Source organism: Sminthopsis crassicaudata, chromosome 1 (assembly GCF_048593235.1).
Source record: "Sminthopsis crassicaudata isolate SCR6 chromosome 1, ASM4859323v1, whole genome shotgun sequence".
Taxonomy (NCBI): Eukaryota; Metazoa; Chordata; class Mammalia; order Dasyuromorphia; family Dasyuridae; genus Sminthopsis; species Sminthopsis crassicaudata.
Genome location: NC_133617.1, coordinates 29212422 through 29354643, shown reverse-complemented (window position 1 = coordinate 29354643; position 142222 = coordinate 29212422). Strand labels below are relative to the sequence as shown.

Below are 142222 nucleotides of genomic sequence, written 5' to 3'. Positions count from 1 at the left end.
TTTGGTCACTGAAGTAGCTGCTGCCCTCTTGGTCCAGAAAGCTGAAATCAAGTGCTGAATTGCAAAATTACACAAACTCCTTAACACCAAGATTTTATTTTATTTTATTTTATTTTTGTTAAGACAATTGAGGTTAAGTGACTTGCCCAGGGTTACACAGCTAGGAGGTATTAAGTGCCAGAGGCCAGAATACCTAGATTCTTTAAAAAGAAAGGGATTTAGGGAAAGTTCTGGAGAACAGATAATGAAACACACCTTCAATGGTTATTAGAGTGTTGGATTTGCAGTCAGGAAGGCCTGCTTTCAAATCCCATTTCAAACATTTACTGTATAGCCCTGGACAAATGACAACCTCTCTGATTCTTGATCTGTAAAATGTAAACTCAAGCAAAGATTCTAAACAATGAGATGATTCAGGCCAATTCCAATGGTCTTGTGATGGAGAGAGCTGTCTGCACCCAGATAGAGGCTTGTGGGAACTGAGTGTGGATCACAACATGGCATTTTCACTTTTTTGTTGTAATTTGCTTGCATTTTGTTTTCTTCCTCATTTTCCCCTTTTTTATCTGATTTTTCTTATGCAGGATGATAATTGTGGAAATATGTATAGAAGAATTGAACATGCTTAACAAATATTGGACTACTTGCCATCTAGCAGAGGGAGTGGGGGGGAGGGAGAGAAAAAATTTGGAATACAAAGTTTTGCAAGAGTGAATGTTGAAATTTATGCATATATTTTGAAACTAAAAAGCTTTAATAAAAGAAAAAATGTAGCACCAGCGCTGAAGTAAGGAAGACCTGAATTCAAATATGGCCTCAGACACTTAACACTTCCTGGCTGTGTGACCCTGGGCAAGTCACTTAATCCCAAATGCCTCAGGGGAAAAAAAAAAAGAACTAGATTGTTGGAGCTGAAATCTTGAGATTCTTGCAATAAATAAACTAGAAGAAAGAAGGAAGTTGCAACTAAATGAAAAGTTGGGAAGCCAATACTATATGAAAGGATAAAGAAGTGAATTGGAAAAATTATTTATATTACATGCCCAAATTTAGCAAGAAACATTATTCCATAGGATTTAAATACTGTAATACTTATTGTAATCATTATATTGTAATACTGATAAAGAAAAAAAAAAGATTCAAAGGAGAAAAAAAAATTGCTCTAAAGGATGTTACCTCTAGAAGCTTGGAAGAAAATCATCTATTTAAAAAAACAACAAACTACAGTTCTTGAGAGGTATCTAATTGTTCCTCCACTCTGGAGAGGAAAGAGGGGATTTTTCTATTTTCCTTCTCCCATCCCACACTGACTAGGAGGCCTTTTTCTTACACAGAGACAGCCTTCCAGGCCCTGAAATAAATGTGACAGCAGCTAGGATAAGTTTTGGTGAGTCATTTCAGTCATGTCCCACTTTTTATGGGGTTTTCTTGGCAAAGACATTGTAGTGGCTTGTCATTTCATTCTCCAACTCATTTTAAAGATGAGTAAACTGAGACAAACAGGGATAAGTGACTTGCTCAGAGTCACACAGGTAATAAGTATTTAAGGTTGTACTTGAACTCAGCTCTCCCTGACTCCAGCCCCATCACTATGCATTGTGTCACCACTTTTTGACCTTCCCTGACTATGTTGATTCCACTCCAATCCAATGAGCCTCAATGGCTCCCTATTACTTCTGGACCCCTCTACCTTTCTAGTTTTCTTACATTTACATTCTTACATTTTCTACATTTCCCAATGTGCTCTATATTTCAGGGATGCTGGCTTATTCCTCAAACATATCATTCCATCCCTAGGCTCTGGACATTTTTTCTGATTGTCCTCCATGACTGAAATGATCTCATTCCTCATCGCCCCCTCCTGACTTTCTGGATTCCCTTCAAGTCATAGCTAAAATTCCATCTTCTGCAAAAAGCTTTTTGTAATCCTTACAAATACTGGTGCCCTTCCTCTGTATATTATCTCAAATTTATCCTTTCTGTAGCATGTTTGTGCAAAGTTGTTCCCATGTTCTTTCCTCCATTAGGGTATGAGCTCTATGAAAGTAGAAATTGGATTTTTGCCCATCTTTGTATCCTTGGTTTTTAGCACAGTGCCTGGTATATGGTAGGTACTTAACAAATGCTATTTTCTTGTAACTATTGACAAAAGCTAGAAGAAAATTCAGAGGCCATCTAGTCTAATCCTTTCATTTTTACAGATGAGGAAAATGAGTCTTAGGGTACTTAAATAGTTTGCCCAAAACTATACAGCTAACAACCATCAGAGGTAGGATCTGAACCCATATCCTATGACCTTGGAACAGAGCTTCCTTCCACTGTATGGATTTTGTTAAACTGCTAAATCTTGTTAAAAGTAGGTTGATTGACACTGGAAACATGAAAATGGAAAATGGAACACTGGAAATATTGCCTGGGAAGAGTTTATATTCTACTTGTTTTTTTTTTTCCCCCCACAATAGAGAATAGAACTACATGCCTATGGCAGATAAGTAGATTGATTGTTTTTTGTTTTTTAATTGTTGGTGTCAATGTCTCCTTGCTCTAAAACTGGTCCAGTTCTAGATCATTCCAGTAAAACTTTGATGAAATGAACTTTTCTTATCTCTATTTATTAAATGCCTTAAATTTCAGAATGCTATTTTATTCAATTAAATTGACTGTTTTGCTAAAAAAAAAAATTGACTTTTGTGACATGATTATTCAAATTAATATAGTCTAAATATAGAGCATAGAGATATAAAATGATTTCTAGCTATGAGGTGAGGACACCTCTGCATTCAGATACTGCCTTCTAGACTTACTCACTCACTGTGTATACTTCCATAAGTCTCAGTTTCCTCATCTGTAAAATGGGAGAAAAAAAAAAGTAAATTAAAAAAAAATTAAAGAGATTTAAAAAATAAATAAATAAAAATTAAATTTAATTTAAAAAGAGATTCATGAGATTTGTATTAGGAACCTTACAATGTGATTGTGAGAATGACTCTTTTTTTCTCTTAAAAATAGATTTATTGAAATCTTTTTGTTTTTTATATTGACTACATTTCCCCCTGTATTCTCTCTTCCCTCTCAGAAAACCCATCCCTTGTAACAAATAATTTTTAAAGAAGTAAAAAAAAAAAAACCCGGCAAAATCAATTGAAACATTGAAATCTGACATTATATACAATGTTCCATCCCTAAACCCACACCCACATACACATACACACACATAGCTGACTCAGTAGAAAGCAAAAGCATCTCTACTTTTAACTCTCACTCGCCCCCTTTTGTCTTGGATAAACAATGCTTCTTTGCAAAGGTAGCTAGTCTCTATTCCAAAAAGCCCTATAGAAATAATCATTGCTCCCAGCTCTCCCCCAGCAGACTGTAGGCTTTAGGAAGAAACATCTCCCTGAAATGTCCAGGCCTGAGATCTGGCCTAATGATTTGAGAGCAGCCTCAATAATCTGAGCATCTGCTCCCAATCACCAGCTTCATTACTGGACAAACCACAGACAAAAGGAGAAATGCCTGAAGGAAGACAACTGGCATCCTCATGTCTAGAGGGGTCTAGAACCTCTGGAGGGAATGGGGAGGCCCAATACATCCAAGAATAAATAAAGAGCAAAGTCGATATGATGAGTGAATTGTAAATGATCAGGTCTACTGAGACCCAGGAAAGTAGCAGTCACACAGGCTGGGTCTTAGGACTTAAAAGAGTCTGAATCATCTTTGTTCTACTCCCATGTTAATTCTGGATGGGGGATGGAGAGGGAATCAGTACAATTCTCCCCATAATGGCAGGACCCTTTCTAAATATTGATGGCAGATTCAATGATGCTACCTAATAGCTCTGCCTTGAGCTATATATGAGGCTCTCCTCTGCCCTGAAATCCTAAAATCCAACGAGGGTTTTCCATTGGCAGTGCCACTAAACCCTCTTCTCTGTCTTGCTTTCCCCAATTAGAATGTGAGTTCATTGAGAATTGTTACCATCTTACTTTTACATTTGTATTTCTACTGCATAGCAAGTAGTAAGTGCTTAATATGTGCTTTTAAAAAATTCATTCATTCACGTATCCATTTGTAAGGTACTGCCCCTTTCTTATGTGACCTTTTTATTTGCTGAAAGGAGCAGAAAAAGGACATTTTATGTGGAATATAGAGAAAAGCCATTTGAAGAAAAACAAAAAAAAAAAAAATAGCCCTTTGGAGAAAAGTATGTGAGAAGAGCTAGAGAGTTTTGAGAGAACCAGAGTGAAAACATGCCCCTCAAAAGGAAATGTACTGACTAATTATAGAGATAGCTGTCGGGGGTTTTCTTTATAGTCAGTAACTTGAATATGACTGTTTTGGGGATTTGGGAGTCAGTTGCTTGGAAACAGCATCAAAGAACTGTTTTGGATCTATTGTATAAAGACTATTTGAGGCATATATGAAGAAATGGAGAGGATTCTCAATTCAAGTTAGAAATGAATATACTCTTTGCTGAAGTATTAGAAGCAAGATATCAGAATCCAGAAAGTATACACTCCTACTGAACCGAGAAAATGAGAGAAGTTGAAGCCAGCTGACTAGAGACTTTGCTATTGATGCAGGTGGCTGATCTGATTGGTGGAAAGCTTGGCTGTTTGAAGTGCTGATGGGAAGGAAAAGGAAAAAACTCCTCTGGGTAAAGAATTAGCCAAGGGAAAGGCTGTCTTTCTTCCTGAAACTATAGCTTGAGAGAAGGAAAACCCCTCAAAAGCTTGTCTACAATGATTTCTTAGGCTCAAGGGGGGAAACTCGAGAAATACTTTAGAGAGCAAAACACAAATAGCTTTGCTGATCCCAGGGTTAAAGGGACTTATCAGTTTATCAGTTAATACTAATAAAGTGCATACTTCCTTAAGCCAAGCCAAAGGAGACTTGAGAAGTTCTACAGACACTGAGCATAAGGCTGCTTTTAACTAAAAGAGCTTCACACAATTTTAGTGGCCCAAAAATAATAGAAAAGTAACTTCTTCCAGTAGGAGAATGGAGAGAATCCTAAGAAGTGACATATGGTCTAGACCATTCCTTAAAGAGATTATAGCATATATCACATGGGTTTCTCTTCTTATATTCCCAGGAAGAGAGATTGTAAAGAATTAGAAGATATGAGCTATATATACTTTATATATGCTGCATGTTAATTATATGGAGTTGGGGGGATCTATATAGCTAAACATTTTAAAATGCAGAGAATATCAATGTAATATAGTAGAGTAGCTTAGGAGGCTAATGATGCTTCTAGTTACCCAGATTCAGAGGCTGAGTCATTCTTCCTCTCATTTATTTCTCATATCGAATCCCTTTCCAGCAGATATTGAATTCAATCCCCACAAAGCTGAAAGGGGAGTGGGGCTGCCAGAGGCTACTTTTTATGAGAGCATGATGTCCAGTCATAAAATCAAAATCAAGCAACGCAGCTGATGAGAAATGAAGTTAGCTGAAAAAGTTTGAGCTTTCTAAAGGGAGATTTTGGAAGAAATTTATTGCTCTATCTTCTAGCCCTCCAATATGAGGGAAAGTCAAATGAGGGATGGAGAAGGAGTTGAGAATCAAAGCTGAATCTATCTCCATGATGATGGAGATTTTTGAGTGATAGTTTATCCTAAAGGAAGCATGATATTCATGAAAAAAATGTAAGAACTTAATAGTTTTTCATTCATCTGTCACTTCTCAATATGGGATTTCGAAAATTTCCAGAGATAATTTCTCAATAATTTAATCATTTTAATTATAATGACAGCATTTTAATAAAAGAATGGTCATGTGGCTGTCTCTCCCTTAGACCAAAGATCCTCATGGTAGTGGGCTCAAAGTTTATATACTCTGGAGAATAAGTGCCTCTGAGAGTGGTAATAGACTCTGGTTAAGTTAATATGAGAATGACTATTACAATGAGAGGCTGAGCTATATTTCAATTAGGATCTTGGTGTATGTGACTTGGATTAGCCAAATCTTGGTCAAAGAGATTTGCCAATTTCCATATTACCTTCCTGACAAAAAGAAGGATCCACATTTTCCAGATCTGTCTGCGCAAACACAATGAATAGGGATACACTCATTTATGTAAATTTAGAATTTCTTTGACTATCTTTGATTATATATATTTCAGTCATCCTGGCTAGGTAAGAAGAATTTCCCACACTGGTTGATTTCTGAATGAAGAAGCAGAAAAAAGGAAAAAATTGATCTGAACACAATAATTAGTTAACAGTGTATTAGTTATATAATACAAGAGAGAAACAATCATTTTTTCCATCATCTAGACTCCTAATTGTCCTCCTGGTTTCTATCTTCTTCTTTCTCCAATTGATACTTCATATAACTGATAAAAATAGTCTTCCTATGTTGAGTGAATTAAGTAGAACCAAAAGAACACTGTACACAGTAACAGCAATAGTTTGTGTTGATCAACTATAACAGACTTAGCTCTTCTCAGCAGTGCAATGATCCAAGACAATTCCAAGGGACTTGTGATTGAAAATGCTGATCAGATCCAGAGAAAGAAGTATGGGGTCTGAATGCAAATGGAAACACACAATTTTCACTTTTTGTTGTTTTTCATTTTTTCTTTCTTTGTCCTGATTTTCCCCTTTTGTCCTGAATTTTCTTTCATAATATGATTAACGTTGAAATATATTTAATATGAATTTATATGAGGGAGGGGGAAGGAAAAAAGGGAGGGATGAAGAAAAATTTGGAGCTCAAAATCTTACAGTGATGAATACTGAAAACTATTTTTACATGTAATTGGAAAAAATAAAATACTATTAAGTAGGAAAAAAAGGATAAAATGTAAAAAATAAAAATATCTTTCTAAACCAATTTAAAATTTCCAGTGTAATTCCCTGCTCAAAAATCTTCAATAACTGCCTATTGGCCTCTAACATAAAACTCCTATTTGTCACCATGACATTCAAAGACCTCCATAATCTGAGTCTAGCCTAACTTTTCAGATTGATATCCCATTATTTGCCTTTACACACAATCTGCTCCATCTAAACTGGTCTGCTTGTTGTTTTCTGAACTCATTATGCAATTTCCTTGTCTATAATAATGCCTTTTCTCTTCATTTAGTGTTCTTGCTTAGGTACCACTTCCTTAGAGAAATCTTTCCTGATTCTCCCGATTTGAAGGGTTCTCTCACTCCTCAAATTATCTTGTACTTGGTAGAATATCATTTCTTTGAGAACAGGGATGGCTTGGGCTTCTTTTTTTCCTTCAGATTCCCAAATTTCAGTTCAGTGTCTTATATATATTAAAAGTTTAATAAATGTTTGTTGAATTGAATTTTTTGGGAGTGTCAATGAAACATTTTGTTTTTTAAGTTTTTCTTTTCTTAATAGTATTTTATTTTTCCAATTACATATAAAGATAGTTGTCAACATTCATCCCTGTAAGATTTTGAGTTCCAATTTTTTTCTTCCTCCCTCCTCTCCTCAAGACAGCAAACAATCTGATATAGACTATACATGTACAAATCATTTAAAACATATTTCCATATTAGTCTTATTGTGAAAAATCAGAGCAAGAGGGGAAAAAATATGAGAAAGGGGAAAAAAACAGCAAACAACCAATAACAACAACAACAAAGGCGAAAATACTATGCTTTCATCCACATTCAGTATCCATAGTTCTCCCTGAATGCAGATAGCACCTTCCATCACACCTATTGGAACTGCCTTGAATCAGCACATTGTTGAAAAGAGCCAAGTCCATCACAGTTGATCATCACATAAACTTGCTGTTGCTGTGTATAATGTTCTGGCTCTGTTCACTTCACTCAGCATCGGTTCGAGCAAATCTTTCCAGGCTTTTCAGAAATCAGCTTGCTCATCATTTCTTACAGAAAAATAATATTTAGCTACATTCAGATACCATAACTTATGCAGTCATTCCACTCAATTTCCATTAATTGAAATTTTAAAAATGGAATTTGTTACTTCATTTATGAAGGGGGCTTTAACTATGGAAATTCCCTTCACTGGAGCAAATCAGAAAGTGCCTTAATTTATAGTTTTAGAGACTTGCTTGGAACTTGGAGGGGTAAAATAATTTGCCCATGGTCGTCATGCAGCTAGTATATATACTATATACATATACATATACATATACATATACATATACATATACATATACATATACATATACATATACATATACATATACATATACATATACATATACATATACATATACATATACATATACATATGCGTATATGTATATGTATATATATATAAAACCTAGTATACTAGGTTATACTTGAATCCAAGTAGATGTTTCTGACTCCAAAGCTGGGTCTCTATCTATTATAGCCCACTTTCTTTCTTTTTTTTTTTTTTAGAATTTTTTTCCACAGTATATATGCATGAGTAATTTTTTAAATAATACTATACCTTGTATTCATTTTTCCAAATTATCCCCCCCTCCCTCCACACCCTCCCCCCCATGACAAGTAATCCCATACATTTTACATATGTTACAATATAACCCAGATACAATATATGTGTGTAAATACCATTTTCTTGTTGCACATTAAGTATTAGATTCTGAAGGTATAAGTAACCTTAGCCCACATTCTTTATTTGAATTGAGGGTAGGTTTTTTTTTCTTTTAAGCAGAATTATTATTTTTTTTAAGTTCCAAATTCTTTCTCTCTTTGCCTCTTTCCCCACCTAATGAGAAGGCAGGAAACACAAAATCTATAAAAATGTATATAGTCCTTCAAAGCAAATATTCTGCATCTGTGTGCCACACCTCCCTTCCCCCCAAAAAAGCATGAAAGAGAAAAAAAAAATGCTTCAGTTTGTACTCTGAATCCAGTACTTTGCTATTTGGAAGAGAATAGCAGCTTTTATTAAGAATCCTTTGCAACTTGGTTAGTCATTGTGCTGATTAGACTTACTAAGTCTTTCAAAGTTAGCCAACTTTATATCTTTACAATATTAATGTTACTGTGGAAATTATTTTTCTGGTTCTGCTCACTTCATCTTATATCAGTATGTATATGTCTCCCCAGGTTTTTCTTAAACCTTTCCCTTCAATATTTCTTACGGTGTAGTAGTTGAATTATTTTTTTTAAAGCAACAGTAAGATTTCCCCCCCATACACAGAAGACTATGGATCAATTTTGGTTGTGAAATTAAAGCTGGGCATATCTCTTTCTTTTCCTTTCTTGCCACAACCTGAGGCCAGACACTGATTATTCCTCAGTGTCCTTGAATAGAAGAGTCAGATTTTAAATTGGTCAAGTGAGAGCAGATGGCTCCTTTTTTATTAGAGATGCTAATGCTGTTGTTAGCTGTTGTAAGGGAAACCCAGAATGAGGGCTCAGGTTTTCACTGAGAACTAATTTCTTCATTAGTCCATTCTGGGACTAAAAATCAATAAAATTCTGTCAAAATAGATACTGAATAATTGCACAGGAAAACACACATGCAAAATGTTATTGGAGAGATGTAGGTCTGGAAAAAGAATGGGGTGGCTAGAATACATCCACATGCTCCATTTGTAATAATCCCAAAACATTTAGAGATTGTTCACTAGCACACTGGGAAAATTTATAAGGATACAGGAGTCTCGCAGGACAAGAAATATAAAGGAGATGAGATTTATAGTATTTGGAGAGAATGTCCACATTGATGAGATCCCAAGTACATGAAAGTATAGGAATATCAATACCCTTTTTTTCACTTAATAGCTGTATAGTAGAGTGTGTGACCAGTTTTCAAGAAAGGCAATCTGATTTTTTTTAAAGAAATACAAAATACCATAACTATACACAACAGAAATTTGTGAGTTTATTTATAATCTTCTTTTGAATTTTTAAAAATATTGTAATGCTTGTAGTTATTGCTATGTTTATTATAAAAAAGAAATACAATATATGTGATTTTTCTTCTCCTGCCCTAATATTCTTTTCACATCAAATGGTCTTAGATATCAATTTAGGGAGTCTTTTTGCCAACTATCTTCTTGCTATGGCTTTCTCCAAAACACCCTTATCATCTGCCTTGCAATTAAACTTGCAAACTAGACAATTTTAAATTCTCAGTTCTGGAATTCCAACACTGGGACTGATACTGATTGATGAGTGTATCACATGGCTCACTCTAGCTGCCCCCAACTATGTTTCACATCCTATTCTTCTTGCCACTTGTGTTCACACCTTTTCCTTCCTGTTCTTCCTTTTTCCAGCTCCAGAAGTATTATCAAATTAAGATTTTCATTGCTAATGAAAAGTAAGTCAATCAACTCTTTTATGATTTCATCTAATGGAAAGGTCAGTTTTTGTGCAAATAAAATCAAAGTAATCAAAAGTAAAAGGAAAGCAGAAAACCAGGGGGGAGTTTTGCAACAGATAAAGGCCTCATTTTCAAATATACAGAAAAGTGAATCAAATTTATTTTTAAAAAAATTAATTCATTGCCCAAATGAGGCAATTTCATACAAAAGAAATCAAAGCTACTTATAATCATATGAAAAAAAAAAACCCACTCTAAATCACTATTGATTAGAGAAATGCAAACTAAAACAACTCTGAGGTACCACTTCACACCTATCAGATTGGCTAATATGACAAAAAAAGGAAAATGATAAATGTTGGAGAAGATATGGGAAAAGTGGGACACTAATGCACTGTTGATGGAATTGTGAACTGATCCAACAATTCTAGAGACCAATTTGGAATTATGCTCACAGGGCTACATAACTGTGCATACCCTTTGATCTAGCACTACTAGCTCTATATCCCAAATACATGAAACCAAAAAAAAAAAAAAAAAAAAAAAAAAAGGGAAAAGGACATATTTGCACAAAAATATTTATAACAGTTCTTTTGGTGGTGGCCAAGAATTAGAAATTGAAGGGAAGAATATCATTTGGAGGATGGCTAAATAAGCTGTGGTATATGATTGTAATGGAATATTATTGTGGTATAAGAAATGACAAGAAGGATAATTTCAGAAAAATCTGAAAAGATTTATATGAACTGAAACAAAGTGCCATGAACAGAACCAGGAGAACTTTGAACACATTAACAACAGAATTATACAATAAAGAATTAACAATTCTCAGTAACACAATGATGCAAGACAATCCCAAAGGACTAATATACTATCTACTTCCAGAGAAAGAAATGATATTGTTTGAATACAGACTAAAACATGCTATTTTCACTTTTTTTCCCCTTTTTTGCATCATTTGTATGCAATATTTGCTCCTTTTCATCTCTTCTTACAATTTTATATATATATATGTGTGTGTGTGTGTGTGTGTGTGTGTGTGTGTGTGTGTATATAAATCACCTCATCATATTTAGCTCAGTCAAAACCTTTCTTTCAAACTACCCAAAAATGAGTCATAAAAGAACTAATAATATTTTCATATATAAGAAGTAAATGATTTGACCTTACTGAGTTCCTTATAATTGGTCCTTAATGTTTACATTTCTCCTGGATGTTCTATGTCAAATTTTCCCTTGAGTTCTGCTGTTTCTGTCATAAATATCAGAAAGTCAGCTCTTTAATTTTTTGTATTCAAGTTATACTTTTCTGGGTAAGTTATCTTGGTTGTTACCCCAACTCTTTTGCTCTGTGAAATATAGTATTCTAAGACCTACAGTCCTTCAACACATTAGTTGCTATATCTTGTATAACCTTTATTGTAGCTCCATGATATTTAATTTTTTTTTCTCTTTTGTTTCCAATATTTTTTTCCTTAACCTGCGAGGTTTAAAACTTGGCTATGATATTCCTGGAAGTTCTCCTTCTGAGATCTCTTTCAGTTGGTGTTTGGTGAATATTTTCTTTTTCTGCTTTGCCTTCTTGTTCAGAACTTCAGGACAATGTTCCTTGATAATTTGTTGTAATATTGCATCAAGATTCTTTTCTTATAATAATTTGTTGTAATATTATATCAAGATTCTTTTCTTATCATAATTTTCAGGCAATCTGACTATTCTTATGTTTTGTTTTCTCAATCTGTTCTCCAAAAATCAGTTATTTTTCTGATGAGATTGAAGTGGGAAAGAACTATTTACCTAAAAGTTGTGGTCCTTTTAAGAAACTGTATTTCCTTTTGATCTATGATCCCTTTCAGAGTCTCATCCCCTCTTGGGGAAGGCATATCCATTTTTCCAGAGCCTTTGATTCAATTAGAAATCTTTATCAAAAGGCACCCCTTTGAAGTGTTTTTAATTCCAATAGGATATGCGGGCTGAAAACTGATAAGAATCTAAGCCAGAGAACTTTGGCTCCTGAAGCCCCCACCAAGAATGCTGGTCTTATCTGCTCTGGCTGTCCCAGCCCTTACTAAGATACCTAATATCTTCCTCATAATATGCCTTCCTCAACTACAGTCTTTGCAGATGGCCTATGCACTTTGCCAGGACCATTCTGCCCTCTGAGAAAGCATTATCTCAGCGCCAAAACTCCATTTTCCCATAGATCTGCCACTATAGAAGTCAGTCTCTTGGTAAACTGATTTCTATCCAGCAATAAACTCTCATTTTGCAACTAATGATTCAGGAATGGGTGAATTCTTTCACTCCTAAACCTGTGGCTGATTTAAAGGGGATATTTAACAACTCTTATTGCTGTTAATCTCTTGACTACCAGGAATTGAGACCTTTCAAACGGCATCAAGATGTTTCACATTCTCTTCTATTTTTCATTCTTTTGCTTTTGTTTTATTGGATTTTTATGTCTTAAAAATGTATTAGCTTCCTTTTGTCCAATTCTAGTTTTTAAAGAAATAGTTTCTTTCTTAAATTTTTGGTTCTCCATTTCAAGTTAATTGACTTTCTTTTCATAACATTTTTGGATTGCTCTTTTTCCCTAATTTTCCTTCAGTTTCTCTTCTTTGATTTTTGAAGTCCTTTTAAAGATCTAAGACTTCTTTTTTATGCATTGAAAAAGGAGTAGCTTTTTTAGGTCTATTATCTTCCTCTAATATAATCCTTGGGAAATTTTCTCAAAACTCAGTCTGAGTTCATGTCTGAGGTCGTCCAAAGGGAGAGTATAAACACTCATATTACAATGTAAACTCAAGTATTTACTTCACATACACAAAAGAAATGTTTAATATAAAAGGTTCCTAGAGTGAGCACTGACAAGGCTTACACAGTAATTTGGGAATGTGACATTAACTCTGCAATGCTCCTTCAAAATTCACATCCAGCCAAGCCAGGAGTGAGACTCATTTTTCTTGTCTGTGGTACATTCTCCAATGCAAAAACTCCCTCTGCTTCCAGGATCTCCAATATTGGCCTCACAAGGTTATCTTTAAAATGAGACTCTTCCAGCTCAGGATTATTGTCAGTCACATACTTGAAAAAGGAAATACAAAGCAGAAGATCAAGTCCTCAAGTCTCAGGCTCAGCTCATCTACCTAAGAATTTGCTCTGGCCATTCTATGAGAAATGTCACCATTGCTATAAGACTAAAGGAAAAAATAACCTCTTTCTTCCCTATTTCCTAACCCACTTCCCTATCACTCCAAGAACAGACTCAACCAGCCATGACGTGTTCTTCAGCCAGGAAGAAAAGGAACTATTGAATTGTACCCTTAATTTTTTCTGATTGGAAGATTGAAAAGCACAATATAAAGTTCTCAAAGCTTCTCTTTAGAGGATTCAAAAACTCAGTCTCCTTTTCTTTTCTCATTATCCACTTTGCTTCCTTCTATGGATTGTCTTTCCCTCTAGATTGTAAGCTCCTTGAGGTTAGGGACTATCTTTTGCTTATTTATATCCTTAACACAATGCTTGCCATGCAGCAGGCATTTAGCAAATATGTATTGTATTGTATTGTATTGTATTGTATTGCATTGCATTGTATTGTATTGTATTGTATTGTATTGTATTGTATTGTATTGTATATGTATTGCATTGCATTGCATTGTATTGCATTGTATTGTATAACATTGTGTTGTATTGTAAACACTGCATTGTATTGTGGGAAGAATTATCTAGGCAATTACTTGATTCAGGGGCTAAAGTGCTGGGCCAGGAGTCAGGAAAACCTGAGTTCAAATCTTGCCTCAGAACATAGTAGCCAAGTGGCCTTGAACAAGTCACTTAATACTATTTGCCTCAGTTTCCTCATCTATAAAATGAGCTAGGGAAGAAAATGGTGAACCACTCCAGTATTTATGCCAAGAAAACCCCAAATGGGATAGCAAAGGATTGGACACAACTGAAACCCTTTGAGCAACTCTCTTTTAAATACTCAATGAGTCATGAGCTCTTCCTTCTCAGGAACCAATAAGGTTGACTACTTCAAAATCCCCAAAGCACCTTCATCACTGAAGCTCCTGTAGCCAGTCAGGAGATACCAGGAACTTCATCATTCCCAGGGTACTCAAGAGCTGAGCTAACCTATGTGCTCATCATGAAGTATGTAGGGCAAGGCAACACTGTATATGCCCTGTTACATGTCTACTGATCATTTGATTCTGCAATGCTTCCTACAATGGATATCCCCATATTCCTCTGAATTCTTCATAATCATCCTTCCTTATGAAGTAGTAATGTTCTTGCATCCACACATCACAATCCATTTAGTTATTCCCAAACTGCTGGCCATTTATTTTGATTTCACTTTTTGTACCACAAATGTACCACTGCTCTGAAGCTTTTTTACATATAATTTTTTTTCTTTCTATAAATGATCTTGTCAGAATGTAGTCAAAATCAGAGGCAGCTAGCTGGTGCAGTGGAGAGTCTAGAGTTGGGAAGATCTGAGTGCAAATCTAGGCATTTAGGTAGCGGTATGATCCTGAGCAAATCACCTCTGTTCACCTCAGTTTCCTCAACTATAAAATGGGTATAATACAGTAACTACCTCTTACAGTTGGTATGAGGATCAAATTGCTGGAACTCTATCTTTCCAGAAATCAGCAAGAGTCAGGATCACTAAACGTCTTTATTCTAGATCTTTACCTTCGCCTCCAACGCCCGGTCACGAGTGCAAGTGAGCGTGAGTTCCACCACCCAAGTTTCTCTTGCTCCTCCCACACAAGTCACTTCCCTCTCTTTGTCTCACCAATCAATTCAGCACAGAACAGCTGGGGAGGGTCAACCTTAAACAAGTTAATAGGGAACCGTCCAATTGGCAATTAGTCTCACGTGCTTCATCATCCAAGTGCATTGCTCAGTTCTAGCCCTTTACATCTCCCGCTTTCTTTTGTTTTAGACCACAGGAGGTCGCGCCATCCCTGACCTTTCAGGGAGATGAGAACCCCAAAAAGGAGGTGATCACGCCCCCCCTGACTTCTCAGGAGGGGAGATGAAAGCACTAAAAAGGAGATAATCACGCCCTCCCTGACATCTCAGGAAGGGAGATGAGAAGCACCAAAGAGAAGTGGGGATTTGCTAGCGGGTTTCTGGATTGAAGGGCCTTATTAGAGACAAGTATGCACAAACCCATCAGCATGGGAGTTATTACACAAGCACATAGCAATAACGCAGAGGCTATTAGTGGTGACTCTCCCCACAATCAGTGCAGACTCGATGTGGTGTAACAAACAGGAATTGTACATGCAAATAGTGATATAACAAACAATATAAATCAACATGGTATTGTAAGAGATTTCCAGAAGTCCTAGAAGGAGGGTATGTAGACACCAGACACACATGCCCCTTCTTCAGCAACCAAGAAATAGTCCAAAACCAATCTATTGTCCATTGCTTCACTGTTAGGGAATCCAATGATCCCCACAAGTTTTTGAAGTCCAGCAACAGTCTTATGATGCCTCAGAGAATCCAATGATTCCTGAGGATTTCAGTCCTACAATAGTCTTATGATGCCTCAGAGAATCCAATGATTCCTGAGGATTTCAGTCCTACAATAGTCTTATGATGTCTCAGAGAATCCAATGATTCCTGAGACTTTCAAGTCCTACAATAGTCTTATGATGCCTCAGAGAATCCAATGATTTCTGAGGATTTTCAAGTCCAACAGTTTTTGATGTCCATGGGTCAAATGCCATAACTGCCAGGTTCTTTCAGTGGTGGGCACAGTCAGCAACGGAACCACCCGATGTTTCTTGGGCCTTCTCCTTCGTTTCAAGGGTCTGCTCTGTCTCTCTCCGATGGACAAGGCGAATACGGCTCGTTGGCACCCATCTGATTCCTTCTCCATCTGTAGAGATACAAGCAAACCCTCTCCCCCAAGCAGTTAACCTATCTGGTCCCTTCCATTCACCACTTTCTGGATCTCTCCACATCACCTGGCGATTATCTAAGGACAGTGGAGATGCTCGCACTGGACACTGCCCTTCTGGTGGGTTATAAAACCTGTCTGCCGGAGCCAGTGCATCTTTGTCAAAAATTTAAAAATTAATGGTATAGAGAACTAAATTTAGAAGTTCTCTAGGGTTACCCGTGGCTCCCCCTTTCTTTTGTTTTTGGAGGAGTGTCTTAATATCTCTGTTTCTTCTCTCTACTATTGCCTGCCCTTGAGGATTAAAGGGTATGCCCGTGGTGTGTAAAATCTTATGCTGTGCACAAAAGTGTGTAAAATGTTTAGATGTATATGCAGGTCCATTGTCTGTTTTTATTGCTTGTGGCACGCCCATAATTGCAAATGCTTGTATAAGGAATTCAGTGACCACTCGGGCTGTCTCTTTTGCTGCTGGTATTGCAAATGTGAATCCTGAAAAGGTGTCTACCACGACATGGATAAAAGATAGACGACCAAAAGATTTATAATGGGTCACATCCATTTGCCAAATTTCATTAGGTCTCAAACCACGAGGGTTCTTCCCTGGAGGGAGTGTAGGAGCATGGAAAGGAAGGCAAGCTGTACAGGCTTTTACTATGCTCCTAGCTTCTTCTCTTGTTATTCCAAACTGCAAACGTAAAGCTCGGGCAGCCTGATGATATTTAGAATGAGACTCTTGTGCTTCTTGAAATAAAGGAGTACTGGCCAGCATGGTTAGAAGGCTATCTGCCTTTGAATTACCATCAAAAATAGGACCTGGAAGTCCACTATGGGAATGGACATGCAAAATATAAATCTTACCTGGATGCTTTCTCACTTGCTCTTGAAGCTCTTTAAAGAGCTGATATATATTGGAGGCTACAAATTTTATTTGGGCTGTGGCAATTCTTTGTACCACACCTACTGAATAGGCTGAATCAGATATTATATTTATGTCTCCCGGATAATAAGCAAGAGCTAGAATGATTGCATACAATTCATTCTGCTGAGTGGACTGAAAAGGAGTTCTGATTACTCTCTTTATAGTTAAGTCACGAGAATACACAGCGCAAATATTATGTTTGGATGCATCTGTAAAGATAGTTGGTCCTTTAAGAGGAACTTTAGAAACCTTTTCTTCAAGAATCCATTGCCAATTATGTAGCAGTCTGGTTATCTTTAATGGAGACCCGTGTGCAAAATTTGGAGCCATGGTTAATAAAATTTGCCACTCTGGGATGGTTTCGCAGCACACATTAACTTGTGCATTAGTATAAAAGGTATATATCTTGTCAGGTCTTGTCCCAGATAATTGTACTGCTCGTTTAATGGCCTTTAATAAAATTCTAGCCACAAGTACTGGGTAAGGAATAAGGCTTTGTTCTGGTTGTGCTGGGAGGTTCACCCACTCTATCACACTGTCTCCTTGATGAAGGACTGCTGTGGGGGCCTCTTGTGTAGCAAAAACTGATATTTCCAAGGGTTTTTGAGTGACTCTTTCAACCACATTGGATAAAGCCAGTTCAACTTGTCTCAAAGCCTTTTGTGCTTCTTTTGTAAGCTGGCGTGGTGAATTTAAAGCACTGTCTCCCCTTAAAATGTCATATAATGGTTGCAATTGACAGGTAGTCAAGCCTAGCACGGGACGCATCCATTGGATATCTCCTATCAATTTCTGGAAGTCATTTAAGGTGTTTAGCTTCTCTGTTCTTAAGGAGAGTTTTTGTACTGTAAGCACCTTAGGATATACTTCATATCCTAAATATTGAAAAGGAGCATGTCTTTGAAACTTTTCTGGAGCTATGTGCAATTTATAATTCCTTAGTGTTTCTATGGTTTTTTGTAGACATGCTTCTAACATTTGTTCCTCAGGTGCACATCCCAATATATCATCCATGTAATGTAATAACATTACTTTTGGAAATGCTTTTCTTACTGGACTAAGAGCAGCAGCAACATACATTTGACACATAGTAGGGCTGTTTTTCATTCCCTGTGGCAAAACTGTCCATTCATATCTTTTATAAGGCTCAGCTAAGTTAACGCTGGGCACTGAAAAGGCAAATCTTTTCATATCCTCCTTATCTAGAGGGATAGAATAGAAACAATCCTTAATGTCTATAACCCACAGAGGCCATTCTCTAGGCAACTGAGTAGGAGATGGAAGTCCAGGTTGAAGAGTTCCCATAGTTTCCATCTGTTCATTTACCTTTCTTAAATCAGTCAACATCCTCCATTTTCCAGATTTCTTTTTTACAACAAATACTGGGGAATTCCAAGGACTTAGAGAAGGTTGTAAGTGTCCTTGATCAAGTTGTTCCTGTACTATATCTAGTAAGGCCTGAATTTTATTGTTATCTAAGGGCCACTGTTCTATCCACACTGGTGTATCAGTTTTCCACTGGATAGGAACAGGTGAAAGTGTTGGCAGGCCTTCAACAGCAGCCCTGCCTAAAAAACCGAAGTACTCATTTTTAACCCTAATTGTTGTAAAATGTCTCTTCCCCACAGATTGATGGGGATTTTTTCAACTATAAAAGGAGTAAAAACTCCTGTTTCACCTTCAAATACCCATCTTAAAGGGGTAGCACTAACTTCAGCTGCTATTGATCCTCCTACCCCAGACATGTAGGTGTCTGCCTTTTTCTTTGACCAGTGACTGGGCCAGTTGGCACCTCTAATGACTGTGCGATCTGCACCTGTGTCCACCAGTCCTTCTAATGCTATGCCATTTATATAGATGGTGAGCATAGGTCGGTCAGCTGTCACAGCTGCTGTCCAGTATATTCCTGGGTTTTTCTGCTTGGAGTCCGAACATGGGTGACTGTCACCAGGTTGCTTATTAGGAGTCTGTATCAATAAACCCGATGCTACTACTTCCCCTGGTTGATAAGTCACACATTGTCTCCCTGTGTTAGTGACTGGGATATTATCTACACATTCCCCAGTTTCCCACATCAGTGTATGAATGAACACTGTCTTGTAAGTACTCTCAGGAGGTGAAATGGTCAAGCCTACTGTGCCTGGAGGCAAGGGATCCATAGGTTGGAGAGGAACAGATTTCACCTCTCCAGGGGGTATCTCAATTGTCCCAGCTGCATACAACTCTATCCTCCCTAATTGTAGTCCCTTTCTCCCATCATGTTGCTTCCTGGCTGACTGCTTGTGTAATCCCTTTCTCCCCTCAGATGGCTTCCTGGCTGATTGGTCATGTCTGGGTATTGGACTTGGAGGCACTCTCTGGGTGTGGCATCGGCTGCCATCATGCCCCAAGTGTTTTTTGCTTGGGGCCCTGGAGCTGGGCCCCTCATCCCGTTTCCCTGAATCAGTCTACACTCTGAGGCCCAATGGAGTCCTCTGTTGCATTTTGGACATGGGGTTTTGGGTCTTGTTCTCCCAGCCTGTCTTCTCACTCTGTCTCTGTGCCAACATTGAGCTTTCAAATGGCCTACTTTACCGCATTGAAAGCATTGACGAGTCTCTCGGAAAACCCCTTGCCAAAAGGGATCCTGTCTCCCCATGTTGGGATCTTGGGAAGTCTGCACCATAGCCTGGCTATAAAAGGTATTTGTGCCCATTGCGGCACAGCGTCTTATGATCTCCTCTAAAGGAGCATCCTTACGTAGTCCTAGTATAATCCTTCTACAAACCTCATTGGCATTGTCTCTAGCAAGTTGCCTCACCAAAGTGTCTGTTACTTCATTTTCACCATTTGCCTGTATGACAGCTGTCTGCAAACGTGCCACAAAATCAGCAAAAGGTTCATTTGGTCCCTGTACAATTTTTGTGTAGGTCTCACCCTTGTAGTTTTTACTGGGGAGAGAAGCCCATGCTTTGATAGCAGCAGCAGAAATTTGCTCAAATGCTGTTATGGAGTAATTAATCTGTACCAAAGCGTCTGCATAAGAACCTATACCCATTAGTAGGTCATAGGTGATGGAAGTATTAGCTGCATTTTGACTATTTTGTTGGGCTTGAATTCTACAGAGCTCAGTAAATTCAGAAAGCCACAACAAATTTTGTCCAGGTTCTAAGCACACTTTTGCAATGACTTTCCAGTCACTAGGGGTTAAGGTTTCATAAGCCAAATTGTGTATTAACATTTTAACATAATCTGATGTAGCCCCAAAGACAGTGCAAGATTTTTTCAGGTTTTTAAGGACATCCATATTAAAAGGAGCATATCCTCTACTCTCTTGACCTGCAGAATTACGCTGTTGAATCACGGGAAAAATTTGAAGTTTGAAATCATTATCTACTTCTTTTCCATTTTCAATTGCTTCAATAAGCCCTCTTTCTAATCTAGTTACAGGAGTGGGCAGTTGTTGGGAGGGGGGCTTTGTGTGGGAGGAGGGGGGGCGCTGATGAGGTCACCGCCCCTCCCACTACTCCTCCTCCCTCCGTCCCTGAAGGTGGAGTGGATGTGGGCTGATCAATAATCTGCTCTCTAGGTGGGGTTGAAATTTCTTCAGGACAATCAGAGTCTACACCCTCAGATTCCTCATTCAAATCCCCTTGCCCTCTGGCAATGTCCTGAGTTTGCTTATCTTCTATCTTTTGTTCCTCACGCTTCCTTCTCTGAGCCTTTTTAGAACTCTTCCTTCTTCTAAACTCTTCTTGATAGCTTAAGTCTAATAGAATCAAGTTGTATAGGTAAAATACCTCTGGGAAAATTTGACAATTCCCATTTTTTGAGTAAAATTCTTTCATTTCAAGTCCCACTAGCTTCCATTTATCTATACGTAGTTTTTCTTCATTTAAGAACCAAGGGGACGTGCGAATCAATGAGTGTAAGAGATTATTCATTTGTGGGATGGGAACAAGTAAACTTTTCTCATCAATTATCTTAATTATATCCTCTATAGCATTGCTAGATGAGGCAGGGGCTGGGGTTGGAGCAGGGTCAGCTGAGGCCCAGGATTTACCTAACATCTGCCCCATCTCAGTTACTAGAGATTGCTGATTTAGTCCTTAACAAGGTAAGTTCCTTATTTCTATTAGAATACTCACCTAATCTCCTGGTCACAGGAGGACTTCGGTGGAAGTAGGGTGCCAGCCACACGTTGGACGCCAAATGCTGGAACTCTATCTTTCCAGAAATCAGCAAGAGTCAGGATCACTAAACGTCTTTATTCTAGATCTTTACCTTCGCCTCCAACGCCCGGTCACGAGTGCAAGTGAGCGTGAGTTCCACCACCCAAGTTTCTCTTCCTCCTCCCACACAAGTCACTTCCCTCTCTTTGTCTCACCAATCAATTCAGCACAGAACAGCTGGGGAGGGTCAACCTTAAACAAGTTAATAGGGAACCGTCCAATTGGCAATTAGTCTCACGTGCTTCATCATCCAAGTGCATTGCTCAGTTCTAGCCCTTTACATCAAATGAATATAATAATATTAGTAAAATATCTGGCACATAGTAGGCATAATATAAATGTTTATTCCCTTCCCTCTCCTAGTGGAAGACTCTATGTTGAAAATATTTTGTAATATCCTTCAATAATATACAATAAACATTTATTATGTACCTATTATCTGCTAGGCACTAGGCTAAGTGCTAGGGATACAAATAAGAAAAAGAAAGATAATTCTTGCCCTCAAGGAACTTACAATTTAATGGATTAAATTGTTGTTCACAATTCATTTTTGAAGAGGACTGCCATCAAGGGTGATATCTTGACTCCTGCATGAAGTAGATTTAAGTGAAGCAGAGTTGCACAAAATCTTTAGCTTCACTCTCTCTTTCAGAGTTATCAAAGTCTAGCAGCAAGACAAAAGTCAAGATTGATGAGGTTTAGAATTGGATTCCTAAATGAAATTAGGTTAAATTGAGGTCTAGTGGCAGGTTTGGGGTACAGGGTGTCATATAGAGCTCCTCTGCAATCCCTTTGGATTTGGCGCAAAGATATGAAATTAAATGAGGTCTAGTAGAGGCGCAAGAATCCCCTGTAAAGAAATTTACAGACCCGAAAACTTAGATTGATAAAAGAGGTTTATTGTGGGGTTTGGAAGTAAGGTTAAAGTCTAGTTAGTTAAAGTGAAGGTAGAGCTAAGAGGGCACCGGAAGCAGAGTTCCAGTGGGCAGAGAGTCTTTGGTGCCAGGCACGGTGCTGGCATGTTTAGACCCTCTGCCAAAAGAGTGCTCCAGTCTGGCTCTTTTATAATGAGACATTTAGATAAAGGGGCTTGTGGGTGGACTCCCAAGTTGGTTCTTCAATGAGTTTAAATGAGGACTAGAATTTGCTAGGTGGGAGTTGGGAAGCCTGAGCAGATCATTAGAATGGGGGCTGGAAGAACCCGGACCAGATATCTCCTACTGGAATTCAAAAGGTGCTTTTGACCAGATTTTGTTTCTCAAAGGTCCTAGCTTCTTGAATTGATCAGGTAGGAGGTTTGAATTTTTTTCCTTGTAGCTTTTAATATTTTCTCTTTGACCTGGGGTTTTGGAATTTAGTTAAAATATTTCCATAGATTTCCCTTGTAGGACCCTTTTCAGGTGATGATCAATGAAATTTTTTGTTTATACTTTTGATGTGGTTAGTGGCAATGCAGAGAGTTGTAAGAATTGGGGTGGAGAATCCCCTGTTTGGGGCAGGTCCAATGTGAAAGAATTCATGAACTCAAAAAGTCTGAATGGCAGAAAAGGAAAGTTTGTTGTTCACTAAGAAGGGGCACTCTTAATAGGCAAATTCGTAATGAGGAATTTTGTAAAGAGTGTGTTAACAGATCCCTGTTTTATGGGGTCACATCTTGGTCCCAGCCACAGGAATTGTTTCTGGATCTGGATGGCACTTTTCATCACAAATCTTTGGAATTGAAGGGGGAACAATCTTAAAGATGAATATCAATGATCATAGTTTTGGAGTTCTATTTCAAATTTAATCCATCAATTAAATAATCCGTTTAATCCACAGGGGGTGTATAGGACTAGCACATTTGTTTAAGGGCTTTCTGAACCCTTTATAGGGCTGCTTATCACCTTTGGTGTTTATCTTTCACCCAACTCTCATCTGTGGCTCTAAGGGGCTATAGCATGCACAATGACCATACTCCAGTAAACCATTTTGCAGATAATCTACACCAGATTGAAAATAACCAGCCTCAAATCTGCATAGGAATTGGGTGATGTCTCCCTCAAACATGAACTTTTTCTGGCAGAATGGGAGGATGAGAATAGTTTGTTCCAATAGTCATGAAGGTCGAAAGCAAATTCCAAAACCCCAGGTCAAAGAGAAAATATTAAAAGCTACAAGGAAAAAAATTCAAATATGGAGTCACAATTAGAATTATGTGAGACTTAGCAGTAGCTACACTAAAAGACTTCAGTTCTTAGAACACTATAGATCAAAAAGCAAAAGAATTGGGATTGTGCTCAAAAATATTATGCTCAGCAAAATTAAGCCTAAGGTGGGGGGAAAGGGGAAAGAAAGGATATTCAATAAACTGATAGACTTTCAGGCTGTTTTACAAAAAGACCTGAAACCTGAACTTAATAGAAAATTTGACATATAAGCTACGAAAGAAATAGAAGGTAAACATCAAAGACTAATTACAAGGAACTCAATAAAAACAAAATAATTATTTTTATGCATGAAAATGAAAACTGTATATCTAAGATTTTCATTGTAATTGGATAATTAAAAAAAAGATTGGAGTAAAGCTGAATATGATGTGATTCTAAAAAGCAAAACTGCATAGGAAAAGGTAAAAAGAATAATTATACAAGTGTACAAAAGGAAGACACAGAGGATGGAGGAGGAGGCCTAGAAGTTCTGGAACTCTACTCTCATCAGAAATGGCTTAAAGAGGAAATGTATTAATTAGTAATATAATAATTAAGATATGTATTAATATATACATTTAGAAGGTTCAGAAAATCTTCTAAATTCAAAAAGAAATAAGAAGCTAATGGAATAGGGAGGGAAGAAAAATATAACAAAGATTTTTAGAGGGAACCCTACTCACATCAAATCTGGATTAAAGAGAAAACAACATATACATTTAGAAAAGAATAAAAAATCTTCTGAATTTATAAAGAAAATAGGATAAGGGAGGTAGAGAAGGATGTGTAGATTATTGGGAATGGGATAAAGAGGGAACAAATATATTTTTAAGGCTATAAAAGTTTTCTAAATTCGGTCAGAAACAAGGGGGCAAGGGCAAAAGAAAAGGAAAGAGCCTAAGGAAGAAATCCTGGGAGATTAGGTTAAATAATAGGAGAGCAATTAGCAGGTAGAAGTAAAGAAGAGTCAGGAGGGATAGGAAATAAATGACATACACAAAGATAATAAAATCAGGAACAGAGTTTATTAGATTAAAAAAACACAGGTGTAGTAATCATGATCTCAGACAATTTTAAAGCTAAAATAGATTTAATTAAAAGAGAAAAATAAGGCAACTACACTATCAGCCGTGTTAATCAATATTGTTTTAGATTGTTTAAAATAATTATACAATATAAGTTTGGAATTTTGCTGTGGTTTAGGAAATGATGAACTGGGGGATTTAAAAAGATATGGAAATATGAAACCTATATCAGATGGGAAGGGAAATAGGAAAATTATGAGAATGGATGTTGAAAACTATCTTTACATGTATTTGGAAAAAGAAAATACTATTAAAAAAAGAAAAAGAAAAGTATCAGAAAACTTGGATGTATGAAGGAAGATGAAATCTACCTTCAGAAAACTTGGATGTATGAAGGAAGATGAAATCTACCTTCAGAGAAAAACAGAGGACAAAAAAGTACAGCATGGTCTTAGATAGCTGTATATGAATGTATATGTGTATATATGTATATGATTATTGATATCTCTCTATATATGTATATATAGAGATATGTGTATGCATATATAAACATATCTCTGCTTAATTGTAGCCTTCCTGGGGGACTTAGGGAGAGGAAGGGGGGAAAAGAATAAAATAAAAATTGCACAGAAAAGATCAAAAGAAAACCTACAAGAAAGCAAAAAAAAAGATGGACAGCTCTGAACACAATGTGTAGTATTCATTATATAGACTTTCTTGAAATGGAAATGTATTGTTTTTTATTTTGAATCCTCTCATGTTCTGTTATGCATGGCATGGCAATTATATTTTGTTTTCTATTTTAAGTTTTAAATATATATATATATATGTATTAAAGTATTCAGAAAATATCCTCATTAAAATGAAATTAAAGATACAACTAAACAAACAAACAAAAAAATCCAAACCAATGCAGCTTGGATCAAATCCTTTTTCATCACAGAAAACAAAGAAAACTGGCCCTCTGTTTCTTCCTCTATAAAATGTAGGAGTTGGATAAGATGATATATATATATATATATATATATATATATATATATATAAAATGAATCTGTTGAACTCAGGGATTTTTTTCTCCAGCTTTCTATCTAATAACCCTCTAGAAATGAGAGGAAACTCAACTTTTTTGTTGAAAATTTCAACTACCCTGTCCCAATAATAATAGTGGCTCCCATTTATTTAACACTTTGCGATTTGCAGTATGCTTTACATATTCATCTCATTAGGTCTTCATAATGCCTCACCTACAAAATTCTCTCTATTTGACAGATGAGGAACCTGTGGCTTGAGAGAGATAAGTGATTTGTTCAGGTCACTCCTTTTCCTTCATACACTTTAGTATCTAATTGTGGCATTTTAAAAGGTTTGAGAAATATAATTTCTGGGTAATTTAATAATTTTGTTAACAACCCCAACACTTTTAGTAATAAAGGAGTGATTATTGGGCTGTCTCTTAGATCAAAGACCTTCATTATGGTGGATTCATAACTGACATGCCCTTGGAAGAGCAGGTATGGATCAGGGTGGCAATCAATATTCATTGGTTAACAATTAGTGAAAGGGCACCAGCCCTGAAGTCAGAAGGACCTGAGTTCAAATCTGTCTCAGATACTTACCACTTCCTAGCTGGGTGACCCTGGGCAAGTCACTTAACCCCAATTGCTTGGGGGAGAGGGGGAAGGAAAAAAACAATTAATGAGAAAATGAATGAGAGAAGTGAGCTATATTACAATGAGGGTCTTTGAATCACCCAAATCTTGGTCAGAGACACTTATGAATTTCCAAATCACCTATGTGTCAAAAGGGAGACCTGTGTGAGCAAACCCAATGAACAGGGATGCAACCATTAACCCAAACTAAGAATTTCTTTTACTATCTGATTAGATCTTGGCCTGGGTAAATCTTTTAAGAGAAATTTCTCACACTGGTTCATTTCTAGATAAGAAAGTAGAAAAGAAGAAAAACCTTGATCCTAATACAATATTAATTATTGAATGTGAGAATTGGATGAGGATTTAGTTTCCACAGAGTTATGAAACTTAAGTTAGAGAAATGAAACTTAAATCAGGAAACAAAACTAAAACTTAAGAAACAAACTTTACGGAAGAAAGCCAGAAATTGGAATAAGAAATATGCTATGAGATGTAATAGAATGGGGACTCAAACTCATGTGGGGGAATTAGGCATTCTGAATAGGGTGTAACCTTTGTAATACCCAGTCAATGAGAATCAGGGGAAGGACTGAACTATGTCCAAATAAAGTGAATGCTAAAAGGAGATGTAATTATGGAAACTTACAGGGAAATTTAGTGATTTGGATAGATTGTCACTTCTGTAGTATCCAGTCAATGGGGGAAATAGGAGGGACTTGCATTTCAGGACAGGGAAAAAATACCCTTTGCTTTTGTTCTTCAGAGTGTGCCTACAGCTTAGAGATCTGCTCTTGCAAGAACGTAAAATAAAATCCTTTCTTGCTTTGTCAATGGGTCTGTAATTCTTAGTAGGATGCTTGTCTCTTATATTAAACATAGAGAGATAATCATTGCTCACAAAGTGGAACAGGCATTGCTGCTCTACATGACCCTCCAGCCCCCATCTCTTATACCTAAGTATAAACTCATATATCCAATGCCTGAAAATCTAGATTCACTTTCACTTCTTAGAATCCCCTAGCTTCCTTTAACTGTGCTCTTAAAAAGTTCAAGATTTGTCACTTCTGGATAATTAGTCATTTTGTTAATAATGCCAACATTTTATATAAATTTTAATTTTTTCCAAATTTCTCTGCCTCCTTCTTTTCCTCCCTTCCCTTCTTCCAAAGATGGTGAGCAGTTTGAAATAGTTTATACATGAAATTTCATCATTATAATAAAAGGTCAATGGTACTCTTGAATGTCAAAGACCATCATTGGGGTTGGTTTATAGCTTGTATATTTCTTTGGAAGAGAGTGTTCTTAAAAATGACAATCAGCAATGTTCAAAGGACATGAACAGACAATTTTCAGATGATGAAATTGAAACTATTTCTACTCATATGCAAGGATGTTCCAAGTCACTATTGATCAGAGAAAGGCAAATTAAGACAACTCTGAGATACCACTACACACCTGTCAGATTGGCGAAGATGACAGGAACAAATAATGATGAATGTTGGAGGGGATGTGGGAAACCTAGAACACTGATGCATTGTTGGTGATTCAACCATTCTGGAGAGCAATCGGGAATTACGCCCAAAAAGTTATCAAACTGTGCATACCCTTTGATCTAGCAGTGTTTCTACTGGGCTTATATACCAAAGAAATACTAAAGAAGGGAAAGGAACCTGTATGTGCCAAAATGTTTGTGGCAGCTCTTTTTGTAGTGGCTAGAAACTGGAAACTGAGTGGATGCTCATCAATTGGAGAATGGCTGAATAAATTATGGTATATGAATGGTATGGAATATTATTGTTCTGTAAGAAATGACCAGCAGGGTGATTTCAGAGAAGCCTGGAGAGACTTACATGAATTGATGCTGAGTGAAATGAGCAGAACCAGGAGATCATTATACACAGCAACAACAATACTGTATGAAGATGTATTCTGATGGAAGTGGATATTTTCAACATAAAGAAGATCTAATTCAGTTCCAATTGATCAATGATGGACAGAATCAGCTACACCCAGAGAAGGAACACTGGGAAGTGAATGTGGACTACTTACATTTTTGTTTTTCTTCCCGGGTTATTTTTACCTTCTGAGTCCAATTCTTCCTGTGCAACAAGAGAACTATACGGATATGTACACATATATTGTATCTAGGATATACTCTAACATGTTTAATATGTATAAGACTGCCTGCCATCTAGGGGAGGGGATGGAGGGAGGGAAGGGAATATATGTTCTGTCAATAAAAAGCTATAATTTTAAAAAAATTTTTAAAAAGAATGACAATCAGCTATGTTTGGTTAACATTTCCTAGCTGTGTACTCCTGGGCAAGTCATTTAACCACAATTGACTCAGGGGAAAAAAAGTTTACAGTCCAATGCAGATATCACATACAAGATAAAGATTTGCAGAATACATTTAAAAAGAATAAGTACCAGGTGGGAGATAGTTTGGGTGGATTCTAGCGTTTGGGAAGATCAGGAAGATTTTATGTAGAAGGGAGTGTCTAAGCTTCATCATGACTCTGAGAACAGCACTGATTTATCCCAGACATGGCTTCTGAGACTCTGGACATCCAACCTGAAAAATCAGGTGCTCAATTATGTAACTATTGATTAGCAGAGGCAAACTACTTTCCCTGTAGTAGGAGAGTAGCATTTTGCTAGTTGCACACTGGTTAAGGGCCAGTTGGATTAAATTTCTCTTATCACAAGGAATCCAAATGAGCACCAGTATAGCTGCCTTTCCCTCAATTAGCAGAATCATATGTTCCCATGCCCAACACAATATGGCATTACCATAATAGACATCTCTGGACTATTTCATCCATTCATTAGTAACTAGGGCCAGGTAACAAGCAAGCAATTGCTTTTTTTTTCTTTTTTTTTCAACTTTATTTAAAAAAATTTTAATAACATTTTATTTTTTCAAATACATTTAAAGATAGTTTTCAACATCGATTTTTGTAAAACTTTGTGTTCCAAATTTTTCTCCTTTATTTACCTTCCCCCTCCCCAAGACAGCAACAAATCTGATATAGGTTAAATATGTGCAATTCTTTTAAACATATTTCCATATTTGTCATATTGTATGAGAAAAATCAGATAAAAAAGGAAAAAATTGTGAGAAAGAAAAAAAACAAACAAACAACAACAGCAGCAGCAAAAAGATGAAAATACTATGCGCTAATTTTCATTCAGCCTCCATAGTTCTCTTTCTGGACACAGATGGTTTTTATTCCAAGTCTATTGGAATAAGCAATTATTTTTCAGAAGTGGTCGAGAGAGTGGCCACTTTGAGGACCTTGTAGTTCTAGAAACTCAACACTCACTTATTTTAGCCAAAGGCTTCACTCAGTCTGATTTTTAGGGACAGAGACCTCCAGAAAAATGGTCTTTGCAAGGTCATAAGGGACCAAGGGGAGAGACTGCTGGAAACTTGCTTTCAGGATAAAGCAAATTTGCCATTAACCTTGGGCCTGGATTCCCTGGTCTATAGGAACAGTTACAGGTTGGACATGATGACTTTGCTCATCTCCCTATAGTTTATTATAAGCATCCTGGTAACATCAGCCTTCCTTACAGGTAAGACAGGATTTCTGGTATAAAGTACTCCAGCTTCCTTTATCTCTACCAAATTTATTTCTTCTCCTTCCCCACCTTAAGGCACCCAAATTGTTTGATGTTCACTACATTGGATATTTTGGGTAATTCTACAGACTTCATTTTGACCCTAACCATATACACACAGATGCACAGAAGTTGTGGAAAGGGACCACAGAAACACTCAGAACTCATCAGTTCTCTCTCTGAATAGCATTTTTCATCATGAGTCTTTTTTTTTCTTTTTTTTTTTTTCTGCTGAGACAACTGGGGTTAAGTGACTTGCTCAGGGTCACACAACTAGGAAGTGTTAAGTGTCTGAGGTCACATTAGAACTCAGGTCCTCCAGACTTCAGGGCTGGGGCTCGATCCACTGCACCTCCTAGCTGCCTCCGCCATGAGTCCTTTGGAATTGTCTTAGATCAGTGGTCCTCAAACTTTTTAAACAGGGGCCGGTTCCCTGTCCCTCAGACTGTGGGAGGGCTGGACTATAGTAAAAACAAAACCTCACACTCTGTCTTCGCCCCTTAGCCCATTTGCCATAACCAGGTGGGCCGCATAAACGTCCTCAGCCGGCTGCATCTGGCCCATGGGCCGTAGTTTGAGAACCCCTGTCTTAGATCATCATATTGATAAGCATAGCTAAGTCTTTCATAGTTTAAAGTTCCCAAAAATCCATTAAACTCTTTCTTTCAGAATAGGCTCTCTATAACCTCTTCTGAATGATCCAGATGGTTACAAGGGCTTTAGAAGCTCCATGTCTTGAGCTTGGGTAAGGCTAAAAGAGTCCCTATGTCCCAGGTACTGAATTTTACATAGACCAATTAACATAGACCATAGGCTGATCATCAGTTGCTTTCTTGTCAGTCCTCTGATTCAGGAGCCACATCTAAACAGGGGTCATTGCCCTCAGCCTGTTAGTGGGAAATCTGATCCCTCTTTCCATTCCCAGTACTTGCACTGATGGCAGTATTTGCTAAAGCCACAACTGTCCCTACTTTCTACCCAATTTCACCAGTCGACCAAGTCATGGGAATGTGAGAATTTCTGGATCAAAGACTCTTTGATTAGGAATCTCTTTGACCAGAGATCAAAGTTAGAATTCCTAACTTTAGCCTACCAATCTCTACTCACCCTTCCCACCCTCCCCCATCAGGAGATTTTAATTTTTTATCTTAATTAAATTAAATTTAATATGATTTTATTTACATATGAAATTATATTTTATTATAATTGTATAAATTACAATTTAATATTTTATTAAAAATATATGATTATAATTTAATATGATTGTGATGGAATACTATTGGGTTTATAAGAAAAGATGAGGAAAATGATTTCAAAAACCTTGGGAAAACTTATATGAACTGATGCAAAATGCAGTAAGTAGAAGTAGAAAAACACTGAACACAGTAACAATGTAACTGTGAAAGACTTAGCTATGCTTATCAATACAATGATCCAAGACAATTCCAAAGGACTCATGATAAAAAATGCTATTCAGAGAGAGAACTGATGAGTTCTGAGTGTAGATTGAAGCAGACTTTCCCTTCCACATTTTTTCTTTTTCTTTTTCACAATATGGCAAATGTGGAAATAGGCTTCACAAAAATAGCAAGGATCATACTATTTGCCTTCTCAATGGGTGAGGAAGAGGTTAAAGGAAGGAAAATAATTTGGAGCTAAATATTTTTAAATGTTAATGTTAAAATAATTTTTTTTAAAGGAAAAATCTCTTTGCTTGCCCCGCCACTGGTTCCATTAACTGCTCTTGTTTCATTGCTCAGTATCTGAAAGCTAAGATCTGTCTCTAGTTGTTGAATGCAGTGAGCCAGCTCACTTTCAGTCTGATTGTGTTGGCAATCCAGCTTCTGCAGGACAGTCAACAATAAACCAGGAAATGCTGGACTTGGCATTTTCTTTGCCCTTCTATCCAATCCCATCCATCATCCACTGAACTAATGATCCTTCATCAGCAGGAGCTTGCTTCCCGTCCCATTGAGAGGACTCCTCGTTCACTTCCAGAAGAGCTCTTGTTACCAGATACAACCATGTGGTGCCCAGACATCCTACTTCCCCCCAATATTTGCCTTAAGGTCATCTCAATTCAATCAGATCATCACCTGTCCCCATTGTTAGGAGTAAGTCTGCTGCTGGGACCCGGAGAGTTCAGGTGTGATAGTGGAGTGAAATGAGGCACTCTCTGATGCTATAAGCACATTAGAAGAACAAAGGATAGTCTATGTCTTAGATATATGGAGAAGGAAGGAATCTGTGACCAAAAAAGAACTAGAGTATTATGAAATGCAGAATAGATCATTTTGATTATATTGAGTTAAAAAGTTTTAATCAAACAAAATTAATGCAGACAAGATTAGAAGGAAAACAGAAAACTGGGGGAAATTTGTTTATATCCAAGAGTTCTGATAAAGGCCTCATTTCTAAAATATATACAGAATTGATTCAAATTATAAGAATGCAAACCATTCGTCAATTGATAGTCAAAGGATATGAACAGGCAATTTTCAGATGAAGAAATGAAAAAATGCTCTAAATCATTATCGATCAGAGAAATGAGTATTAAGGCAACTCTGAGATACACCTCTCAGATTGGCTAAAATTACAGGAACAGATAAGGATAAATGTTGGAGGGGATGTGGGAAAATTGGGACATTAATACATTGTTGGTGAAGTTGTGAAATGATCCAACCATTCTGGAGAGCAATTTGGAACTATACCAAAAGGGCTATCAAATTGTGAATATTCTGTGATCTGGCACTGTGTCTCTATCGGGCCTGGTATCCCAAAGAGATCATAAAAAGAGAAAAGGACCCCCATGTGCAAAAATGTTTGTGGCAGCCCTTTTTGCAGTGGCAAGGAACTGGAAACTGAGTGGATGCCCATCAGTTGGGGAATGGCTGATAAGTTATGGGATATTATTGTTCTATAAGAAATGATCAGCGGGATGATTTCACAGAGGCCTGGAGAGACTTACATGAACTGATGCTGAGTGAAATGAGCAGAATCAGGAGATCGTTGTACATGCCAACAAGATTATATGATGATCTATTCTGGTGGACATGGCTCTTTTCAACAATGAGATGATTCAGGCAGTTCCAATAACTTGTGATGAAGAAAGCCATCTGCACCCAGAGATTGACTGTGGGGACTGAATGTGGATCACAACGTAGTATTTTTACTCTTTTTGTTGTTGTTTGCTTGCTTTTTGTTTTCTTTCTTATTTTTTCTCTTTTTGATCTGATTTTTCTTGTGCAATATAATAAACGTGGAAATATATATAGAAAAATTGCACATGTTTAACATATATTAGAATACTTTCTATGTAGGGGAGGAGGTGGAGGGAAGGGAGGGAGAAAAAAATCTGGAACAAAAGAATTTGCCAGAGTGAATGTTGAAAACTATTTATGCATATATTTTGAAAACAAAAAACCAAAACATAAAAATATGAGGCAATCCTAAGTCATCCAATATTAATAAAAGATTTACCTAGCCACAAAATATTAAATGTATACAATAATGATACAGTGACAATTAGCTACTATAGATTCAGTCTCCCTCAGACCAAGAACTTGCATCAAAAGAGGCAAGAAGGAATTAGGTACCAGGACCACTTAGTTACTTCTCTGGGAAAAACTGATCCCTATTGTGGGGCAATGGGGAGAATCCTGTCTTATCACAACCACTCTAAATCTTTTCTTCTCAAATCTAAGCATTCTCATTTATTTGTCCATATTTTCATTTGGCAATATCCCTTTGACCTGAGTGATCTACTCTGGGCTCCTCATGGTTAGAGCACAGAACCATGGGCGTTCCTAGGTTGAGGAAGGTCAGAGGCTCAGTCCCAGGGAAATTAAGTAATTGCTTTCAGTGTCATGGACACCAACTTCATTCTGCTCAGTCGTACCCCTGTTAGAGATGTGAGCTTTTGGTCTATTGGGAGTTGTGTAGCAAACCCATCACCAAGATGAGGAAACCAATTTAAAGAGCAGTCCGTCAAGAGGAGATCGTCAGAGTTACAGTTATGTAAAGACAAAACAGATCTGGAAAGGGCTGCCCGCTAGGAGGTTGGCAAGGTGCTGCAGAAGGAGGGGAAAAGCCTGGTGTCAAAGGGCTGGTATTCTGGTCTGGCGATGATGCCAAGGATCTTTTCCAGCCCTAGCTAGACAGTGCAATGGTCCTAGGAGCTCTAGAGCGGCCCTGGGCACTGTGAGCTTGTTTCTCATTCTCCTGTCATCATGGAATCAGCTTCTTTGTACCTCCCCTCCCAGCTCTCCTGATTCTGGCTTTTGGGCCCAAGATAAAGTGTAACTTCTACTGGACAGTGCTTCAAGTACTTGAACGCAGTTGTTCCTTCCCGAGTCTTACCTTCTCCCTACTGAACATGTTGAACTACTCCAGTCCTCGAATGGCAAAGTCACAGATCGTTCACTCTCTGAACCCCGTCCTTTGGACACTTCCCTAATTGTCAATAGAGGAAGCATCGTGGGTCAGTGGGAAGAGTCGTGGATCTGGAGTTGGAGGAACTGACTTGGAATTCTCCCTCCACAAACACTTCCAGAGTGACCCTGGATAAGCATTTACTGCCTCTGTCTTCTCCTCATCTATAAAATGGAGATAACAATACCCACACTATCTACCTCAAAGGATCTACTAAGATCCTGTACATTTTGTAAATCTGTGATGTAAATCTTAGCTATTATCATTATAACTTAGTGTCTGGCATACACACACGTGAGGCAGAGAGACAGAGACAGAGAGAAGGAGACAGAAAGAAATAGAGATATTGTGTGCGTGAGACAGAGAGAGAGACAGAGACGGAGAGATAGAGACAGAGACAGACAGAGACAGAGAGAGACAGAGGCAGAGAGAGAAAGAGAGAGATAATTTGTGTGTGTGTGTGTGTGTGTGAGAGAGAGAGAGAGAGAGAGAGAGAGAGAGAGAGAGAGAGAGAGAGAGAGAGAGAGGGAGGGAGGGAGAGAGAGAGAGAGGAGAGAGAGAGAGAGAGAGAGGAGAGAGAGAGGGAGAGGGAGAGAGAGAGAGAGAGAGAGGAGAGAGAGAGGGAGAGGGAGAGAGAGAGAGAGAGAGAGAGAGAGAGAGAGAGAGAGAGAGAGGGAGAGGGAGAGAGAGAGAGACAGAGACAGAGAGACAGAGACAGAGAGAGAGAGAGAGAGAGGAGAGAGAGAGAGAGAGAGAGAGAGAGAGAGACAGAGAGATAGAGACAGAGACAGAGAGAGACAGAGCAGAGAGAGAGAAAGAGAGAGATAATGTGTGTGTGTGTGTGTGTGTGTGTGTGTGTGTGTGTGTGTGTGTGTGTGTGTGTGTGTGTGTGTGTAGAGTTCCAGGCCTGGGGGAAGGAGAACCTGACTTTAAATCCAATTTTAGCCACTTCCTAGCTGTGTGACCTTAGGCAAAGGAAGTCACTTCACCTTGTTTGCCTGGGGTTCCTCATTTGTCAAATGTGCTGGAGGAGGAAATGGGAAACCACTATGTGATCTTTGCCAAGAAAACTCCAAATAAGGCCATGAAGGGTCAAATATAATTAAAATGATTCAGCAACAGCAACAACAAATATATGTATGAATATATACATATATATATACTACATACCTATGTTATACATATATACATATATCATGTGTATATAACCTATAATGTATGTATACAGACACACACTCTATCTATCTATCTATCTATCTACACATCTATATATGAAAGAGAAAGGGAGAGTATATTCACATATATATAGTTGCCTTTTTGCTTCATTAATCACTTAGTTGTGAAATGACCTTAATCAAGTCCCTTGATCCTGCTAAATCTGACTTCCTCTCCTTTAAGGTAGAAATAGTAACACTGTCTTGTTTCTCGACTACCTAAATGAATAAAAGAGTGAATAAAAAAGCATTTATTAGAGACCAAGTCAATAAATATTAATTGTGCACCCACTATGCACCAAGCACTATTCTAAACACTGGGGATACAAAGAAAAGACATCCTCGAACTTCAGGAATTCACAATCCAACGAGCAGAATATAGCAAATGTTTATTATGTGCCAAATCTTATTCTAAATACTGGGAATAAAAATTAAAAACTGAGCAGCCCCGCGCTTCAAGGAAATTCCGTTCTAAAAGGCGGAGACCTTTTATAGAGAGAGAACCTTTATGGAGAGAGAAATGGTGGCCAGAAAGGGTTGTGGTTTTGGTCTGGGGAGTCTGGGGGAGAAATAGTGGAGTAGAGAGAAGGTCGGACCTCCCTTGGCCATTAATGTTGGCCAGATTCTGATTCTAGAGCTGCCAAATAAAGGGCATTGAAGGGAGGGAGGTTACGATGGGGGAATGGCAAGGATTGGGGGGCTGGAGGATTCAGGAGCAGTCAGGGAAATGGTTGGGATGAAAAGTGGCTGGCCCTAAATAGAGCAGGCCATGGGCTATCTCAGCAGGCAGGATAATTCAACTGAGGGTGGGAGCTGTGGAACTGAGGGGGACGAGTGAGAGGGCAAAGGGCAAGGTCCAGGGGTTAGGAGCATGCAGTGGCCGGCGGAGAGGATGGGGGAGATAATATACCAGGACGGTTAGAAGGCCCATATAAAATGGATGGATGGATAGACAGAGGGTAGGTAGGTTGAAAGAAATATAAATGGATGGATAATGGATGAAGAGAGCGGGAAGGGGGGGGGAGGGGGAAGTGAGAAAGAGAGAAAGACAGACAGACAGAGGAGGGAGGGAGATGCTTTCTAAGCTTCCAGACAAACTAAGGTACCCGACAGGGAGTAGGGCAAGAAAGGTAGGAGCCCTGAACTGTCAGTACTGTCACCGAAAGTCACATGCTCATAGATGAGGACTGGAAGGGGTCTTGGAGATCTAGTGGAACTCTGATTTTATAAATGAGGAAACTGAGGGCTTGGAGTTAATTAAATGACTTGCCCAAGGTGAAAATTGAACTCGGCCGCTGTGACTCTTGAGCCAGCCCCTCCATGGGTGGACTTCCCCAATCCCCTTAAATCTGAATAGACTTGGTCGGTCTCCCTGTCTGACGCTGGGAGAGCCGAAGCGCCTCCGTTCTCAGCCCGGGATGCCGACTCCATCTCCAGACTGGCGGGGGCAGTGCACAGAGACAGCAGGCGAGGCTTCTGGCAGAATACCAACGGGACCGGGCACTCTCCTGGGCATCGCGAGGCAGGCTCAGTGCACGCTGCTGCCAGGGAGGAGGCTGATGCCAGGGGGGAGGCTGCTGCCAGGGTAGAGGCTGCTGCCCGGAAGGAGGCTGCTGCCCAGGAGTCCTTCATGACCTAAATACCTCACCCCCTCCTTCCTTCCAGTCCTCCTGCACCCTACTCTTCACCCCATAGTCTTCCACCTAATGCCTCTGGCCACTCTCAGCTGGGGAGTTTTCTGACTGTTACATCCAGCTCTTCCTTTCCATCTCCATGGAGATGGCTGCTTCATGTTCCAAATGAGGTCCCATGTTCTAGGGAAAGCCTTTCCCAACTCTTCTCATTCTAGTTTTTCCCCTCTGTTAATGATTCCCATTTTATCTTGTATGTAGCTCGTACATATTTGCTTGTTTCCTTCTTTAGATTGTAAGCTCCTTGAGAGCAGGGACTATCTGTTGCCTCTTTTTGGGTTCCCAGCACCTAGCACAGGACCTGGCATGTGGTAGGAGATTAATAAATGTTTATTTCCTAACTGACTTCCACAAAAACTTCCTTGATTCTCACCACCCTAGAGTTAATGACCTACAGGTAACTTTGCTTTGCAACTTTCAAATCATTTATTTAATTGTGTGCATTTTAGCCACCTTTGCTAGCAGGTATCCTTTTATGCCCCGGTATATCTAAAAACAACAAAAACAACAACCAAAAAACAACAAAAACAAAAACCAAACGAAACCCCACCATATTCTTATTTTTAAAAAATCTTTTGGAGTTTTGTTGTTCAGTCACCTTTCGGTTATGTTCGACTCTATGACCCAATTTGGGATTTTCTTGGCAAAGATACTAAGCTGTTTGCCATTTCCTTCTCCACATCATTTTCACAGATGAGAAAACTGAGGTAAACAGGTTTAAAAGACTTGTTCAGGGTCACATAGCTGGTGTCTAGTCCAGATTTGAAATCAGAAAGATGAATCTTCCTGACTCCAGGCCCAGCAGTCTACACATTTCACCATCTAGTTGCCCATTCTTTCTTGAATACATGCCTCCTATACATACACATACACATACACATACACACACACACACACACACACACACACACACACACACACACACACACACACACACACACACATATATATGGTCAGCTAGGTGGCGCAGTGGAGAAAGTACCAGCCCTGAATTCAGGAGGACCCCAGTTCAAATCTAGTCTCAGACACTTCCTAGCTGTGTGACTCTATATTTACTTGTATATAAATTATATAGATCGTTATAATGAATAGGTACATTTTGAAACACAAAAGTAGACATTTAAAATAGCTGAAAAAAGGTAAAATATCTTGAAAATAATATTTTAGATGGGACAATCTTATTGCTCTCACTAATAATACCAGTCATATTTTTAGTGATTGAATGTCATTTTTTAAAAAATCTTATTTTAAAACTTTGTGATATAGTGAGCCAGAGACCTGGTTCTAACTCTATAATTTAATTCAATATGTGATTTCCATATTTCCCTGTCAGAGCTGTCAAAGATACTTGACAAAAGTATATGGATTCAAGTGGAAAAAGTCTATTGTTGGCTTCACTCACTAAAAGAGAATATTCATTTTTCTTTTTTTAAACAGCTTTTCATTTTTCCAAATACATGCAAAGGTCGTTTTTAACATTCACCTTTGCAAAACCTTGTGTTCCAAATTTTTTCCCTCCTTTCCACCCCTGCGCCCTCCTCTAGACAGCATTTACAATCCAATATAGGTTAAACATGCAGAGAATATTCATTTTTCAAACAAGTTAACATATACAAAGTACTCTGCAAATCTTGAAGGGCAGTATAAACGGCAGCTCTCATTTCTTCAATCCCATTCATCAATTAAGCAAAAGTTTTTGTTGAAATTCAGCTAATAAATTATTCTTTTTTTAAAAAATTTATTTTTGGGGGTTTTTTGTTTGTCTTTAGGGTAATCAGTTATTCTTGCAGAGAAATTAAAATAAAAACTTGTGTTTTTATATTTTTAACAAGGGGGCTCAAAACCCTGTGGATTCTTCATTGAGAAGATTTTAGAACAGGTTAGGGGATTCTCTTTTCAAGTTTCCAAAATGTGCTAATGGGAGGAGTGTTTTAATATTTCAAAAGGAGGAAGTAAAGATCTGGGAGAAGAGGGTAGTCAGCAGTATCCAAGGGTGCAGCAAGGTCAAGAAAAATGAAGAGGAATAGACTATTCTCAGATTTGGCAGTTGAGATCATAGGTAACTGGAGAGAGCTGTTTCAGTTCAGGGAAGAGGAAGGTGAGAGAAACTTGAAAGATGGTGGGCGTCCAGAAAAAAAGAGGAAGGAATCTGTCCAGAAACAAGTTTAGATTTGCTGGAAGGGGACTATTCAAAAGTGAAAAAAATGGGTTCTAGAGGGTTGTTTCCATTCACTGGAGGTCTCTCAACTGGGGGCTAAATGACTACCTAAAAGGGAATAAGAATGAATAAATGAATGAATGAATGAATAAAGATTCATTAAGTACCGACCTAAAAACCAGGGATCCAATCCAATATCTAAAAAATATTTATTAAGTATCTACTATGTACTAGGGACTATGTTAAGTGCTGGGGATTCTTTCATAAAAAGAAATGGCCCCATATAATTGGCGGGAGGAATAAAATATATTTAAAAATAAATGCTAGTTTCTTCCCTATCCCTTTTTTAAATAAAATTTTATATATTTTCCCCATTACATTTAATTTTTGAAAATTAAAAAAAAATTTTAAATGTTGAATTACAAATTTTATCCTTTCCTCACCCTTCAACCCCCTCTCTGAGGCAGTAAGCAATCCAATAAAAAAATGAACTGAACATTAATATTTCAATTTCATATATAATCATCTCTTTTGATCTTTTTTGTAGCAAAAGCATGTTTTTTTTAAATTCTATTTTATTTTCAGTTCCAAATTCTCTGTCTCCCTCACCCACTGAAAAGGCAAGAAATACAAAACTCATTACAAATAAGTCATGGGAAACCAATTTCCACATTAGCCAAGGTCTAAAAAAAACAAACAAACAAAAAAAAAAATAAAGGCCTGTTTATGTTTATCACTAAAAGGAAAGGATAAAGCATGAGGCAAATGTAGGGTACGATTTATTTGATCTTCTCCATTAAATCATTGATAGAAAAGGGATTCTGGAATCTTAACTCCTGTCTCAGTGTTCTTACCCATCAAATGATGGGGTCATCTTTGGATGCTTTCTGGACAAGGCATGGCTGAGTTTAGGAAGAAGGAGCAGGAGGGCATATTTAACTAATGAATTCCAGTGATTTGTTTGGGGCTGTAGCTATTTTAAGAATGCTATATCTTTAATACTTCTGATGAGATGGCTGGCTGGGCTTTCTCTTGTTTCTGAAAAAGGATGGAAAATCTATGATTCAGCTATTCATTATAGCCAATCTCTCCTCTGATTTAGGCTCTGATGATATAGAAATAGGGGAAAATAAAGGATTTTAGAATTTGTTCACTCTCTCCAGATTGGCTTAAACTTTCTTTTCCAAAATTTTTTGAATTATCAAATGCTTCAAAAAATTATCTTATGCATTATCTTCTTTTGGGGTAGGGGAGTAGGGGGATTGTTTGCTCTTGGCAAAGCAATTGGGGTTGACTTGCCCAGAGTCACACAGCTAGTAAGAGTTAAGTGTCTGAAGCTAGATTTGAAATCAGGTGCTCCTCATTTCAGGGGTGGTGCTCTATTCTACTTCAACGTTTAGCTGACCCTATGCATTAGGTCATTTCCAGCCTTTTTGATGGAGAATCTTATAAGAAAGGGAAAAAACCTATCATGTTCTTCCTGCTAATAACTGCTAGCCATCTAAGGGAAGGATGGGCAAATCACTTAACCTGTCAATGCCCCAGGAAATTCTGGAAGATTATAAATTACAAACTTCCGAGATTGCCAGTTTTCACCAGTAGAAGTTTACATCAGTACAGGAAGTTTCTGGTCTTTCAGAATAAGACCAGAAAAAATCATATATATATATATATATATATACACATATGTATATATACATGTATTATGTATGTATATACATATATGAATAAATTCCCTAATTTCCACAGGAAAATCTTTTTTTTTATTTTATGATATGCAAGTTTTCTATTCTAGAAACACCATGTAGTCAAACTAGTAAGAGGTAGGCAGGCTTTCGGTAACACGATTTGTAATTAAGACTGTATGTCAAAAGAATATGAACAATTTTCAGATGACGAAATTAAAGCTATCTGTAGTTATATGAAAAAATGCTCTAAATCATTATTGGTTAAGAGAAATGCAAATTAAAACAACTCTGAGGTACCACCTCACACTTTTCAGATTGGCTAAGATAATGATAAATGTTGTTGTAATACTGGACTTGGATTAGAAAAGATTAGTTTGATTTTTCCCCCTAGATAACTTTCTGGGATTCAATTTCTTCACATTAAATGAGGATCCCAACCTGCTCTAAAATTTCTGATTTTCTAATCTAGTAAGTTTTCTTCAACATAAAAGGGAGGTTGGAGACCAACTAGTTAGTGAGACCCAGAGGGAGTTGAATGATTTGCTCACTATTTCATAATTACATTTAGGGGCAGCTTTTGAATTAAAATCCTTATGTTCCAAAGTTCAAAATAGAGAATACTATGATGCATGAAAGAATAAATGGATAAACTTCCTATCTGGCAAAAAGGGATAAGGACTGGCCTTATAATTTCATTAATATTGGGAACTCCCAGATGAGGAATTCCCTCAACCAAGGCAGATTGCTCCCCACTTTTTTCTGTAAAACCCTAAGTTGTCACTTTTACAGGATTACATACAAGCAGTATGTATCATAAAGGAGAGCAGAGAAATCAACTCTTATCTGGGAAACCTGATCTCTAAATTCTATTTGTTGGCTCTTAAAAAAAAGTGTCTCATGTTCATAGTGTCAGAATTATTAGCACCAGATGATAACGAAGCTGGCATTATAGAGTGCTTTGAGGTGAATACAAATACACATACACACATGCATCTATAATTTTATGGATTTTTAGCATTCTTCATGTAGGTCTCAATTCCTGTTGAAACAATTTTTTTACATTCAAGGGTTCTGATAAAGGTCTCATTTTTATGATACAAGCCATTCTCCAACTGATAAATGGTCAAAGGATATGAACAAGCAATTTTCAGATGAAATTAAAACTATTTCTAGTCAGATGGAAAAATGCCCTAAATCACTTGATTAGAGAAGTGCAAATTAAGACAACTCTGAGGTATCTTACCTCTCAGATTGGATGAGAAAAGATATTAAGTGTTGTAGAGAATGTGAGACACTAATCCAATGTACGTGAAGTTGTGAAATGACCCAACCATTCTGGAGAGCAGTTTGGAACTATGCCCAAAAGGCTATCAAACTCTGCATACCTTTGATCCAGCAGTGTTTCTACTGGGCTTATATACCAAAGAAAGCTTAAAGGAGGGAAAAGGATCCATATGTGCAAAAATGTGGCAGCCCTTTATGTAGTGGCAAGAAACTGGAAACTGAGTAGATGCCCATCAGATGGGGAATGGCTGAATAGGTTATGGTATATGAATGTTACGGAATATTGTTTGATAAAGAAATGATCAGGAGGATAATTTCAGAGACCTGGAGAGACTTAGAGGAATGAATGCTAAGTGAAGTGAGCAGATCCAAGAGAACATTGTACACAACAAAATTATACAATGATCAATTCTAATAGGCGTGGCTCTTTTCAACAGTGAGGTGTTTCAGGTCAACTCCAAGACTTGTGATGGAGAGGGACACCTATATACAAAAAGAACTAGAGAGACCAAATATGGATCCCAACATAGTATTTTTGTTTGCCTGCTTTTTTCTCATTTTTCCTTTTTTGATGATTTTTCTTGAGCAGTATGATAAAGGTGGAAATATATAGAGAGACGGTGAGGATTCTGCTAAGATGGCAAAGTATAGATTGGTAAATTTCAAGCTGTCTAGATTTCCCCCCAAAATAGAACAAATTTGAACCTCAAGGCAAAGAGATGAGTAACAAATCAAGACTTGGGGCAGAACAGAGGTCCTGTGGATACCAACTGAGAAGATTGAGGACCAAGGGCTGGGGGAAATCAACCTGTCTGAAGAGCATATCCCTTTATCAAGTGAGGATCCCTCAGGCTAGCTGGGTGTGGTCAGAGCCTCAGTAGAAGCCAGAGCCTTTCAATCTGTGGAGTTTGGGAAGACTGGGTGAATCTCGGCTGATACGAACACCAGGACCAGCTGTGCTACTGAGCTGAGGAAACCAGGACTTGGTGAGTGCAGAGGCAGTGGGGCAGGGATGCACGGGCATTTGCAAGAGGATGGAGTTCTTGGTCAGAGGAAAGAGCTGAAGGGAAGCTTGAGGCAACATCTTCCCCGCCTCTAATTAGGTGCTTACACTACTAACTCTTATTTAAGAAAAAAAACAGCAAAGAACCAACCCCACCATTGAAACGTTTCATAGGAACAGAAACTAAGGGTCACCTTCAGAGGTCTCTTTAGCAAAAAAAAAAAAAAAAAAAAAAAAAACAAAACCCTACCCCAAACAGTAATGTGTAATAGCTCTCTGCCCAGAAAGAATTTATAGAACTCAAATAATTTAAAAATCAAATGAAATATTTAGAAAAAACAAAAACCATCCAAGAAAACAAGATTATGGAAAAAAAAAAAAAAAAAGACACCTAACCAAACAGAAAATGAGATGAGTCTCAAAGATGAAATATATGTAGGACAACTGCAGGCCATTTTGGTCTACCCTCAAGCTAATACTGAATATCAGTGTCCAGGATGTTAATAGTGGAAATACTAAGACTTTTTTCTGCATGGCTCCTGGCACTTTAGTGGGAAATCACTTATTCTTGCCATAGGCAAAATGAAGTGTTCAATTTGGGGCACATTTTAGAAAGGATGTTTATTTGGATTTTAGGGCTTCAGGGTTTTGCACAATGAGGTTTGAATAAATGGGGATGAGTTTCCTGAGAGTTTCCTTCAAGGATTTGAAGGTTGCTTGGCTCCAGAAAGCAGAACAGGAAGCAAAAGCTGCAAGTTTAAGCTTGACTGTTAGGAAAGAGCTGTCTCCAGGGGCTGGGTATGCCATGCCATGAAGGTAGGAAGGGACCTTTATATTGGGGTCTGCAATGGAGTACATGAGAAGTGATGTGGTGTGCAGCTCACACAAACAACTACAAGGCACTATTTGCACATTGTGTGCAACATACCAATACCAACAATGGGAAGGAATGACTTAGAGGTTGTTGCCAACAGTCCCTGGGTTCATCAGTACACCAGAATAAGGCATTAAGAGACTCAATGCTTCAAGCTGGGGAAAACAATCACAGTGACCTCGAGAACGATCTTTAGAACACACAAAAAAGGTACAAGAAATAGTTATTCCAAATATTTTAATAAGAGCTCTCTGCAAGGAATTTAAAACACCAGTTTGTGAGGATAAACTCCATTGGAGAGTGAAAATACAGACCGCAGGTAGCCACGGAGCTGAGGAATTTTCTTGATTTTGGGCAGGATCTGAGAATCTACTGCTTTCTGATCAGCCTTGCGCTGCTCTGTAATCTCATATTTCTAAAGAGAAGAGAATATATACAAATTCACCCAGAGGCTAAACATGGTCAATAGCTATCATCAAATCAATTCAGCAAATAGTTATCTCTGTAAGAAGGCTTGGCTATTAAAGCCTCCAAAAATCAATATTACACATAACAAAATTATGGTGCAATAGAAGACAGCCAGTTTGTTGAACAGCACTCCAATTTACCTAGTGAATCCTTAACAAAGCACTGTCTCCCCAACCTTTGAGACCATTTTAAGGGTTACAGAAATCTCACCTCTTTTTCTGTGTCAAAAATCTCTCCTTCTTGGTGTCGAGGTTTGCGGAGCCTCTTCTTCTTGAAGTAGGCATCAGTAAGATGATTCGGAATCTTTACACCAGAAAGGTTAACCCTGGTGGAGGTGGCAATGACAAATTTCTGATGGGTCCTTCGCAGAGGAACACGGTTGATGGTCAGAGGTCCTGGTTAAAAAGAGAGGAAGTTTTAAGTTTCTGAGCTAACTCAAATACAGAATGTCAGTTTCAGTTAAGCCGTATTGCATATTGGGGGTTAAGGATATTCTTTCTGATGTGTAGCTAGATTGGCCCTCAGAAAAGTTGACAGGATTATATACTCAAAACCTTATGATCTTTAATGTTTTGTTAAGATTTATTAAGATCTACAAATGTGATAAGCTAGCTGGGGGGGGGGGGGGAAGAGATACAATAATAATGGGAAAAGAATGGGTTCACTTCAGCCATTATCAAGGGAAATGGGGTTTGTGGACAAAAGCAAATGAGACAGAGCATGACATCAATCTTGAAAGCTAGGTGAAAGAGGGGCTAGCATTTTATCCTAGAGGCCCCAAAGGAGTTACCAACACTTTCTGAGCTGATGCCTTGTGCTTTGGGAATATAAGTCTGAAGCCATTGGGAGGATGAATTAAGTGAGAAGGCAAGACCCCCAACAGACTATTTCAGTAATCCAGATATACCATTGCCATGGCCTTCTTGAAAATCCAGGGTTCACTGCTAGGCTAGTATAAAAGCATTGGAGCTACAGAGGTAACAGTTCTCATATGAGGATTTAAAGTGGTTAAACAAAAGTTAAGTGACATTAAGAAAAATATATAATCTGATTTCTTTACATTTTAAGTCTTCAATTTACTCAGAGTAGTGGAAGCTTACCTAACCAATTTATCAGTCTAAAGTCAGAGAAAGAGCTGGGTGCACCCTCTTCACTACTTTTTTATAACCTTGGAAAACTAGGTCACTAAATTGGTTCATAAAGTTGAAAAAGGCTTTTCTAATTCTTAATCCAGAGACAACTAGTGCTGGCTATCAACTGGCAACTGTGTACAAACCATAAGGACTTAAGTCTTATTAAAAAGACATTTTAATGAGAAAATTAGATACAGAAATGGTATCTCAAGGAGCGAAATTCCCTTACCAGTCACGAGTAGCAAGCCACTAGACAGCTGCTTCAGGAAAACCACTCGCTGCAAAGGAAGCAGAAATGTCAAATCTTAACGTTTTAGAAATGAGGATTATGGCTTTCCTATTACCCATTAAGCCTCTGTACCTAGGATTATCTTTATTTTACCAGAAAATAGAGCTCCAGAACTAAAAAATGGGGCATATAAAAAAATGCTATTACCCAGGAATAGAGCAAAAAACAAGCAAAAGAACAAGAGCTTCTGATAGTAGCCAACAGAGAAGCTAAGCTTTCAATTCACTAAGGAAACCACAAACGCTTACCTTGCCCCTGTGGCGGCCAGTGAGCATGATCAGGACGGTGCCTGGGGTGATGCTAGAGCGAAGTCTCCTCACATGCTGGCTGAAGGGCTTTTTGCCATGACTTAGCAGCTTTCTGGGCACATCCTCAGTAGGGTAATACCTAGGCTGGGAGAACCAGATACAGCAGAATGTTACAAAGGAAGAAGCCTTCCAGAGCTCCCTAGAAACAACCAGTGAATGTACAATCATACAAAATCATGTGTGGGTCTTTGCATTCCGCTTTAAAACACCTTTTGGGGGCAGCTAGGTGGCGCAGTGGATAGAGCACCAGCCCTGAATTCAGACACTTCCTAGCTGTGTGACCCTGGGCAAGTCACTTAACCCCAGCCTCAAAAAAAACAAAACAAAAAACAAAAAAAACCTTTCCAACTGTAACCTCTCACTTTTATCTGTTTTTTAACTGTAAGGAAAGCCACTCATCTTTAAGTGGCTTTAAGGTACCTTATCTCTTTATGGAGCATTAAGCACCACAGCAGGTGAATGACTTTGATGTAAATGGTTCAGATACAAGGCGCTTACCTTTCCTGAAATTCAATCAATAAATCTACAACCCCCCCCCAAAAGCTTTGTTTGCCACCCCCAGATCTTACCATCTTGCGAATCTTTACCACTCGGGTTCCTCCATTCTTATCGCCGCCAACCGGTTTGGAGATAGTGGCCGGCACCCTCTCTCTCTTTTTCCTTTCAATCCGGGTTTTTGGTGCAGCGTATTTTCGCTTGTACATGGCTCTGCGGGAATACATGGCAGACCTGGAGTATTTGCCGATTCCTCGAGCCAGAACTGGGTTCCTACTGCAATGCTTTCGAGGCTTTTTCACCACCTTTTCGGCTGCATCTTCCTTTTTGTTTTTCTTTTCCTTTTTTTCCTTTTTTATTTTCTTTTCCTTTGGTGCCTTTGGTGCCTTTTGGGGTTTTTTGTCGGCCATCTGTCAGTGGAGAATCAATGAGTAAGTGAATTAATCTCCTAATTCAATCAAATATCAAGCATGACTTCATTAGCTCCTCTAGAACAGCCATTGAACTGGTTTCTTAGCCTGAAGTCTCCCCCCCCCCAACATCCTGACTTGATAAATGTTTGAAAACCTCCCATGGCTCCCAAACGTTTACCAAAAACACAAACCCTCGAGTCTCAAGAGCAGGCCTCCAGAGTCTCTCACAGTCTTCTCTCTGGATCCAGACTGACTATTCCCTCAGTTTGCCGAGTTTTCCCAAGATTCGGCCCAAGGCAGGCTCCCTTTTCCAGGAAGCTTCCCCTCCCGCTCCAGACTGGGGTCCCATTGCTGTCTTATACACGACCGGCCCCAAGCTCCCTAAGGCCCTCCCTCCCAAGGCGCTCTTCGCTCTGCGGGGCAGCTCTGGAGAGCGCTGGGAGATGCGTTAAGTTCATACCCGGCCCTGAAACTGACTAGTCAAGTCCCTTCACCTCCCCCCCAGACAACCGCGAGTTGCTCCATAAAGGCCGTGTTCTCAGTTCTCATGGCTGACTACATACAGTAGGCACCAACAACACGCTTCATTAACTCCAAGTGCTAAATAAACGCCAGCTGTTTTCACTAACGATCCCTCCGCCCGACCACTGGCTGCCTGCGGGAGGGGAGATAGGCGGTGGGCAGGAGCCTCCGGAGCTCAGGCTTCAGTGGCAGTCACTGACTAAACACACGTGGGATTATTTAAGGAGCCGTCCCTTTCTCGATCCTTCCTAGAAACCCCCTCCCCAAGTCTTGCATTTACTGATCTGCGCCCACCCCGGCCCCAAGCTCCCAGTCAAGCAAGCGCGCTTCAGTGCCGCCGAACGTGGCTTGCGAAGGGCACTCAGACATCGCAACTGTATCTTTGCGACCATCCGGGGAGGAGGTGGCTGCTTTACCACTCCCAGGCTGGGCTGGGCGCTCGGAGGCTGCACCGGACGCGGCTCTTCCAAATCAAAGTGCCCCCTTTTGGGGACCGCCACCCTCCCCGCGCCCGCAGCCCCGGCTTTTCCCCACGCTCCCTCCGCAGCCCCGACCCCACAAGCAGCTCCCGGACATGCGGACGGGTGCCTGCAAGGCCCTCCGCCGCCCCGTGCCGACGTGTCTACAGCAGGGCCCGCCGAGCGGCCTGCGCCTTCAATGCCGCCGGGCCGGCCGGTCGTCCCCGATGCTGGACAAACGCCAGTGCCCGGGAAGTCCCGGGACAGGTCCCGAGAGCGTGCGGGCGAAGCTGATGCCCACTCGCGGCCCTAAAAGACCGGATGGCTGCGGATTCGAAACGTGAAAGAGAACAGCGCCCAATCCCCGCCAGCCATTCCTACCTTGAGAGGAAGGGAAAGAGAATTAAGGTCCGGACTTCCGGTCTATAAGCAGGGGCGAGAAGGCGGCGAGAGCACTTCCTTTCCGGTTATCGAGCATCATGGGAAATGTAGTTTCCTTGTCTGTCGTCGTCTCCCTCTTTTGCCCCCCGCCCCCCACTGAGAATTAGACTTCTAGAAAACGTTCCGAGAAACTTGGGGAGGCTTGGATGACCATATACAGAACCATTGAAACTACGACCATCGGAACGTGGACTTAGAAGGGTGCTTATGGACCTTTCTGGAAAAAGTCCTTATGGACCCTTATGGAAAAGGACTTTATAGGACTTTAATATCCCCATTTTACACATGAGGAAACTGAAGCCTATGGGAGATTATGAGATTATGGAGATTACGAGATTTTATACGTCATAAATCAGGGTGGAAATTTGAATCTATCCAAATGCAGCGGTCTTTCCACCCGGCTGTCCGGCCACTGGCCAGAAGCATGTATTACGCAACTTCCTGTGGAGAGGGGGAAAAACTGCTCATCTGCTGCTGCTCTGGGGCAAGCAAAGCAGCCTTGATCAAATAGCGGGACAAAGAGAGAGACAGAGACAGAAAGAGAGAGACTGAGACAGAAAGAGACATAACCACAAAAGCAGAGAGACAGAGAGAGACAGAGAAAGAGACAAACACACACACAGAGACAGAAAGAGAGAGATATGGAGGAAAGAGAAATGACAGAAAGAGATAGAAAGACACAAACATGCACAGAGACATAATCACAAGCACAGAAATAGACAGACAGAGACAGAGACAGAAAGAGAGAGACTGAGACAGAAAGAGACCTAACCACAGAAGCAGAAATAGAGATAGAGAAAGAGACAAACACACACAGAGACAGAAAGAGAGAGATATGGAGGAAAGAAAAATGACAGAAAGAGATAGAAAGACACAAACATGCACAGAGACAGACAGAGACATAATCACAAGCACAGAAATAGACAGACAGAGACAGAGACAGAAAGAGAGAGACTGAGACAGAAAGAGACCTAACCACAAAAGCAGAAATAGAGAAAGAGACAAACACACACAGACAGAAAGAGAGAGATATGGAGGAAAGAGAAATGACAGAAAGAGATAGAAAAAGACACAAACATGCACAGAGACAGACAGAGATAATCATAAGCACAGAAATAGAGACAGAGAGAAACAGAGACAAAGAAAGAGACAGAGACAGACACAGACTCACAGAGATTTCTAAACTTACTTAATAGCTCTTTCCTCCTTATATTCTCTCCTCTAAAAGTTTGAATTTACTCACTGAGCCTCCCTGCTCCATCCGCTGCATTCTCTCTTCTCTACAATTTCTTCCCTTAGGCCTAGAAAGCTTTTCCCTGATTTTTGAATCCCTTAGAGAGAAAGTAGGGAATGCAGTGAATAAAGTGTTAGTCCCAAACTCGGGGAGATCCAAGCTTAAATGCAGCCTCAGACACTATGACAAAAATAAAAGTGACTGGAGAAGTCACTTAAGCCTACTTGCCTCAGTTCCTCATCTGTAAAATGAGCTAGAGAAGGACTAAAGGCAAACCTCAGGATCTTTGCCCAAAAGACCCAAAATAAGAGTCATGGAGAGTTGAACAAAACTGAAAAAGTAACTGGAGATTGTAAGACTGGACACTTAATACCTCAATTGGTAATTCCTCAATTGCGAATGAGAATAATAATCACATTTCCAGGTTTGTGACAATCAAATGAGATAAATGTATAAAGTGCTTAGCACAGTGTGAGAAAAAAATGCTTGTTTCCCCATCTCTGTGTCTCTTACCATCCAAAATAATTCCCTCTGGAAAGAGACCTGTGTGTGCCAAAATGTTTGTGGCAGCTCTTTTTGTTGTAGCTAGAAACTGGAAGATGAATGGATGCCCATCATTGGAGAATGGTTGGGTAAATTATGGTATATGAAGGTTATGGAATATTATTGCTCTGTAAGAAATGACCAGCAGGAGGAATACAGAGAGGCTTGGAGAGACTTAAATCAACTGATGCTGAGTGAAATGAGCAGAACCAGAAGATCTCTGTACACTTCAATGCTGTATGAAGAGGTATTCTGATGGAAGTGGATATTTTCAACATAAAGAAGATCCAACTCACTTCCAGTTGATCAATGATGGGTAGAAATAACTACACCCAGAGAAGGAACACTGGGAAGTGAATGTAAACTGTTAGCACTACTGTCTATCTACCCAGGTTACTTATACCTTTGGAATCTAATACTTAACATGCAACAAGAAAATTGGATTTACACACATATATTGTATCTAGGTTATACTGTAACACATGTAACATGTATGGGATTGCCTGTCATCTAGGGGAGGGAGTAGAAGGAGGGAAGGGATAATTTGGAAAAATGAATACAAGGGATAATGTTATAAAAAAATTTACTCATGCATATGTACTGTCAAAAAATTTTTTATAATTATAAAATAAAAAAATAATAATAATTCCCTCTATTCCCCACATACCCAACATTTTTTTCTGAGTCCCTCTGTTTGTCAATTTAATACAACAAGAATTTCATGTAAAATATATTTCCTTATTAGTCATGTTGCAAAAAAAAAAAAAAAAAAAGAAAGAAAAAAACTTCACATTAAAAAAAAAAAACAACAAGAAAATTGAAAACAATTTTCAAGTAAATGAAAAAAGTATGCTTCTGTCTGCATTCATTGTTCATTAGTTCTCTCTGGAAATGGATGACATTTTCCACCGTGAGTTCTTTGGAATTGTCTTAGATCGATGTCTGGATAGCTGAATCTTTCACAATTATGGATACTATTGTACAGTGTTATGTACATTACTCTCCTGATTCTGCTCACTTCACTTTGCATTGATCCATATTTATCTACCTAGCTTTTTCTGAAACCATTCTCCCATACTTATAGCACAGCGGTATTACATTCATATATCATAACTTGTTCAGCCATTCCCCAATTTCCAATTCTTTACCACCACAGAAAGAGCTAATAAAAGAATTTAATATGTGCCGGTTTCTTAGAATATAGAGATAAAAAAGACCTTCCCTAAAAAGTTCTATAGAAAATTCAAAATGGAATATACCTTTTTTGAAATAGCATTTGAAAAACTGTCATAATATTTATATTAGTATTTGAATTTATAATAGTATATGAATTATTATTTCAAAATAGTATACTCTGCATTGTAATTTTCTAATGTCATTATGATATTAATGTCTCATGAGGTTTAAAATTGTAAGGGACTTCAGTGACTATTTAGATCATCATCTTCATTTTCTTGTATTAAAAAAGTTATAGTATTTTATTTTTTCAAATACATGCAAAGATAGTTTTCAATATTCATCTTTGCAAAACCTTGTGTTCTAAATTTTTCTTCCTCTTTTCTCCCCAAGACAAGTAATCTGATATAGATTAAACATGCACCCCTCATTTTACAAGTGGGGAAACTGAGGCACAGTGAGTTTTTTTTTTTTTTTTTTTTTTTAATGACTCCTGCAGGGAAACATGGTTATTAAGTATTAGAAGTAGACTTAAACATTGCTGCCCCTGACTTCAGAGTCTAATCATCACACACTACACCAATGGTTCAGAAGCCTACAGCATTCCCCAGTGTTCTGAACCAGATTAAAATATGATTGGAAAATATTTAACAAAATAAAAACACAAAACATATTCAGTTGAATCATTTTTCAGTCATGTCCAATTCTTCAAGAACTCATTTGGGATTTTATTGGCAAAGATACTGGAGTGGTTTGCCATTTCCTTGTCCAATGCATTTTACAGATGAACAAACTGAGGCAAATGGGATTATTATTGATGGTCTTTTCTTTTGGAAGAGGACCAATGACATCAGTCAAGATATAATGTCTTGACTTGAAAGTGAATTGGATTTGAGTGAAGTAGAACTGCACAAAGTCACTGGTTCTAGTCATTCTTTTAGAATCACTGAAGTTTAGTGGCAAGACATAGGTCAGGAAAATGAAAAAGGACCCAGAGGTGCTGGGGACATAAACCCAAAAGAAGGAAACAGTTTTTACTCTTAAGGAACATTCATTCCAAAAAAGAAAACGGTAACATACACACATTGATATAGATATGAGACACGTATCTGACACAATCTGTCAGATCAGATGACATCTGAACATGAAATGCAGATTTGACATCTACTTTTTTTTAGCATTCTCTGAATTTTTCTCCATAGCATGCTGGAACCATAAAAAGGGGCAAAAGGCATATTAGAGATTTATCTAGTAAACATCTGGCATCTCACTATTGAATCCTGAAATATTAACCTCTTGGATCACGGCTCCTAGGAATAAGAACTGCGGCTGGGGATTGGAATGATGGCTATAAGCTGTTGCTTCTCTATGAATGAAGAAAAGCTTTCTGTTAGTAGTGGTAGGAGTTAGACACAGTTGGAAGGCAATTTTCTGGCCTGAATCCATTTTTGTCTCTTCTCTTTTCTGGTAGACTTGGATCTTCTTGTATTCTGATTCCTTCACAAGATTTAGCATCCAGTTAAGTTTCCAGGAATGCTGCAAAAGCTTCTCTCTTATCAGTCAGCACTGAAAGAGGGTCATCACCTACAATGGTCCACACACGGGCTCATGTGGCATGTGTTCCCAAGAAGAACATGGCCTCCTACAACAATAAGGAAGAAATTAATAATATTAACTTACATTTTATGGCATCTTAAGGCTTAAAAATACTTTGCAACATTCTCAAAATATGGTTTAAGAAAAAGAAGAGGGACTTTTCATTTTTTATTACAATGGCATTATTAGTTGTTTTAAGAGGAGTTAACTAACTTAAAGAAGTCTAATTAATAAGAAACATCTTCCTATCTTTGTAATTCAGATGTAGTTCCTGGAAGAGGTAGAGTTTCAAATTTAAATTTTGTCTTATAGATTAAAGTAAGAATACTGTTATAGATAATGTACATGTTAAATTGTTATATAATAGAAATGAATATTATTATATTAATTATTTATATTTAAATAATACTAACTATATACATTGTTATACTATCGTATATTGTATATAGTATAGTATACTATATTGTATATAGTATACTATATTGTATATTATATTATATTGTATATGCTCTCTCTCTGTGAACTTGAAAAATCTTTGAGCTTGTTTCTTCTTCTATCAAATGATAGAGTCCCTTATAGTTCTCATATTTAACCTTTTTGTATATGTAGATGCTACTTCTTTGTAGTAAAGAAAAGACTGGAAGAGAAGGCAGAGAGCTTGGACTGAAGTTCTCCCTTTGTGTAACAATGGACAAATCATTTTCCTTCTTTGGGCCTGTTTCCTTGTGGTGGGAGCAGTATCCTAACCTCTGTTCCCTTACAAGTTGCGATAATTTTCCCTTAAAAAATATTGAAATCATCCTTGAGACTTGATTGTCTCAGAAGACTATAGGCTTAGGCTTTTAACATTGCTTTCTGGCCATCTGAGTGCAAACAGCCAAGAGGAGCCTCTGGTGAGCTTGTTGGTTGGCTGGCAGAGCACGATGGGCAGCTTACACAGAATCAATTCCGTGTATCCTCAACCATATCTTTGTTGAATTTTCTTCTCCAGTCATGGCTATGGAAATCTCCTTTTCTTAACTCATGAATGACCAAGGAATGTCCCATTTCATTCTAACATCAAACATAAACTACCACAGAACTGATCCAAATCAGGACCAGCCAGAACATTTTCCACATAATAAAATGAAATAGTTAGATTCGACTATCTCGAAAGAGATATTAATATCTCTAGGATTATGACATTTTCTAAAATAAATAAGTGCTTAGTATGACATCTCTACATATTGTTGTTTAATCACTTAGTCCTGTCCAACTCCTTTTGAGGTTTTCTTGGCAGTTTCTTGCCATTTGCATGGTTAAGGTCTTCTAATCATTCTTTACTCACATAAAGAATGGTTTCTCATTACTTCTGAGCTTATGGTTATTTTCTGACTGCAAGGAAGCAAAGCATATTAGAGAGACTAGGGAAAAGAATAGAGAATTGCCTCCAAATGTTAGGCAGCTGCAATTTACTGCAAATAGCTCTACATTTGCAGCTGGAGGGACTGGTTTCCATTTGAACTCTACCACTGACTGTTTTCATCTTTGAATGTCATTTGTCTACTCTGGGACTCTGTTTCCCCATCTGTAAAAAGAAGAGATCTGACTATCTACCCTACTTCTTCTGGTTTGTACTTTCAACCTGTAAAGGCTTTGGCTTTAAATGCAGGGTCTTTGTGTCTCAAGTGCCTAGGTAGTGCCTGAAGTGGAAGAGAGAGACCAGTGGACCTGTGATTTCACTGACAGAGGGAATTCCTGCTTAAGAAAACTCCTTGTCAATTCAGTCTTAGAGAGATACCTAAGCAAAGAGTAAAGCTCCATATAAGAGTGATGTATCCATCTGCAATTACACATTATCAGAATGGGAAAAAGCCTTAGAACAAACAAGAAATGACATTTTAACTGGAAGGACCATTGGAGGTTATTCAGGCGAATATTCTCATTTTATTCAATATAAATATATAGATATAGAACATCTTTTCAAATATAATATAATTGTGTGTGTATGGGGGGGTAGAATAGATAGAACTGATTTTGAATTCTGCTTTGGACACATCTTGGCTGGGAGATTCTAGGTAAGTCATTTCATCTAGACTTGCATTAGGAGACTGAATTTCCTGAGAGTTGCTTATACTAATGAAACCACAGATCCTATCCGAAATAAAAATAATTATATACTCATACCTAGCATTTGCATAAAAATAATGTTATAACAAAGAGGAAAATTATTTTTAGCCTCAATGAAGAAACTGAAGTTATGAGAGGGGACTGTCTTATGCAAGATCATAGAGTTACTAAGTAGGTGACTTGAGTATTTTTATAAAAATAACCAAACAGCTCACATTTATGTAGAGCTTTATGATTTGCAAAGCACTGTACCAAGATTATCTCATTTTATCATGACAATGACTCTGGAGGTAGATCCAAGTCTAGTACTTTTATTACTTATTACACTAGGCTACCTTTACATACCGGAGCAAATCTTGTTGCTCCTTCTTTTGTTATCGTTTTTGAAGTGTACCAAGGACATCAGTGTGGTGGGTGATGGGTGATGGCTTGATTTACCTGTGAATTGGCTATAACTGAGGCAGAACTGTCTGAAGTAACTCATCACTTTCTCAGAATCACTGAGTTTCAGTGACAGGATAAAGTCAAGATGACAGACAACTACCCAGGATGACCTTGGCTTCTTCCATGGCTGACCCAACGCTGAGTGTTCTACATTCAGCTGCCTTCAGGGCCATTGGAACAAATTGTTCTCATCTCCCCATTCCTCCAAATGAGTCTTCACAGGCTTGGGGTAGATATTTCCCTAATTCACTGTCAGTTGGCAGGTGAAAGAGCTTCCTTATTTCAGATTCTGCTCCTGTTCTCCAGACTCTCTAGAGGATTCCCTTCCCTCCCATCCCATTCCCTTAATATTGGTATTTTCAATATAAGAGTTTTTCTATAACTCCACATTGTCTGAGCATATCTTTCTGAGGTAGAAGGGACCTTAGATTTAGATGTAGACGGGTCATGTAGAACAGGGCTTCTTAAACTTTTTCAACCCGTGACCCCTTTTTTGCCTGAAAAATTTTTACACAACTTTGAATATATAGGTACATGAAGTACCTACACAGATCAAACGTTTACTGATGATAAATCATAAAAAAATTATTTTAAAACAATTCTTTGGTATATATTAAAATTTACCATGTATTAAAGATGGAAAGCACACAAAGTGAACAAATCACATACCAATGATATGAATGGACCTGTTTATTTTTACGTAAAGAATTCAATCTTGTCGGAATATTTCATACTTTTTACTATTGCCAAATATTTTAAGACCACCACATTCAGTGGATTGTGACCCACAGTTTAAGAAGCTATGATTTACATAAAAGAGGAAAAAAGCACCCATCTGTGCAAAAATGTTTGTAGCAGCTTTTTTTATTTTGGTAAGGAATTGGAAAATTGAATGAATGCCCATCCGTTGGGGAATGGCTGAGTAAGTTATGGTATATATCGGAACAGAAAGGAGTAAAAAAAAAAAAAAAAATTACCTATGCATATGTACTGTCAAAGAAAATTATAATTATAAAAATTTTAAATATATATATATATTAAAAAAAAAAAGTTATGGTATATACCAGGGGATCTCAGACTACAGCCTGTGGGCCAGATGTGGCCGCCGGGTTATGGCAAATGGGCTGAGGGGCGGAGACAGAGGGTGAGCTTTTGTTTTTACTGAAGTCCGGCCTCCCACAGTCTGAGGGACAGGGAACTGGCCCCTATTTAAAAAGCTTGAGGACCCCTGGTCTATAGAAACAAGCACTTATATAGAGTCTATTATATATCTGGTGAGCAGTTATATAGCCCTGGAATCAGGACTTGAATTCAAATCCGGTTGTGGTACTAGCTGTGTGATCCTGGGCTTGCCTCAGTCTCCTCATAAAACGAGCTGGGGAAGGAAACGGCAAAAACCACTTCCGTGTCTTTGTCGAGAAAATCCGGGATGGGGTCATGAAGCGTTGGCCGTGGAATTAAATCACAGCATGTGTAAGTGTTGGGGTACAGCCCTGCCAGGGCTGCTGGAGGTCTGGGGCAGACCTGTGGAAGGGATCTTCACGTGAGAGGAGGATGATGATTCAGGAGACTGAGAGGCAGGTGCGTTCTCTGACCTCTCTCCTCTTCCCTCTCGCCTCCCAATTCATCTGTGTCAGCAAAGGCTCCTTCAGGTGTTAGGCTCTCCGAGAACTGACCTGCCCTTTCAATTAGGCAAGGTCCTTAACAAATAAGCATTTGTTTTAACAAGTATTTTCTTGTTTGATCCTAATTACAATTCTGGGACTTGGTTCTATTCATACGTTCATTTTGCACTTGAAGACACTGAGTCAGATAAATGTAGACAGGAGGCTGGGCTATTATTATCCCCATTTCACAATTCAATAAGTTGAGGCTGAAGGGACTTGCTTAATTAAGATCACACAGCTAGTAACCATCTGAAGCAGAATTTGAACTCGGGTCCTCCTGATTCCAGACCCAGGACACAATTCGTTTGACCCAAGAGCTTCAGAAATGTAAAATTTTATCCCGACCTACTTAATAAAGCTAATGTTTCTATCGCTCCCACATAAAAACCTGGCAAGTATTGGTGGGAGGACCGAGATCATTTTTCCAACAGGCATTTTGGTGGTGCTCGAGTTCTGACGTCACGATTGCTAATTTTTGCTCTTAGAAATCCTTTGTTCTGGTGGTGATTTCCATTTTTATAGAATGACAGAGCAGAGAGGGGCCTTAGAGCAGAGACATTAGCTGGCTTTATACAACTCTGTGAGGTTTGCAAATAACTGTACATTTTACTTTTTAGGTTCCATTCCACTTAATAAGTATTTATTGGGCACCTCCAATGGGGTAAGTACCAGGAACTTAACAATTGGCCAAACTCAGCGCCTTTCCTCGAGGAGCTTGCAGTCTGACGGGGCGGGCAACCAGCCACATTTGGCCTAAATGGAGAGAAATTAATTAAATTAGGAAGGGTTGGGATAGGCTTCTTATAGGAAGTGGGAGTTGCTTGGTCTTTACGAGGAGCCCGAGTGCGGTAGGAGGAGGGTAAGATGGAGGGCTTTGGAGGGGCGCCCCAGCCGGAGTACTCGCCAGAGCTGGAGCGCCTGCTGCACCGGGCCTTCTGGGGGCTGTCGACGGCTGCACGGAAAAAGAATTTAGGGTAAGGTGTGTGAAGACGGGCTCTGTCTGGGTCAGAGCGAGGACTTTGTATTGGTTCCAGCGGGTCATAGGAAGTCACTGAAATGTATTGAGTAGGGGCCAGGGGGACGTGATCAGACTTGCGCTTTATTTTTCCCATTTTACAGATGTGGATGGGGAGGCAGGGATTAAGTGCCTTGCTAATGATCTGAGGCTGGATCTGAACTTTGACCCTCCAGCTTACGTGTCTATTTCTGTTGCCAAGCTGCCTACTATGTGAAAGGTGGGCCAAGCTGCCTACTAGGTGAGGAGTGGAGGCTCGCCGCCAAGCTGCCTACTATGTGAGCTGCAGAAACTAGGCACCTCATTCTGCGCCAGGCAGTCAGGCGGCCCAGCTCTCGAGGAGCTCACAGGTTACTAGAACGTGCAGCCTGTAAGCCTTCTGCGGGCAGGCCGGCTCGGTATCGGGCAGACGGAAGGCGCAGGAGGATCCGAGCGCGAACACCTGGTAGGACTAGGAGCGGCTGTGGGAGACCACGTCCTCCCTGCGCTCTAGCGCCCCCTCGCGGCCGCTCGCTTCGGGGTAGCCGCAGGGGGCCCAGATGGCCGTGCGGAACCCCGGGCGCGGGGCGCAGTTGCCCGTCCAGGGGAAGCCGGAAGTGTGCGGCGCGCGCGCGGCCGGCGGTAGGCTTTTTGGGCCGACCGGCGGCCTGGCGGGAGGTTGGCGTCGCAGGCCGATGGCGTCACTGTCGCGGTGCCGGGCGGCGAGGGGCGGGGGCGGAGGCGCGGGGGAGCGGAGCGGAGCGGAGGCGCTTGGGGGGCGGGGGGGGCGGTTCGACTCTCGTCTCCGGGATCCCGAGGCCTGGATGGCGGCCGGAGCGCCGCGGGCTCCGCGCTAACCCTCGGCCCGGCCCGGCCCCTGAGGAAGCGGATCCGAGGAGCAGCCCGGGAGCGGGAGGAACATGACATCCCGGAGGTAAGCGTCGCGACCCCCGCGACCCCTACCCGCCCACAAAGCACCGCGCGCCCCTCCCCCCGGCCGGGAGACCCCCTCCCCCATCGGGAGTGTGGGGGAGGGGCGGAGGAGCCAGTTCTCTCCCCTCCCCCAGACTCCTCGTTCTTGCCCTTCTGCCCCTCCCCCTCTCTTTACCCTCCCCCTTCTTGCTCTCTCTCGGGTCCTCTTCGCTTCTTATCCCTTTCCCCCATCTTTCATCTCCTCGCTCCCTTCCACCTCTTCTCCCCGTTTCCGTTCTCACCCCTTTTCCTTCTTCTTTTCCTCCCTTTCTTCATCTCCCTTCCTCCTTCCTCTATCCCCTCCCCCTCTTCTTCTCCTTCTCTTTTCCTCCTTTTTTCCTCTCCTTTCCTCCCCCCTCTTTCCCTTTCTCTTTTTGTCCCTTCTCTCTCTTTCCTCTTAAATTCCCGGTTTTCTTTTTCATCCTCCCTCTCCTCCCCCCACTTGTTTCCCCCTTGGTTTTTGCCGGGAAGACGAGGCTCTAGTACTTCTCCCCTCTCCTCCCTCCGTCCCTCTTCTTCCCTTCCCTCTTTCCCTCCTCTGCTCGCCAGAGGGAAGAAAGAAACGGAAGGAGAGGGGAAAAGGCAAAGTCTTTTTGTCTTTGTTCCGCCAGCGCTGAGCTTTGTCCGACTCCTCGTCTCCTTCCCCCTTTGCTCTCCGTCAGGAGCCTGCTGCTGTTGCCCTCTCCCCCGGACTGTCCCGGCTCTCTTCCCCTCGGGCTTTTTGCATCTTCCTGTATGTGGGGAGTCTTTGGGGTTTGGAGAACGAGTCACTCGTATCTCTGGGAGGTTTTCTCATAGTCCCCTTGTGACTGGAAGCTCCGTGCCGCCCATTTCACGGAGGGGGAGACTGAGACTGGTGGAGGTGGCGCCACTGACTTGCTGACTGTGTCCGAAGTGGGGCCGATCTTTTCCTGTCATCCGTCCCGGTCCCGGCTTCATTCCTTGCACTCTCCGGAGCAGCCCTGCCCTTCTCGGGCCTCCCCCCTGGGAGGCAGGGGTTGTTTGCAGGCAGATGCGCCCCGAAGTGGGTCACGGCCGAGCCGCATTCCTTACTCGTTGCCTCATAATTGTTCAGAACTAGAGCCCTTCTTTGGGGGAGAGGTTCCTGGTGCTTGCGCTCCTATAGGGGCGGGCAGGGTTCTCCCTCCGAGAGGGGGCCTGTCCGGGCATGGGCTCGGGCTGCCCCAGGGGAGCCTGGATGTGGTTTGTGGCCTTTCTTCGGCCTTCTCCTGCGGCCAAAGCTTGGGAATTGATGTGAAGGTGCGTGGCGCCCCTTACCCGAAAGGCTGTAGGCCAAGGAGTGCGTCCCGCTTTGTCACTAAGCACGGACGGTCTGTTTCAGTGTCCTCGGCACTTCCTCGCTCTTAGTCCGAGCCATCATCACTAGTAAATGCTACTAGTCCTTTATGGGCTAAGAACCATCTGGTCTTTTTAGAAGGGCTTTTTTTTTTTTAAATGATCGCCCTGTTTTGTTTAGACCAAGAACATCTCTACTCTTGTAATGTTTAAATAATGCCTTTGGGATGGCATGGCTCCAAAGCTTCTTAAGGAATGAGCATCCCCCCAAGACACTGTTTTTGTGTCTTTCAGTCTGATTGTATTTTTGTGTCCGTTTCCACGATTGTTTGGGGTAGGAAAAGCCGGACCTGAGAACTTTAGGAAGTGAGTGGCCTGGCCCCGTCCGGCCAACTTCGGTGGCTCTGGTTCCCTCGTGACTGCGTGACTGCATTTCAGCGAGGAGATAGGGGCCCCGGGCCTCTAGCGCTCTCCCTCCTGAAGTCTTTGTCCGTCCGTTACTTAATATATCGGAGTGATTATCGAGCCTTTGTTCAGGGTCTGCTGTTCTAAAGCAGGAAGGAGCTGGGGGACAGGAAGGGTCTCCTCTGATTTAGAAGCTTCAGTCTAGGCAAAGCTGTCCGAAGGCTGCCTGCTGAGTAGACTTCACATGACTGATGGACTGCTTTTCTTCCCCTTCACTCCTGTTATTGATAAGAAAACCTAGCTGACAACAGTATAAGAACAACTGTTTCTGACAGTAGTCGGAGGCCGAAAGCCTAAAATTCTGAGCCGAATCGAAGTGCTGGGTTCAAATTCTGCCATGTCAGTTGTGGGGTTCTGGGCCAGCCACAGTATCTCTTTGGGGTTGAATCAGTTCCTTTCCTGTCTTCAAAGTTCTTTTACATATTATCTACTCACAATCACGTCAGAAAGGATTGACTCCCATCTTGAAGAAGTTGAGGTTCCGAGGTGAAGTGATTTGTCCCTGTGAATGTCAGGGTTGGAATCCAGCTGGGTGGTGTCCACGTGCTCCAACTCCAGCCCTTTTTCTCCTCCCCTCAGCTGTTCTGTGTGGCACTGCCTTCTCATCTAAGAATGGAGGGGCTTATTAGCTGCCTGGTTTTTGCTTTGGGGGGTAATGCTCTGGCCTGTACCTTGCTACGTTGTGAGGAATTCCGCCTGCGAGACCTCTTCTATCTTGTTTCCCCCCCCTTCCCCTTTCCCTTCAGGAAATGAAGTTTAGTCTTTTTCTTTATCTCTAGTGCTTTAATTTAGTTTGAGGCTTTTTCTGGTGGCCCTGTATTTTTAGCTCAACAGTAGGAAATAAACTTGTCTTACTAAAATACTCGGCACTACGTTTGCCTGTTGAAATTCTTAACATCATATTCCTATTTAATGTCAGGTTTTCTGCCCAGAACTGAAGACTCTGCTTGGATTACATACTTTTTTTCTGCAGGGTTCTGTCAACAGGTCCGATTGCTATAAAGTTACAGAGGATCTTGGGAAACTGCTTGCTAAGATGCAAGCTGATACATAAACACAATCGTTTCTAGCAACAGTGTCCTTTGTTGGGGCCAAGAAAGCAGATGGAGAAAATCTGCTAAAACCTTTACCTTTGGGAAAGCCAGGGGCAGACCTTGCTGTCTAACATGGTTTTTTAAAAGAAATGTTCCTCTTGTATCCATTCCTCTTCCTCCTTTCTCCCTCTTCTGCACTGAATAGTATCGTGCTTTTTCATGCCATCAGCCAGGACTCAGCAGTTCTTTCCTTTTCTCTCTCTCCATTTCTCCTCTTCCTTATCTCTTCTCCCCCTCTCTGTGTTTCTTTCACTTTGTCTCCGTCTTCCTACCTGCTGGCATATTTTATTAACATTTTATTTTTACATCATAATTATTCCAAATATATTCCCCCATGAGCCTTTCCATATAACAAAGAAAAACAAACTCCACTGAGTTAGTGACCTTCCTAATAGCATATTCAACTTTTACTGGCATCCCTCTTCTCACTATTGAAAAGAGGGAAATATATTGTAATTATCATTTTATATATCTATATATTTTAAACATAGGAGATCCTGACCTCTTTTTTTTTTTTTTTTTTTTTTTTTTTTTTAAAGTCTCCCTATCCCTTGGCTTTTATTACTAAAAATTAGAATGAAATAAATGGAAGTGAATGACTCAATAAGACATCAAGAATCAGTCAAACACAACCAAAAAATTGAAAAAACAGAAGAAAATGTAAAATAGCTCTTTTTGTACCCCTAGTTTAACATTTAAGGAAATATATGCTAGTGTTTATCATGCAAATGGACATAAAATATATTAATTTCAATAGAATAATGCAGTTATTTATTAAAATATTCTCTGTGCTCCCTAGAAAAGGTTCGTATACTTCCTTTGTGATATTCATATCAAAGTTGGGCACCCCTGCTTTATTTAACAACCCATTCTGTTCCCCTTTCTCATATTGCTGGACTTCTATTCCATATGTATAAGTTTGGTTATAAGAATAATAGTGTTAGAAGTCATATTTCTATAGCTTTCATACAGGGTATCCCAAAAGTCTTCCTGCAGTCAAAAGCTCAAAAACTTTTGGGATACCTTGTTAATATTATCTGATCCTTGCAATAGTAATGTGAAGTAGGGGCTTTTTTATTTCAATTTTTCACATTTTGTAGATGAGGAAATGGAGAGGGAGGGAAGGGAAGGATTTGCCCTGTGGCACCATCTGTACAGTGTTAGAGGCCTGACATGAAGCCAGGACCTTCTGATCCCAAGTCCAGGAATCTCTCTGCCACCCCATGGCCACATCCCTCCTGCTCACAACTGTCATGCTTCCCAAAGGAATCATAGATTTCTTGGTTCAACATTCAAGGCCCTTCTCAGTCAGGGTTTTGCTGTGTTTTGGATTCCTTGTCGTTGGTGAGCAGTACTTTCCTTTTTAGGAGTACTATTTTCTAGCCAAAAGGGTCACTTTACTGTTGTCCTCTCTATAAACCCTGCTCCCTTTTGCCTCCTTGATTTTTTTTTTCTTTTTTTTCTTTTTGGTGCTAATACTATTACTATGCGTGGAATGTTTCCTTCCACTCCCACCCCCCATTCCTAGTTATCCCTTAAAACCAAACTTAATACTGTCTACTCTTAGAAATCTTCTTTCTCTCAATACTCTTCATATAATAAAAAAAATTTTTTTTTTACTTGGTATATACACAAAATAAACATTCTAATAAAAAATGAGTGTTCACAAAACTGATCTCTAAATTATTTATGAGGTTCTTTAAAAAGGTGATGTTAATTTAAAAAACCTTTTACTTCAATGTCCCCAATAGCGTCTGTATTATTTCTCCTGGCGGCTTTTATTTGTATCATTTTAAAAAAATGTAATTCTTGAAGGTATCTATATTATTTGGGTGTTTTCTTTAACCTGAATCATTTCCTTTAAACTTTTCCACTTAATTCGCTGCTGGGATCATAGGCCTAGAATTGGAGGAGACCCTTAGCAGGCTAGTCCAGAGCTCTTTATTTACAGATGAGGGAAATGAAAATGTAGTGAGCTGCCATTAAATGACTTGACTGTCACACAGCAAGGAAGTGTTTGAGGAGGAATTTGAATCCATTTCTTGCTGACTCCAAATCCAGGGCTCTATGCATGCATGACATCAAAGCACAAAGGTACTTAGTATTCAAGCTTAAGTAGAAGATGTTGCTCTATAAAGATTGAAATTACATTGAATTAAAAAACTTTTTCTATTTCTTTTAATCTGTGCCTTGTTTTGTCTGAAGTTGCCTAGAATAGTGGTGAGGTTGTTACACTTGAAATCTGGAAAGGCTCTTAACTGTGTGGAAGGAGTATTTATTAAATGCCTATTGTGCTGTATAAGCATTTCAATTAGTCTTCACGACTACCTTGCCTGGGAGGTGCTATTATTATTCCCATTTTGCATATGAGGAAGCTGAGGCCCGTAGAGGTAAAGTGAATTTCCCCGGGGGCCATATGCCTACTAGGGCAGAACATGAACTCAGGTCTTCCTGACTCAAGGCCCAGGGCTTTGCCTATTGCACGGCCATGAACAAGTCTAGTTTGTGAACATTGGTTACTTAATCTTTAAAATGGAGCTTGTGAGGTGTGTGCTGTCTGCCTTGTGGGGTACATTGTGAGAAAAACACTTTGCAAGCCTTCAAGCACCATAGAAATGTGAGCTATTACTGTCCTCATACCAATTACCTGCTGCTGAGCAGGAGCTATACTTATCCCATAGAAACGAGACATTAATTTCTTTCAAAATAACTGGCTATTCTTCCAACAATCAGAAATTCCTTAATTAGAAACCACTGTATGGATTACATTCTTCCAAGACAAGCATCGGTATTTTCTTGAGCAGCTAAGAGCCACTTTGCTTAGTAAGGAATTGAAATGAGAGTTGGGTTGTTCTCCAGGGAGCCTTCTCCAACAGCTTCATTCCTTAAGCTCCTACCCTGTGCTGGATGCTGGTGGGACAGAGGCAAAGAGGAAAGCTGGCCTTGACTTCAGGGGGCTTCTAGTTTGAACTGTGAGAGCTGTAAAGGAGAGCCAGACTGAGCATTATAAGATGGCTGAGGAGTACGAGGGGGCAGGATGGAAGGTTTCTTGCAGTATCTCTTCTGTCATGGGGGGTAGTGGGAGCAAAGGCCCAGAGACCTGAGAGACAGTGTGTGAATGGAGACCAGGTGAATACCTCCTCGTCTTGGAACCCAGGAAACGAGCTGGCAGGGAGAAGGGGCCACCAGGTGATTTGGAGCCAGATCACCTGAATGCTAGATTCCAGGATCAGGGGCTCGAGCTTTGTTTGCTAGGCAGTGGTAGCCATTAAGATGGGGAGTGTAAGAATGATGTATTCATAGAATTACAGACCCAGAGAGAAGGATGATGTCCACTAAAATCAGCTTTGCTGTGTTTATGACCCTGCCTGATTTTATTATTCATCCTTGTGTTCTGATGGGTTTCTTGCAATGAGGAGTGTTTAATATAGTGCCAGGTTCACTTTGGCATTTAGTAACTAACAGGGCAGACTTAGAAAATGGATCAGAAGTTTGTGCAGAGTGGCCCTGGGGAAGATCATGAAAGTGGACTGTCTCTGGCAGTTGGGGAGGAAGAGAAGAAGAGGACATGTTTAACTTCACCTGCCCCTCTTGCTACCTGGGTGAGTGGAAGGAGAAATCATTTTACTTTCCAGGGCCTCTGTGCCAGGACCTTCAGGCTAGCCTTTGACTTTCTTGCTCCCTCTTCTCCATTTTATTGACCAACAGACAGTTAGGGAGTAGGGAGTCATGACTAGGCCCAGACATTAACCTTGATGTCATTGACTTTCTCTAGGTCTGTGTCTTCATGTGTCAGATGAGGTTGGGCTGGATGGCTGCTGGGGGCTTGCCAGCTATAGATCTATGAACCTGTCAGCCTAAGCTGATCAATTAAATAAACAATGCCCATATGCAACCAAACACAGGTTCCCCCGTTTCCCCCCCCCCATTTCTAAGGTGTCATCTAGCTAATTTGATAAATGAATAATGATAGTTGTCCTTTTCTTGGCCCCTGATAATTCATGTCCATTTTAGTTACTGTCTTTTGGAGATGGTGTCCAGTTTTGTTGAATTTTATGAGTGGGAGTGGGGTGGAGGAGAAACTCTGGTCTCCTCAGATAATACCCTGAGGCATAATTATTGCCTCTGCCTATAAGGCCATCCTGGTACATAAACATTTTAGGTTAATGTTGCTCTTATTTCCTTCCATAGCTTCAGATAACAACCTTGAAATACAATTAAGTTTAGCAGCCCTGGGGGCGATTTTAAAACTGATATTTCTGAAGCTTATATCTGACCATCTTTTTGCTGCCACCTCCTCCTGAAAGAAACTGTAGTTATCACCTCTTCCTCATCGCCCATTCACTTCTGGGACCTCTGCACAGCTTGGCTTTCAACCCTGTTACCCAATTGCTCCCCCAGGTCCTCGTGATCTTTCTTAAAAGACAAAAACAGTTCTGTTGATTCTTTTTGTTTCTAATTCTGTCATGTTTGGATATGGGTCTGCTCGATTTCCTCCATCTCCTCTCTGGGCAAAGGAGAAAAGTGCTCCCTCGCTTCTTTTCCAGGACCAAGATTGGTTATTATCATTTCCAAGTGTGGTCTTTGCTGTAGTGTTCTTGTCATTTACATGATCATTATCGTGCAGTAATTATGCATATCATTTTCTTGGTTCTGTTGACTTCACTCACTTCATAAAAATCTTCTCATGTTTCTCTTGAATCCTGTGTAGTTATTTCTATTATCTTTCACGGACTGTGATGTTTAACCCTTTTATAATTGCTGGGCATTGCAAAGTGTATGTTGGTGACTATAGGCCTTTCTTCTGTCTTTGATCTCCTTGGTATAAAGACCTGTGACTCCAAGGACTAATGATCTTTGAATTGCAAATTCCATTAGTCTTTTTTCAATTCTCAAACTCCTTAATCTCTCTGCAATTTTTGATACTGTTGAATCCTCTTCCTAGATATTCTGTCTTTCCTGGGTTTTGGTGGTACTTTTTATGGGCTGGATTTCCTCTTGCTTATCTGACTGGTCTATTTCAGTCTCCTTTGCTGAGTCATCATCTTTCTGCCCACTCTTTATGATTATATTCCCTTTTGAGTTCTCTTCTTCCCTTTCTTTATGTTCTTGGTGACCTCACCATGGGTTCAATTAATATCTCTATGAATCTGACTTCCGTATAATATATATCCAACTGTACTGGAATCTTTAGCTTCCTGATGCATTTCTCTATCCAAGTCCATAGGTTTCTCAACTGTGTCTAAAACAGAATTCATTAAATCTTTTAATTCCAAAGTTCTAGCCCTTTATACCAAGATCAGAAGAGGATCTTTGAAACTTATCACTATTGTGTAGAGCTCTACATACTAAATTGCTTTTTAAAAAATTTTTATAATAAATTCAGTGGACAGACTTTCCAAACTGTCCCACTTTTTTTTTTTTTTTTTTTTTGTATATCCTCCTGAACCTTCTTTCCATTTTCTTTTGTACCTTTAAAACTATTTCAGTGATCCTTTTTTTTTTTCTTTTTTTGTCTAAAGCTCCTTTTTCCTTCCACTACCTTTCTCAAAATGGATTAAAAAAAAAAAAAAAGTGAAAACACTATAGAAAGTGTGCAAACCAAGCAAAAGAAATCCCCATATTGATCACATGCAAAGACATACGTCTCATTCTGTACTTTGAGTTCATCACTGCGCTGTTAGGAGATGACTAGCATGTGCTGTGGAGTGGTAGTTAGTGGTTGCATTGAATAAAGCTCTTAAGTTTCCCGGAGTAACTCCATAACTTTTCTCCCAAACTCTTTTTCTTAATTTTCGCATTTCTGTTGAGAGCACCAGCATTCTTGCAGTCACCACCACTTACTATATTAGACTGGTCCTCAATTCGTAGAATTACTGAACTTGAAAGTCTTCCATACATCAAACTGAAGGTGGCTTCTTCACAGCTTCTTGGTTTTGTCCTCTGGGCCCAAAAGGAATATCGAATCTGATCTCCACACAAGAGCCCTTCAGATATTTGAAGACAGCTAGCATGTTCTCTTATGCCCAGTTCTTCCAACCAGGCCTCACGACTGGAACCTGAGACCTTTGTCCATCCTGGTTGCCCTGCTCTGGGACCTCTCCAGCTTACCAATGTTTTTCTGAAACCAGGGCACTTAAGCTGAATCCAGTACTGCAAATGAGGTTTGCTCACTCTCCCACACATGTACTATATATTTTTATAAACAACACATTTTATATATACATGACTTATAGATATACATGCCATTTACATATTATAACATGTATAATATAGATGTATATTATGTGTACTTAAACTTAGTTGTTTTCTTTTATAATCCTATGTATTTTATGTCATTTATTTAAAAACATTCGGAAAATAGGTCCCTAGACTGCCCCAGACTGTCTTATGGGACTATATATACCACAGAATTGGTTCCTAACCTGTGCATTATTCTGCCAAAATGTTATTTAAGTCTTCCTATTCTTCATTGCCCATCACAGTACCTGACATAGAAGCATTTAATTAATATGTGGTTATTGACTTGAATATAGGCATTTTAATTTTACTTTTTGTTTGGTACAGAAATCCTTTCCCATCAAACAATCCCTTCCCTTTCTCCTGCTGCCTGCCCCTGACCCACAGGTCGTCTTAAAAAATGTGGTATCATTCCTTTAAAAAAACAACAACAAAACAAAAACAAACAACAAAAAAAAGCAAAAAGTCTAAATCATGTGATTGCCACTGACAGTTTATGTAGTCTTTTCTTAAAAGCTTTATAAATAGTACACAATAGGACATTATGTGTGTGTATAAAGAGAAATACAGAGACAGTAAGAGAGAGAAGAGAAAGTGAGAGAAACAAAAGATAGAAGAGGAGAAAGTGAGAGGCACACAAGACAGAAACAGAGGGAGGGAGGGAGCTTAAATCCTTTCATGGGTTGCATTAGATGGTCTCTGGTGTCTCATTGCTGCTCAGATCTGGCCATCATTTTGTTGTATCTGTCTTAAGCCAGGTGGTGTAGTGGCAGGAGCTTTGGATTGAGAGGTAAAAGGTCTGAGTTAGAATTTCAACTCTGACATCTATTCCCTGTGTGATCTTGGGCAAGTCATTGAACCTTTTTGAGTATGACTTTGCTCATCTGTAGGTTAGATGGTTGGCCTACACGGCTCAAGGGGTCTTTCTAGCTTTAAAATCTATAATCTTAGGGCCTCTAGATGATACAGTGCATAGAGTATCAGTCTAGAATTCAGGAGACTCCTAGGTCAAGTCCAGCCTCGGCTTGGGCACATAATGCTTACTAGCTATGTGACCCTGGGCAAGTCACTTAATCCCAATTGCCTTCCCCCCCAAAAAAAAAAAATCTATAGCCTTATAATCCTAAAAGTTGGCCATAGTACAGACTTCTAGCGATAATCCCTTCATAGTCCAAATTATATATACATTTTAAGGCAAATAGGGAACCAGTTAAAGGAATTTAATTATTTTTCCTTTTTATTTATGGTCTTTTGTTTATTATATCTCATTGATTGTGTGTATGTATGTTTGTCTGTCTGTTGCCCAGGATCACATAACTATTAGATGTCATGTCTAGGATGGATTTGAATGCAGGTCCTCCTGATTCTAAGACTGGTGCTTTCTTCACGGGGCCATCTCACTGTCTTTAGTCCATTGATTTTTGAGTATGACTCTTACTTAAGAAAGTTGGTTCTTCCTCTTCCCTACTTATATAAGAAAGAAGGAGAAAAAAAAAGTTTATCAGACTTGGCTATCTTATTAGCCTCATACAACAACATTGATAAGGTTTTTAAAAAGTCATGTCAGCAAAATCTTAGAGATAACTTAAGAACCTGGAGTTATTAGAGATATTTGAAATTATGGTTTAGTTTATAACAGCAAAAACTTTCTACAAGATCTGATGAGAATGTTTTCATTCTAAATTGATGAATCAATTGACAGTTGAAAAAGCAGGAAAGAATCTTTTTGCAGTTTGTGAATAACAAGAAAGAAGGTGAAAACAATATTACCTGTGTTTTGAATTTCTCTCATGGTGATTCAGCTACATGGGTATATTTTAAGTTTCATTATGGAGGGGGATTTATATTTATAAAATAATTTAAGAAATTCTTATTTTATTTACAAAATTCCAGAAAACATAGACTTGTTTAATTAAATAAAATATTACAAATCTTGTCTTGGATGGCAAAATAACTTTCTAGATATCTATGGGATATAGAGATGAGTATCTTCCAGTGACTTCAAAAGTATCTGCTTCAGGATTTTTTGAAGTGAAATAATCAGTCATAGAATTTTCTGACACTATATTATAAAAATAATCAGGAAAAATATCAAAGGGAATCATGACTTAAGTATGTGGTGCATTTAAAATTATATTTGAAAAATGAAGAAAACATATGGTATTAAAGTCTTATCAAATAAGAATGAACTTTGTAGAAAAACGATAATTATTTATTTATTTTTTCCCCCTGAGGCTGGGGTTAAGTGACTTGCCCAGGGTCACAGAGCTAGGAGATGTTAAGTGTCTGAGACCAGATTTGAACTCAAGTGTCCTCCTGAATTCAGGGCTGGTGCTCTATCCACTGCGCCACCTAGCTGCCCCGAAAAATGATAATTAAATTAAATCTTCTGATTTATTTCATATCAATTTAAATTAAAAAAATCCAATCCAGCTCTTGTGAGTTAGCTCTATAGATTGCCTTGCCCCTGCCATTAAACTTATATGGATATTAATTTCTCCGTCAGTGGCAGAAAGAGGCCTTTAATCTGAGCCTCAGTGCCTGCTTTCCAGCTGTACAGATATTTCTCCTTCCTAGCCTAATGAAAGCTTCTACTTTCCCCCTTTAACTCCCCTATCTTTGGTTGATCACCATCTGAAACTGTTAACGGGTTATGGGAGATGCTTTTCTGTTTGATCTTTCTGTACATCACTCTGTCTTCATCTTTGTGGCAAATTGGCCAGCCTTGTTACTCTTGTCACCTTATTTATGAAGCTCTGTTTGTACCAATGGCAACAGTTTACTATAACATTCTTGTGTAGTTTTGTCATGTTGATAGCTGGCTAAAAATGGAATCTGGCTGTGACAGGGGCCTCCTCTTCCACTCCCCTTTACCCCCTTTCGGACCTGCTTGTATGAAGAACAGTATTGACTTTCTCTGATCCAGGGCTTTTTATGGAAAATTGAGGTAAAAAAATGGGCTGTAATGGGTCTGAAAGCAAAACTTCTTTGGGGGAATTTTGGTTCTTTATTCTTTGTCCCATCAGGGCACCCTATCCTAGCCAAGGGAAGGGCAAGCTCCATTGCTTTAAGTTGGTCTATTCTGTGTGGTCTCGGTCACTTTTAGATGGGGGGGGGGAATGGTGCACCAACAAAAAACACTTAGAAGCAACCTCTTTTTAGATATGTTTTGGTTAACCACTATATAAGTTTGTTTGGAGGTAAAGAGGAAAACGGTGTAAAATACCCTGTGTTACAGTTGTGCAATAGGAAATGAGAGAAACCACTGAATTTTTTTTTCTTCATGATCTGAGCTTGGGTGAGACAACAGAATTGTTTTTTGCTTTATAGAAATGAATGGCATTTTTCTCTCCTTGTGGGCTGTTAAACTGGGCCAGATCAGAAAAGCTGGGATATCAGGAGAATTAAAGACTCACTGAGTACTTTACTTGCCCTGAGGTTAACAATGACAGCTCAGATTGATATAGTACTGCGTATAAACCTCAGAAGTTGTCAGATTTTTTTTTTTAATTTTAAACTTTACTTTTTTTAGATTAACAAACATTTATCAAACATTTATTTTCTCTTCTACTCCCTGCACCCATATCATGGGGGGGGGAAAGCCAACCCAAAACTCTTGTGACAAATATGGTGAAATAACAAAAATTCTGGCATTAGTCATATCCAAAAATATCTCATTTTACATCCAGAATCTTCATCATCTCTCTGTCAGGTGGTGGATAGCATGTTTCTTCCTACATCTTCTGGAATCCTGATTAGTCTTTATGTTGATAAGTTTATGTTAAATAGGTTGATAGATTGATATGTTAAAAAGATTTAAGTCTTACAGAATTTTGTCTTTTCTCATATTGGTTCTCCCTCCCTCCCCCTAGGCAGTTGGGGTTAAATGACTTGCCTAGGGTCATACAGCTAGGAAGGGTTAAGTGTCTGAGGTCAGATTTGAATTCCTGATTTCAGAGCTGGTGCTCTATCCAGGGCACCATCTACTTGCCCCTTTTCATCCTACATGTAAGGAAACTGGCCCAGCTAGGTAAGGGGACTTGGCTGAAGCCTAAAGATGCTAAATGTCAGAGTGGGGATATGAACATTAATACGTTTGGCAAAATACTTTCTCCAAAAATGCTTTTTCAATCTCACATTGTTATATAAAGTTGTTATTAATCCTGAGAAATAGATAGTACAAGAATTACCTTTGTTTTCACAGAATTTGAGAGTTGAAAAGGACAGATGAACTATACTTTTAACATCAAGCCCCTACTTGAAGACCTCTAAGGAAGAGGAGCCCACCACTTTTCCAAATAGTCTGTTCTACTTAGGGACAGTTCTTATTCTTAGGACATTTTTCCTTGAGCTGAAATTGGCTTCTTTTCATTTAATTTCCATTGCTTCTTGTTCTGCCCCCTGGGGCCAAATGGAACAAGCCTAGTTCATCCTTCTCGGGACTGGCCTGCTGAGCTTCAAAGACAACTATCATGTTTTCCCTGTGTCTTCTCCAGGCTAAGCAGGCCCAGTTCTTTCTACAAATCCTCCACAGGGACTTGACCTTTGGCCACCCTGGTTACCCTGCTCTAGGTACCCTCCAATTTACCAATGTCCCTTTTAAGACATGGCACCCAGAATAAACACTGCTCCAAATGAGATTTGCTAAGAGTAGAGAACTGTCGGATAAATGCTTCCCTATTCCTAGAGGCTCTGTTCCTTTTAAAGTAGCCCGAGGCTGCTTTTAGCTTTTTGGATCTTACACAGGTAACACAGTAAGCTGGCAATCCGCTTTAGAACAATCTATCCATTACTCCTTAATCTTATCCTAGTGAAGTTGGTTTTGCATAAATTAAAAAGCATCCTGGCTTTTTAATTTACAGTGTTAATTATCCCTCCCATCTTGGTATCATCTGAAAATTTGAGGAGCATGCTGTCTAGGCTTCTGTTGGAGACACTGACAAAAGTGGTAAGTGGCCCAACGCCCATCGCATTTGTACAAATCACTTGGCTATACCACTAGAGGTTTCCTGGCATATTAACTTGGAAACATTAAAACTGACCATGTAAGAATTAGCATCTCCTCCAGATCTCTTCACAAAAAGGGTATGAAACTTTTGGAAAAAAAGTAATAAAATTGAGGTAAACACTCTACATCAGTCAGTCATTAGACACTTATTAAGCACCTCCTATGTCCCAGCAACTATGCTAATGGCATAATGGAAGAAAGCAATATGCTAATGGCATGATCACATGGCTAAACTAGTCAGTGGCCAAGCTAGGACTTGAACCCAAGATTTCCTGATTCTGAGCAGTACCACTGTACTTTGCATCCTCTTCAAAGTACCTCCATTTCTAATTCTTTGACTTCTTTGTTTCACAAAGTTGCATGGGACAAGTGTGACATAGGGAAGGTTATTTCCTATTAGATTATTTTTGTTTATCTTTTAATAATGATTTCTTTTTTCTTGTATTGATTTTTGTGAGAGGCCTGTCCTACTGGTCTGTAAAGCAATGAATAAATGCTGGGTAGAGCAAACTCCTGCCTCCAAGTTGAACCCTGGCTGGTTGCCTGGGCCTTGGAGCTCATTCTCGCCTTGAACAGGGTCCAGGCTGTGGATGGTACTGAATGGCAGTAATGGAATAGAAGGGCCTGGCACAATGCCACTGCCAGTGTGGTGCTGGCCCCTTGTTGGTCTTCTGGGCAAAAGTGAATTGTCCGCCTCTAAAGAGGCGGCTTTATGTGCCTGGTCTTGGAGTGTGAGTGGCCCCAGTGAAGACGATCTAACTGGGGACAACAAGCACTGGCTTCTCTTCTTCTGCCCCAGATGCCTTGTGGGGGGACTTGGAAAAACTAAGGTCTGACCCGGTTTGGACTCAGCTGGCTACCACCTGGAAATAAGGTTCTGGAAAATGGCTGGGTCACTTTTAATGGATATTAAAAATTGGATTCTCCTCCTGAATGGAGTATCTATTTTACGTGAGCATTGCCCCTCAGAGTTGGGTGTGGGGATATCTTTTGGTCATTAATATTGCCTCTGTATTGTAGTCGGCCACTAAGCATTTATTGGGTGCCTGCTATTATAAATTACTGTGTAGGATATAATAAAGCAGAAAATGTGGTCTTGAGCTGGGTCTTGAAGTCCACTCACCTCCACGGCATCTTTTGCTTCTGTCTCTTTTATTCACACAATCTCTGTTCCTGATAATTAGCACAGCCTTGTTAGTTATCCATGGTAACTATTTAAAAAGTTTGTTGAGATAATCATAACATTGTATTTCTCTAGAGCTTTATTGTTCATAAAACAGTTTCCTCACAACAAACCTTTGAAGTATTTTTTACAGATGAAGAAATGGGCTTAGGGAAGAATAGATTTCAGTGGAAAGAAGCAGGGACAGGGGGAAATAGTAAGCAAAAAATATATATAGAAATAGGAATCATTAAATTTGGAAGGTATTGGTTCAGTCAGTAAGCATTTAAGACACTCCTACTTGTATGCCAGGCACTAGGCCTGGTGATGTGTTTTACAAAGTAAAAAAACAATCAGTTTTTGCTCTTATGGAGCTTATCTTGTATTAGAGGGCTACAACATGCAAACAGGTAAGACAATTACAAAATAAATATAATTTTGATGCAGAGGAAGCATTAACAATGAGAATCAGGAAATGCTTCTTATAGGACGAAATGAGCTTTGAAGGAATCTTAAGTTTCTAAGATGTGTAAGAAGAGTGAGAGCATTCCAGTCCTGGGGCATGATGTTCTAGAGTGGGAAATGGGGTGCTGTTGGGGGAAAACCAGAAGTCTGTTTCCGAGGCTGGGGGAATCTATAGAGTGTAGGAGAGGGAATAGTATGAGATCAGTCTGAAAAGATAATAAAACCAGATGGTGAAGAACTGTTAAGTGACAGGCAGAGAAAATTTTGTCAATAGGGAGCTTTCTGAGCAGGGGACTAACATGGTAGATCTACACTCTGGGCATATCACTTTTACAGCTGTTTGGAGAATGGATTAGATAGGGGAGAGATGAAGGACCAGGAGATAATTAGGTGGCTATAGAAGTGAGGAGGGCCTGAACTAACCCTTAAAAGGAGAGAAAAAGAGGATGAAAATTGTAGAGATAGAATTGATAAGACTTGACTGCTCAGGAAATGGGGGTTGAAGGATAGTATACTGTAAGCAGTGACTGAGCTTTTGAACTTGGTTGTTAGAAGAATGAGGGTGTTCCCCCACAGGAAAGGAGGAGGGTCCGATGTGAGAGAGAGGTAATGTTATTTTGAGGTTTGAAATACCTTTGGGCTTTGTAGTTGGAGATGTCTTCTAGACAATTAATTGGCCATGGGTTTTGAAGCTCAGAGAGAAGGCTGGACATGAAGATTTGAAGTCATCTGCATAGAGATCATAATTGAACCATGTTCATTGGTAAAGTGCTTGACAGAACATAGAGAAAAGAGGGTCTGTGACAAAGGCTGGGCCACTTTCCTGGTGAAAGGGCATAGCTTAAATGATAACCCAGCAAAGGAGGAGAAGAATCGGGTCTTGAGAGGGCTGAGGCCTGAACATCTACTGAGGAGAGAGCCTCCAGGAAGAGGGTTTGGCGAGGGCGGCATTTGTTCAGAGCGGCCAAGACTGAGGACAGAGGAATATCTCCAGGATTAGTAATTAAGAAATTATCAGTAACCTTGAAGCAGAGTTTCTGTTGAGTGCTGTTGGAACACCTAGATTGCAAGAAGTTGAGAAGAGAGAGAGAAGAGCAAGTATGTGTAGACTATATTTATACTTTCCCCCCCCAGGGTATCTATTGTGGAAGAAAGGGAAGAGAAATATAGGATGAGGCCTAAGGTGGTGAGGAGGATAAGTGAGAGTTTTTCTTCCTGTTTTTCTACTTCCTCCTGGTCCATTGTGTCCAAGTGACTTTAGTAGGCTTTTCCCCTTCATTTCTCAGTCATTTCTTTTCCAGATCTCTTTAATAAATACTTTTCACCGTACCCTTCTGTTGGGGACCCCTGCTTGGAATACTTTGAAGCTTTTGAGAGTATTCCACTTGCACCCTTTTTCTTCTTCTTGTCAAAATCAAACTTCTTTCTTCTTCCCTCCCAAAATGTAACTTTTAGTTTTTACAATTCTCTTTGCCATTAGGTCCCTTCTTTATCTTCTGTGCTATATCTTCTGTGCTTTAGTTTCTGCATACTGAGTTGACCTTTCTTCTACCTCCAGGAAGCATGGTATGTCTGAGAAGCCTTTTTGCCAATTCTCGATGCTATTTAGTGAGTTGGCTATCATTTTGTCTTTTTTTTTTTTTTTTTTTCTGGAGCTTCTTCTGAAGAAGTGCTGTTTGTATCTTCTTTGTATTTCCTTTGCCTTTTTAGACTTTTCCATTTAGACCTGTTTTGTTAGCTGTTTTTGTCAAATCTTTAGCATCCACTGGTTGTCTTTGCAGAGTAATCATTGGGCCATTTGCTGAAGATTTTCTACTTAGAGGGGCCAAAGCAAGCTGCAGAGGCCAGAAGTAGCTCTTGGGTCTAAGAGGATCAGGTAGTTGGGGCCCTGGATCAGCTCAGCTGGCAGTACTGAGCTTGGTCCAAGGTTGCCCAGGTGAAAACCACTTGCTACTTGTGGTGCTACTTGGGTAGCCCTGCCTGAGGAGGGAAAGGGCACACTAGCCTTGACATTTGAGTGCTCTTGAGGGGTCTCTTGTGGGGGCTTTCTGGTGCTGGCTGGACACTTCTTTCTCTTTCTCAAATTGAATTTTTTGTTTTTATTTTTTTTTAAAGCATCTGAGAGACCAGTTGCAAATCTTTTTATAATGTGAATCCAATTTTTATTTTTTAAACTTTTTTTTTCTTTTTTAATATCACATTCATTTCTGATTCTCTTTCCCCTCCCTAATTAACCCATATACTGACTAGTTCTTACAGTATAAAAAGTATCCCGAACCTGTAGTTTTCTGCTTTATTTCCTAAGCTCTTCTTTGAAGCCCAATTAGGACATTATAATTATTAGACAATATTTGATTTTATTGTTCCTTCTGGTTACATTATTATAGTCACTTTTGTGTATTGTTTTTGTGGTTCTTATTTGATTTAATATTGATTCACATAAGGCTTCCCTGAATTTTCTTTTAGAATTCCACTTTATTTGTGAACCCCAGTTGTTTTTTTTTTTTTTTTAAACTAATCCTTTGTTAATGGCTACCTACTTTCCTTTTTTGTTCTTCTTGACCACAAAAAGTGCAGCTGTGACTATTTTGATGTGTAAGATACCTTTCTTTTTGTCTTCAATCTTCTTAACAAGGGGATCTCTGGCTCAAAGAGTGGAGATTTGGTTCACTTTTTGAACATAATTCCAAATTACCTTCTGCAATTTTTTAACCAATTTATATAGTTTGACTCACAGTATATGAGTAAGTGTACCTTGCTTCCTATAGGTTCTCTAACATTGGTTATTTCCATTTGCTTTTTTATTATTGCCAGTTTGTGGGGTATGAAGCAAAACTTAGAATTGTTTTGACTTGCATTTTTCTTTTTTTTAATAATATTTTGATTTTCCTAATACATGTAAAGAGAATTCTCAATATGCATTGTTGTAAAACTTTGTGTTCCAAATTTTTCTCTCTCCTTCCTTTCCCTTCCTTTTCCCCTCCCCTCCAGAGAGCAAGCAATTTGATATAGATTAAATATGTGCAATTCTTTTAAATGTATTTCCATATTTGTCATGTTGTGCAAGAAAAATCAAAAAGGAAAAAAAGATGGGAAAGAAAAAAAAATAAGCAAACAACATCAAAAAGGTGAAAAATACTATGCTTCAATACATGTTCAGTATCCATAATTTTCTTTCTGGATGCAGATAGCATTTTCATTCCAAGTCTTTGGGAATTTATATTTTTCTTTCTTTCTTTCTTTTTTTTTTTCCCTGTCTATTCTTGTAAAAGGTTCCACATCCTTGCTGTCTTTTAATTTTTGTGTGATGCATCTTTTAAAATTCAGGTTGTCCTCTTACTATTCAGATTGCATGTTTATTTTGAGTTTTTTGTATATGGTCCACTGGTCTCAGCTTATTTCTCCTAAATTGTTTTCCTGTAACAAGTGACATTAAAGACGTGTCACAGAAAGTGTGTAATTGGTAAAAAGGAGTTGGGCTAGTCATATATATAGTAAGGCTGTAATCCTGGATGTGATACTGGTACCCATGTAACAAACAGATCTAGAGGAGCTTTCACTCTGATAGATGGCCTTTCAGGGCAGAATTTATGGGAAGACATGGGTGAAAATCACAAGAGGAGTTTGTATAGTTGAGTTGCAGTTCACCTTATTGGAAAGGAGATTTGATCCATATCTAGAAAATCATGGATACTCAAACATATCAGTACCAGGAATCTTACTTTCTCTATCCTTAATGGACATTATACAGAGACAATAAAGGTCTTAGCACCTCAGCTATTATATTATATTTAAATTGGGATACTGTTGGTATAGAAATTCCTTAAAAGTTCACTTAGTTCATAACCCTAGGAGCCTCTTGAATTAGCATCATTACATCTCTTTTACAGTGAATATTGTCACAGACACTATCAATTTATCACTGAGTATAATTCAAGACAATGAATTGAATTAATTATAACATTAGCTAGTATCTATGTGGTGCTTTAAATGTTTTCGAATCACTTTATAGACTGTTATGTCAGGAGCCTCACAACAAACTTGTTAACTTTATGCTATTATCAACCCCACTTTACATGTGAGGAAACTGAAGCAAAGAAGGGTTAAGTGACTTAAATAATCAGGTTGCTAGCCAGCAAGTGTCTGAGGGAGGATTTGAAATTAGGTCCTTATTGCATCTGTAAATTAAGGTCAATATAAATTGGACCTAATTACTATGCCATAGATTTCTTTCCATTCCCTTCGTGGTATCCATGATGGAAGTTCTCTTGCTGAAAGTTTCTGACTCTAATAGATCAATATTCAAGAGGTGATGCATTTTCATGATAGATTGCTTTATTTATATTTTGGTCAATGACTCACCAGTCATTTAATATTCTCTGTGATAATATAGGAAATATGGTCTAAAATATTTCTTCTTTTTATTTCCCCTAAGATGGTTTCACCCAAATATCACTGGAGTGGAGGCAGAAAATTTACTGCTGACACGAGGTGTTGATGGCAGCTTCTTGGCCAGGCCGAGTAAGAGTAATCCAGGAGACTTCACACTTTCTGTTAGGTAAGTTGAATGGAGATCTGCATCTGGGGAAAATCTCGGGGGTCATCTAGTCTGGTACTCCTTTCCCCATGGAAACAAAGTGGTTTGCCCAAGGTGATGTAAGTAGTAAGTGACACAGCTAGGATTGAATCCAGATCCTTTCATTCCAAAGTTCTTTATTGTAGCACACACCAGAAAAGTTAACTTTGAGATTCTTTTCCAGGTAGGGGGAGTCTTGGGCACTAATAAAATCAGGCCTCAACAATTTGCTGCCTTTGCTATTAAATAAAATATTCAGAAGCTTTTCTGCCTGTCTCTTTTAAAGGGCAAGCAGGAACATTGGGCCAAAGGCCAGAATTGTGCTCTCTGCTTTGGGAGGTTTGGAGATACTTCTTCTTTAGTTAAGTCCTCATACATTTAACAAAGTCAGAGTGCTCCTACAATTACTCTTCCTTTATCCCCCACTGAGATGCCCCTTCTCGAGTTAAAAACTAGAAATAATTTAAGTCAGTAAATGTCTACAGTGGATGGGATTCCTAAGCTTTGGGGGACAAAGGAAACTAATAATGAATTAAAGTTCTACAACTGAATTCTTCTGTTGCTCCCAGTCTTGTTGGAAACTGGAGAGAGACTTGTTGGGGGGGAGAGAGAGAGAATGAGAGAATATAGGGGCATGGTCTACAACTGAATGGAACATTTCCCCTGATGAGATAGAAAAAAGGGCAAGGGGCAGATGGTGTGGGCCTGCAGTTAAATTTAATTGCATTTTTAAAAATTGAAGGAGGAAAAAATCCACTTGTGCTATAGTGATCCTTTCATCACAGGATCACATATTTAGAGGTGGAAGATTCCTTTGAAAAGGAAACTTAGATCCAGGGAGGTTGTGACTTCTTTAGGGCCTCCTGGATGCGAAGTGTTTGCAGTGGTATTCCAAAGATTCTTCCTGACTCTTAGCTTACTTCCCTAGCCACTGTTTTGGGCAGGGATCTACAAGCTGTAGCCTGAGGGCCAGATCTGGCCTTATGACAATTCTTAACTTGTGGGTTGCATAAAAAGAGTAGGTGGTCTGGCCTTTGGCCCATGAACTTTGTATAGCTCATCGAATCCCACTATACCATGTGGCCCAGATGACAAATGTATATTTTTGTCACTGGGTCTATCAAATCCACTCCTTATTGGTAGAACCTCCGGTTCCTGGTATTTTATTGCTCTAGCCCCAGCATGAGAAAACATTAAAACAGGTCTTTGGTAGGGCATTTTAAATGCATAATAACTTATCATATAAAGTATAAGTTGTATTAATGTTATTGTGATAAGATCTACCCAGATGATGTAATCAAATGTGTATAATAGTTAAATTCACTAGGTGATTGTAATTGTGACTGTAGGATTTACTTCTGACATTTATGGTAAAAGGCAGGACTGGGAGATTTTTAAAGTCTGCTGCAATTCTGCAACTCTGATTTAAGGAAAAGGTGAGAAGTCCTGTAGATGATCCAGTATAATGAACAACTTTTCTCTTGCCCTTTCCTCATTTGTGTTCTTCAATTTTAGGCGGAATGGCGCTGTCACGCACATCAAGATTCAGAACACTGGCGACTATTACGACCTATATGGAGGGGAGAAGTTTGCCACCCTGGCTGAGTTAGTACAGTATTACATGGAGCATCATGGACAATTGAAAGAAAAGAACGGTGACGTTATTGAGCTGAAATACCCGCTGAACTGTGCAGATCCTACCTCGGAAAGGTTAGTGCAATGTGCCCCCAGGAAGCCTTGATGCCATGGACTTCTCTCACCTGGAGAGGCTGGGGTAGATTTGGTGATTTGGTGTAGTGCCTGGATGGTCACTTCTCCTGTTTTGTAGGTTTACAAAAGCCACCAACTAACTCCAGAGGTGTGTTGGCTGTAAGGCCTTCAAGCCAAGGAGCCTATGTTCTTTTATTATTTTTTTCTCTTATTTTTTTTATTATTAATTTTATAATTATAACATTTTTTGACAGTACATATGCATAGGTAATTTTTTTACAGCATTATCCCTTGTATTCCCTTCTGTTCCAAATTTTCCCCTCCTTCCCTCCACCCCCTCCCCTAGATGGAGCCTTCGTTCTAAGGCAGGAGTTTCCAGATTATGCCTTTGTGTGATTGTCATAGAGACCATAGTTAGAGTATGGCACTTGAGAGTTGATGTGTCTTCTAGGCATACACTCCAGGCAGGAGCACACTTGGCCAGTTGTTCAGCAGCACTGCCAACAGATGTCAGTTTAACCTCACAAGTAGAAAAAGTATGAGAAGCAGAGGGCTTGAATTTTTCATCTGTTCTGTTAAATTAAGTTTCACATTTGTGTGTGCACTAAGTATTTGGCTGGGAAAGAATCCTCCTGAACTGCTGTTGATCTATAATGTAATAACCACTCCTTAGGGCACAGTGATAGGGGAGGGGGGGAAACAAAAGGGAAACTAGCGCTTGTGAAAATCCCCTTGGCGGTTGGGTTGGTTTTTGTATTCCCAAGAAATTTTCTGATCTTCAAAAAAAATTTAAGTTCTCCCAATTAGATTTGCATATTTGATGCTTTAAAATGCTGCTTTTAAGTCTTACAGCTTCATTTCTGTGCTGTATAATTAGCTTCCCAGTTGTTTCTGCAGCTAGCCTCCACTGCTGGAGTTTCAGATTATAGCTATATCATCTAGCTGGATTAAAAGTAGTTTCTAAATTTTATTTTCTGCTTCAGACTATGTCTGGCTCATCTGATCCATTCTTCCTTCTGAAAAACAATTCAGAATCTTAGTAGGGAATCTCTATTCATATAGAAAGGTTGGCATGTGGCTTCCCTATAGGACTTCTGACAAGAAAGGATGGTATAGTGGTAATCAAAGGTGGGACAGGATCTCTTTCCTTAGTCAATCCAATCTCTTACTCCGTAGCTGGGCATCTGATATTCTTTCTCTATTTGGAGGGAGCTGCAATACAGATTGGAATTTTGGAATCATTTTGAATGTTTGATTTCACTTGTAATTGAAATCCTTTATCTGGAGGGGTAGAGTTCTTTCTCTGCCTCTACTGCTGTAGAACTACTTATTAGTCTTTGAGACAGCAATGGGCTTGAAGGGTCCTCTTGCTTTAGTAGCTACTGGTGAGCAAATACAAAGTGATAACCTTTGTTTGCTTCTTAGAGATGAGTGGTCAAAGAGGAAATGGGAAAAGATGAGTGCTTTCCTTTCAAAATGTTTTTATTATTATCAGCTTCATTTCTCAACATGTTCTCATCTCTATCAGAGAACCATCCCATAGAACACAGAATAAAGAAGGAAAAGGGAAAAACTGGTTCTTGAGAAGTAACCCACATATCAAGTCTGACATAATTGGCAGTGTTCAACTCCCATGATCTGCAGAGGTGGGGAGTACAGTGAAGGAGTTCTTTTCCAGAAGATCTGCGTTTATGGTGGTTTCTGTTGTTTCTTCCTTCATCTCACACCTCCACCATGTCAATCTTCAGTTTGAAACTTCTTTAGGACATTTTTTTTTTTTTTTTTTTTAATTCATCTCCCCAACTCAGCAGGGCTCAGATATGAGCATTTCATTGTTGATTCACATTGAATTGAAGCAATTTGATAAGCATCATTCAGCCCTAGATCACACTGCTGTTTCTCTTGCCACCTGGGAGTCGTTACTATCTTTTTAATTATGTTGAGGGATTCTAATGCTTTATGATAGTTTGAAGCACTTTGGGTAATAAAATGCAAAGTCATGACAGTCCCAGAATTTATTCATGTTATTTAAATTTCAGGTGGTTTCATGGGCACCTCTCTGGGAAAGAAGCAGAGAAATTACTGACTGAAAAAGGAAAACATGGAAGCTTCCTGGTGCGGGAAAGCCAGAGCCACCCGGGGGACTTTGTTCTCTCTGTGCGCACGGGGGATGATAAAGGCGAGAGTAACGATGGCAAATCGAAAGTGACGCATGTCATGATTCGCTGTCAGGTAAAGCCCCAAGTGAACGTGTGGTTGCCAGCAGCATCCCTGCTGTGACAAGACTGGAGCTGGGATACCAGTGGGCCATCCTTGTTGCTCTGTTAGCCCAGTGCTTCTGTGTTTGCACTTTATTGTTTATTAAAGTTGATTGATTGTTTCAAGACTCTATTAAATATTTTATTTTCAGTCCATCCCTGGCAGATTGAATCATGTGCCAGTGAATCTTCTTCCCTGCAGCATCTCTAATATGTTTATGTTTGATTGCATCTGAAGTCTGTCTCTGAGGCTCATCTGCCAAAGTTTATGGCCACAGATCCTTCTTAGGATTGTCGCAGTCTGCATCTTGACTACATTTGCCATTTTACAATAGACTGCCTACATTAAGGCTCTTTAGGGAATAGATCTGGAGGGGTTTACTTTGTGCTAGTGAGCTGGCTTCAAGAGAGAGGTCCATTTGTTTGCTTTCCCCCAAACCCAGCAATCCCAAATACTTACATTTTTAAAATATCATCTTGAATTTTTTTTTTTGTCATTTCCTCAAATAACCTTTTTTTTTTTTTTTTTTTTTTTTTTTTTTTATGCAGTTTAAGTTACCCTTTTCTTTTTGGTTGAAAAATCAATCCTTTTTAAAAACTCATATTTGGAGAGTAGAAGGGAAATGGAAAGGAAGGACTGACAATGTGAAGAGGGAAGGGAGGCCAGAGCTCTTGATGCCTTTTATAAAATCAAAATAGTGAAACTGAGACTGGGAGAGACTAATGTGAAAGGCCAGAATGAAGGTGAGGCAGTGCCAGGACCAGAATCTGGGGTGCCGGCCACCTCTCAGTCCTGTATCCTGCTTTTGCACTGCTTATCCCCTTCAATGACAGAAGGCCCAGAAGAGTCTACTTATGGGGAAGCAGCTCTTTACTAATTTCAACTCCTTTTATGTTCTGTGTCCTAACGCTGCTTGTTACCCCTGGGTGCCTCCTGAAGACAAAGATTTTTTTTTTTTAAATTTTATTTTTTTTAAATTAATTTTTATAATTATAACATTTTCTTTGACAGTACATATGCATAGGTAATTTTTTTTTTTTTTTTAAACAACATTATCCCTTGTACTCCCTTCTGTTCTGACAAAGATTTTTTTTTTTTATGGGTTTACAAATTATTAATGTTTCTCTACAAAGCTGTTCTCTCCTTGGGGCAATCTCTTCCTTGCCCTGTATGCCTTCCGATAAGTGTTGCCCTTTCTAACAAGGACCTTCTGGCCTCCTTTAGAAAAGGATTTATCTGTCTTACTTTTGGGTGGTTGGAAGTCACTGGAGACTATTATTTGTTTTGGAAGGATCTGAAATATGATGTTGGTGGAGGAGAGAAGTTTGATTCTTTAACTGACCTTGTGGAGCATTACAAGAAGAACCCCATGGTGGAAACTCTGGGTACTGTGCTGCAGCTAAAGCAGGTAAGCTCCCTCCTCCTACAAAAAAGGAGGAGATAATACCTTCCTTTAGGGTGCACAACTCCTGTTCTGCAAAATAGTTTACGCTAATTTTTCAATGTAGCCTACAAAGGATTTGTTCAGAGGAAGCAAACTGTTTGTTATTCTTAGGAGTGATCATTGTTAAAAATCCCCATGTGATTTAGTGGTAAATAGTGCTATACTTCCAGCCAACTATGAAACCCACTTACAAAAAGTCGCAATCTTAGGACCGGAGAAGGAACAGTAAAGCTCTTCTGGTCCAGTGTCCACATTCTGGATCCCCCAACTTGAGGCTGAGAAAGGTGAAGTGGCTGGTTTAAGAAAGAGCAGGGCCAATGCTAGAATTCAGCTCTTGTCCCTTACTTTCCATTGCATCAAAAAGAATGAATTCATCAGTTGTGCAGGCAACCTCGGCAACTTCTACTTGTTGATCAGCATGTCAAAAGTATATGTGAAAAGCAATGCATTTTTTGTGCAGAGCTGAAGAGAGTTTCTCATTTTGAAATTTTTATTGTGAATTGTAACATTCTAGCCCTCCTTGATTCCCTGGATAATAATGTGATATAGCATAGAAGACATTTTGGTGTTAATGCAGGCTTCTTTAATATTTTCTTCTTTTTACATCAAATGATCGTGATCAGCCCCTGAATACAACTCGCATTAATGCTGCAGAGATTGAAAGCCGAGTGAGAGAATTAAGCAAATTAGCTGAGACCACGGATAAAGTTAAACAAGGTTTTTGGGAAGAATTTGAGGTAAGTTAATCCTTTTTAACAGATCTCTATTTAGGCAGGAGAGAAATTGGTCGAATGTTTACTCTTTGAGTAGAGCAATCAGGGGCTCTGAGTATTCTATCATTGCTGTTACATAGTTTGCTGAAAGGAAGGTGCTGCTTGTAAGCTGAAAGGGTGCTCTAGGGAGGATGGATGTGGCTGTTGACATTGAAGATATAAGCCAGCTGCTTCACTTGCCTATCTTAGATTAGATTGCTGGCAGAAAGCGGGAAGGAGAGAGTCTGTCCCTTTGCATGCCAGTTTTCTGTAGGGTCTTGAGAAAAATTCTCTGAAATCAGTTTTTATTATAAAGAATCAAAGAAAGAAAAATCTCATTGTATTATAGAAGTTCAAAGTTATTACTTTTGATAGAGACACACACACACACACACACACACACACTCATACACATTTGGTAGAAAAAAAGTCAGGGATGGAACTGGATGGTGTATGCCCTTTAGGGAAGGGAGGAGAAGAAGGCTTTCTACAGACCCTCCTATGTGCTAGGCACCGTCTTGCACACTTTTTATAAATGTTATCCCATATCTGGAATAATGTTATTAATTTTTTCTCTCTTTTTTATCATTATTATAGCTTTTTATTTACAAAACATAGGCATGGGTAACTTTTCAACATTGATCTTTGCAAAACCTTCTGTTCCAACTTTTCCCCTCCCCCCCCCACCCTCTCTCCTAGATGGCAGGTAATCTAATAATGTTAAATATATTAAAGTATATGGATAACCCTGTTAATTTGAGAGAAATAAGGTAGACAGAGGTTAAATGGCTCACCCAGTATCGCACAGTGAGGAAGTGGCTAAGGACAGATTTGCACTTAGGTCGTCCTGATTTTCAGGCGCAGGGGTTTTGGCTAACTATGTATTAGTAGTATCATTTATTTTCTTCTTGTGAGAATTTTCATTAAAGACTTTTCCAGAAAGTCTCCAAACATTATATGAAAGCTTAAGTTGTTGTTTAAAAGGCCTGTTCCTTGTGCTTTGACATCATCCATTAATAAAGAATTTAACAATATTTAAAGATCCAAGAGGCAGCATCCAGTGGGCAGTGTCAGCTTTATAGTTAGGAAGGCCTGAATTTGGGTGTCCCCTCTGCTGTGTGCCATCAGTGACCCTGGTCTAGACCTCTTCTCCTCTGCTTTGATCAGTACCTCACGATGCTACCTGCAATTGTCAGAGACCAGCACAGGGAATGCTAGCCTGTGTGGCTAGAAAGAGTTTCTTCAGTAGTTCATCATCTTGAGGGTCTAGCCCAGTCTCTCCTGCCCCTACTCCCTATTAAAAAACATGAATTGAAAGGTCAGGCGAACTGTGAGTACTCATTATTCATTTCGATCAGAGAATTGTGAGTTGGAACAGGCTTAGAGGTCATCACATCTCATCAAACTGAGCATTAGCAGAGGGAAGGGGTGGCCCAGGATCATCCAGAGTAAGTAGCTGGGCTTGGCCTGAACCTCTGTTCTGACTACAGACCCAGAGCTCCTTTTCCTTGTGTTAGAGTGTATTTTCAGTCTTAACATTACTCAGAAGTGGCCCTTTGTTTTGAATTTGTACCTGAGATGACTTTTTATGACCATCAGTTTTCCCCTCAGGTAACTATTAACTTCCTAAAAATGAAAAATGACAGCAGTGGCCTGAGGAAGGAAGGGAAGAAATAGAATAACCATCTCATTTCTGCCTTTTTTTTTTTTTTAGTGGGGCAGTGATCAGAGAAAGGAGCCTGAGCTCTCCAGAGAGCTTGTTGGAAGAAGAATCTCATTCTTGTTCGTCTTGATGGTGTCAAGATCTGGGCTTGGAGCTTGTCTTAGAAAAGGAGGGCTTGTCCTAAATGCAGCGCCGGCTTTTTCACCCTCGTGGCCTCCACACAGACCCAAGTGCTCTGTGGGCCGGCCTCCGGCAGCAAAGGGACAAGCGCCTGTTGTCTTCTGTCAGGGTTATGTGCTCCTCGCCAGCTTGGCCTGCTGCACCCAGCAGAGATTTTAAGTCATTTGCCTTTCTCTGTTCATTTACTCCCTCTCTCCTCCTAGGCGGGTGCTCTGGTCTTCATTGTTTCAGCTTGAAAGGCTGCCTCCAGGTGGGGACAAAAGAGATCCTTAGAGGGAAGATGGTGAGATAGGAAAATTGGTCCCAGAAAAGGGATGCTGTCATCTTAATGATGTTACCTTCTCTTCACCTTAGCTGTTTTGGGGAAGGTGATAAATTAGAGATTTGTCCCTCTTTCCAGTGTGATGTGATGGTCTTTGAAAGGAGCCAGCTTTATAAAATGTTCATTCTGCCATTAACTTTGACAGCCACGGCTTGTTTGTCTCCGTGGATGACTCTTGGAATTCTGGCAAGCTCTGCTTCTGTCATGCTGGCGTAGATGCTTCTCGAAATGACTTCTCCTTTAGACGCTTTGCCAGTGGAGAAGAGCTCACTTTCTGAAGTGCTTTTTTCTTCCTCTCACATCAGAAAGAAATGCAAATGAGGATTTGGGGGGTGAAAAGGAAGGATGGAGGATTGTGGCTGGGCTTTTGTGGGGAGGGAGGCAGGGCTTGAGATGCCTCTGCACGGATGGATTTGGAGGCAGCTCTGTCACTTGGTGTTCTGGGATCTATAGATTATCTCAGAATAGAACCCAATCCTAGGCATTAAGCTTGGGGCTGTGCTCTGAGGCCATTTGTTCTCTTAGAGGACAGACTCTGCCGAGTCCTTTCACTGTATGCCGCCAGGGGGCGCTGTGACCCAATCAGGAATGGTGACTTGCTGCCCAGGCCAGCACCCACCTCCTCCTTCACCCACCCCTGGGCCCCAGGCTGGCCAGCAGGCCTTCTCTCTCCCCTTCCTCTTTACCAGAGATCTTCATGGCAGATTACCAGCAACTGAAGGGGATAACGCACCCCCTTTTTTCATTTTGGATTTCTTCTCTCCTTCCCTCCTTCCTGACTTTTCCTCACTCGCTATTTATTCCCTTCTGACTAAAGGTATTCGAGGTGCCTTCGAATCTAGCGTGGGCATTGATACAGCAGTTCTTAGACTAATCCATGGGTTAGTACGGCTTGGGTGTTTTACATTTTGGAATGACTAAAGAAAAATTCGTTGTAACTGCCAAAGCAGCTCTAAACTGTTTGTGGGTAACTGTTATAGAAAAGCCTGCCCCAATCCCTGAATGTATTTGAAGGATGCCAGTGTTTACAATGGGGAAAAGGGGCCAGAATTTTAGAATTAAATCTTCAACTTGATCCCAGACTCCTCTTTTGCTTAGATGGGCCCACTCTGGTCTGGGCTCCATGTTGGGTGGAGGGAGCATTAGCCCAGCTGACGGAGCTGCAGGGGAGCTGAGGGGCTCTATCTGCTCACTGTGCACGCTGTGGGTAAAAGTCTCTTTAATGGAGATTGTGATTTCCTAGTGTTCTCATTGGTGTCTCCAAAAGTCCCCCTTTTATTTAGTTACTGAACCCTATCTGCTTCTCCATGGGCATGTTGCTAATCCTGATCTAGAGCTGTTTTTAGCTTGCCCAGGCCTGGCACCCTGCAGCCATTTCACTGACAGCTAAACAGATGTGGAATCTTCTGGGGAGTCTAGTACTGTCTCCAGTAGAAACTGGTGTCTGCCTGGAAGCCACAGCCCCTGTTAATTTCCCTTAAAAGTTACTGGCTTTTTGGGTGGCAGTCTGTGGGTTTCCCTTTTGTGATGATGCAGTTTTATTTCAATTCCATGTAAAAGCTGTGGGTTTCTGATCCCTTTGATCCTGCATAAATACTAGGATTTAGAGCTGGAAAGGTCCTCCCACACCCTCAGAACAGGGCTTCTTGGGGTAATCTGGGGATTGCTTAGGGGTCTCTCCCTGAATCAGGTTTTTAAATGCAGATAATAAAATAGAGAAGATTAAAGATGTAACCAGTTGGGGTCAGCCCAGTGAAGCAGTGTATGGACTCAGGAGGACCCGAGTTCAAATTCAATCTCAGAAATTCTGGGCAAGTTACTTAACCTCAGTTGCCTCCAAACAAACAAACATTTTACAATGAAATAAAAAAGGAAATTATATCGAAATACATTTCTCCAAGTACTTTTTTTTTTTTTTTTTTTTTTAAAGTTCATGAATTCCAGTTAAGGCCCCTCCTGATTGAGTCTAAGCCCCAAAGAAAGAATAGGTAACTTGCTTAAGGTTCCACAGCTTGCAAGTAGCACTCAGGATTTGAATCCAGGTCCTCAGATTCCAAATCTGGTGATTTCCTCACTATACCATAATCTGGTCTGGTGGTTTTTTAGTAGGAATTGTTCCCACTGACAAAGCAACAAGGCTCTGATGGAAGTTCCATTCTCCCCTAACCTCTTCCTAAAGAGGTCTAGTTCAGAGGTTCTCAAACTACGACCCTCGGGCCAGATGTGGCCTGCTGAGGAAGTTTATGCAGCCCACCGGTTATGGCAAATGGGCTGAGGGGCAGAGACAGAGTGGGAGCTTTTGTTTTTACTGTAGTCGGGCTCTCCACAGTCTGGGGGACAGTGAACTGGCCCCCTGTTTAAAAAGTTTGAGGATCACTGGTCTTGTTAGTACATAAAACCTTTGGGGGAAAACAGAACAAACTATGGGCTAGGTCCAGGCTTCTTTAGGTCAGCAGAGTTCCCACTGCCTCTGGTGGGAGGAGTTACACTCTTGGGCAGGTCCTGGCCTGAGAGAGCCCCTGGGGGCCTTGAAGGATCTTCTGGTCTCCTGCTGATTATTTTACTTTAGATGGTTTCCCCCCCTTGTGTGTCCCCAGACACTACAGAGGAGGCAGCCACTTTGGGGAAAGAACAGGCTGTCCTTTCTCTTCCAGGACTATTTTTAGTAGCTAAAGCAGTTCATCATTGCTTCGAAGAATATAAATCCTAAAAATGTTCAGTTCTTTGGTCTTCTCTCTTCTATTGGTGTTTCTCTTTTGTTGTCTCCTTTTTTTCTTAAAAAATTCAAATGCTCATCTTCATTGGCCCCCTGCTGGACCAGCCTGTTTCTTGCCAGATTTTCCTAGCCAAGCTTTTTTCAAATGAGTTGTCTTTACTTGCTGCCTCCATTTTTTTTTTTTTTTCCTTGATCCATACACACCTGCTGTAGCAGAGATGGTTTTAACCTTGAATCTTGTCTTCTACAAATGCACCATTTGCATATTAATGAAATATTCTTATCTAATCAATCTTTTGTCACCTTATCTCTCCCTTGAAACCTTAAACTTTATTCTTTAAACTCTATGTAACCTCCAGTCCCTTGACTTCTTAAGTTCTTTCCCTGGCCATCACATTTGAGTGGATTTTCCTCTCTATCTTGACCTTTTGGTGAACTAGTTCATCTTTATACTGTCCTCTTGAGTTCATGGCCACCTTATCTTGTGTCTCTAGTTTTGCCTCAGCTTTGGATTACTCCTACTCATGTGCTGCTCACCCTTTGGAAAAAAATCAAGAAACTGTGCTGATACATATATACCATACAACTGTTACATAGTCTCCTTTAGGTCCTCCCTGCAGTAAGGCGTTCCTTTTACAGCTTCCTAATTGACTCCAATTTTTACTCCAATTGTTCACAACCTTCATTCTTATTCATGTGTCTATCTTTAATCTCCTCCACACCCTAAAATAATTCTTACTTCATCAGTCCCTCTTGGCTATTTCTTCTTTATGTAGAGACTCCTTGATCCCTTTTCTCTCACTCTGTTCCTAACTTTCTACAGTCTGGCTTTAAACCTCATCATTTAATGAAAACTCCTTTCTCTAAAGTTACCCAGTGATCTCATAATGTTAAATGTAATGGTCTTTCCCCCAACTTTCTTATTCAACATCTCAAACTGGATGTGCAATCCAGATCAGGGGTTCTCAAACTACGCCCCGTGGGCCAGATGCTCCTGCTGAGGACATTTATGCGGCCCACCAGGTTATGGCAAATGGGCTGAGGGGCGGAGACAGTGTGAGTTTTTGTTTTTACTATAGTCCAGTCCTCCAACAGTTTGCGGGACAGTGAACTTGGCCCCCTATTTAAAAAGTTTGAGGACCATTGCCTTAGATTCACTATGTCAAAAATTGTCTTCATTCCCCTCCACCCCTTCCTAACTTCCCTTTTCTTGTGGAATCTACCATTGTTTAGGTTCAGAAGGGACCCCAAAAGGTCGGGACTTATAGATTAGTGTTGGGAGGTGTCTGAAAAGAATTTGTAGGCTTGAACCCATATCCAAGTCAAGGGGCAGAGTTTATTGTAATTGTAATGCCAGTTGAAGCCAGCTAAGTTCCAAAAGAATTTAGCAAACAACAGGAGCAAGAAGATAATTATATAGGAAAAGGACAGAGGTGGTGAGGTGCTTCATGTTACTGCTATGCAAATTTTTTTTTTTAATTAATAATTTTTTATTATATATATATTTTTTATAATATTATCCCTTGTATTCATTTTTCCAAATTATCCCCCCTTCCCCCTATTCCCTCCCCCCGATGACAGGCAATCCCATACATTTTACATGTGTTACAATATAGTCTAGATATAATACATGTGTGTGAATATCATTTTCTTGTTGCACAATAAACTTTAGATTCCGAAGGTACATGCAACCTGGGCAGACAGATATTAGTGCTAACAATTTACATTCACTTCCCAGTGTTTCTTCTCTGGGTGTAGCTACCTCTGTCCATCATTGATCAACTGGAAGTGAGTTGGATCTTCTTTATGTTGAAGATTTCCACTTCCATCAGAATACATCCTCATACAGTATCATTGTTGAAGTGTATAGTGATCTTCTGGTTCTGCTCATTGCACTCAGCATCAGTTGATTTAAGTCTCTCCAGGCCTCTCTGTATTCCTCCTGCTGGTCATTTCTTACAGAGCAATAATATTCCATAACCTTCATATACCATAATTTACCCAACCATTCTCCAACTGATGGACATCCATTCATCTTCCAGTTTCTAGCTACTACAAAAAGAGCTGCCACAAACATTTTGGCACATATATGTCTCTTTCCGCTCTTTAGTATTTCTTTGGGATATTGCTATGCAAATTTTATGGCCCGGAGGTAGAACTGAGAAGTGGTCTCAAGAATTAGGTTATCACTGACCAGCAGGTGTTCCTTATATAGAGGACAGTGCCAAAGGGAAGACCTGAAGCTCCTTCAGATAGAAAGCTTGGCTTTGGAGGTGTCTAGAAGGTTACCCCTGTTGCTACCATTAGGCCTGCCTGCTACACTCTGTGTATTCCCTCCTCTTCTGTGGCAAGGAACTGGGGGACCCCTCAAGTTTTTTTGGAGGGGTGGTGGAAGGATGTGGCTTTATCTTTAATGATGAAATAGGAATGATTTAGCCTCCGTGGAATGGTCATTGCCATTCAGTATTTCCTTCTGGCCACTGAGTGATAGGCTGTCCAAGATAGAGAGGTTGCCCTTGGGAGGCTCCCGTAATTGCTTTGCCTTCCTGCGGAGGACACTCCCTCCTGGCCCAGTAGATGCCTTTCCTGCATGGGGCTCTTATTTAGCTGGGCTAGTCCTTATTTTGTAAGCCCTTTGGTTCTAGCTCTCATTCCCTTTTATGCTACAGCTTCTTGTTAGCCATGGCCAAAAGATATTATCTGCAGGTTCCTTCCTGCCCTTTTCTCCCCATTTTGCTGAAGGCCTCCTTCTTGTTCTCTCATCATTAGCATCTTTGCTACAGTATTTTTAGAGAAAAGGTGAAGTAGAACACATTGGAACCAAATGACATTTAACTTGTCAGCTTGTTAGAAACTTTTATAAATGGATAAAGAATGCATTCCTATAAGCCTGCTGGCTTGAGTGAGACTTTGAGTAATCAGCATTAAAAATGCTCCTTGAGGGACAGTGCTATTTTGTATCCTTTTAATGCTAGGATTACTGGAGCATCCTGGTTCCCGTTGAATATCTAGGGGGTCTAAGGCATTAGAGATGAAGGCATGAGATTTGATGGGGGTAGGACTGGTTGGAAAGTCCAGAATTCTTGATTTTCATAACATGCCTTATCTATCTTCAGTCTGACTTTGGACAAACTGCCTTGTCTTGGTTTCCACACCGAAAAACTGAAGCTAAGATGTGTTATGTTAGATCATGTCTCAGGGGTGCGATGAGGATGGATTCATGTTTGCCAAGTATATTGAGATCCTCAGATGAAGGGAGCTGAGAAAGAGACAAGGTATTATTCATTATTAGTCTCAGACAGCTGCCAGCCATCCAGTAATTAGCTCCTCACTGTGCTCATGATAAAGGGTCTCTTGCCTGTCCTTTAAATTGTCCTCTCAGGGGTAAAGGACAGTCTCAGATAATGTCTTGTTAGAATACACAGTCTGCATACAAGAAAAGGATGGTGGGAGCCAGCCTGAATGCAGCCCTGGCCATAGAGTGTCCTCTCAACCAGGACTCGATGCTTATGTTTTGTTCTCTGCAAGTATTATGAAGCCATTTTGTCTTTCAGATTGACATCCTGTAGTAACAGAAGGCATTATTTGGCACCTCTTTGATCATTATCTCTATGTCTACTAGGGAACTCGATAACAACAATAATAATAATAGCTACCATTTCTGTGGAGCTTACTATGTGCCAGGCAAGCACTTTGATTATTATCTCATTTGTCCCTCACAACAACCCTGGGAAATAGGTGCTATTATTATCCCCATTTTACAGATGAGGAAACACAGGCACACAGAGTTAAAGTGACTTGGCCAGTCAGTGTCCTACAGTTAGTGTCTGAGTTTAGATTTGAATCAAGTCTTCCTTCCTCAAAGCTTAGTCTAGTGTACTCCTTAGCTGCTCTAGGTTTCTCCAGGCTTTTCTCCTCTTCTTAACCTTTTTCTTCCCCTTTGTCTTCCTGGCTCTTGGAAGATTTGTCTGTGAATTGCTGCTTCTCTGCTTCTGGGCCCAGGCTTTACCTTCAATGGGTTGATGTTAATACAGAGCATCATCCCATGGGGAATACTTGAAGTGAACTTGCCTTTTTAAATGCTAAAATTTTGTTCTGGGCCAAGTAGCTGATTATTTTTGGCAAACTTTTGTGCTTTTATTTTTGCTTGTTTAATGGTGTTTGAAATAATTGCTTTGATCCAGTTTTGAATTCATCTTTGAGCTCTGAATCTAGAAAGAGCCTTTTCCATAATGTGGCAATTATTGACTGAGAAAACTAGCCAGGAGTTCCCGGAAGGACAGTTTTGGGCTCTACATGACCTTTGGTGCCTAATCCGGGGTCATTTTTGGATTTGAATGATCTTTTTGTTGTCAAACTGATGCATTAAATATATTCTTTCTGATTCATGTTTTAACCAGCTACTAGTGATTTCTTTCATGAGAAGCCTCTCAAGGTTGAATATTGCATTTGGAAACTAGGATTGAAACATCAATTAAGATTCTAGGTTTATGCCTCTGAAATTCAAAGTAATAAAATAGGAATTTAAGTATTATTCTGTTAAGTATAACCTGCTTTCTGTGCTTAGATTTCTTGGTGACAAACTACTTGGGTGTTCTGAATTTGTTGGGTTTCTCTCCCTCCTTCCCCCCTCAACTTCCTTGTGTTATTTACCTTGCAGATTTGACCACTGATAATTTGCTACTACTTATTCTGTCTCAGATTTAATGGCACCCACAGTGAGGCACATTTTGTCCTACATCAATTGAAATCTGCCTGGCAACCTGCTTTAGCCCACCTTATTGTCTCTCTCCTGAGTTTGCTCCCTTCCACCTGAGCCTTCTTTGCTTTCTGGTCTCTCATTCCTGAGCCATTCCACTTCCTGGCATCCACTTTCTTGTTCCCTTCCTTAGTGGCCCCATTCCCTCCCTACTTTTTGGCCTCTTTTCCCAGAACTGTGCTTGATGCCATTACAGGAGAGGCCAGAGAAACCAAAGAAACAGAGACAGAAAACAAGCCTTTTAATAAAAGGTTTTTATTTTCCAAAATATATGCAACAAATTTTTAACACCCAGCCTTACAAAACCTTGTGTTCCAGATTTTTCTCTCTCCCTCTCCAGACAGCAAGTAATCCAATCTAGGTTAAATGTGTATAATTTTCCTAAATCTAATTCCACATTTGTTATGTTGTGCAGGAAAAATCAATTAAAAAGGGGGGGGAAGCAAATAAACAACAACAAAGGTGAAAGTCCTATGCTCTGATCCACATTCAGTGTTTCTAGTTCTCTCTCTGGATGCAGATGGTGCTTTCCATCTCAACTCTATGGGAATTCTGGCTTTTTCCAAAGGCAGCTTGAGAGGTCTCAGATTGGAGTCAGGCAATCCATTTCGAGTTCAGATCCAGCCTCAATCACTGTGTGACCCTGGCCAAGTCATTTCACCATGGTTTATCCTAGTTTTCTCATATGTAAAATGTGGGTAATAATAGCATCTGCCTGTGTTGTGTGAGGGTCAAATAAGTCAAGAACTGAAGTGCTTGATCCAGTGCCTGGAACTTAGCAGGTACTTAGTAGGTGTTAGCTCTTATTATTTTTGTTCTCTTTGCCTGTACTCATCCCTTGGATTAGGGAAGTATCTATGTGGACACTCATTGATTCTTCTTGGTAGAATATAAGTGGTAAAGAGATTAATATTAACATATTAAAAGACTAACAGTGAGGTTAACTAGACTCAAAAGATACTGAGAAGTAACTTGTCCCTCAGCCCAGAACATCGAAACCATCTGCCATTGAATGGATGACAAAGGTTACAGAATGCCATTGTAGGGTTTTATAGTCCAGTCATGCTGCTGGTGACTTAACTGCAGAAATTCTAGCATTGCCCATGTGCTCATGGCTACATACCTTTTCTAGGAATTGCCTTGTTCGTATTTGTGTGCACAGCATATACTTACTGCTTAATAAATGTTTGTAGTCTTTCTCTATCTCTGTTTCTGGCTCTTTGTTCTCTTTCTCTTTCCCTTCCTCCCTCATCCCCTATATTATTATTATTTTTTTTTTTTCTGAAGCAATTTGTCTCCTACCCTCCCTCCTTTCCTGCCTGCTCCTTATATTCTTTGAGTTTTTCATGGATTATGTATGGGTGGGTACTATTGGACAAAAGGGGAGTAAAAATTAGAAACATGTGGACCTTAATTAATGTAGTTATAGGAAATCTTAAGTGCCCATCGCTTGTCTTACTTGTATTTTTTTGCCTAAGTTTCCTAGCACAAGTGGTTCAGAAATATTTCTTCCTCTCATTTTTATCTAGACTCTACAACAGCAGGAATGCAAGCTCCTATATAGTCGTAAAGAGGGTCAGCGGCCAGAAAATAAAAACAAAAACAGATATAAGAACATTTTGCCATGTAAGTATTGATAATTTGCATTTCCTTTAGTAGTCACTTCCAACAGTATTGCTTTTCTTCAATAATGCTGGAAGGATCGTGGCTTTATGCCCATCTCACCAGCTTAGAATCCTTAATCTTCTTTAATTGTAGGCAGCATCTATAATGACCAACTTTTGTGAGAAATCAGATATTTATTCTTGGAACTCCCATGTCACTAACTATCATTGATTGAAGAATTGGAGAATCTTATTAGAGTTGGAGGGATCTCACCAGTTACTTAGCTCAGCTCCTGTAAGAGTAAAACTGAAGCTTGAAATGTAAATATCAGATCGTCTTAATCTTATTAATTATAGATTAGTTATGGATAACAATTATAGATAAGATACTGTCATTTTTGAATTCTGATTAGAAGAGGATATTGGGAATGTTCCCAGTGGTAGCTTTCTCTTTTAAAACATCAAATTCTGGTGGGGATAGGATTGCTTTTTAGGGGAAAAGCGAGTATTTCAGAAATCCAGAGAAAGGGTGTACCCAGGCTGCTGCCAGCTCTGTTGGGGATACGTTGGTAGGTCTATAGGTCTGTTAAGGTCCTCAGAGACCTTAAAATTGAGGAGGGGGTGAAAGTCTCTCAGACTTTCTCTATACTAGGTTGATATTGTTTTATTTAGTGCTTTTCTCTCTCTCTCTCTCTCTCCCTCTCTCTCTCTCTCTCATTTATATAAAATAAAATAATAATAAATAATATATATTATTATCTTTTTTTTTTTTTTTTTTTTTAAAGAAAGTATCTTCAGTAGCTTGATGGGTGACCAAGATGCATTTTAATTATCCTTATTGGGGGTGGGTTCCTGGCACAATTTTTTATCCAGAGGAAACAGAATGTTGCTAGATTTTGGATTAACTGCTAGAAAAACTGGGAATTGTTTGTATAAGTTGTGGAAACTTATCAAAATGGTATTAATGACTTTGTGGTATCTCTCTCTAGTTGATCATACCAGGGTTGTCCTGCATGACGGGGATCCGAACGAACTAGTTTCAGATTATATTAATGCAAACATCATAATGGTAAGTTCAGCATTTGCACTCTACATTCCTGGCTATGGGCTGCCACTATATTTTTTTCTTCCTTTCATCTGGAAAAATAACTTCCAAGTAGAATTTCCATCATTGTTGAATGCATGTTTGTTTTGATTTCTAGCCTGAATTTGAGACCAAGTGCAATAATTCAAAGCCCAAAAAGAGTTATATTGCAACGCAAGGCTGTCTGCAGAATACAGTGAATGACTTCTGGAGAATGGTGTTTCAGGAGAATTCTCGAGTTATTGTCATGACGACGAAAGAAGTAGAGAGAGGCAAGGTAGAGTATGACATGGTAAATCATGGGAGAGCTGGGGCCTTAGAGGTCCAGGGAGGTGATGGCAAGAGAATGTCCAGGGCTGCCCAATTAACCCTTGGTGATTCAGCCAGTAACCTCCTACTCCATCAGTTTTTGCAATGCATCAGGTTTTTTGTTTGCTTGTTTTTTTCTTTCCTTTTCTTCCCTCCCTGGGCAACTGGGGTTAAGTGACTTGCCCAGGGTTACACAGCTATGAAGTGTTAAGTGTCTGAAGTCAGATTTGAGTTCGGGTTTTCATGATTCCAGGGCTGGGGCTCTATCCACTGTGCCCTCTAGCTGCCCCCTCTTTGTTTTTATGATGAAATATTTTGATACTTATTGGAAGCTTTGATTTGACCATGGTGGGAGTGAGTCATCTTCTATAACAAACCTAAACTTTTATAAAACAGATCTCTTGATGAGAGAAATGACATTTTTGGAGGGTTATCCGATTCTCCCAGGTGACTCAAGTCCCATTTAGTAAACACCGCACACATAAACAACAGATTGGAAGCTTTTTCTTCAACAAGATTTCTGTGTTTTCATTAGTGTGTTGAAGGTGAATTTTTTTTTTTTTATTTTCAAAAGAAATTTATTGGTTTATATCTGAATTTGAAGTTTTGTAGCAGTCATGTCCATACAAAACATATTAAACGATTGCTTCGGTAGATGATATTTGACTTCTGGATGAAAAAACACAGCTTGGGCCTTTATAATAGGTCTACTGGAGCACATAAATTGTTGATAGCATTCTTCAGATCATTTTTATATTAAAATAATATTTATTTTATTTTAATTTTTAAAATTTTAATTTATTTACTTTTTTTTTTTTTTTTTTTTTTTTTTTTTTTAAATAGTAAAGTCCATTATCTAAGTTAGCAACTTCCAGCATGGTAGTAAAGATCTTTGTAATGGGCTTATGTACAATGAAAATTTGACATCTTTCTCCCAAAGGGAACTGTGGTATCATTAATTATCCTTGGATATGTGGAATATAGATTTGACTATTGCCAACCTTGAAGTGCTTTTATAAATCTGAGAGCATGCTCTGTTCTGGGCTTCCTGAGTGTGAAGCAGTGAGAGTGAGGCCTAGGGCTACCTCCCTTGGGTTCTGCTCTTCATCTGTGCTCATGCCTGAGTGCAGTTGCAGGTTCTTGCTTGTCCTTGAAGAACGTGCTGCTGTGAAGGGAAAAGAGCTATGATGGCCTCAGTAATTGGTGTGATCTTGTCTCCAAGGAGCTGTCCTAAACAGATGAGATGTATTGTATTGCAAGGGGGATCTTCCTCACCCAATGCCTGTGTGCTCCCATTCATAGTCCCTTTCCCCTTCTTTCTCTTTAGCTTTAGGCTGCCTGTATTCTTTAGAAGCTCTTTTTTTCATTCTGCTTTCCATGTACTCCTCAACCCATTTCTTGGCTAGTACACAGCTGTTTGTGTTTTATTTTGAAATAAGTTTGTGCTGCCTAGAGCACCAGCCCCGAAGTTAAGAAGACCCAATTTCAAATCTGGCCTCAGACACTTAATGCTTCCTAGCTGTATGACCCTGGGCAAGTCACTTAACCCCAATTGCCTCAGCCAAAAAAAAAAAAAAAAAAAAGAAAGAAAATAGTGTTTTCTTTTAAAAGTGTACAAAGAGATATAATTCTGAATTTCAGCATTAATTTGCCAAGGGTTTCAGTGGTGTCTGGGAGTCTACCAGTTCCTGCTGTCTAAGTTCATGTTTTTGATTTCTCACCCTCCTTAGAATTCTCTGCCATCAAGAATGACCACAAGTTGCTACTAGAATTAATCGGCCAATGATTGCCTTGGTTTTAATCAGGAGTGGGATTACTTGGGGAACAGCAAAACTGTTGAATCTTTCAAAAATATATTCAAATCTAAATTGTGCTCAAGGAGAAGGAAGAGATTTGAACTGAAAAGCCAAAAGAAACAGACCATTCCAAGTAATCAATTCCTAGGACTTCCATTAGCCCCTTGGCCTATCTTCCATCTCCTTGTAGACAATTTTAAAAATACATGAATCATGGAGCTCATTGGGTATCATTATTAGCAGTTCTTTCTGTGACAGTTGTTTACCTGGAAATGATTATGGCTCCTAAATGCAGAAGTCAAATTTCTTCCCTTGGAGTTTGGGCTTTAAGTGTTATGGGAAGTGAATTGGAGCTCAGGATGGTGGGTGCCACAGGAAAAAAGTACAAAAAGGGAGCCATTTCCAGAATGGATTGCCAAGGAGCACATCCCTTAGTTAACATAAAGGCTCTCCTTGTTGCCAGCAAAAAACATTTTTTTGTTGCCATCTTATTCAATCCTTCTATTATTGAAACTGGCAGTTGTGGAGAGCTTGGCCACCTCAGACTCCCAGATGTAGCTGAGGGAATTGTCTCCTTAGTGGTGACATATGTAGTATACTGCTTTATCCTTAAATTTGCTGGAAAGTTTGGATGTAGAGCAGTTCCTTCCTGTTTTATTTAGTTTTTTGAAATGTAGACAGGAGGAGTTATTCACACTAGGGTTAGACAAGGCTTGGGAAGCATCTGGAGCAAAATTCTATGCTGATATGAAAATGCATTAGATGATTCGAGAAGCCCATCTACTTCCACATTTTCGGTTTTTTTTTTTTTTTTTCCAGCAAAATGATAGGCAGATTTTGTCTGAAAGGAAACTGAACTGTTGCTGGGTGATTCAACCTAGTTTAATAGATTCCATTTTGTTTTCTTGGCATATTTAAAACATAAATGAGCATTGGGCTCCTGTTTGAATGCTGGGTAATTATTATTCTTTTATCCCTCTGCTTGGGAAGGGAGGTTTTCAGTATAGGAAAATAATGCTAAAAATCTGCTTTCTCTATTCTCAACTCAATTTTTCTTCATTGCTCCTGTTACTTTTTTCCCCTCCCTTTCTCTCTTCTCTTTCTCTGTCTTTGTGTGTGTCTCTGTCCGTCTGTCTCTCCCTTCATCCTTCCTCCAGTCCTTCAATTTTGAATGTTCCTACAATATTCTGTCATTTGCCATCTCTTTTCATACCCAATCATTCCCTTACTCATCTTATCTAATCCTGAAGCCTCAATTATTATGCATGCTGATGACTCCCTAACCTATTTCTCTCCTTCAGCTCGAGTTTCATATATGTAACAGCCTGCTGGACAGCTGTCCCTTAAAGCCCAGTTTCCCAAGCTGGCCATGCCTTACTTCAACAAATCTTTATTCTAGTGATGGCAACATGGTATTCCAGTTCCTTAGATTTATAAGGAAGCCATTCTTTTCTATCACTTTTCTACTCTCTCTTAACTTTTCCATTCTTTTCCACTCTTTTCCTTAATTACTTATTTGCCAGGTTTTGTCAGTTCTATGTTTTTATTTTATAATTAACAAATGCTTAATTTCCCTTTCTTCCCTCTTTCCTTCCCTTATCCCCCCTTAAAAAAAAACAAAAACAAAAAACCCAACCCCCCCCCAAAAAAAACCCTTGTAAAGATATTCATAATGAAGCAAAATAAATTCCTGCTTAAGCCATATCCAGAAATGTATGCCTTCGTCTTCCTCTTGAATCCATTCTCAGTTAATCATCGGATCTCTAGCATTAATGGCTAGTCTGGGTTTTGACGTCTTTTAAAATGGCTTGTCCTTATAATATTGTTGTGATTGTGTAAAGTGTTCTCCGGTTTCACTCATTTCTCCCTTTATTAGTTCCTACAGGTCTTGACAGGTTTCTCTGAAACTGTCCCCATTATTTTTAAGGTAAACTGTTACCTTAGAGACAAAACAAGGCGTTCAGTGAATAGAGCACTGAGCCTGGAATCAGGAAGGCCTGAGTTCAGATCTAGCCTCAGATGCTTCCTATTTATGTGACCTTGAGGGGAATTTTTTTTTTTTTTTTTTTAACAGGTATATCACCTACCTTCCAGGGTTATTGTCAAGATCAAATGAAATAATGTTTTTAAAGCATTTAGCGTAGTGGCTGGCACATAACAAATGTTTCATAAATGCCTTTTCTCTTCTACATTAATTTGCCATAATTTATTCACATTCTTAAATTAAGGAGCAACCTCTTTATTCCCAGTTTTTTGCTACTCCAAAAAGTTGCTATAAATGTCATAAAATGTAGGGGACAGGAGAGGAGAGGCAGTGGACACAGAGGGGCAAGGACTCTAATGTCAGAAGAACCCCAAGATTACACAAGGGGAAAGGGCAGCCTGCCGTCTGTAATATCCCTTTTGGCTCTGGGGTTCAGCTGTTCTCTATGGAAAGGGCATGCCTTGAGGTGAGTGGTCCAGGCGGAGTTCAGAACTGGCCAGGCTCAGCTGCCTGGGGTCAGACTATCACTCAGCCCTGAGCTAGGTCTGGTGCAGGAAGCCAGCTGTGTGGGCAGCAGGGAAGGCCAGACCACTCTGGCAGGAGTGGAGAAGGGGTGTGGATCACCAACTCATTTAGGTTACTTTCTGGCATGGTACTTTTCGGAATGGATTCAGAAATACTTTAATGACTACCTTCCTCCTTTTTGCTTGTCTGTATTGTATTTCCCTTTTTCTGTACTGCACATAGCCATTAATATGCATGGTTGCCAGTGCAAAAGTGAAAATTAGATTGCTAACAAAATCATGGGGATGCTTGAGGTTGCAAAAGGTAAACACATACCTATTGAGGATTGACTGTACACAGGTTACTGACTTTTGAGGCATAGTTCCAAATTGCTTTCCTGAATGGCTGGACCAAATTATAACTTTAACAATAATATATTAGTGTGCCTGTCTTCCAACAGCCCTCTCTGGCTCCCCCACCACCACCACCTTTGTCAGTCTGATATACATGAGGTAGAACTTGAGATGCTTTAATTCACATTTCTTTATTATTTGGAATGTTTTTTAATATGACTTTTGATAACTTGGATGTCTTTTTTGAGAACTTCTTATTTATATTCTTTGACCAGCTATTAATTGGGATATGGCTTTTATTTTTTATAAATCTGAATTAGTTCCTTATGTATCTTGGAAACGAGACCTTTATCATGTTCAGAATATTTCTAGCCATCTTTTTTTCTATGTTATTACAACCTTAGTTCAGACTCGGCCTTCTTTTTTTACCTAGATTATGTCTCCTAATTGGTTTTCCTGTCTCCATGCTGTCTCTTCTCCAATCCATCCTTCACTCTTCTGACAGAGTAATTTTCCAAATGCGTCACTCTTATCAGTACACTATTCCCAAACCTTTAATACTTCTCATTGCCTATTGAATGAATTAAAATTCTTGATATTGGCACTCGGATCTTGCCACATCCATTTCTAGTCTTCTGCTTCTTTTCATGAATGTGACTCCTTCAGGATAGTCTCGTTTCCCTCATTTACTCTCTCAGCAGCTTGCTTCCTCTTTATCTGTTGCCATGCTGGTAGATGGGTGATTCCCCAGAAGGAGTTGCTGTTATTTCAGCATTCTCAGGTTCACTGGGCTAATCCTTGTGAAAGACAGTTTCTATTGAAACTGTAGATCCTGAGCCCCCATCAGTATATTTTCCTTAATAAATTACTCATTCTCAGTTTTAACCAACATTTACTGAAAATACAAAGCCAAATATATAACATTTATATCATTCCACCTATTAAATATCAGTCATAACCGCTCTCATCGATGCATCTTGTGCCTGTGAGGATAGTAGGTATGTGCTTAGTCTCAGGGTAATAGATCATGAGTAAGGAGAAAAGTCAACTCCTAGCTCTAACATTGTAGACTTTATCTTCTGTCTCAGGAACTTTTCATAAAAATCTCATTGATGAATTGAACCTTGTGTCCATTTTGTTTGCTAAGATGAACTGTTCCAAACTAGTGCTGGATTAGTTCTTCACTAGTCAGGGCATTTCAACTGGGCAAATTGATTTAATGATAGTCTCTTTGATTCTCTTCTTCTAGGCTGTTCTTTGCTCACCTGGGCTTGTTCTTCAGCAGCACCATAGTTGACAGCTTCATCTGAAGTGTGTTAGACGCCTTTTAGGAAAAGGCAATGACCTTTGTCCCAATGTTGGCAAAAGTCTCCCTAATTTTTCTTCAATCCGGGATTCTCTTCTACCTCTTGACAGTAATGGGTAGCAAGGCAGAAAGCGTCTTCTGTCTTCTTTTTCTATTCTCACCAACAGGTAGCAGTAGAGAGTAAAATATGTCCTTTCAGTAGTAGCAGGTAGCAGTGGAGAAGAAAAAAAAAAAAATCCCAATTTCTATTTGGCCAAGCTTTTAATCTGTCTCTGAAATAGGTGGTTTACCAGTCTGTCTTCTTGGTTCATCAGCTGGTTCTACTCTATTAGAGATTTCATCTTTTCTTAGTAACTACATGCTTATCTTCTATCACTACATTGTGAGATAAAATACATTTGTCTCAATCACAAAATAGAAGTAGTGTTCATATTTTTTTAGCTATTAGCTTTAGTATGCTCTAGTTTCTTTTCATTTTAACTTTTGAAGCCCTATTTTTATTTTTAAATAAAATTATATTTTAATATAAAATGTTTGTTTAAAATTTTAAATATAATTTTATTTTTAAAAATCAATTTTAAGTAAAATCATATTTTAAAAATTCTAAATTCAAGACACCAATAAATGACAATCTTCATTTCCAGTGTAATACAGAAGAAGAAGTTTGTATATGAGACAGTGAATATCATTTTCAGTTGTGTCCAATTCTTTGTGACCTCATTTAGAGTTTTCTTGGCCAAGATAATGGAGCAATTTGCCATTTTCTTGAGCTCATCTGACAGATGAGGAAACTGAGGTATACAGGTTGACTTGATTTACCTAGGGTTATACAGCTAGGAAGTGTATGAGGCCATATTTGAACTCAGAGAAGTGAATCTTCCTGACTCCAAGACCGACATTATCCACTGATCCACCTTGCTCCTAGAATCCGTCTAATTATAGCTTGCTTTTTCTTTCATGTGTTATAGTTCAACATGTAGCTTCAGCTGCTGTCCTGCTTGTCTATCTTTCCTTCTGGAATTACTTCTTTTCTTTTTGGTACATCAACACAAAGCACTGAAACAAATTTTGCCCTATATTCATCCCAGAATTCTCATTATATGAAGATGAGCAACTAGTGTAATAGAACAATGAGGCATAATCTTACTCCAAACAAATCAACTTTCAAGGGTTACTCCCCTTCCCTATGTAGTACTCTAGTAACACATAATCTGTTCTAGAGTGAACATCCACTTTCTTTTCCTAAACTTCTATTTGTATCTATTTAATTTTCTCTTTTCTTTCAAAGGTCAATACAAATGCCACCTTTTCCAGAAAGCCTTCCCAGACAGAGCCCTTTTTCTACCATCCTCACTCCCACCTGAAAATTATCTTTGTCCCAATAATTCTGATAATACTTTGCCTGGAACTCTCCCTTCCTTATCATATCCTCCATTGTGTTACAGACATTTGTGTGCTAATGAATTTTTTTCATTTTAAATAATAAACTTGGAGCAGGGATAATGGTATATCTGTATATTCAAAGAATAGCTCAATGTCACAGATATATAGCAGATGCTTAATAAGTTTTTAAATTGAATTGACTTTCTTCCTTTGAAAAAGGTTCTAAAGTTGAGTCTTAATCTATCTTTGTAGCTTTGGCCAGATAACCATTAAGTAAGACTTAAAGATATGTTTTTTGAATATTTAGATTTTTACTTAATTCATGGGGACTAATTTATTTTTGATTCTTTCCAGAGTAAATGTGTCAAATACTGGCCTGATGAATATGCTCTAAAGGAGTACGGGGCTATGAGAGTTAGGAATGTCAAAGAAAGCGCTGCTCACGATTATACGCTAAGAGAGCTTAAGCTCTCTAAGGTTGGACAAGTAAGTACATGGATATACTTTAGGGGTCTTTGGTGGCTATTCTTGAGATCTTCTATGGGAAGATCTGATCCAAAAGGATTTATATAACTTGTACAAGAAGACTGCCATGTAGTGATTTGGATGATGATTTAACTTAGTGATGGAACAAAGGCATCTGGGGGAGGCTGTTCACTTAGTTTTGTGGATGAAAGGAGAGTTAAATTCACTGTGGCCTGGATCGGTTTTCTGCTAGCAACCATCCTGCCCATTTTGATGTTTTCTTATGTCTCTCAGGAGCATATGGGACAAAAGACTTTTCTTAGCTCTCAAAGATTTAGTTTTCTCGTATCGGCATCAAGAGCATTAGCATTGTCATCTAACCTGTTATACTGCACCGTGGAGTTTTTCTAAGTGCCTTCCTGTATGTTATCACATTGCATTTCTTGGGAGGTGAAGTTCTTTAGGCACATGAAGGAACTGAAGGGAGAGGCCCCTGGTGCTTTGTGCTGTCTGTCCTCTCTCACTTCTGGAAGGTATGGGCCCAGCTTATCTCAGTCCTTTGAATTAGAACAGCTGGAATGACTCAGAGGCAAGGGAGCTAAATTCACATCTCAGGTTGGTTATTTGTTACTGATCTTGCCAAAGTCATTCGGGCTAAACTTTAATCTGTACAAAGAGAAGTTTAGACAAAATCATCTCCAAGAACCTTTCCAGCTTTAGGTCCTGTGATTCCTGTAACCTAAATATATTCATGGAAGAAGATTTTATGAGAATTCTTGATTGACCTAAAATAGACCACATTCAACTCAACATTTATTAAATACCTGCTGGATGTAAGCCAGAGGTGGAATGTTGGCTTCGAGATCAGGAAGACCTGGGGCTGTGTAGCTGCCTTTGTCACTGAACTGTATATGATTCTGGTGGCTTAGCTAATGATTGTAATTTTCATTGGTGGAGGAAATGCTCAGAATAGGTTTTCTCCACCTTAACAAAAATTCCAGATCCTTCTCTTTTTTTGCTTCTAGTATATGCAAGGCACAGTGCTCGACAGATCTGATCTCCGACTCGTCCCTTGTTCAGTGTCCATGGCAAGAGGCTATTTGGCTTCAGTTTAAAACCCTAATAGGATTGGGGGAGGAAGGGTGGGTTTCCCTTGTTCTAAAAGAATAATTACCTAAGTAAGCAAAATTTACCCATAAAAATTATGACCATTTTATAAAATTGATTTTCAAAGGCCTGGGCCCAAGTCTAGCTACAGAAAAGACATCTTAAAGGGTCCCAAAGATGGTAACTTTGACTTTTTTATTGCAATTTTGTTTTTTTTAAATGCCAGTTTCTTTGGATCATTTAGAATCCCTGATTGTTCCTGATTTAGGGAAATTTTCCCCCTTGGAGTATTTAATTCTTTCCTGCTGCTTCTTGGCTCTACTTCAGGGGAATACGGAGAGAACAGTGTGGCAGTATCATTTTAGAACCTGGCCCGATCATGGCGTGCCCACTGACCCCGGGGGTGTTCTGGACTTTTTAGAAGAGGTCCATCACAAGCAGGAGAGCATTCCTGATGCAGGCCCTGTGGTGGTGCATTGCAGGTAATCATCCAGATCATGGCAGAGTTTTGGTGTGGTTTTGAGTAGATAATATCTTAATTTTCCAAAGCAGAGGGAAGTGTGTTCCTTGTTCTCCCTTTTCCCATCTCCCAGCTCTTAAAGGAAAATATACACATTTGTTGGATTGTCTTTTTTATGGGTTTTTAGTTGATTTGATTGTAGTTCTGATCTCTGTTAACATGGAAAGAAGAGATTCTCTCCTGCCTCTTTCCCCCCCCCCCAAACAAAACAAAACAAAACAAAAAACTATTGTTAATTTTTTTAAATAGATATGGACCACTTCCCGTGCAGGCCAGGGCTTTGGTGGGAGCTGTGATCTCAAGCCTTATGCCTTCACACTGGTGCCCACAAATGTATTATCATGCCCCACATTTGGGGAAAGCTATGTGTGTCGGGAAGAGATGTTATTTTTATAGATTATATTTGCACAATGGGCAAGTAGATGTGTGGGAGGCTACTTAACTTTAGTTATTTGCACAACTTGATTAAAATATGCCTTGTTAAAAATAATTTCCCTCCCCCAACATTTGGACTATTTTCAACATTCTTATTTTGAATACCTCCCCAACCCAATGTGTGCGCACAAGTACGTGCATACAACACACATACATCCACATAGAGGAAAGTGTATCCATCCCTTGAAGGTCTTTGCTGTGACTGGAAGAAAAATGAACAGCTTTTTGTTTTCTTTACCCACAGTGCTGGAATCGGCAGGACAGGAACTTTCATTGTGATTGATATCCTTATTGACATTATCAGAGAGAAAGGTAAGTTGACTGCAGAGTCAGAAGCTCCAGTTTCTGTTCTCATATTTTGTGGGGGAGAGACGAAGTAATTTTAGTGAGACCCCCAAATGTTTATTTTTCAGAGAGGTTTAGCTGGTGGCAAGAGTGCCAGGAGGAGTTGGTAGAGCATAATCTGGACATTGAACTGAATAGCTGTGTCCCTTTGGACTGGGACTTTTAATGGTCACCTACACACTGTTTTATGGGATATGGAAATGAGTGATTCTTGGCTGGGTGAATGCTTGGAGAGCAGTGATATCAGTGGGAAGCTTTTTTGCACATAGATCAAAGCTGAGTGTGCAGAGGCCTTATGTGGTATGGGAAATAAGGCAGGATCTTCATTCCTATTTGTTTTGTTCTAGGTGTGGATTGTGACATTGATGTTCCCAAGACCATTCAGATGGTGAGATCCCAGAGGTCAGGGATGGTCCAAACAGAAGCCCAGTACAGATTTATCTACATGGCTGTGCAGCATTACATTGAGACGCTACAACGCAGAATTGAGGAGGAACAGGTACAATTGTTGCTTAAATCCACAGTTGCTTTCATGCTGCATTTTCTCATCTGATCTGAAATGAATTAAGTGGAGGACAGCTCCAGCCTGGAGCATATTCTGTCTTCTGTAGGCCTTCAGCTATGTGGCTGTATACACTTAACCTCCTTTTAAGTATGGGGCCAGTGCCCGGCAGGAGGGTCCTCTGATGGAACAGGTGGGAAAGACTCATGGAACACATTAGGAACTTTAATGAAGTTGCCATTTGGCCTCCTAGAAGGAGGAATGATAAAGAAATGACTGGACAGAAAGGCTCTGGTTTTTCTTGGATTGTGCACTGAGCTGATGGAAGAACCAAACTTGGACTCCAGAGTTCCTCAGTTGGAACTGTGGGGCCATTATTGATACTGGGTCTCATCCTCCCATTTCCATTTATTCATCTGACTTTGGTCACTCTGATAATGGCCAGGCTTTGGGGTGGCCACTTTTTTGAAAGTACTGAAATTTCAGTTTTAATAAGATCTGGGATAAGGAAGAGAAATTTGAAATTGGAGTCGGTCTAAAAGCTATTTATATTGGACACAAAGCAGAGTTAATTAAGAATTATGCTGAGTTGAAGAAAACATGTTAAAAAAATTTTTTTTTTTCTTAGTAGCATAGGTATGTTATTATCTTAGTTAGCATATTATCTTAGTAGCATAGGTATTATGCTGCTGCTGAAGTCATGTCTAAATATCAAAGTGGTTTGTCAGTATTACTATGATTGCCTCCAAAGGCTAGGCCACAGCCTGAAACTTTCCTTAGAATGGTAATGGGCATTGCATTTGATGTTTTTTTTTTTGTTTGGTTTTTTTTTTAAAGGAAGACAAAATAGCAATCAATTGGCAGTGCTCAGTTAGCCAGAACACAAGTCCCATTTGTCAGAACAGATCTTAGTCTTCACTGCATTTGTTTGCCTGGGTCCTATGTGGCAACAGTGAAATACTGTGTAGTTAGCATGTCAGCAAAGGCTGGCTCAGGGATTTTTTAAGGTTTATGTTTTTAAACTCTGTTCCTTAAATCTGCACTTCAAACTGTGTGACTTGCACCAGTCAGGAGAGCCGAGGTGCTTTTGTTGTTGGGAGCTTAGTGTGCCCTACAGACTTGGAATCAGAGGAACTTCATTTACCTCAGACTCTGCCTCTCAGCACTGTCAGGCCCTGCTGGCCAGTCAGCCCGCCTCTCTGGGTGTCGGCTTCCTCATCTGTGAACGATGAGGTTGGATAAAGTGGCAGTGGATGGTCATTCTAGTTTGGAATGACAATCATAGTTTTGATTCTTTTAATTTGAGCATTTAAAACATACTCTGTACCTTCCATTTATGCACTTTGTTTTGAACGTCCATAAATGTTTGTTTACTGTCTCCCCCATTACACTGGGAGCCTCTTCTGGATATGGACATGTTTCTGTATCCCAAGTTTATAGCAACAGTGTTTGGCCCATAAGAAGCAATTAATAGATACTTATTGATAATGATCATGATGCTCAGTGCTAGATATAGCATTGAGGTTACAAATAAATGCAAGAAAGGTTGGTTCTGACCTCATGAAATTCTCATTCTGATTGGGAAAAGAATAGACATAGGAGCTGTGGGGTGGGAGAAGAAAATCTGTCCCAGAAAATTGGGATTTTTCTTAGAAGTTTGAGCTTGTTTGCACTATTGTCTTTCTTCCCAGGTTACTTTTTACCTTCTGAATCCAATTCTTACTGTGCAACAAGAAATTCGGTTTTGCACACATATATTGTATCTAGGATATACTATAACACATGTAACATGTATGAAACTGCCTGTCATCTAGGGGAGGAGGTAGAGGGAAGGAAGGGAAAATTCGGAACAGAAGTGAGTTCAAGGGATAATGTTAAAAAAAATTTTACCCATTCATATGTACTGTCCAAAAAATTATAATTATAAAATTAATAAAAAAATTTAGTTAATAAGACTAGAGGCTTTATGTTAGTTGGTGTTATTTATGAAATACTCCAGGACTTCTGAAAAGTGGTTTAAAAAAAAAAAAATTGATGACTATGGGGATTCTTCTTTCTACCTCAGTTCTATTTTAATTGGTCATCAAATTCTTAACTATTTAAGATACTTAGTTGGAGTGGATACTTTTTTCCCCCTACACAGAAGAAAAGTCCATTTAATTTAGTTCTGCTTTTTAAAAGTGCAAACTCCTTGAGGACAGGGAGTATTTTATTTCACTTTCAGTATAAGGCCTTTCAGGTAGTATATAGTCTCTGAATCTAAGACCTCTGCTTTTAAGCTACCTTATAACTTATTCATTTTATTGTTGTTTCTTGTTGTTTCTCGATATTCAGATAGCTAGCATTCTGGATAACTTTCTCAGCTGTTTTTTTTAATGTGGACATGGTCTTTTTCTTTTTTCTCACTATGCAGAGACTCAAGTTGGTGGCTTCTTGGGGGTGGACAGTGGAGGAAAGTGAAAGAAAACCTAGACCATAATTCTCTTTTGAAGAGTTGAAAAGATGAAAGAATCTAGTTATCTCACATGAAAAGATGCATCTGTATGTTTGTGTATACACACATGCATAAGTATATTCTATATCTGTAGCTATCTAGAGAGACAGTGAGGGGGAGAGAGAGAGAGAGAGAGAGAGAGAGAGAGAGAGAGAGAGAGAGAGAGAGAGAGAGAGAGAGAGAGGTAGAAAGAGAGACAGAGTGAGAGCTCTGTATCTAAATTACTAGATTATTTCAGAGCCTTGTAATTGTCCCTAATCCTAACTAGTTGAAAGTCTTAGCTGTAAAACCATTAGTGAGACAATTGAATTCATACATATTTTTTAAAGACTATAGAAATCCTGCCTATCAATGAAATCTGGTGGAGGAAGAATCAGTTTGTTTCCTTCCCAGTCTCCCAAAGCAAAGTCCTTCCTGAAGCTCTTATGGAAAAACTTAAAATTTGTCTGGAATTTTTCTTACAGTATTTCAGGCAATGAGTGAAATAAGTTTCGTTTAGCTGTCCCCGGGGAGGGGAGCCGGCTCCCCATCAATCAGTGCCTTGCGTGGTTGTATTCTAGCTGCTACAGAAGTCCTCGGCAGCTGTCCAGTTGGAGCTCTGGCTTGAGTCACTGCAGTCATTCCTATCCCACTTCTGTTCCTCTTAAGTCCTCAAATTGCCCTCTTTTTACTGTTTCTTCAGTTTGAAAAGGATTTCTCTCAGTGTTGAGGAAAGAATTAAAGACAAGTTTATTTTATGGTTTTTATATGTTCTACCTTTTCTAGAAGATTTCATCTCAGGCAGGCTGAGGTGTTTCATGCTAAGATTTATGACCTGTGAGGTTCTTAGATTATTTGCATGCAAGTTACTCCGAAATAGACTTGAGTGAATATAAGCAAGAAACTAATTATTTTTTTGTTTGTTGCTAACCCATGTTGAAACGGTTCATCCTTTGTATACAAAGATGGCACTATTTGTCTTCCACAGAATGTAATTTTTCAACCATTTGTCTGTCTGGTAGTTGTGCTGAATATTAATCCATTAAAATGTCTCCCTTGAGTGTGCCTCCTAACCAGTGACTGGCATTTGCAAGGTAGTTAGCTAGCACTGATCAGCCATGGGCTGTGGTCTTAGAGAGAACTGAAGGTCAACTATAACCCCGGCCCATAGTGATCTTAACCTGTGTCCTTTATTTCCTTTGGATCCTCGCCTTACTAAAACAGTACTGGCTTGTGGTGTGCCCTTAGGGACCTATATGCCTACTGCCAGTGAAATAAATATGTAAATAAAAAGGAGGTATTAGTAGACAAGAACTTGACCCTGGGATTTATTCCAGATTTGTTATAATTTTAGGTAACAAATTTGGATTTGGAATAAGAAGTCTATAATGTAGGAAATTCCAGCTTCGGTATTGTTTTATTTCTGTACTTCAGGACTCTGATGTCATCTGACTGGGTATTTATTGGGCCAGGGTATCGTATGAGTTGTTTTTCATGAGGTGTCCAGTTGGTTCCAGGATGAGGAATCTTGTTGCACATGGCTGCACAAGTTTTAGGATGGCAGACACCCCGACCATATCTTTATTTGTTAAAGCCTCCCTAGTGTCTGTTGGGCTTGGGCAGGTCTCGGAACAATAAAGTGAGGAATTATGGAGAAGCAATGTAGAGGATATCAGTAGAGAGACACAAGCCTAGGAAAAAATATGGGCTGATTATGAACCTTGAGTGAGGGATAGCTGATGGACTACCCTGCCCAGTGCTCCTTTATTATAAATGCATTGTCAAGAGAATGACTAGACATCCAGAGAGAGAACTATAGAGACTGAATGTAGATCAAAGAATACTGTTTTCGACTTTTTTGTTTGTTTGTTTGCTTTTTTCCCTTTTGTTCAAATTTCTTTTACAACGTGACTAATGTGGAAATATATTTAAAATAATTGTACCTGTATAACCCATACCAGATTGCTTGCTGTCTTAGGGAAAGAAGAGGTAAAGGAGGAAGGGAGAAAAAAAATTTGGAACTCAAAATCTTACAAAGATCAATGTTGATAATCAGTGAACAAATAAATAAATAGCAGCAACACCCCCTTCCTCTCTCCTCTTCGCCCCCACCCCCACCCCCGAGAGAGAAAGGAGGCAAAGGGAGGCAGAAGAGAGAGAATGAGAATGGCAAGATGGGTGCCCAGCATGTTCCATTGGCTCTCTGAGCAGATTTGTGGCTGACCATGGATTGCTAGGCCTCTGCTAGCTGTATTGTTGGAGGAAAAGGCCATATCCCAGAGAATGGAGAAAGCCACCAGTATGTGCAGAGTCTGTTCTGTAGGAGTGGGATGGGGTTTGGGACTAGTGACTGGACCTCTGAAGGATCAAGCAAAGCCCACCCTCTTTCACTGTGCAGGCCCATACCTTCATGGCAGCTCCTGGAGCTCTGGAAATTCGCTGACTTGGTCACGCAGGATGAGGTACCCCAGGGCTTCCTGGCTTCAAGACCAACTTTGTGTCCATGGTGCTCTGGCTGCTACTTATTTAAATGATGATCAGTGCTCTTTGGACTCGATAATTAGGGCAAAAATTTTGCAAGTCCTAGACAGAGAATGTTTCTTTGAGACTGCCCCTAACTTGAAAGATACATTGCATGTGATAATACTTTTTGATGAGATCAGTGTTCTCCTTTTTTATTTTACTGGCATAAATGGGAAGGGATTCTTAACTTTGAGCCAGTTACTTTCTTGTAGGTGCTTCATTTTCTCCTTTACTCATTTGAGTAAAGTTCAAGTTATTTCATTTTGTGCTTTGTCTCCATTGTGGCTCAGTGATGATGAGGTGATGTGCTTACTGGGGGATTTTCAGAACCAGCTTTTCAGCATTGAATGAGGGGGCACAGTCCGTGGTCTGTGGAGTCCTGCTGCCTCTCCTATTGTTGGAGAACCATTTCTCAGGGCTTCCTTCTGCACTACTCAAAGCTGGCCCTGGTGGGCCATTTCTTCTGATTGTATACTTGGGGCAAAGAACTATGACATAGTGACTGGGAATTCTTCCCTCCATTCTGAGGATTGGTCTGAGTCAGGCTGAGGTTGTTCTATCTGACTTCATCTTTCTCTACACTCGTATAGGCTCAACTCCTTTTGATCACTGGAAGTTGTACGTTGTCATTGGAAAGGAATTATCCATTCAGCTTCTGACGGCATCTTAAGAGTTTCTTGAATGTTCATCAGTTGTTTGACCACCTAAAGCACAAGATTTTAGACTCCTTTGTTTAAATGACTGCTTTCTTTAGGCCTTCCTGAAACTTAAAATGTTTTATTTTTGCTCTTTGATTTTCAGAAAAGCAAGAGAAAAGGGCATGAATATACAAACATTAAATATTCTCTGGCAGACCAGACAAGTGGAGATCAGAGTCCTCTCCCACCCTGCACCCCGACTCCAACCTGTCCAGAGTAAGTAAAGGGGGGAGGAAATTGGTGTTCTTTTCTGAAAATCCTTTGTAAAATTGCTCTTTTTTTCAGCCTAAGACTTCCTTGGACATATGCTGTGGCTAATCAGCCAGCTAATAATGTCCATTAGCAATTAGCAAATTAGTAGCTTGTGCCTTTTCAAAGCCTTAGCTGGTTTATTTTACTGATGGCTGGCTGGCTATTGCCTTCCCTAGGGGTTATTAATATATCAAAGCCATGTTTGTGCCTAGGAAAGTACCAAATTTGATTTGTATTTCTTTTTGGTTGCTGGATATCTTTTCCTTCCATCCCTCTTTACTTTTTTTTTTTTTTTTTTTTTTTTTTTGGGAGGCAAGGAAAAATATTTTTTGGAAACTTAAATAAGTGAGCCCTTACTTTGTCACCAAAGAGTTAAGTTACATATTTGCTACTAGATGATAGATATGAGTTTTAAGATCTTATTCACAAAAATATGATCAAAAACATTTATTAGGTCAGTTCTTTCAATAGCCACAAGAAGCGTACGTTATTAGCATTTGCCTATCTAGGTTAATTTTCACAAGGTTCCTATTGGCTCTTTCCTACTGATTCATATTTTCAAATCTTTTCTGCCTTTGGCTTCTCATGTATTTATTTGCTTATTTGTTTATTCATTCATATGTTTATTTCTCTGTCTGCCTATTTATTTATTTTTCTATTTATTCATTTCATTCATTTTAAACTTGACAACTCAAGAAAAACATTGAAGTACAAAACAAAATTTATTTCCATAAAACCACGAACTCAATTAGTTGCCTTTGTGTCCACCATTGAACTTTTATTTTTGTAATTTTTTTCCCCTGTATTTTTTGTTGCTGTTAAATTTTTTAATATATTGTTGTAGTCCGTATATATGTTCTGTCATTAATGATCTATGCAAAAGGTTAGGCTGTATGTAAGGTGAGTGATCCTGTGTGTGCTTCTGATTTATTCATTAAGTGATACATCATGTACCAGATGTGTTTCCTTGAGTAGACAGCTGCTGCTTCCTTCTCTTTCTCTTCCTCCTTTTTGTTCTCTCTTCATCACAATAAGAGAGCTGATTTGTTCAATGGATTTCTTTAGTGATGAGCAGTAGGGGCCTCCTTGGTAGTAGACTTCCAAGTGATTTCTTTCCCTTGTGCTGACTTAGCAATTTTGGAGCAGAAAGTTGTGGCGTGTTGTTTTCAGATAGCCCAAGTATTGATATTCCAGTTAGTGACAATCTGACAAGATAACTGTCTTCTGCCTGGCTTGCATTTTTGTAAATATCTTTTTCAGAATGAGAGAAGATAGTGCTAGAGTATATGAAAATGTGGGATTGGTGCAGCAGCAGAAGAGTCTTAGATGAGAAGACCTGTCCAGGTTTCAGCTCAGAGCTGGGTAATTACATTCACAATGTTTGATTATTGTTCAATATGTTTTGTGGTAGGCTTAATTTCTTTCAAGAGTAACAGTTGAGAATATTTGCTTGAAATGTTCCAAAATTGTGTTTAAAAACTTTTTGTAAGTTAGTTCTAGCTTGATGTAACCTTTGACAGCCATTTCAGAATCCATTTAACACATAAAACAAAAGTTAGAGTTCTTTCTTTAACGGTAACTTAATTCCTATGGACTAAGAATAAAGAGGCTCTCTTCTGAATTGCTTAGTAGGGGTTGCCATGGCTGCCTAAAACACAATCTATAGTGATGTCCTTGGACTTGAATAAAGAGGAACATCCCCTAGGAATTAAGAACTCTTGGCTGTCTTCCTTGCTCTGCCCTGTAGCATTTGGGTGACCCTGATGCAGAAGCTGAGTTGACCTCATTCCAGACTATTCATTGATGAGCATTCCCAATAAAATTTATTCACATTCTACTTAAACATCTTAAATGCTATAAAACTCATTGTTTTTTTTGAGGCAGCTCATTCCTTCAGTAGACAGCTCTCCTGCTGAAGCTCATTCTTATGTTGATCTGAAATCTGTCTTTCTATGACTTTGACCTACTGCTTGTAGTTTTGTCCTCTGGGACCATAAAATCTCAGCATGTGATAGGCTTTTTGTGGCTTCTTCTGGCAACCTGTACCTGTGAAAAGCATCCCCTGTTGTTATCCAGCCTCTTTTCAAATGTCCTCAAGTGAAGGAGAGTTCATCACTTCTCATGGTGTCCTGTTTCATTTGTGGATGATTAGTTAGTAGGGAGTTTTTCTTGATGTTGAACCTAAATTTGGCCTGCTAAAACTTCTAACTTTTGTTTCTTGTTTTTCCCCTCGGAGACTGATTAGAATAAGTGATAATGTTGATAGCCTTTCTCCCTGTGATAACCTTCAACTTCTGGGGACATCAATTATGAACCCTCCTTCCCCAACTCTAACAATTTCCTTCAGCTGATTCTTATAGTTTGGACTCAGAGCCCTTTCCTCTTGAAGTTAGCCTCCCCTGGACATTTTCCATCTCATCAGTGCCTTTCTTAAACTTCGCTGCCAGAAAGGACCTCAGTGACCCAGATGAGGTCTCATAGGATCAGTTCTTCCTTATTTCTGAGTCTTTTTCACTGTGGTCCTAAGTTCTCTTTTGCTTCCCAAGATTATTCTGTTCTAGCTGTTCCCCCAGTTCTTTTTGGTGACCTACGTCTTCTTACCAGTCCTTCCACATGAAAGTACTTCAAATCCCTGAAGGTATCTTGAACTCTTTGCACTGTCAGATCTTGTTTCATCTGCTTCTGATGTAGCATGGCTTCTTGTCCCTTCATTCTTCTGGTCACCATCTTATAGATCTGACCCCATCTATCAGTGACCTTTCTGTGAGGTCCAGGAATGGAAATGGTACTACAGATGGAGTTTGGCCAGGCCAGGTCCTGGGTGATGGTCACCGTTGATGTAGCCTAGAATCACAGTAGCTGCTTTCATGACTGTCATCCTGTTGACTTAGTGAACTTGCATTTAGTTAAAGTGCTGCCTCTCTCAGCTGTACTTGTGTAGCAGAGTATAATAGGACTGTACATTTATCCCTATTGAAATCTTTTGTATTAGAGAAAAATTCAGCCAATGTTCTGATGTGTTGAAATATTTTTGGAACCAGTTAGTGTTGGTTCCCACTTTTGTGCCACTGATAGAGCCACTGAATACAAGGCTAGGATCAGATGACCCGTGCATTGTATTAGAAAGTAAACATTCTCTCATCTGTAAAGCAGAAGGATTAGATCACTAAATGCCCCTTCAATTCTGAGACAGTGATCCTATATAATTTTCAAATATTTTACCGTTATTGGCCCCAAAACCTTTTCAGAGTTTAATTTTTCAGATTAGAGACAAAAGTATTTCTTAATAACAAATAGAGTTATGGTTTGCTATGAGCTCCCCCCCCCCCAATAAAGAATTCTACATTATTAATTTCCAGCTTACTTTAATATTTTCATTTTTATTGACTTTTTAGATATCTATTCCTAATTAACTTCTTGCTTTCTTTTTTCTCTTTCCAGATATGACTATTCCTCCCCACCCCCAAAAGGTCAAGAAAGATGCAAGGACTTTCATGTGAAAAATGAATTTGGAAGGTTTGCATTCTGACTGTTTAACTTCCGCTAATAAGCAAAGTGCAAAACCATGTAAAAATCATGATTTTTCTCTGTCAACAATACCTATTTTCAATTGCTGGCTTTTTAAATAAGAAGAAATCATCTCTACAATGTAGACAATATTATATTCTATAGAATTTTGTGTTAAATTGAGGAAGCTATTAAATTTTCATTTTCATATTTTGTAGATGATGGTGATTAAAATTCAAGTTATCAGCATTTTTCTTTTTTAAATTGGAGCAGATTTATTCTCTTTTTTTTCTTTGTGAGGCATGAAAGGGCACTTTTGGAAAGAGCAATGATTTGGGAAAATCTGTCAAACATCCAGTACAAGTGGGAACAATTTTTTCTTGTCTATTATAACTGATAGGGGATAGAGTCATGTCCTAATGCCTGAAGCTCAGAGTTGAGCATTTCCTTTCCAATTGGCCACTTCAGAGTGGAAAGTGACAATGGTTTTTTGGAAAGTAGGGGCTTTCTTTTGTTAGCAGACGGCTGACTTACTCCTCAGCCAACTTGTTGAATATCTGTTGGGAAAATATGTACAAGGTTTTCTTTGAACCAGAGTCACTGTCTTTATGCTCAAAAGAAAATCCTCCTGCTGATGACCAGTGATGGAGATAGCATTTGCAGTCACTCAGAAAAGCATCAGCTCATAGCAGGAGCAAGAGGCAGCAGAAGCCCAAGGGGATTCCTGGGGCCTTCACTGCCATCTTGCAGTTTGACAGTTGGAGGCAGAAGACCTTCCAGTGAGCTTCTGCTGATTCTTTGTGATTGCTAGACCCTGGCTGCCCCACTGTGCCGACTGTGAGCTGGTGGGTGGGAGCTCCCTCCAGCTCGGGGCTCCTGTGGTTTTCAGTAAGGCCTTATACTTCTCTAGGTGATCTGTGCTTCAGAATCCGATGAAGGATACCCGATCTGAGCCAGGCCCCTCATGGCGATCTGCGTGAATGCAGAGGGTTGGCTTAAGCAAGTCCAGGAGGGGCCAGCACCATGGCTGGGGGACACGACTGCCAGCAGTAGCTCCTTTTCTGTTTCATTGAATGGGATTTTCACCAACCTTCTTTTACCTAAAGTGCCTTCCAGAGCCACATCCCTCTTTGCTATGTGTGTTCCACCATTCTTTGTTGTGTTATTTCAGCTGAAGTACTTTTGATCATATTTGTAAAGACAAATAAGCTCCTCTAGTGACTTCCCTTTTGAACCCCTGTACTACTCAGGTTCCTTGCCCTATGGCTGTCTTCTGTTTCTGTGCTTTGAGCCTTCCCAGGTCTCAGAGGCAGAGTGGAGCCAATTCAGTGACTAGATCAGGCCCGACTCGCCAGGAGTGTGGAGCTTCTTTGCAGGAGAGCTAGGCTAGAGTGTTGCTTTTCCCTGAAGTCATTTGGGAAGACCCCTGTGGTCATTTTCACGTACAGAAGAGCGGATGCCCCGACCTTCGATAGGCCATGGTGAGACTTGGGTTGTAGTAGGATCCATGTAGGGCTTACCCTGCATGAGGGTGAGTGCAGCTGGGCCTGAGATGAGAGAGAATTCAGGCCCACTGCCACAGGGGGCCTCATAAAGCCTGTATTTGTGTGAATTGAAATAAGTGCATCTTTTTATTGCACGATCACTTTGAAAACTTTTGTTTGCCTCTACTTTTATTGTAGTACTTTGGACTCTTGACTTTGGGACAGACTTTCACCAGCATATATCTTTATATTTGTACAATGAATTTGATTGTACAAATGTATTTGTTGCATTAATGTCAATGCCTGTAGGGTAGAATCAGTAGTATTTGCACTCTTGGAACCCAACTTGTCCTGTAACTTGATGGTGAGGTAATTTCTTTCATTTGGCTTTGAAGTCCTGTATGGGACATTGGTTTAATGAAACCTTATTTTCCTAAATAAGTATAGTATCATGGTATTGTCAAACTGTGTCTTAGTTCTGCCAGATCACTGAATGATTATTGACCACTGGATAACTCAATGGAACTGGGATCTTCTCAAGGTGGGCGGGCAGTGATGCCAGTGGCAACCCCTCCACACCTTCCTGTCTTGTCCAGCGTTTGTCCATGCCATCCTGTGACTCTTCCCCAGGAGGCTTTAGATCCCTGGTATGGGTGCCAATGGGGCATGGTGACTTCACGGGTAGTCATCCCTCGCTCTTGCTTCATGACTGTGCCCCTTCCTTTTCTGGTCTTCAGTCTCTCTGATGCTCTAGTTCTTTATTGCTGAAGTGCTGTAGCCTGCTCCATAGCCATGCTTTTGGTGATCTGTGACTTTAACCCTTCAAAGACTGGTAGTCCACAGTTTGCAGCCATGAAGCATCACCAGAACTTGGTCCCACATTAGCAAATTTCACATGAGCTTAAGGTGTGACGCTGAATAGGTGCAATATAGAGCTGGAGCCATGACAGATTGGCAATTGGAGCTTTTAGAATTAGTAGTTTAGCAAAGATGGTTTATGAGGAAGCAGCAGAATAGCTGGGGGTAGGGAGGCGGCAAAAGCAGTCGCCAATGGATGGATCAGATGACCTTGAATTGTGTGTGAAGTCACATTCATTCTGTAGCTAACAAATGAATTTTGCTACCAGAGTTGACAGATATTGTAATGCCTTTAGCAGGGTTTGGAAAGTATAACTTTCTGCATTTGGAAATTGTTCTCTGAGTCCATTGAAGACTTCGAGACTTTTCGTTGTTCAAGTTGTTTGGTTTGAGTTATTCAGTTGAACTAACATTTTGTTAGTGAGCACCAAGGCACTTTGCTGGGCTCCTGGGGGTGCCAGATTTGAAAAGAGAGAGAAAGAAAGATAGCATCTGCCCTCAAGGAATGCCATGCCATGAACTGTGCAATTTTTTTGGCTTATCACTGGGTGTGCGCACATTTATTAGAATTTTTTTTTTAAGTTGAGGTATCCATGCTTCTCGTTACACCCTGGCCAACTGCTTACCTTGCCTCATTCTGGGTATTACGTCATTTACATATCATGCACAAGTAGGCTGGCTCTTTAAGTTGTGAAACTAGGATTCTGTGTTTTGAGTGAGAGAATTTGGAATGTGATACTGGAATTAAAAACAAAAACAAAAATGAATTCAACAAGATCTCTTAACGGCTCTTTTGGGGAGATTTTTGAAGTTTCTACCTAGTGTATGGCCCTGCTGAAAACCATGGTGATTGCTCAAGTTGACAGGAATGGACTTTTTCATATGGTTGATTTGGGGAGGGGACAGGGAGAGCTGGAAGGATTATCTTTAGTGTTTCCTTGCTGGGTCCTAGTACAGGCTGGAAATGTGCTTTGGTATAAGTAGAGGAAATTGTTCTGTTTGTGAGAGTCCATAATTAAGGTGAATTTCCATTTCTTGCAAATATACCAGCATGTGCTCATTACTACGTATCTTCATTACCTGCACGTCAAAGCTCAGAGCACTCATGCAGAGTCCATGCATAAAACTGACAACATTGTCATCAACAGCCATTTTTCCAATTTGGGGAACTTTTTTTCAGATTTTGTTGCAGTTAAACAGCAAAGTATCATTCAGCTTTTGCTATTGAAGGAGTTAAACCAACATTTAAAAAACAAAACAGAAATCTATACATTGAAAGGTCTGAGTTGTTTTGAAATATGGAGACACCCTTACATACTGAAAACAAAGGGCAGAGAATCCAGTTAAACACACGTGTTCTCCACCAGCATCCCCTCATTAACCAAAAAACAAAAAAAAAAAAAAACCCAAACCCCAAACAAAACTCTTTGCTGGGGACATGGTGGCTTGTCGGGTCTGGTGGTGCATTTGCACAAAGACAAAATATACAGTGACAAAGGCATCGTACTGTGAACTTTTTTGAGGCACTGTGAAGTCAGTAATCTAGTTATTTTCAAAAAGTGTGGTTCCCTTAATGGGTGCCCCTCTATGTTGGGGCAACATTTGCTCCCAAGTTAACAAAACAGGTAGTTGAATCAGGAGACTCAACTGCTTCCTCTGCATCCGCCATGTATAGGAAGTGCACGTTGAGTTCTTTCTGATTTTTCTCAGATTTGGACTGCACCAAGGGGGAGAGGATGCATGTCCAAATGCAATGGTTTAAAATGGTGGCTTAATTGGCTCACCTTTTCCCCCCACCTTCATTCCACCATTCTCTGATTAAATAAAAATAGCTAGTCAATTGCTAGAAAGTGTGTCCAGAGAGTTAGGGGATTCTGCTGACAAAGGGGTATGTTCATGTTTCTGGAATGAACTGTTTTGAAGCTCCATTTAAGTTCACCTTATTTATCTACTCCCATTGTATCTTGAGAGATTATTCTAATAAGTGTTTTAAAAATAATTTGACATCCTGGATTGTTTCTAGTTCATTGGAATAAGAAAATGAATTGAGTTAGAATTTGATTATAGATTACTTACACCACAAGAAAAGAGTATAACTCCTGAGGCACAACACACATATCTATATCTATTATATATTTTTTACCAGTATAAATCTGGTACAGTTTTCATTGACTGTGCATTGTAAGAAAAAACAATATAAAAATTAAAAAAAAAAAAGTTTTATAGCAAATGGTCACGCTGACTATGGTTATCTTATTAGGACTGCTAGCCATTAATTTGGACAGAACTTATAATTTTCCCTCGTGAATATTAGTTTAGAAATAGTTTATTGTTATTGTATCCTCACTAAAATGTTTGCTCCTTTTTCTTTTTCTTTCTTTTTCTTTTTTTTTTTTTTTTTTTTTTTTTTTGTTGTTGTTTTGTTTGGGGCAGACTGCAAAATCTATCTAGGAGCTCGTTTCAGTGTTTTTCATAACTTTTTTTTACTCAAACTAATTTGAAAAATGTTTCCACGCTCAACCTCAAAACTTGTAATTAATAATTTTGCCTGTTTATTTATGACATAATTGTGATTCTTTGTATTACTAAAGGCTAATGAGAAGGGATCTTTTATTAAGCTGATGACTAGGCCTACTTTTAATTTTTCTGCAGTGTATGAAGTATTGTACCAGAGTATTAAATGAAATGTAATATTTTATTGAAAATCTATCCTTTAAAAGGAATACGTTTTAGGATGTCATCAATTTGATGTGAATCATGTAAATGTTGATAATATGCGCTGTGTTTATTATACATTTAGTGTTTTTAAAAGACTCACTTATTGCCTTTCTAGCCCACCTATATTATGTAGTCGATTTGCAATTGTCCAAAAAAAAAAAATAAGACATTAAAAGAATAGCTTATGTATAGAAACAATAGTGGATGTTAATCGCCTCCTGATCTGTATTTATGGGTGTTAGTTCAGTGGTTTTGCTAGCAGCAAGGCTGAATTATCAGAGTAAAAATGTATTTGTAAACTGTATCAGAACTGAAAATTAGGAATAAAATCATTTTCTTATAATCTGGTGCTTTTGTTTATTTCATTAAAAAGTCTGAAGGTACAAATGGGAAGAGAGCCCATTAATAGCATTTATTTAAGTTCCTACTGTGGCCTGAATAGTGTTCTAAGGGCTGGTGATATAAAGGTAAATGTGAAACTATTCCTTCCAAGAGCTTATAGGCAGAGACAATATGTACACATGTATAAACACAAAATTAATCATCCTCTCAATCACCCTAATAAGGGGCTGACTTGTAGATGTCTATCAGATCTATTGAAATTAAGAATAAATAAGTTCATTCATACAGCATTTATTTGGTACCTGCTCTACATACAGCTTTTGGAATTCTACAAGGAATAACATAGGTTATCTGGGTTTGGAAGATTTTCTGATTTGGTGGTTTCTACCACTGAAACACCTTAAGAACAATCAAGAAAAGGAATAAATAGAAGAGCTAAATAAATATATTGGAAACAGGATGCAGAACTACTGGGGTGAGAGAAAGTGGGCATTAAGGGTTTATAAGAATGTGGTTACTCCATGAGGAATCTTTTCTTGCATTCAATAAATTTTGTGGTAATGTTGATGTTTGAAAGGGAGCCCAAATGATTGGAGTTGCTGACTGGTGTCCCGAGGTGTCTCAAAAGAATTTGTAGGCTTGAACCCATCTCCAAGTCAAGGAGCAAAGTTTATTGTAATTGTAATCCCAATTGAAGTGGGCTAAATTCCAAAAGAATTTGGCAAAGCACCAGGAGCAAGAAAACAAAGTAATAGGAAAAAAAATCTGCTTTTCATGTCATTGATATGCTAATTTTATGACCCAGAAGTAGAAATGAAGAGTGGTCTGGTATGCTCTCATTTATCTCGGAAATCCTCTTATCATTGACCAACAAATTGCTATCTGGCAGTCAGCAGTGTTCCTAGGACTATACTATAGTATTCCTAAAGCCAGGAGATTTTAGGATCATTGACAAACAGATTGTTAGAATAAGCATTCTTAAAATCCTGAGACCTCAGGATTACTGCTATATTTCTCATAGAAGCTTAGCCTGTCAGTAAAACTTAGAGGAAGATTTAAAATTTGTGGCCTTAAGGGCATCTTCTGGAGAGTCATTCTTTCCTTCCTTCTGGATTCTGGATTCTGTGCTCGCCCTTATTAAAGACTTAATGTGTTAGAACCAACTCTGATATAATTTGCAGGGCAGGCATTGGTGGAGGAAATTTCTTCACATGAAACTCCTTACACAAATGAAATCACAGATTTGGATCCATCCCCCTATAGAGGTTCAAAAGGATATTCCAAAAGATTGGGGTTGCAGCCTAGTTGTCACAAGGTGGCTCAAAAGAACTTGCAGGCTTAAACCCATCTCCACCAAGGGACAAAAAAGTTTATTGTAATTGGAAGACCAATTGGAAGAAGCGTGCTAAGTTTCTAAAGGGATTTATCAAAGCAAAGGAGAAAGAAGACAAATTTATAGGACAAAAGTTAAACAGATTAGAACTTCATGTTACTTATTTGTTCTAAGCTTACAGGTAGGTTTGAGGGGTCTTTTCACTATTGTCTCAGGAGCTTGATTATAACTGCTCAGAGATTTTTGTCAGTAATGTTTGTGGAACTATCCTAAGGCCAGAAGACTTTAGAATCATTGACAGATTGTTAGAACGATAGTATTCTAAGGTTAGGGGACCTTGAGGATTGCTGCTACGTTTCCCTAGAAGCTGTACCCTATCACCACCCCTCAAAATCCACACACTCTGCCCATCCTTCTCTCCCTTTTTAACCCCCATTCTCTAGTATGTAAAACTTTGTACTAGGCAATGGAGACAGAAGAAAAATGAGAAAATGGCACCTGCCCTTATGGATTTTATGTTCTACACGAGGGGGAGGGAAGCACAACTATGATTAAAAACAATAATAAAACTTTTAAAAAATCAGTTTATTTGAAATATAAATAACACATGTATTACCAAAAAGAGCAAAGGAGGAGAAAAACCATTTAAATACAAAAGGTGAGCTTGGTCTCTTTTACAGCTCATTTGCCAATTCTGTCTTGCTCTCTCTCTGCTGTGGTCTCGGCCTATAGATGGCTATTGCTTTTCACTACCTTAATGCTTTGTATCTCTCACTCGGCTTTCTTAAAATCATCTGACCTCCCTTCAAAACCCATTCTCTCCCTGCCTTTGCAATTTTCTTCTATTTTTTCCCTCATCTACATTCTTTATGATTCAGTGACATTCTTCTTTGCTATTGTCACATAGGACACTCTTACTTCCCTATTTTTACTAGTTGTCACCATGCCTGGCAGGCTCTCTCTCCTTCTATTTCAAACCTCCCAGGCTTTAAGTCTCGACTAAAATCACACTTTCTACAAGAATCCTTTCCTTAATGCTAGCATCTGATTATCTTCAATTTGTCCTATACATCATGTCTCATGTTTGTACGTTGTTGTTTTCTCCCCAAACTGAGTTTCTTGACAAGATCCCCCTTTGGGGGGAGGAGGATCTTTGTATTACCAGCACTTGGTACTATTCCTGACATTTATTGTATCTAATAAATGTTGACTGGTCACTTGAGTCATACAAAGCCAAGTGAAGAACAAGTCTTTGCTTTCAGCAAGCTTATTCTACTGGGTATATTTGTGGTCCCACTGAATGGCTCAACAAACATCTATTAAATGCTAACTTTGTGCCAGCTATTGGGAATACAAATAAAAAATGATTACAAGGAGCTTACATCCTAATGGGGGAAGACAACATATAAAAGGAAGCTAAACATTTTGAGGGGAATTACCTGCACTGAGACTTGGTAGAGAAAGAAGTCCATGTTGGGGATATAATTTGGGGCAAGGGAAATGATCTGTCCTTCCAATTCCGAGTTTTTGTAAATTTTTGTCATGGAATGGGATTCCTCCTTCATTTTGCTTTTTGGGGTGACAGCTTTAAGATCTTAAGCACTGTGAAGAGCAACTGGCAAGGTGGCCACAGAAGACTTTCAAGGACATGGCCTGGGCTGTTTAATTTGGACATCTTGTGGTCCTGCATTTAGGGGCTGGTATTCTCTGTCTCTCTCTCTGTCTCTCTGTCTCTGTCTCTGTCTCTGTCTCTCTCTCTCTCTGTCTCTGTCTCTGTCTCTGTCTCTGTCTCTCTGTCTCTGTCTCTCTCTTTTTTTTTTTTTTTTTTTTGCTTCAATTGCTACTGATTCTCTCTTCAGTTCTCTGGAAACTTGTGAAGCCTCATAATCCTTATATTACACTATGCTATTGCTACATGGTTTTCAGAAGAAGTTTTATCTGTACTGTACATCTGGGATTTCTTCCTTGTGGTTCTTTGAACCAGTCTGTCTGCATCATAGGTAAGACAAATGAAATGTTCTTTAAATCGTGAAAGAGAAATTTCTCTAATAATAAATATTGTACCATTATGTCCACAGGGAAATATATGAAAAATTAAAATTGTGCCAGGACTTTTGCGCTACATGTTTCTCCAATTCAGAAAATACTTCTGATCATTTGTGGAATAATAAGCAGGAAGAGCTCTTAGGCATCCCTTAGCTCAATCGCCTTTACTTTAGAGATCAAATGACTTATCCAAGATTACACAGAGCTAAAATTTAAATGCAGATTCTCTGATTTTAGTTTTAGTTTTTTTTTTTTCCCCCTTTCTATCATGCTTCTTAGTAATACTTACTATATGCAGAGAACTGCATGCAACTAGGAAAATGGGAAAAAAAAACAAAAAACAAACAACAAACCAGCACAAAGTTTAGATAATTCTTCCCTATCCATATGAAAACTGAAGTTTCATTAGTGTTTTTTTAAAGTAAAGTTTAGATAAATCCCTATTTGTGAAAATTGAAATTGTGTTAGTTTAAAAAAAAAGTTTAGATAATTCTTCCCTGTCCACATGAAAATTGAAATCTTGTTATTAAAAACAATAAAATTTAGATAATTCCCTACCTACATGAAAATTAAAATCTGGTTCTCAATGACCTCTTAATTGCTAAATTTTCTTTTCTTTTCTCATTCTTCATCTATCCTCTGACCTCTATGCTGTCTTTGACACTGATTTTCCTAAATACTCTTCTCCTAAATACTTTGTGCTTTTATGTCTCTATTCTCACTTAATTCTCCTCCTAGCTCCATGGCCACTTCTCAGTCATCTTTGTTTGATCTCTATGCATGTCACACGTAACTGATTCTTTTTTTTTTGCTGAGGTAATTGGGGTTAAGTGACTTGCCCAGAGTCATGTAGCTAGGAAGTATCTTGGACCAGATTTGAACTCAGTTCCTCCTGATTTCAGGGCTGATGCTCTATCCATTGCACCACCTAGCTGCCCCTAACTGGTTCTCTTAAGTCCTTTTTTATCTATAATCGGTGGTCTGATTAGCTCTCATGGTTCCAATTATCATCTTTGAGCAGACAACTGCCAGATCTATATATTTATCCCTAACCTCCCTGCTGAACCCCAGTCTTGCATTTCCAAATGCCTATTGGACTTTTGCAACTAAGTGTCCCACAGGCAGCGCAAACTCAATATGTCCATAGTAAAACTTTTTCTTGCCAAATCTCCTGCTATTTTTGAACTTCTCTGTTATTGTTGAGGACAGCACCATCTTTTACTCAAATTTGCAGTGTTGATGTCATGCCCATTCTTCAGTCTTGCTCACCCCACATATCTACTCAATTGTCAAATCTTGTAATTTCTTTCACTACAACATCTTTCAAATAGACCCCATTCTCTCCTTTTAGACAGCCACAGCCCGATACATGTTCTCATCACCTCACTCTTGAATGATTATAATAGTTTGCTGTTTGCTCTCTCTGCTTCAAGTCTTCCCAACTTCTGTCTATCCTCTGTGAAGACCGAGTTAGCATCCTGGATACCTTAGAATCAGCCAGAGTCAGGATAAGCAAAAGTCCTTGGTCTTTATTCTTGGTTTTTAGGGGTAGAAGTGAATTGGATGGATGCAGGATCTCCACTATCTCCCTTCTCCTCCAATGCCAAAGTGACTCTGGCTTGTCCGTCTTACTCCACCCCCTAACCCCTCCCACAATTCTCTGTACACACCAAAAGATGGAACCAGCACAGAATAGTGGGAAGGGCCATTTTCCATGCATATGCTAATATTGTCCAATTGGTAATTAGCCTTAAGTGCTCCTTTGTCTGACCCCAGTGCATCAACTCAGAGTTTCAGTCCTTTACAATCCTTCACTCAAGCTACCGGAGTGATTTTCCTTAAGCAGAGGTCTGTTTTACCCTTGTACTCAGAAAATTATAGTGGTTCCCATTTATCTCCAGGATCAAATTTAAATACTAGTTTATGGCACAACCTGGTGGTGTCATAGTGCACAGAGCACGGGCTTTAGAGTCAGAGGACCTGAGTTCAAATTTGACCTCATTTGAATTCAAATGAGAGCAGGATCTGAACCCAGGTCCTCTGATTAGAGACAGTATTCTTTCCACTATAGGAAGCTACTTTACTCAAGCAATTGGTTGAATTTATTAAGTCAATTTATGGTTATTCAGGATCTTTTTGAAGCCTTCTAATGAGGGGGAATGCCTCACCTCTTGAGGTAGCCATTAAACTTTTGGATTTCTTTCATTATTAGAAAGCTTTTTTTTTTTTTGATATCAGGCTGAAAGTTGTCTTTTTTTTTTTTTTTTTTTAAACTCTTACCTTTGTTTCTGCTGATACCTTTTCAGAACAAATGGAATACATCAAAATCAAATCCCACATCTTTGCAAATATATTGCCCTTTACAAGAATTACTTCTGAGGGACTGTGATATAAGTTCTCCAAACTGGAACCTTTTTAAGAAAGGGTATTTTGCATTAAAGTATAGCTTCTGTTATATCTCTCAATATGTATTATAACTAGATCTTTCCTGACTTTGCAGGTTTCAAGGAAATTTTTAAAAAGTTTTTGTATGCCTTTGCTTTGACATTATATTCATTTTAGAATTTATATCTTTTTTCTCTTCGTTCCAGCAAGACTTGCCTTATAACAAAGATAAAACTGTTCAACATACTTCTTGATATTTCTATATGCAATATTTCATATCCATAGTTCTTTCTCCTTTTTTATGGAAAGGTGTTTACTCATGTCCAACTCTTCTTGACTCCATATGGGTTTTCTTGACAAAAAGATATAGAGTGCTTTGCCATTTCCTTTACCAACTCATTTTACAGAGGAAATTTTCTCATCTCTTTTCACTAATCAAGCTTGGCCATTATAATTATACATTATTTTATTTTATTCTACTGTCCTTTCTATTTTGTTGTGGTCATTGTTTATATTATTCTCCTGGTTCACTTATAGCTAGGTCCTCAATGCAAATAACAAATCCCATGAATGGTAGATTTATTCAAACTTGCACTGCATATTTGCATTAAACTAAAATCAATTACCATGTTTTACATAATTATAGCTTTGAATAGTGCTAATTTGAATACATATAGTCAACTTCATTCTAATCAGGACCCAGAATCTCATCATTTTAATCACACTAATCAGGACTTAGTTATATTCCACTTTGCATTGGTACATGTAAGCTTTCAAATACTTCTGCATCATACATATTGTTTCTTACAGTACCATAATATTTTATTATATTTACATGTAACAGTGTCTGAGGTATGGGGGGATTTGATCAAAGAGGAAAACTAGCTGCTCCCTCTCTGATGGCCTCCACCCTTGGGTAGTTGGAGTCTCTCTTTTCTACCTACACCCTTTCTCCTTCCATTGGTATACCTTTTTCTCTAATTGCTATTAGCTTCATTCCATACAGAAATCTACTTAAGTATAGCCAGAGCAAGATAATAGGTGGACATAGTGGCCTCTGTAATAGACAGCTTGCCTTTCCTTCTTTTTGACAGAAACTTCTAAGCTTACCTTTTGCTTAGAGGAAAACCAGGATTCAGTCTTTTGTCTCACTTTCAGAATTTATAAAATATAAATCAATGATTTTCTTTTCATTTCCAGAGCCCCCGGTTAGGAAGATCCTAACCATTCCCAATAAACATTTTTTCTGTGTGAATTGGCAGCCATGGCTCCTTCTCACTCATACCATTGCCAAAAATGAAACACATACAAGTTAGATGTTCTATTGTTGACCGTTTTTTATGCAGACCATATGAATGGGCAAAAACATAAACAAACTATGTAAAATATAAACAAACTGTAAGTATGCCCTAGAATACAAGATAAGCTTACCTTCCCTCTCCTCCCTTCCTCCCTTCCTCCCTTAACTCTTTCCAAAAACAACAAAACAAGTAAACAGAAAACAATCCAAAAAACAAATCACTTCATCCTTGTGAAGAACTTCCAATTTACGTATAATAAAAGTGAGACCCAGAGAAATTTCAAGATCACAGTTGGAAGACTTGGTCCCAAAGTCACTGCCTTCAGGGGGCAGGGAGCCATCCTCTTTTCGAGTTATTGGAGGCTTAAAGGTTGAAACCAATTTAAACACTGAAATAGCTGTAGCTGCCTTGTTTCTGGTCATAAGTATGCACAGGAGCACATCGCGCAGAACATTTTTGATTTATTGATTGTATGAGTTGTCTGGGACATGGCTGCTTCAGGCTGCCGACCCAAGGAGAGAAAACCTTACCTTGCCAGCTGAATTCGCTCTGGGTTAAAATTCCAGGGGATAGAAAATTTAGAACTGGCGGGAGATCTTAGAGAGCCCCAACTCTACCCCCTTTCCCTTTTTCCCTTCCCCATTTTCTTGATACTTGGTTATCTTCAGTGTTTAGCACAGTGAGAGCTTAATAAATGTTTGTCAGTTAATTAAACACCTGCTCTGCGCCAAGCAGTAGAAATACAAAGATAAAAATGAAATAAGTCTTCCCCTAAAGAAAAGACCTACATTTTAGGAAAATCAATTTGACAGCTGAGTGCAGGAGAGACTTAGATTATAAAACGTGTGTGTGTGTGTGTGTGTGTGTGTGTCTTTGTGACTGTATACACAGAAAAGTAAATAAAAATCTACAAATAGTAATTTCCTGGGGAAAGGCACTAGCGGTAACAATATCTGTAACAGGGACAACAAGGTATCTATTAGGTTATAGAATTGTATTCTTGTTTCTGCCTCTCAGGATTGCTTTAAGGGTGAAACAAGTTCTTGGGTTCTTAGCTCTGGAACTGAAAGGGACTTTCAAGTTCATCTCTGATTCAGTTCTCTTATTTTATAGATGGGGAAATTGAGACACAGAGGAGGGTAAATGGCCCTCCTAAGGTCACACGGTTAATTAATAACAATAAGCAAAATAAGAAGCTATGACCTCTAACTCCAAAGTTGAACTAGACCTTCTTGAATCCTTCTAGTTTTAGGCTACAGTTTCCTAACCTTTTTCTGAATCAATGGTCCCTATGGATCTATTTTTGAATGTATGAGATAAAATATATGAAATATAAAGGAAAGCAACATATGAGATTAGAGGGAAAACTAATTATTATAATGAAAAATAAATATAATTAATTTATTAAAAATAAGCAACAAATTAGTATATTATGAAATAATATAATGTCTTAATTATAGCCTATAGAACATCAGAATTATAAAACATGTTAAAATATAATAAAATTGTGATTATGAACCATATGTATCACAGTCATAAAATAGTTATAAAATAAATTGTTATCAAAATATTAAATAATTCATTGAGATTGGGTTAAGAAGTCTTATTGTAGATCTCATGATAGGAGAGAGGAAAAGAAAATGGGAAGAAAAACCTATGGTAAGGAATCGGAGAATGTCTATTTCAGGAAACCTTTAATAATATCCATACCATGAGACTGATTATCTTACTTTAAATGGTAGACCATACTGCTCTTCTTTGCCATAACCTTGGGAGAAGGTGAGTGCCAGGATTTTATAAATCATGGTTTGTTTATCTTTGCTTAGAGGCAGTGTGTCATAATGGGGCACCCAGGTGAAAGAATCCTGTTCTTGAAGTCTGGAGAGGTGGGCTCAAGATGACCTCCAAAGTTCTTTCTGGCATTAAATTTATGATCCTATCAACCAGACAACAAGCATTAATTAAGTACCTACTGTGTGCTGAGTGCTGGGGACATTATAATTCCTTTTGCACCCCAGACCCTAGTGAATACATACAGACATACACAAAAGGCTTTGGGACTCGCAAGGCTTAGGGCTTGGGATGAGAAAGGAAGGCAGGCAGATGCATCTGCCCATGGATTGACTTTGATGCATTGTAAATAACCTAGAATCATTTCTGGGTGGACGTGCAGTGACTGTGATGTGCAGAAAACCCATTAATTCCTTTGGCTAAGGCCACAGCAGGCCCCTGTGATTAATTAACACACTGGAGGACAGAGTAGAGATTCAAAAAGGTCTTGACAGGCTAGAAAATTGGGCTAAATCTAACAAGATGAAATCAAATAATCAGTAAACAAGCATTTATTAAACACCTACTATGTGCCAGGTACTTGGTAATAGATACAAAGACCCCAAAAAACCCTATTCCTGCCTTGTAGGAGCTGACCTTCTAACAAGGGCAAACACACACACACACACACACACACACACACACACACACACACACACACACACACATATATATATATACATATTAATGTAAAGTATAAATTATAAATGCATATTTAGATACTATATATCTATTTTTATATATCTATGTTAAGTGAATACAAGATAATTTGGGGAGGGAAGACACTAAATCAAATTTCATTTGACTTTTCATGACCCTTTTTGGTGTTTTTTTGGCAAAGTTACTGGTGTAGTTTTCTATTTTTTTTTTCCAGCTTATTTTACAGATGAAGAAACGGAGGCAAAAAGGGTTAAGTGACTTGTCCAGGGTCATACAGTTAGTGTATATCTGAAGTTGGATTTGAACTCAGGTCTGTCTAACTCCAGACTCAGTTCTGCTTTGGACATCTAGCTGCCTTAAGCATTTACTATGGGTCAGGAATACAAACATAAAAAGCAAGACAATCCCTATCCTCTATAGGTTTACATTCTAATGGAGGAAAAACCATGAGGAAGAGTCATGGAGGACTTGCTCCCTGTGACATATTGAAGAGATGCCTGGGAAGTAAATATAATGGAGGCTTGGGTCCCATGAAAAAAGCTCAAATATCAGAATTTTTTTTTTTAAAGTTTTTAACTTTAGAATTGATTGCATGACATGGGAAACCCTGGCCCAGGACCACCCACTGATGAGTCCTCATCAGAGAAGGGGCTGTGCTTTATGAACAAAGAATTGAATTAGCTCAGAAGAAACTTAAAGTTAGAGTCCATCCCAAATGTTCATAGAACTATTTGTGTCCGACCTGGGGGAGAGCAGTCTGAGCTCCCGTCGGTGTAATCAGCCACTGCTGGACTTGTATAACTTGGCTCTAACAAAGAGATGTCATTTTGGTTCTTTGACAAGTAAGGACAACCACCAAAGACCTGTCAGAGGAAGATGAAGAAGATGGTGGGAGAGCTTGCTGATGGATCGGTTTAAAGGGCACTGCTATTTTCTAGGATTCAACTCTCAAAGAGAGAAGGGCTTCCTTTTGTGATAATATTTTCAGATGCCGAGATCCTTCAGGGACCGGCCCCTCTTCCTCCTGCTGCTCAGAAGAGAGCAGTGAGTTATTTAATCTTCCTGAATGTGTTTCTTTCTGGGCAGCTGTTAATGGAATGTTGCAGGGGGCCATCTATGAAAATCTGTGTTCTTTGGCTTTTGACCAACTGGGAAAAGTCTGGAAAATCTGGCATTTTAAAATTACTTTCCCTCAGTCCAGATTCAATCCAATTTTGAAAACATTTATGGGCAAAGACACTATGCTAAGAGTTGAAACTGTAGGGATTAAAATGAAAAAACAAACAAACCAAAAAGATACTGCTCCTCAGGGACTGGGGAGAGGAGTGAAACATGGTTGGGGTCATCTAGATGCAGTGGCTTGCATGAGGTTTTCATTAATCAGGACAATGAAGACTGAGGGAAGGTGTCCTGTAGGGCATCATTGACTATTACTGAATCTCTTCATCAATACATCAGAAAATAGCGAATAATACTTGCCATTAAATACCTGTTGTTCTATTTTTTTTTTTAGTAGTATATTTATTTTTAAAACATTGCTTTACGAATCATGTTGGGAGAGAAAAATCAGAGCAAAAGGGAAAAATCATGGAAGAGATTAAAAAACAAAACAAAACAGAAAAAAGTGAACATAGCTTGTGTTGCTTTATATTCAGTCTCTTTAGATCTTTTTCTGGATGCAGATGGCATTTTCTGTCCAAAGAGTATTGGGATTGCTTCAGATCACTGAACCGCTGAGAATACCTGTTATTCTCCATGTAGATCTTTCAGAAACCTGAGTTCCTTTCAAAGAATATTCCTACCCCTAACTTCCATGTGCTGGGCACAAATAGACACTTAATAAATGCTTGTCGTTTACATGTGAGACCCATGTGAGAGTCTTTATAAGTCATAGTTCCTGTCACTTGATTCTAATTTGGGGGATGAGTTGAGGGGCTCAAAATCTATTTGGAGAATTGGGGGCATTTATATAAATGAAAAAGCTTACTGACTTTCTCTCTGGATATAATCAGATCCCACATTTCTAGAGTGTTTTGCCTGAATCACTCTTTTGCCCCATCATACCTTACCTTGTTTTATGATAGAAGGAATAAATATTTAGATAGCACCTACTGTACGCTATGCACTTTACAGATGTTACAATTGAGGAAACTGAGGCACACAGGGTTAAGTGCTTTGCCCAAGGTCACACAGCCAGTAAGTATCTGAGGTCAGATTTGAATTCAGGAAGATGAGTCTTTCTGGTTCCAAGCTCAGTGCTCTATCCACTGAGTCACCTTGATACCCAAAGCATAGAATAGTAAGTATGAATAAGTGTTTATTGAACAAATGGATGAATGTAGTTCAATGCTATTTAGTTGTAGCAGCATGACTTAGTGAATAGATACTGGGTCTACAGGCATGAAGAGCTTAAATCCTGCTTCAGACACTTATTGTCATTGGATAAGCCATTTAAGTATTGTCTTTAAGTTTCTTCACTTGCAAAATGGAGATAATTCATAGGGTTATTGTGAAGATCAAATGAGATTTTAGCAGCCTTAAAGTGCTATATAAATGTTGGTTATTGTTGTTACTCCTTTTTTATTTCTTTAGGCTACCCCTTGTCTACCTCAGTTTCCTCATTTGCAAAATGGAGATAATTCATAGGGTTATTGTGAAGATCAAATGAGATAACATGTAAACTATTTTATATGCTTTAAAGTGCTATATAAATGTTAATTATTGTTACTGCTTTTTTATTTCATCAGGTTACCCCTTGTCTACCTCAGTTTCTTCAGTTGCAAAATGAAGATAGTTCATAGGGTTATTGTGAAGATCAAATGAGATAACATGTAAACAGTTTTATAAGCCTTAAAGAGATATATAAATGTTGGTTATTGTTGTTACTTTTTTATTTTATCAGATTACCTCTTGTCTACCTCAGTTTCCTCATTTGCAAAATGAAGATAATTCATAGGGTTATTGTGAAGATCAAATGAGATAAAATATAAACTATTTTATATGCTTTAAAGTACTATATAAATGTTGATTATTGTTGTTACTGCTTTTTTATCAGGTTACTCCTAAGTATGGTGAGTGTTTTTTTTAAATAATATTTTATTTTTCCAAATACACGCATAGGTGGTTTTCAACATTCATTTTTTCTTTCTTTTTTTTTTTGTTATTTAAAAATTTTTAATAATAGCTTTTAATTTTCAAAATAGATAAGATAGTTTTCAACATTCATTTTTGCAAAACTTTGTGTTCCAAGTTTTTCTCCCTCCATTCTCCCTTCCTCCTCCCCTGGACAACAAGCAGCCCAATATAGGCCAAACACGTGCAATTCTTCTATACATATTTCCACATTTATCATGCTGCATACTAAAAAAAGTCAGATCAAAAAGGGAAAAAAATGAGAAAGAAAGGGAAAAAAGCCAAGCAAACAACAACAAAAAGGGGCAAATACTATGTTATGATCTATTATTCAATCCCCAAATGGATGCAGATGGCCCTCTCCATCACAAATCCCTTGGAATTGGCCTGAATCACCTCATTGTTGAAAAGAGCCTCGTCCATCACAGTTGATCACATAATTTTATTGTTGTTCTGATACTCCAAGTCACTGGGCAGGTGCTGATTTTAACACTGGTAATGAGTTTCCCCATTAAGAGTTCTAAATACCCGTAAATATGAGGAGGGCCCAAAGAAATGGACTTGATTAATTTCACTTAAAATTTTAAACTCACTAAACATTTATTAAATACCTATAAGCATTTTATTAAATATTTATTAAGCACCATAAATATGTTCTGGGCACAGTGCAAAGAGCTGAGAATACAAATAAAAAAAAGAAAAACAGTCCCTGAGCTCAATGGGTTTGCAATCTAACAACGCACAAAAGGAAGCTGGAATATGGGAATGAGGGGAGCCTCGTTCCCTGAAGCTGAAACCTAGCAGAGCTGCAGATGGAGAGTAGGTGATTTGAAAGTCCAATTACTGCCCTCTATAAAGGGAGGAGTTAAGTAGTTTTCTAGCCTTTCTATCAGAAGGGGAAAGACTGAAAAAAGTGAAAAGATGTCCAGAATCCAAGGCTGAGTTAGCAGACTTCATTAATTTTATAGCCGACCATTTATGGTCAGCTTTTAGGTTTTCAAAGTGATTTACATAATTTGTAAGTAGCAGTTTAAGACCTCCAAGAGCCAAGTTCATTAACCCATTATGTGTCACAGCCTCCCAGTATTAAGTCCCATTTGTGACTGGCTCTCACAGAACATTATGCTAAAGAGTCCAAAGCCAGAAATTCAAGGGACACACTGTGTGTGTGTATGTGTGTGTGTGTAAAACCTGTTAGCTTTGTTCTTTTTTTTTAAGACCATAGATTATGCTCTAAGTCCCAGGATACTGACCCTTTCCCCAAAATAAAAGCATTTCAGGAATGCTTAACTCGCTTTTAATTTAATATTTTTTTCCTTCACAAAAATTCTATTTACCTCCTCCCACCATCCTTGTACTGGAAAATAAAACAAAACGCTTGTAACAAATATGCATAGTCAAGCAAAATGAATTATCACACCGTCCACATCGGAATTTATCCAACTTAAATATGGTCTATTGGTGACTGTGCATACACACACATGTGTATATAATATTGAAATATACCCACAAACACATATAGACACACATATACATATATACATGGTGTATATATTAAATATCCCCACAGAAAATATATATACATATATGTATGTGTATGATATATATGTAATAGACACACATAATATTGCTATACACCCATGAACACATACAGACACATACTTATACACATACATGGTGTATATATTAAATATTCTCACAGATAGATATGCACACATATATCCCCACAGACATATATATACACACACACAAACACACATATACATGTATGTGTGTTATTTATATTTAATAGATACACATATAATATTGATATATACCCATAAACACATACATATATGGGTGTATATATTAAATATTCTCATATACATATAGATACATAGATATATACATGTATGTGTATTTTTATATGTACTCATAGACACATAATATTGATATACACCCATGAACACCATCTATGTATATATTAAATATTCTCATATACAGATATAGGCAATATAGACACATAAATATACACATGTGCATATTATATATGTAATACACACATAATATTGATATACACCCACAAACACATATAGATACACACACATATATATATATACATATACACATATATGGTGTATGTATAAAATATCCCCTCAGATGTAGACATGTATGTATATATGCTATATATGTAATAGACACACAATGTAATATTGATCTACTCCCATAACACATACACATACACATGCATATGTATATATTGAATATCTTCATAAACAGATATACATACATAGACATAGATGTGTATTGTAGATATACATTCATGGACACAATATAATATTGATCTATACCCCTGAATACATATATACACACATGTGCATAAATATTCTCATAGACACGTATAGACATATACATATATGTGTATTTTATATAGATATACACACACTCATAGACACACACACATAAATACATACCCATCAACACATATAGACACACATACACATGCATGTGTGTATATGTTAAATATCCTCATAGATATATAAGTGCATCTAGACATATACATATATGTGTATATTACATATGTACTTATATCTATATATTTAACCATATTCTGCACCCTGAGTTCATCATTTCTCTGTTTGCCTCAATTTCCTCTCCCAGAGTTGATGTGGGGGGATCAAATCAGATGATCATAAAATACTCAGCACAGTGCCTGACACATGGTAACTGCTATAGAGATGTTGTTGTTGTTGTTTGTACTTCATTATCAAAGAGGATCGTGATTTCCAAGTGAATAGGATTTAAGTGAGGGAGGTGCAAGGTCATCTGCCTCAGTTTCCCTTTCAGAGCCATCTGGGTCCAGTGGCAAGATATAGATCAGGATGACTGGAGATGGTCTAAGGACTTTAACAGGTCTCAATTTCACTGAAGAAATGCCATGCAGTGATTAAGGCTAGGTAAGAAATGAGGCAAAGAATGGCCTTTTTTTTTTTTTTTTTTTTTTTTTAACCTAGCCAAAAACAAAAACAAAAACAAAAACAGGAAGGAAGGAAAGAAGGAAAGAAAATCAACCTGAGAGTAGAGGGAAAGACTGACAGTGTTTCTTGTTCAAAAAGCTACAATTGCTATTTATTATTGTCTCTCTTTTCTTAGAAGATAAAATCTGAGGGGTGGGACAGTCTTCCTTTTTGTCTTTGTAGCCCCCGACCTGGTGCAGAGATTCTCAAATATAATCTAGAAGGTTGCCTTTGAGACCATCTAATCCAATACTTTTGTTTTCCACATGAAGCCAGAGAAGTGATTTGTCCAATGTTGTACGGGCATTAAATAGTGGAGCTGGGATCTGAATTCACATTCCAAGCTTTGACTTCCAGCCACCTTCTTTCTCTCCTTTATTGCCACTTTCCTTTTTTCCACATCATTTGTTCATAAAACAAAACAAAACAAAATATTCCTCCATGCATTAGGATCTCCTAATGTGGACTATAATTCTCAGCTAATTAGACAGATTTACAATAGGGCAAAACAACCCCCAACATGTGTATTCTCTCCAGCTTCCCAGATGTCCTTGAGATAAAGTTACATCTTCAAAGGGGTTCATTTCAATATATTTCATCAGGGTGTGAGGCTCAGGTGTTTGCATATTTTAAGTGAGGAAGAAATAGAAGAAAGGAAATTGTTTAAGGATAAAATTCTCCCTTCTTTGGTCTCTTTCCAGATCTATGAGTCCCCTCCAGACTTCAGACAAAATTATCATTCTTTTCCTTCTGCTTCTCTCCCTCATTCTGTCCTATAAAAGTGGTATCACCCAAGTGAAGCTCCATCATCCAGTGGGGAGAAGGGAGGAGGGCACAGGAGAATGAAATCTGCATAATCTAGATAAGAATCCAGCACACTGGAGCCCTTATATTCTGTACATGACTTTGATGCTTCCCTGCAAGTGTCAGATTTCACCTAGGATAAAAAAAAAAAAAAAAAAAAAAAAAAAAAAAAAAAAAAAAAAAAAAAAAAAAAAAAGAGAACATTTTCAAAGAGAGCGGAATTAGGTTGGGATGCTTTGATGATTTGGAGCAAAAATGTTTGCCCCAGATACTGAAGGCTGAAAAACAAATATGAGCTGAAGGAAGGAGTCTCAGAATTGGAAGACATCCAAGAGGCCAGCTGGTCAACCTCCTATCTGAACAGGAATCCCTTTTCTAACATCCCTGACAAGTGGTCATCCATTCCACTTCTCTTGTGCTGAAAACTGTCCAGGGAGCAGACACCCTCCTCTTGTGGAGGGAGCCCGTACAGCTCATTGCTGGGGTCTTTTTGGACACTGAGTCTCCTGTCCCCTCTTTGCAGCTTCTGCCCATCTGTGGGGTAGGCAAAAGAATTCCATGCATCCTCAGGCCAGGGATGGAGAGAAGGCCTCAACCTGTGACTGCAATAAGATAGGGAACTCCTGCATAAAGAAACTCCCTCCACAAATGCAGGTTTAACCTTCTCTGAAATATAATAACTAACATTTATATAATACTAGCTATTAAATATTTTAGAATGATAAACATTACATTTTATATCATAGATAGTATACATTATGTAGTATAGAATCATATTACAGCTAGTATACATATATCATAGAATTTTATCTATGATATAATTATGATAATTCACATTATATATTGTAGAATTATAGATATTACAGATTATATAATTTGATATTTCACATTATAAAATTCTATAATGTGATGCTTCTTACATATATAATTGAACTTGCAAAAATACTTTACAAATATTATCTTCATTTATCTACATGATAATTCTAGGACAAAGTACTATTCTAATTCCAATTTTACAGATGTGGAAACTGAGCCTCAGAGAGGTTAAGAGTGTCTTGATTTAAGTCACATAGCAAAAAAAAAAATGTCTGAGGCAGAATTTGAACTTCCTGGCTCCAAGTCTGGTGCTCTTCCTACCTGTTGCTTCTTAGAAAGTTGTCTAGACTTGAAAGTTAAGGGACTTGCCCAGGATCACCTAGCCATTCTCTGTCAGAGGAAGGTCTCGAATACTGATCTGTCTTGGAGAACAATTCATTATCCACTACAACATGGCCATTCTTATTTACATAGCTCTTTCTAATTGACATTATCTCTTATTTATGTAAGGAGCTCCCTGGGAATCCTTCTACCAGTACAGGTCAATATTTGCTCTTCTATTGATGATGTAATGGAGTTGCCTTGAGCCTGAAGGTTCAGCCTAGTACATCACACAGCCACCTGGGAAGCATGGGGTGGATAGAGAGCTTTGGAGATCCAAAGTGGCTCCATCCAAGGTTGCTCTGTCTACTTCTCCCTGTTGCATATCACTAGAGAGCCATTCTAGTTATCCTGCCCTGACCCTTCTTTGGATCAAATGTCCCTAGTTCTTACAATTAGTCCCCATATGCAGTGGTCCTCAAACTTTTTAAATAGGGGGCCAGTTCACTGTCCCTCAGACTGTTGGAGG

General features: G+C 39.1%; 2 protein-coding genes across 6 annotated transcripts; one reads left to right on the top strand and one right to left on the bottom strand.

The window, feature by feature from the left end:
- Positions 1 to 44367: 44367 nt before the first annotated feature.
- On the bottom strand, positions 44368 to 48650 carry RPL6 (ribosomal protein L6). 2 transcript variants are annotated; one of them, XM_074297284.1, is made up of 6 exons: positions 48612 to 48650; positions 46912 to 47247; positions 46283 to 46426; positions 45975 to 46023; positions 44823 to 45007; positions 44368 to 44559 (listed from the first exon to the last, which is right to left on the bottom strand). In XM_074297284.1, exons 2-6 carry the CDS (start codon positions 47245 to 47247, stop codon positions 44407 to 44409), a joined length of 867 nt encoding a protein of 288 aa, XP_074153385.1. In that variant the 5' UTR covers positions 48612 to 48650; the 3' UTR covers positions 44368 to 44406. The 2 variants fall into 2 exon arrangements, with proteins under 2 accessions (XP_074153385.1, XP_074153384.1); XM_074297283.1 differs by lacking the exon at positions 48612 to 48650 and adding an exon at positions 48067 to 48156.
- Positions 48651 to 58262: 9612 nt separating this feature from the next.
- PTPN11 (protein tyrosine phosphatase non-receptor type 11) lies at positions 58263 to 118914 on the top strand. Of its 4 annotated transcripts, none has more exons than XM_074297273.1 (16): positions 58263 to 58414; positions 79572 to 79694; positions 81228 to 81422; positions 83462 to 83654; positions 84973 to 85089; positions 85749 to 85862; positions 97047 to 97143; positions 98111 to 98190; positions 98324 to 98482; positions 106195 to 106326; positions 107740 to 107894; positions 108612 to 108679; positions 109060 to 109211; positions 115012 to 115124; positions 116421 to 116522; positions 118602 to 118914. In XM_074297273.1, exons 1-15 carry the CDS (start codon positions 58305 to 58307, stop codon positions 116488 to 116490), a joined length of 1878 nt encoding a protein of 625 aa, XP_074153374.1. In that variant the 5' UTR covers positions 58263 to 58304; the 3' UTR covers positions 116491 to 116522; positions 118602 to 118914. The 4 variants fall into 4 exon arrangements, with proteins under 4 accessions (XP_074153374.1, XP_074153364.1, XP_074153383.1 ...); XM_074297282.1 differs by lacking the exon at positions 58263 to 58414 and adding an exon at positions 59157 to 59368; XM_074297263.1 differs by lacking the exon at positions 116421 to 116522.
- Positions 118915 to 142222: the final 23308 nt, after the last annotated feature.

Coding starts and splice junctions, on each gene's coding strand:
- RPL6 (XM_074297283.1), bottom strand. CDS start 48,141: ATGTCTGAGTGCCCTTCGCAAGCCACGTTCGGCGGCACTGAAGCGCGC. Junction 47,248..48,066: donor ACTGGGAGCTTGGGGCCGGG/GTGGGCGCAGAT, acceptor CTCCACTGACAG/ATGGCCGACAAAAAACCCCA. Junction 44,560..44,822: donor TTTTTGACACAGAAAAAGAG/GTGAGATTTCTG, acceptor TCTTCTCTTTAG/AAATATGAGATTACAGAGCA.
- PTPN11 (XM_074297263.1), top strand. CDS start 58,305: ATGGAGGGCTTTGGAGGGGCGCCCCAGCCGGAGTACTCGCCAGAGCTG. Junction 106,327..107,739: donor AGCTCTCTAAGGTTGGACAA/GTAAGTACATGG, acceptor GCTCTACTTCAG/GGGAATACGGAGAGAACAGT. Junction 115,125..118,601: donor CCGACTCCAACCTGTCCAGA/GTAAGTAAAGGG, acceptor TTCTCTTTCCAG/ATATGACTATTCCTCCCCAC.